This window comes from Tachysurus fulvidraco, chromosome 1 (assembly GCF_022655615.1).
Source record: "Tachysurus fulvidraco isolate hzauxx_2018 chromosome 1, HZAU_PFXX_2.0, whole genome shotgun sequence".
Classification (NCBI taxonomy): domain Eukaryota; kingdom Metazoa; phylum Chordata; class Actinopteri; order Siluriformes; family Bagridae; genus Tachysurus; species Tachysurus fulvidraco.
The window spans coordinates 21,690,783-21,834,961 of NC_062518.1; the positions used below are offsets into that span (position 1 = coordinate 21,690,783).

The window sequence follows — 144,179 nt, forward strand, 5'->3', positions numbered from 1 at the left end:
TCATTTTGAACATGTATATCTTTTTTTTTTGGTCTTTAGGTGCAACTGCAACCCTATCGGCTCTACTAACGGCCAGTGCGACATTGAGACCGGACAATGCGAGTGTCAGCCCGGGGTCAAAGGGCAGCACTGCGAGCGCTGCGAAGTCAACTTCTTCGGCTTCAGCTCATCCGGATGCAAACGTAAGAACCCCCGATTGTGTTTTTAAAAAATATATTATTTCCTCAGTACCTGTCTTTAGCGGAATCTGTCTTTTCTCCCAGCCTGCGACTGTGACCCTGAGGGCTCGCGTACAGCTCAATGCAGAGACAACGGCCGTTGCGAGTGTCGCCCCGGCTTCGTCGGTAACCGCTGCGATATGTGCGAGGAGAACTACTTCTACAACCGCTCTGTTTCAGGCTGCCAGCAGTGTCCCAACTGCTACAGTCTCGTCAGGGACAAGGTAAGACCAGTCTAGGTCACTACGTAGGTGTTGACCTTGAACACAGCCTGAGGGGAATAATACAGATACGCAGTATTTTAACACTAGATTTTCACATCAGCTAGTATAAAGGCCACACAAATATTTTGGGGTAAAAATAAACGTTATGTTCTTTGCACAAGTTCGAAGCTTAGGTTCTTTTTCCTAAACGCCATCAACATAAAGAGTCAGGTCTCAAAGTTGATGTGATGGAAGCAGGAAAAATAGGCGAAGGGGTAAACTGACAAGAGGCAAACCATGACTGGGTCAGAGCTTCTCCTAAACAGCAGGTCTTGTCCGGTGTCTTGGTCTTCTCCAAGAAGGAGAATCAGTGACTCAGTGACAGAGTCGTGGGAGCTCAAGGTGGCTCGTTGAGCTGAAGTTCCCTCCACTGCATAAGCAAGCCAACAGTTGCAGAAGTTTGGCTAGCACGGGTTTCCTTTCCACCCAAAGATCACTACCTGTTATTCTCCTGAATTCCTGCCCCATGCGTGGTCAACCTTGTAACAGCAAACACATCATTTCTCTGTCTGTGATGCAGGTGAACCAGCAGAGACAGAAGCTCCATGACCTGCAGAATCTGATCGACAACCTGGGCAGCCAGGACACAGTGAGTGACAAAGCCTTCGAAGACCGTCTCAAGGAGGCTGAGAAAACCATCATGGATCTGTTAAAGGAGGCTCAGGCCAGCAAAGGTAGCGTACGATTTCTCTCTCTCATGTACCGATTTATGCAATTTCCCAACTTTGGGACAAGTTCCCAACAAATTTCCGCTCATTCTGACTGTCGCTGCAGAGTTGGACAGTGACCTGTTGGATCGCCTGAGGAACCTCAACAACACGCTGACAACACAGTGGAACCGGCTGCAGAACATCCGGAACACGGTGGACAACACCGGAGACCTGGCGGACAAGGCACGCGGCAGGGTGCATGAGACGGAAAAACTCATCGAGCGGGCGAGAGATGAGCTGGACAAAGCAAAGGATGCCATCAGCAAAGTGGTGAGTTTAGCAGTATTTTAGAGAGAGAGAGATAGAAAGAGAATGAATGAGTTATGAATTCTTTTTCATCTCACCAGGATATCAAAATTCCCACAACCACTGGAGATCCAAACAACATGACACTCCTGGCTGAGGAGGCTCGCAGTCTGGCAGAGAAGTATGTAAACCTGTTGGAGCTGTGTCCCAAATGCTGTGCTACACACTAACAGTGTGTACTGTGTACTCTAGCATGTCCTCTCACACTCTGCTTTCTTTCTTTTCCATTTCATTCCTTCTTCCCATTTTTTCCCCTTTCTTTTCCGTCCCTTCCCTTTCCATAATTTTTTTCTTGTATTTCTCCTCATCTCACCCTCTCTTCTCCTCCTTTCTCCTCTTTGTTTCTCTCTTCTACCTTTTCTCCTCTTCTCACCCTCTCCTCTCTTTTCCTCTCCTCTCCTCTCCTCTTTCATTTCCTTTCCTGTTTTTAGTTAATTTTAGGTCCTTTTCTTTATATATTCCTCCCTTTCTTTTAATTTCCGGTTTTTCCCTTTCCATAATTTTTTCTTGTATTTCTCCTCATCTTACCCTCTTTTCTCCTCTCCTCACCCTCTCCTCTCCTTTCTTTTCCTCTCCTCCCCTCTTTCTTTAATTTTTTTTCCTGCTTTCAATTTATTTTCCTTTCTTATTTTCTTCTTAGGTCCTTTTCTTTCTCACCATATATTCCTCCCTTTTTTTCCAATTTCCTTCCCTTTCCTTCTTTCTATCTATACAAAATCTGATCATCACCAAAACCATTTATGCAGCTTCAAGATGTCCTCCTTTCTTACTGTGAGTCAGATTGTTACAATTTTTTAAGATTGTTTGTTAGACATTTATACAATATACTAGTTCACCGGATGAATAAATGGCTCTTAATTAGCTACGCCCCTTTTCTGCCTCATAACCGAAGCTGCGAGTTTGAGCGGGTGAATATAAATCCTAACTACTTCACATGTCCTCCAGCAACAGTAAACAACTCGATTTGAATAGTATTTACTTGATCTTATATGCATTTCTTATATGTAGGCATAAGACGGATGCAGATCAGATTGAAAAAATTGCCAAAGATGCCAACGACACTTCAACGAAGGCCTACAACCTGCTGATGAAGACTCTGGACAGTGAAAGCAAGATCAACAAGGACATCGATGACCTGAACAAGAAGTATGTGTCCCAAGAGTAGACTTGCCTCCCTGTATGAAAGCACCCTTCATGTAATGTTTATGTCTTCCACAGGTACAATGAGGCCAAGGACCTGGCCAAGAACCTGGAGAAACAGGCCACTAAAATCCGAACCGAAGCAGAAGAAGCAGGAGACAAAGCCATGAAGATCTACGCTAACCTGACCAGCCTGCCTCCATTTGATGTCAAATCACTAGAGGTAAAGATGCCGGTTATTGCTTTTAGTTAAAAGGTTTTACTGTGTAAATCACTCACTAAAGAAGCATTGTGCTTTTAGGATGAAGCCAATAAAATTAAGAAGGAGGCGTCAGACCTGGATAAGCTCATCGATAAAACCGAGAGGGAATACAACGACCTGAGAGAAGACCTGAGAGGCAAAGAAAACGATGTCCGCAGACTGCTGGAAAAGGGCAAGACCGAGCAACAGGTGCATTTCTGTCTTTCCTTGCTTCCATATCATTTCCTTTACTCATTTCCTTTTATTCCTTTTTTTCCCTCTTTATTTTCCTTTCCTTTTTTCTCCTTTCCCTTTCTTTTCTTTCCTTTTTTCTCTTTCCTTTCCTTTCTTCCTCTTTCCTTTCCTTTTTTTTTTATTCTTTCCTTTCATTTACATTCCTTTTCTTAATGAATTTTTCCTTTTGTCATGTTCCTTCTTCAGCCTGCTGGCACTCAGTATGTCATGTTCACCTGAATTGTCAGAAAAAAATCACGAATCACAGGAGGCGGCGCTCGTTCCTACATATTTATTTTATTATTATTTTGACACTATAACACACATTACACATTACTCACATTGTACAAGCTGTACATGGTATATGATCTACACTGAAGTCGTTGTTTTTTGCTAATCCCTGTTTAAACAAGCAACATTTACTTTCCTTTTCAAACAGTAGCCAAATTTCTTTGTTTAGAGAGAGAGAGAGAGAGAGAGAACTTGGCTACAGGGAGGTCCAGATTTCAAAGTGCTGACAGATGAGAAAGATGATGAATCTTTGAGTCTACAGCTTTGTCATATTATAATTATAACTGCTTGGAATGGCACGCTAATGAAAACGCTGATCCCTGTGCACACTGTATGTATATCAAGAAAATTACGCTGTATGGGTACATCCAGGATCCAGGCTTTGTAAAATGATCCTGGCATGATTGGGAAAATAATAATAAAATAAATAATCACTTCTCTGACACTTCTCATTTTTACTTCATATTAGTTGTTTAAAAAAATAAAATAAATGAATAATTATAATTACAGCTCTCTCAGTCTCTCTCTCTTTGTCTTTCTCTCTCAATCCCCCCTTACCCCCTGCCCCCGCCCCCGTTCAGACAGCGGATCAGTTGCTGGCGCGCGCGGATGCAGCCAAGGCTCTGGCAGAAGAGGCAGCTAAGAAAGGCCTTTCCACATTCCAGGAGGCCCAGGACATCCTCAACAACCTCCGAGGTACATGAGTGTGTTTACTTCTAATAGACATAAATGTATATGGTTTAAGTCCATTCGAAATCCCCGATGATTTTCAGGGCATCACTTGCGCGTTCCAAACTCGGAACTCTAAACTGGCTTAGACCACCATCTGCTGGCCGCACTCTGTATTGCATGCGCATGATGGATGGATGAGCGGTATTTCTCGATTTTGTGAGCGTCAAGAAAACCCAAGAAAATAATTGCTGGCTTCACTCTGTATTGCATTCGCATGATGGATGTATAGATAGATAGATGGATGGATGGACATGGGGTCCCTCAGGATTTTGCACATTTTCAGTATCACTGCAGGTTTGGGCCGGGATGCAGTGCAATACGTCACGTCACACAAAATCAAGCAATTTTGGCCGTAGCAATCACAAAAACCTCAATGTATTCCCTGAGAGCTCAATATCTCTTTACATTGATTTAACTCCTCACAGGATTCAATTTAATTAAAAAAACGATACCCATATATTCTATATTTGTACCTGTAGTAGAAGACCTCATGACTTACTTAAATAATGAGTTGTCTTAAATATGACAATTATAATGTTGTTGTTGTTTTTTAAACATTTCTTATATAGTCAAAGATATTATGATTAAACTTTCATTGAGATATCAGGTCTACTGCATCATCCATGGTCCTATTATAATCTCTGAATCCCTTCTTACAGAATGAATATCAGATCTAGTTCCTCTTACACGTTTTCTGTGTTTGATTTTTCATCCCTATATTGATGCCGCTCACGTCTCCCTGTAGACTTCGATAAGCGAGTGAACGACAACAAGACCACAGCGGAGGAGGCACTGAGACGTATTCCGCAAATCAATGCGACGATCAACGCAGCCAATGAGAAGACCCGGCAGGCCGAGGCAGCCCTGGGCAACGCGGTGGCCAACGCCAAAGAAGCCAAATCCAAGGCGGAGGAAGCTGAGAAGATCGCCAACAACGTTCAGAAGGTATGTACGGTCAGACAGGGCTGAGCGAATTCTCTGGATCACCCAGTAACACACAGTAATCATCTACACATTCTCCCGAGCAGGGTTCGGCTAAAACCAAAGCCGAGGCAGAGAAAGCCTTTGGCGACACAATGAAACTGGACGACGAGGTGAAGGACATGATGAAGCAGCTGGCAGACGCAGAAAAGGAGCTGGAGAAGAAGAAAGACGAGGCAGCACAGGACATGATGATGGCTTCGATGGTAAATATAGCGTTTGATATGGGATCAGTTTCAAGCGTCAGTCAGGACGCAGTTTCACTCACTTGCTGCTATGCTTTGAAATTTTCACAGCGAGATAGTAGAGTGACAAATGAATGGAAAAATGTATTCAGTTGTGTTCCAGCAGTTGGACGCTAATTATTTGTTCTTATTTTATATTTTAAAACTGTCAGTATTTAGCGTGTTGGTATCAGCTGTGAGATAGACTGGCTCTGAAGAAAGAGTAAAACGATACACCACTGCTGGGAAACTAAGATTGTAATTTGAATTCTGCCTGCAAATTGAGTGAAAGAAAAACAACAGTAATTGGTTGGAAAATTAGTTTTAGCCAGTATTGTTGGTGAGGTGGCAACAAACATGAAATTTTTCAAAACTTTACCTCAGATTTGGGCCAAGATTCGGTGCTCGTTGATTCACATGCTTCAAACATGATTACAACGTCATTATGTACGTCATTATTGTGTGAACTAATCCTGTGCTTAGTTCACACGATTATTTTTAGAAATAAAACAAAGCCACGAGAAAAGAAAAAAAAAACACCATGTAACGTCATGTCCACTTCATCCATCGTCCACAGGCATCAGACAACGCCAAGGAAGCAGAAGAAAATGCCCGCAAAGCCAAAAACTCCGTCCGCACCGTTCTCAGCGCCATCACCGACTTACTCGGCCAACTGGGTGAGTTTGGCATTCTCAGCACTCACATACGTTACTACGAAACCTTTTCTTCTTCTTCTTCTTCTTCTTCTTCTTCTTCTTCTATTTCAACACTGTGATTCATCCGTGCTCTCGTCCGTCCAGGCAACATCGACAAGGTGGACTTGAGCAAACTGGAGCAGATCAACAGATCGCTAAACGAAGCCAAGGAGAAAATGGCGGGCAGCGACCTGGATAGGAAGCTGAAGGAGCTGAACGATGTGGCCAAGAGCCAAGAGGATATGATCAGCGATTACGACCGGCAGATCCGTGAGATCCGCGCCGACATCGCCAACCTGAACGACATCAAGAACACTCTTCCTAATGGCTGCTTCAACACGCCATCCCTCGAGCGGCCTTAAACCAACACCCCCACACCCCACACCCCCACCCCTCTCATCCACACCAGTCGCCGTCTAACATTCGGGGCAAGATGCCATCATGGGTTTTTACCAAAATGGGTCTTAGTTTGTTTTTAGCTGTATTTTTTTTTTTTAATCCATCAGTGAAGTCACATTTGTTTTCTCTTATCCCAACAATATACAGCCAGTAGAATTTTTTTTTATTTTATTTAACCCAGATATTCAACAATGCACAACAAAAGTCTTGAATTCTCCAGAAATTTTATTCCTCCTACTCTTTGCTCCATTACAACCCCAGATATTTACTGTTGGTTTAGAAAAAACGGACAAGGAAGGAATCTTTTGTCTTTGTGATCTCTCTCTCACTCACGCACTCCTCCATTACAGTATTGTATTCATCTCATCCGCAAACAGCAACATGTACAATTTGTACTTCGGCATCCACTTCACCTTTCAGCTCGAACCCACTTCAATTTTTTTTTTTTTGGCTGTTTACTTACTTACAGGTTTATCGCCAATCACTCGTTCACTGTTTATTTTTTCAATTTGTTTTTTATTTTGCAAGACGAAAAGAATTTCAACACTATGCAACTTTGTACATTTTGCGTAGCAAGACTTATGATACACTGGTGCTAATAATTATTTCAAAATGTTATATTTTTGTGTGAATTTTTTTTTTTAATTATTATTATTATTATATAGAGTGAGGATTTTTTTTTCGTGTAAATATATTCGTAAATGTTTCAGGAATGGCTTTTTTTTTTTTCCCCTCCCAGTCAGCTGAAAAGAAACTCGGCTACAATCAGCTCTCCACCTCCATAATATATAAATCTATATTAAAAAAAAATATATATATATATATATATAAATATGTCCTGTGGTATAATATGCTTGCTTGTATACATGGCAATTTTTTTTTATTTTACTTTTTTTGTTGCCTCATAGCACCACCATTTTATTTTGATTGATTTTCAGCGAGTTGTTAATATAAAAAAAAACGACAAAAAAAAAACAGAAGGAAAGAAAGAAATAACCATAGAAAGATTTGGAAGAACAACAACAATCCTGTAACTAAAACTCGCCTAAACTTATGTAGAAATATGTCTAACATTTCAAACGTGTTTTTTTTTTTTTGTGGTGTTGATTTTTATTTTGGATATTAAGCTGGTCTCATGTGACCAGTTGAGCAGATACAATGGTGTCTTGTGCCTTAATTAACTACTGGAGAAGGATTCATCAACCTATGATCCAAGATTACTCTACTACTACTATTTTTCTTTCTGAAAACACACACACACACTACACAGTAATGAAGCAGGAAGCGTATTAAGCACTCCGTGATGATGATGATATAAATGTGCTTTATTATCTGGTGAACCTCTCCAGAAGGCTTCCTCCAAACCTCTTTTGCCTTACCAATGTGGACACGAGTGCAACATTTACACAGTTTATCTATACAACAGTATTGATTTTTTTTTCTTTTTAATGTAACGTGTTTTTTTTTTGTTCTCCTTTCAGTATGTGACTGTGTTGCACAAGTTGGGTTTTAAGCTCCTGCTTTCCTATGTTGATGTTCAAGGCACTACACACACATATACATATATATATACACACACACATATACACACACACAAAGGGCCTGAGAAACTCCAGCTTTGTCACCCGGTTGCCTGTTAAATCAAATTATAACATTTGAATAATAAACAAGTGGTTATTTCCAGACCTGAAATGCTGTGCTCGTGTTTATTTTTATCTGAATCCGAATCGTTTAATCGTGACTCAGAGTCGTCTAGACGGCACCGATTCACATTCCATAAAATCACACCTTATCTATACAACCGTCAAAAAAGGCGTTTGATTTGTATTCATGGCATGTACACCAAATGTTTGTATAATTAACATACTTTCATCAATGTACTATGCATGTTTTTGGTGCAAGCTGATATCATCAGAAATCATATAATTAGATGTATATAGTGAAACTAAAGTGTCGTGTAATCTCAGTAGATATATGCCTGGAAAATTCCAAAGTTTGTTCGGGAACTGCATCGCTAAGATCGAGAAGCTGAAAAAACAATGTCCAGAATGAACGTCTGGAGAAGAGTCGGTCATGGTTTGGTTATTAATTCAGTTTATTTGTATAGTGCTTTTAACAATGTACAAAGAAGCTTTACAGAGCATATGTAAAAGTTCAAGATTAATATCAGACTTCTATCAGAACAAGCCTGAGGTGACTGTGGTGAGGAAAAACTCCCTTAGATGGAAGAGGAAGAAACCTTTAGAGAAACCAAACTCAAAAGGAAACCCATTCTCATTTGGGTGACACTGGGTTGGAGTGATTATAAACTGTTATAAACACCGGAGTGTGTTATTATGAATAATGTCCTTTTTCCTAATAAAACTCGAGTATGGATGGAAGGACAGACTTAATCACTGATTTACATACTGATGGACTGTCTTGACTACTGATTTTTTTATGTACTCACCTCCAGGGTTGGGGATTTGATTCCTGCCTCCGCCTTGTGTGTGTTGAGTTTGCATGTTCTCCCCATGTCTCGGGGGTTTCCTCCAGGTACACCAGTTTCCTTCCCCGGTCCAAAGACATGCATGGTAGGTTTATTGGCATCTCTGGAAAATTGTCCGTAGTGTGTGTGTGAGAGTGTGTGTGCCCTGCGATGGGTTGGCACTCCGTCCAGGGTGTACCCTGCCTTATTGCCCGATGACGCCTGAGATAGGCACAGGCTCCCCATGACCCGAGGTAGTTCGGATAACCGGTAGAAAATGAATTAAATGATTGACTTACTAATTTGCTTCATTACTTATTTGCTGAGTTAATGACTTGCATAGTTACTGACTTAATCACTGACTTAATTATTGATTGATGATCTGACTTACTAAATGACACAATTGCTGATTTACTGACTCACATTTGGTCTTAATTAGTGATATATTTATGTACTGGCTGACTTATTTACTAGCTTATTTTTTCACTGACTTACTGACTTCACTACTGATTTATTTACTTAATCACTGATTTAGTGACTTGCCTACATACTGACTTAATTACTGGTGTAATTAATTACCAACTGACTTTGGGAAATATCTGATACTTTGAACATTAAATCTATTAAATAAAATTATGAGGAATTTTGTCCCAAGTGCAACTCACCCAAAAATCAGTGAAGGATCAAGGAGCTGGAGAGAACCACAGCTCATACAGGAGAAGCTGTTAATAAGACAAATGTAGCTTGATAGAGAAAACAGAAAAATTTCTCTGAGCATCACCCTTAGCCTCTTTATTCACTGTCCAATCCCCTCTTTTTTCCCCAGTTCACTAATTTTTCGTAGACGGTCTCTTTTAGGGACAGTTATTGCTGTGGTTTTACATTTCTTTAAAATTTGGTATATTATTTATAATTGTTTTCATAGCACCTTGATCTTCATAATGCTGATTGTTCTTAGAATCTAAGGAAGAGGTCTATTTATCTTGAAATCACATGGTATATTTATTCCTGTTAAGTGATGGGTCACCGGATTTAGCTAGTTTGATTAGCGCAGCGTGAGAGAGCAAATACAAATTGGGACTTGCAGCTGCATTATTCCTTGATACTAAGAATTAATCATAATGGGCAGCATGTTTTAATCTCTGACTCAACAGGTACGGTTAGCTTGTCATATGGATGACTGGCCGGAGCCTGTAGCCACACATCACAAGGGCCATCATTGTTCCATTTTTGGTCTTTCGCAGACGGAACATTATCCCCCCCCCAGCCCCCTGAGTTATTTACATGCATTAAAATAAAGAGCTTTCTTCAACATGCTGGAGAGTCATTCTGTCTTTAACAAATGCATAAAGATTTCCCTGTTCATGCTGCCTTTAAATATAAAGTTTAATCAAATTCACCATGTGATACATGTGGAATGTCGAATGTTCTCTGACATTTGAGTAAGACTTATTCATGCAGTAAAGGCCTAAATCCTGATATGGTATTAATCAAGAACTACTGTACTTCATTGGATTACATTACTAATACATTGCTACTTAATGCCACATCCATTTTAACTTGTATTTTTTAATTTTAGATAGACAGGTTGTTTCATGTATAAGAATTCCTTTATAACTGTTCAAACACATACAGTGAATTGTACAGGCTAAATCATGCAAGGCTTCAGACACCAGAACCCAGAAAGGTATATCACCATTTTTTATTATTTTTTGAAGACGTGTGTTTATGCAGGGTGTGGTATTGATAGGACAAACGTAGACAGGATGTGAGTTGGGACGCTCCATGAGTTGTAGTGTAGTTGTGAGGTGAAGTTCAGGTGGGGAACGGTGTGTGCAAACCGAGCAAGGCGTGGCTGTGTGTGTGTTTGGGTATGCTTAGAAACCTCTGACTCAGCCCATGTCTGAAGTTCTTTGTATGACACTCAGGGCGTAGGTTCATGTACATGGTAATGAAATCACAACCTTGAGGTGTTGCATTTTTTTTATTTCACCCAGCTGGAATTTCTTTTCGTTGCTGCAGGCAGTGACTTTATCCCAGCAAGCTGGCAACTTTCCCTCGTTTCTCTCATAATTCTAGGTGTGGCTGTGCTTATCTATATAACAACCACACAACACAAATATACAAATATACATTGAAGTCTGTGTTCAGGTTGAGCAGATTTGTGACAAACACAGTTTGATTGATGCCATTTTTGTATCATTTAGCATGCTATATGTTGCATGTGTACATTTCCTGTCAGCGTTTATCAGCTTGGATATTTTTCCAGGGTGTTTCCTGCTAGGAGATTTTTTTGTTCCAGAATGTTCTAAACATAAAAGTTGAACATAGATTAATGTAACATAACTGCAACCAAACCACACCCAATCACTCTCTCACACAAACCTTGCCATAAATATTATCCACTGTCCAAAGAGCAAAAGTGTAATCAAAATAAAACATCAATAAAAATTAAATAAACGTATATCTCTCTTATAAATGGAAATGTATGTGTGTGTGTGTGTGTGTGTGTGTGTGTGTGTGTGTGTGTGTGTGTGTGTGTGTGTGTGTGTATATATGGTATACTGTCAACAAAAAATACTACACGGTTGTCACTGAGGTGTTTACTTAAATGGTACATCTTTCTAGTGTGTTTTTTTTTTTGACTGAAAAGATAAAAAAACACAAATATTTCTCCAAAGTTCCACTACATTTACAATGCAATGTAAAAGTTACAATAATTGTACAAATGATGTACTATGAAGGCTATTATGCTAATGTTAGTGCTAAAATGTTACAGTTTAGTACCTATAACTATCACTATAACTTATAAATAAGCTTTCTAGTCTGGAAGGTAATTACAGTCCAGTTATGTAGCTTGAACGAGGTTTAAAAAAGTACACCATGTTCTCGATCCCAGGTGACAGATACACAGGTAAACAAAATTCTGCCATTAAAGAAAGACAAACCAAAAATTTTCACTAAAATAAATAAATAAAAAATGTATTGAAATTGACTGGCCTGGACCAAAATAAAGGTACTTTTAACTTATTTTGAGTAAACTTTTGAGGCAATCACTGCTATTCATCAAGCTATTTCTGGAACTTTCTATGAGACTTCTGCACCTGTTCTGAGGTATTTTAGACCTACTACTTATGAGCAAACTGCTCCAGCTGTATGGCTTTTCTTTCATTAATAGAAAGGTACCAACAGTTTTGTCCACGTTTGTACATCCTAAAGTTACCAAAGATGTGGCCTTTAAAGTGTTATAGACTCTGAAAAACTCCTGAAAACTCTGAGTTTGGGTGTGCTAACAGCTAACAGTCATCGGCTCGAGCGCTTTTGATTCAGCCCTGACTCAGTGCCAGTGATGTGCGCGCGACGTGTCGGCGCATGCACGAGTCTTCCCCCAGACAGCTTTAAAGCTCGCGCACTGAGTGAAGACGCAGCAGAACAAGTCGCGCGCGCAGAAACGCACAGCGGTTTTCATTCCCCTATAACGCGCACAACACTGAGACTTACTCTTAGTGTCTGGACTATGAAGAGCACTTGGATCTTTCTATGCGCGGTCTGCGCCTGGTATCCAGTTCACGGAACATATCGACGTAAGTGCAGTTTATTTATTTATTTATTATTATTATTTTTTTAATTGCAACTAAATAGAATCACGTGCCAGAGCTCCTAAACAACACGTGCACTCAGAACATATTAGATAAATAATGTTATTAACTTAGTTATTTTTTGTAATAGGAAATAATGCATGACGCATTTGGTGAATTGGACTGTCATCACACTACAGTTGATTGTTTTCCTTTAACAGCGCACACCGGGTGTATTGCCCTTCTTATACTATACAGTATTTATTTTAGTACTGAAAACGACATTCTTTTAAGTCCTGAACACTTTACTATGTGTTTACTGATCAGAACAAAGCATAGCACTGACACTGGAGACTTCTTCCATATACATTAAAACAAACAAACAAACAAACAAACAAACAAACAAACAAACAAACAAGCAAAACGATTCCATACAGAACATTTGTGATCAATGATTATAAACAATTTCATTAATCCCTTTTTATTAGGCATATGTTCACAATCAGAACCAAGAATTCAACAGCACTGTTGTACACTTTTTCTTGTGGAAATGTAACATAAGGGACATCTTTTGTATGTTAAAAGGAACATAATATGCCTCAGGGGCCAACTTTCAATAAAATTAGATGGTTGCGTCAGGAAGGGCATCCGGTGTAAAAAAAAAACTGTGCCAAATCAAATACATGGATTAGATTATCTGCTGTGGCAATCCCAAATATGGAGCAGCTGAAAGAACAATAATGTAATATTACATGAAGGGCCACGATTGTAATACGATTGAAGACCTCTAACAAATACACCAGATTGGCTTAAAAGTTTTTAAAAATATATTGTCATAATATCATAATTCTGTCATAACGTAATAACTTAGCACCATGGCTATAGCACTTTAGTCGGGATATTTAGTAATGTAGATCAGGATAATGTGCACTCTTAAAAAAAGGCGGGTTCACCAAAGTTTGTTTGGATCCAAATGATCCAGTTAGCTAATGTTACAAAAAAATCAAAAGGATTATAGGATATATCTTCGTTATCGTTGACTTAAAATGGTGCACCTTGGAAAACAAAACAAAACAAAAAACAACAATGCAAGATTAGGAATCATTTATAAACCCATTTGTATCCTACTATACATTTAAGTTCTTGGTCAGAAATTTGTAGGATATTATTAGTATTTCATTCAACATTAGGAGCTGCTTGCTTTACTGGGTTGATTAAAGAAACAAATGATTTTTTTTTGGAAAATTCTACTTTTGGAACTGACAAAATTCCTTAGGATCTGTTTAACAACAACAACAACAACAACAACAACAACAACAACAACAACAACAACAACAACATGCAATTAAAATAGGGTATTTACACACATTTGGTACATGGCCCTCTTAATATCTTAGGCAGGTACAAGCAAAAATAATTAAAGAACAGATTTGCACACGTATTTGAGGTCAATTATGAACTATAGTGTACCCTGTTGTAGACTGGCATCCTGTCCAGGGTGTACCCTGTCTTTTGCCCAGAGTCTCCTGGTATAGGCTGTGACCAAGTAGGATAAGTGGTGTAGAGAAAAGATGGATGGATAAATGAATGGATAAACTGGCGTGAATTGGAGCGAGCTGAGGTTAAGGAAGTGTCAGATCACTTAGAGGTCCATATTTAATATAAACCACTCATTTCAGATACAGATATTTGGAGCAATAAACAGATACAGGATACTGATTACTAATCTCCCAATGCTTTAGGGGTTTCCTCCAGGTACCTCATTTTCCTCCCCCAGTCCAAAGACATGCCCTGTAGGCTGATTGACATCTCAAAATTGTCAGTAGTGTGTGAATGGGTTTGTGAGTATGTGTGTGATGGGTTGGCACCCTGTCCAAGGTGTCCCCCACCTTGTGTCCCATGGGATAGGCTCCAGGAACCCAGCAACAATTTGTAGGATAAGCTCTTTGGCTCGTTGGTCTAGTGGTATGATTCTTGCTTTTGGTGGACCAGCTCTTACTTTGTGGAGGAGGTCAAGATGTTGGACTACTGATCAGAAGGTTGTGAGTTCAAATTCAATGGACAACAAACTACCACTGCTGGGCCTTTGAGCAAAGCCTTTAACCCGTAATTAATAAGTTGAATGGAAATAAGTAGTACAGAAATTGGACAGATGGATGGATTGGTTCAGCCTGGAGCACAAGAAAAAACTTGCCTGTTTATTGTTCAGCCAACAAAGGCAAGTTCACTTCATGTTCCTATGTGGACATACCTTTGATTGACTCTCTTTTGTGATACTCACCGGTCCTGGATCTTTTCTTGTTGCCCCTTCTGCCATAACTTTCTTACATTCTTTGTGTTTGTACTGCCTTGCATTGGCTGCTACTTAAAGAATGCTGGTGTCTATCTCAGGGTGTGGCTTAGGTATTATTTACAGGTTACACATACCAGCTTGTTTGAAAAGCTTTGATCATGATGTCATTTCAACTCGCATAACTTTTTCATTGACATTTTTTTCAAGCAAGCCATTTTCTTGGTGGTTTACAGTGCCCTGTTACGACCTGGCATTGAAGTGTCACCTGATTTCAATAACAAATGATACCAAACTATAAGGATCCATCTGAACAATGTTAAATAAATGATCAAGAAATGGTAAGAACATGGCACGCTCCTCAGCTCAGAGGAGTCCATCAACATTATGCAACCATCACCATGCTTCTTTGCTCTCATCAGACCAGGGAACCATATTCCTCTTGTTTGGTGAGTTGCCAAACACACAATCTTTTGCCAAACACATTTTTGTGATCCAAGTGATCCTGCATCTCAGTGTGCACAACCCAAAACCCTGGAGAGAGTGATGTGCTTAAATGAGTCTACACAACATCAACAAAAGGTGATGCAGTACCACAGCTGCTGAAACCATTAAGGACTCCATTCACCCTGGTAACTGCAATAAGGCACGCACTCTTCCCCAAGGTCACCCGCTCTTCTGCTTGTACCTGTCCATCAAACTTATCCCTTCGGAGTCCATAAAGTCTCCACTGACACTCTGCACACTGCATTTTCTTTTACTGTTACTAACTTTGGTACATCACTTTTTTCCCAGTTATGGCTGTTACTACACATCAATATTCTTTTGTTTTTTCATATTTTTCTTTCTCATTTTTTTTTATTTTATAGAGCAGACCATGTTTCCATTTCACTGCAACTTATATATTTGCATTTACATTTACGGCATTTAGCAGACACCCTTATCCAGAGTGACTTACAACTGAGCAACCGAAGGTTAAGGGCCGCTTGGCAGCATTGGCAGCCATGACCTTCCGATCAGTAGCCCAACACCTTAACCACTGAGCTACCACATCCCCACATATACCACCATATATACTGTATATAACTGTCTAAGTGACTAATAAAATCTTCTCTAATGAGTACTAGGGCCTTCTAGGAACAGGTATATTTATATTGAGATCACTTGATATGACTTTGTTTACACATTCAAATGATTGTATGACTTCTGAAAAAAATATTAGGGTGGAATAGTTATCCATGACACTGTAGCTACACAACTGTCTTCACATTTTTTTTGCCTGTTTGTTGTTTGATTATAGCATCGAGCTGCACATGTAATGGAAAGGCTCTGTATTGCGTGAGAGACTACTTGGGCCTGCGTTGTGCAAACTGCCAAGACAACACTGAAGGCCGGCACTGTGAGAGCTGTAAAGAAGGATTCTACCACCAGAAGGCAGGAGAGCGCTGCCTGCCCTGCGACTGCAATCCTTTAGGTAGGTCAACATCTGGATGGAGCTTATTCCTTTAATCATCTGCCTTTTTTTTTTTTTAAATAATGATCTAGAAAATGCTTAAATCTGCATATCTGCATAAATAAATACATTTAGTTTCATTAAAGAAACTATTTATATCCTTGGGGAAAATACAGTACCTTATTATTATTTACCATTGACTCATATCTTAATTTTGTACAGGCTCACGATTAAACAAAATACTATGTTCAAATTAATTTCTATTTATTTCCTTCAATTTATTTCTATATTAGTTTCTACAGAGAAAGCAGCTCCACAGAAATATATAAAAAAAAATGTAATTTTTTAAAATTATAAATACTAATTTAGATTTTAAAATTGTCGATTCATTTCAAATGAATCGTTTTAAACAATTCAGAATGTATCCCTAATTGGCTGGACCAAGGTGACAGCGGCACAAAAAACAAACAAACAAACAAATAAATAAAATTAGGAAAATGTAAAAATTGTTAAAAACAAAAACAAAAATAAAGAATCCAAAAAATTTCCTATTTTATTGTTTTCTCAGCTAATCTTCACCAGCATATTAAAGTCAGAAATGAATTAGGCTATTTTTTCAGAAATGCCTACATTTTTTATTAAAGAAAATGATTTGTCCAGCTTTTAGCAGTAATGTCTCTGAGGACTTGTTTTGTTACTTCATTTCTTTTTGTAGACATTTTGTAAACTAAATTATAGTTGATAAGTACAAGTTAGACTTCTGTTTACTGATTTATTCCAAACTGCATTGACATCTTCTGCCTTATTTGGTCTGAATGTTAGCATAATCTTCTAAACAAATCAAATCAAATTTGATTTTGCATTTTAATTTATTTTAACTTTCTCAACTTAGCTGTAGTGAACGCTGTCGGCATCTTGTGAAACTCTGGTGTAGAGCTTACGGGTGAAGCTGTAGAGCATATGTATGTGTGGAAGTTACTAGGGTGTTTTAAAGAAAATGGTTTTATATGATTTAAGGCTCTGAGGGCACAGGATGTGACAATCAGCGGCAGTGTGTGTGTAAGCGAGGTGTGCAGGGGACTCAGTGTGACCGTTGCGCTGACGGATCTTCAATCAAGGCCAGCGGTTGTGAGCAGCTGCAGTGAGTAATAGATGATACATACAATTATTCCTGCCATTTTCTATATCTCTAATGTCACTAATCTCTACATATTGTGTGTAGGCAGAAAACCTGTTTCTGTAACGGTCATTCGAATGAGTGTTCCACAGCACAAGGTTACTCAGTGTTCAACATCGTCTCAACATTTGACCAAGGTGAGTTAAAGTGTATGTCAACTAATTCCACTAAGCCTCTGGAATTTATATATATTTTCTTTAACAAAAATGCTATGTGGTCTAAATACAGGGATGGAGGGCTGGAGAGTTGTCACTGCTCCGAGCGTGAGTCCTTCCCAGGTGCAATACCGCTGGTCTCCGGCGCACCACAGCGTCGAGGTCGTCTCTACAGACGTGCTGCCTGTTTACCTGTCTGCTCCAGGTAACAGGTTTTTCTCAGTGAAACAAATTTGACGTTAGTCAGAAATGATGACTGAAATGATGAAACGCTTTCATTTCTTCCCTTTCTTTATCACGCTCAGCTCGGTATCTAGGGAACCAGGCTTTGAGCTATGGTCAGACACTGTCCTTCGTCCTCTATCTCAGCCGAGGAGTCCGCTATCCCTCTGCCTCAGACGTTGTGTTAGAAGGAGCTGGACTGAAGGTTGCTGCTCCGCTGGGAAACATGAGGACTGTCATCCCATGTGGAAAGAAAATCACCTACACTTTCAGGTAAGTGCTCATAGGTAGCTCGTTATAGCCAATGCAGACCAGACTACATGCATAGACGACAACAATTAAAGCAAATTAAGGACTGAAAATATCTTAGCAAATTCATTGCACATATTGCCAATTACATGATAAACAGTCCCTTCAAGTTTTTTTTGCAATCGCAGAAATGAATGCAAAATGAAGAAAGATCAACAGATATTCTATAGATTTGGGCCAAGACATGCTGTTTGATGTCATGATGTAATTACATATTTGTGTCTTCACTGGTAAAAGTTTAAAAGAAGAATCATTTGCTTGCCATTTTGCCCATTCAAATAGTTATCTGTAAAAAAAACAAACAAAAAAAAACACAAAAAGTCTGTAAGTTGCACTGTAAATTAAAAAAAAAAAAAAAAAAAGAGTTACATAAAATATGAATAATAAAATATGAAAATACAAATTGGCTTAATATAATACAAATATTAGGTAAAAATATTATATAAATATATAATATTAGGTAAAAATATTATATATTTATATTCTATACTCTACTATTTTTTCTACATTTACACTAATTAAAAAAAAATCTTATTTATTCTTTAAGGTTATTGGTCAGTGGTTGAAGTTTCAAAGAAGAATTCTGTACTTTCAGTTATTTGATTTGTGTAGTTTTCTTAAAAAACAAAACAAAACTACAGCAAATATTAAAATTAGACATGAGTTTTCCTAACAGAGAATGTCCTAGAGCAATAGTTTACAATTTAACGGGTGCAACTGCAACCTTGGCATAGAAGTATAGTTTTAAATAGCCTTCCATCTACAGTATTGCTTTTAAAGAATTCAGAACTTCTATTCAGAATTCTAGAGAAGAAACAAATACCAACAATGTGAGGAAAATGACACATTATTGTATAGTTATTTTTACAGTATGAGATTGAAGATAGTATGCTATAAACGAAAGAGTTTTTTTTTGTGATCAAATTTCGTTTTTTTACTATTTTGACCAAGACAGTAAACACACAAAAGGATCCATAGTTAAATAAAACTGTAAGAAAGTGTATAAAATATTCTTTTATCTTGTAGGCTGGATGAACAACCCAGCAGCAGATGGAATCCCCAGCTCTCAGCACCAGATTTTCAGACCCTACTGAGCAACCTTACAGCCGTCAAGATCCGAGTCACATTTGGGGAAGAGGGTGTGTATGTGTGTATGAAAATGTACTTACAGCCTAGTTTAATTCCGTACATATTCACATTCATGCAGTTATCTAATGAGCCAATCATCAGCCGGTCAGGTGGCAGCAATGCAATACATTTGCAAGCCTGTGCCTATTTCAGGCGTCATTGGGCATCTTTAGAGTTTACAGAGAAAACCAAAAGAACACTAAGAGAGCCCAGCGAACATGATTTGATCTACCAGGAGGTTTATAGTAACTCGTATCATCACTCTTTCCAAACGTGGTAAGGAGAAAAGCATCTCAGCAAGCACAACACATTGATCCTTGATGGAGGACCACATTCGGTTCCACCACGCCTGTCAACCAAGAACAAGAATCTGATGCGATCATGGGCACAGAATCACACACACTGGACAGCTGAAGACTATATATATCTAAATATATATATATATATATATATATATATATATATATATATATATATATATATATAAAATATCTGCTCTTAATCCAGGTCTTATCTGGTCTTTAACTATCCAGTTTTGGTGAGTTTGTGCCCAGAATAACCTCAGATTCTTGTTCTTAATTGACAGGAATAAAGTAGTCAAGGTTTGTTGTGCTTGAGGTGTGATAAATCCTGAGATGCTTTTCTGCTCACCATGGTTTTAAAGAGTGCTTATTTGAGTTACTATAGACTTTCTGTCAGCTTAGACCAGTCCTTTAATTCTCTTCTTATCTCACATGTCACATGATTGGCTTTTTATATTACTGCATCAATGTGATGGGGTTCTAGTCTTCCTAATGGTAGATGGTGAGTGTATACTGATTATTATTATTATTATTATTATTATTATTATTATTATTATTATTATTATTATTATTATTATTATTATTATTATTATCCATTAACATCATTTTTTGTTACTATCTAAATTAAATCCCTACACCAGGACGTGGTCGTCTAGATGACGTCACCTTGGTCTCTGCTCGGTTGGGTCCTGGCTTTCCTGCGTCCTGGGTGGAGGAGTGCCGTTGTCCTGCAGGTTACGAAGGACAGTTCTGTGAGTGCTGTGCTGCTGGCTATAAAAGACGTTTCCCTGGACAGGGTGTTCGTAGCCAGTGCGAGCCATGCCATTGTCGGGGAGGAAGCTGCGATCCTGAAACAGGTTTGCTACTACAATGGATGAATGGATGAATTGTTTAAACTGCAATGGGGAAGTGGTAGCACAGTGGTTAATGTGTTGGACTGCAGATCATGAGTTCGAATCCCAAGGGCCAACAAGCTGCTACTGCCCTCGAGCAAGGCCCTTAACCCTCAATTGCTCAGCTCTATAATCGAAACAAATGTAAGTTGCTCTGGACATGTGTGTCTGCCAAATGCCATAAATGTATAATAGAAGGACTATTTGTTGTAACTAGTTGACCAGTAATTTACAAAAAAGTAGCAGACTTCTCATTTACATTTATTTACAGTATACAACTCAATTAAACTTTCGAGGGTTAAGGGCCTTGCTCAAGGTCCCAGCAGTGACAGAATGGCAGTGCTGGGTTTTGAACTCACAGCTGTCTTATCAATAGTCCAACAACTCAGCCACTATCATCAGGATATAATGATTGGTGCATTCTTTCCAGGTGACTGCTACTCGGCTGACGAGACTCCTAATGGACAAGCCTGTGATACTGGGTACTACAGTGACCCTGAGGTTCCTGGGGCCTGCAAGAAGTGCACATGCCCCACTGGCTTCATCTGCTCGCTCACAGCAGGGACCCTGAATGTAAAGTGTAAATGCCCACCTGGGACCACAGGTGAGTAGAAAGAAGCATCCCTAGAGAGCCATTTACACTGTTTCCCTGTTTGTGTATGTATGATGAAGATAATAAAAGATAAACTCTGTGTCTGTGTTGAATGATAGGCTCTCGGTGCCAAAAATGCTCCGACAGTTTCTATGGCGATCCTCTGGGAGAGAGTGGCGTTCAGCGACCCTGCCAGCGCTGCCACTGTAACGGACATTTGGACTTAAATGTCCCTGGCAACTGTGACGGCTTGACAGGGGAGTGTTTCAAATGCACAAACCACACCACAGGCTTTCAGTGCGAGAAGTGTCTGGAAGGATTCTTCCACAGCAAAGCCGGTGATGCATGCCAAGGTAGCGTAGACAAATACTGACACATGAAAAGGAGTCTAATGACCCACTGCGGTCTAGACTGTCTCAATTCATTGTGTACTTTTCTCTGCCTTGTAGCTTGTAACTGCAACCCAAAGGGATCGATCGCCAGCTCCTGCAACGAGCAAGGCCAGTGCAAGTGTAAAGAGGGTTTCGAGGGGCAAAAGTGCATCAAATCCATGTGTCCATCATGCTTCGACCCTGTTAAGAGCAAGGTGGGGTGGGGAGTGTTCTGCATTTCAAATCTAACTAGTCAGTTCATGTGTGAATAATTTCTCCATTGCTGTCCAAAATTAAAGCACGCAAACTGATTGGCCAGTTGTGATATTTAACTTCAGTTTGTCCTTTAGGATATTTTTAAGATTTTTAAAATCTTATTGGAGTTTGTGATTTTTTTTAAAAACAGAATTTCTGTTTGTCTGGTAGGCTTTAATTTGATTTAATAGTTTATTTAATTTTTTGTTAACAGAATTGTAATTAGGATCTTATTTGATTAAAATATTATTGTGCAATAAAAATGTATTTTTATTGGAAAGTCATTGGAAATGACAGAATTTTTAAGTTTTAAAATCTTAAAATGTTTGCTTGAAAGAATGTTCCAATGGTTTCGTAGTTAAAGTGTTTTATCTTAGGATTACACTTTATAATAGAAATCGTAAGAAACATCCTGTAAATCTTTGAATCGGTATTGGTCATTAGTTAACATTTTAACATACACAGTTCCAATCAACTAAAATAGGAACCCAAAGTTGATCCTATGTAAAAAGAATTCCGATAGAATTGTACCTACATTATATTTCTGTCTTGTCCAACAATTCGAATAGCATAGAAATAGAAATATGACAGAGATCATGACAATTTCTTTTCTGGAATTATAGGTATTTAGGGTAAAATGTAACATATTTAATATTTGTTCTGTTAATGAATGAATGACAGAAAACGGATATGTTTGTGATGTCATGATAAACAGATTGGGAAGTTTGTGAAGAAGCTGCAGCAGGTGGAATATCTTTTTAACAATGTGGGGACTGATGGTGCAGACATCAGCGCGATGGAGAAAGCTATCAGAGATGCTGAGGAAATGGTCAAGATGGTGGAAAGTGAAGCAGACTTACTGATCGGTAAAATACCCCATTTCCTTTTTGTCCATGAACACAAACAAACAAACCAAAAACTTTTTTTTTTACTGATGTTTAACAGTTTATTCAGTCACATTCAAGTTAATAAGAATTAGAATAATATGAAATTGTAAAGAATGTAAAGAATGCAACAATGTGCAACATGCTGTTAAATATAAATTTACTTTACTGAATATTTTCCAAACATGATCATAGCATCATGATTCACAAAACTTCCTCCAGAGATACTATTAAAATTCATAGATACTGTTAATAAGATCACTTCATTTTTTACCTTTTACCAGAACACTGCCGCTCCATTCATAAAAAAATGACTTAGAAGACATTTTCATCCAGCATAAACAAATGAATGATTTTCGGGTCGTGAGTCTGATAGAAAATGATTCAGGACTCATTTTAACTATTGTAAGATGTTTGTTTTCCCTTTGTTGAAAAAACCTTCTACACAAACTTATTAGCTGAAGATAATAGCTTCAGATTGTAAAGAATTTATGAACAAAGGCTTGGAGCTTCCCCGAGTGCAGAAATGGGTTTGGTCACCATTTACTTTGATGACAGAAACATTAGTGTGAAAAAATAACATTTCTATGAATATATTGCCTCTAAAATGCTAGGGAAAACTGAAATACTTGATAATTGAAATAATGAAACACCACAAGTTACTTAAGCGTAGTAACAATGTACCAGTACTGCAGCACTTTTCTACCTCTGCTGACTGATTTATACATTTTCATCATTCATCTTATAGAGGCAGAGAAGGGTCTTCATGACCAGCTGTTATCCATTAGCAGCAATCAGTTGAAGAGTGAGGGAAAAATTCAGGACATCTCAAAGATCGTGAAGAGCGTTGTCCGACAGGAGCAGCATTATCAGAGAGAAGTGGCTGACATCCAGAAACTCCTTGCCGTTATTAGGCAACATCTGGAAAAGGCCAAGCGGGACATCCAATCAATTGTGAGTGGTTTTAAAAATTTTGTAGCATGACTGATGAATGACTGTTACAGGTTCCCCTCCTTTACATTGCAGTTCCCATGGCGACGCAAAAGGTTTTGTTTACGATTATGTGTGCTTGTAATTTGGTTCTATGGTCCCTGCCAATGCTCTGTTACTGGTTTGTTGCCCTATTGTGTTGATCTGTTTTGTGTTAAGACCTTGATTATTTTGTTTATTTTAGGAACTCCCCCTGGGTGATGCGGTACCAGGTACAAATGTTGTGTCCGATTTGGTCCAGAAAGCAAGTGATCTCGCTGAGAAGTGAGTGCAGCTTCTTTATTATTCTTTATTAGGTATTATTAATCAGAGGTGAAATAAAACTACATAATTCTGTAGAGCATTTTTTTTAAATGTAAAAGGACATTGTAAATGTCAAATCAAATTTTATTTGTCACATACATACAGGGTACGATATGCAATTAAGTGCTTTATGCAACTGTCCGGTATAAGACTAAAATAAAAAAAAAGTATAAAAAAAGCAAAAAATAAAATAAGAAAGTATAAACTATATAAGAAAAAACTATATAAAAAAACTATATAAAATATGAAATATATGGAGAATATGAAGAAATAATGTATATACATATACATAAATAAATATACATATACATAAATGTGTATGGTTTTTAAAGATTGTCCTTAAAGTGTCCAGGTGCAGTATGGTGTGTAAATAGTGTATAAAGTGGCACTGTGCTGTGCAAGTCCAGAGTTAAAGTGTCCTTAGGATGTCCAGGTGAAGTATGGTGTATAAATAGTGTATGGAGTGTATAAAGTGTATAAAGTGGCACTGTGCTGTGCAAGTCCAGAGTTAAAGTGACAGTGACAGTCCAGTACAGTTCCTTTAGTATTTTTTATTACTATGTTATTTACTTTAGAGTGTTTTTTTTCTCTTCAGGCACACGGGTGAGGCAGCATCAGTGGAGGAAACAGCGAAGAACTCTCTTCTCGAGGCGGAGAAAGCTTTGGCTCTCATGCGCACTGTCATCAGTGGAGAAAACAAAGTCACAGAGCAACTCAACGGCCTCAGGTCTCAGTAAGTGGATCGGTTTGTTTCACTTCAGCTATCTGTATGGATATGGTGTGTAGCGAGGTACAGTTTGATTTTTTTTCATCGCTGTGGCAGGTACGAGAAAGACATATCCCAGGTGAAAGCCATGGACAAGCAAGCGGATCGTCTGATTAAATCAGCCGAGACGGAAAGCACACTGGCATTGGATATGCTGAAACAAATATCTGACCTGGAGACAAACCTTCCAAAGGCCCCAAAGGTATTGGGAAATGAGCTTGGAAGGACTATCTTTTCATGGCCAGTTCAACATGTTTTGTAACTATTTATTGGTAATGCTTCATAGATTTCACTCCTTAATCAATTGTCTGTCCACATAAGGACATCGCCAGCCTGGCTGATACACTGGATGGTCTGAAGAAGTCATTGGGGGGTAACGTGTCTGGGTTTCTGGAGCTGCACAAACAGGCTGGTGATGATCAGAAAGAGGCAGTGGAGCTAATGGATCAGCTCAAAACTGCTCAGCGGGTAAGAAAATAACATGATGTAACAAAAATTGATTTAATATTTATTTCTGTTGAATAATAATAATCATCCAAAGTATTCAACATATTCATCTAAACTTTAATCTTACCTTTGCCTTGTGCATATTTTTCTAAGGTCCAGGATAACCTGCTAGGAAGGGCAAATGTTGCCAAAGCAGATGCAGACAAAGCCCTGAAGCTCTTTAACAGTCTGGGCAGTGTGGATGAGGCTCTGGAGAAACTCAAAGGTTAGGATACTTTTCTGGTCTAATAACCACTCTTTTATCTACCAGCAAGACTTCACTAGGCTAAGGCAATGAGATACACACTTTAAACAAAAGACCATCTCAACAAGTGATATGACTAAACCAAATGCCAGAAAACCTTATAAAACCTTTTTTTTCCTACTCTTTCAAAGCTTGAATAGTCTTTCAGATCATTCTGCTCATTTTAAGCAAATCAATCTGCCAATCAAACAAAATCATACATGTACATTTGATTGTTTAACAGTCACTTTTATTCAAAGCTATTTACATATGAGGAAATACAAGCGATGTATCAGGAAGAAGAGTGCTAGAAGAGGAAAAAGCACACAGAGTAGCTTTGTAAAAGACCATTTTTAGGCCATCGTTTTAAAGATAGTGACGGGTTAAGCTGATTGAGATTGAGGTTGGAAGTTCATTTCAACACTGTAGAAAGGTTCTGGAATGAAACCTCATGCCTCATAATACGTATTACCAATTGTCCATTGTTAACTAATCGCAGGTTGTCGGAAGAAACATAAACCTCGATGAGAATGTTGAGGTACATTGCGGTAGGGGGTTGAAGTTCCAGAAAATTTTAGCTTGATATGGACAGCTACAAGAAGTCGGAGGTAGGCTGTTGAGGGGCATGATGTGGCGTCGATTGGGCATGATTGGGCAACGAGTCATGGTGCTGAAGTGGTTTTATGTAGCTGGAAGGGACTCCCTGGAGTGGTCCACCTGGATGCCTACAGGACTGTGTAGTTAGGTTTAGGGTTAGGGTTAGATGTGTAAAATGTGGTCTGTAAAGTTCTCCTCGGTAACTGTCTTATAATAGGAAATGCTCGATAAATCGAAGGATATTCAAGATATTTTCACATGCTAACTTGCAGGTTTCATTTAAGAATTATAATACATTTTGTAACAGTTGACAAGATTTTTATCATCTGAAGGAAACTTGATCAAATAGATTACAATAGTTGCAGGTTTATTAATATTACTAATATTTATGATATGAGTATTCGAAATTCTATATATCAAATTTAATGTCTTTATATTCTGCGTAGGATTCGAAGCTCAGATCGACAGTAGTAAGGCTTTGGCTGACGAAGCCCTTAGTAGACTGCCCATAATTAGCGGCATCATTGGGAAAGCCGTGACCAACAATGACAAGACTCAGGATATTCTGGACCAGATGGGAGGCTACAGTGATTCTCTAGCCACTCTCAACAAGCTAAACATCTCTCTGGACAATTTAGAGGTATGAGAAATAGACATTAAATTTTGGGTTTCCATTTAATTCTTGAGAACGAATCAGCTGAACGATTCAATCAGCAAACTGCTAATAATTCACAGCATTTTCACGTTTATTCTGGATTTCCTGGAAGGGTTTTGTCCTCATGCTTGAGTGGCAATACTGAATAAAAGCCTTGCTGTAGCATATACTGTATATCGCCAGTGGAAACCTGGAGTTGACCCTCAAAAGCGACTCATTGACGCAAAAGCATTGAATTTGCTCATGAGCTTGCTCTCTGTGTCTTTGTAGAAATTATACAGTTCCCTGCCTTCCTCGTCAAATCTTTTAAAAACAGCTACAATGCTGAAGGGAGATTTGGAAGGGCTAAATAACCAAGTCAACTTGACCAGGAAAAAACTGACCGAAGAGAAAGCGAATGCAGAGAGAGAGCGGAAGCTAGCCGAGAAGGTACCATCTACACAAACTCTCTCTAAATTGAAATAAAATTAAATCCTGAGTTTGCTCAGTTTCATGTTGTTGTTTTTTTTTTCAAATTCAGATTAATTTGGAGGCCAATGGAGCATATATTAATGCAAATAACACAAGAGATGCTGTCGGAGATACTTTGAAGAACGTTAATAACCTTCTAGGATTGCTCGGTAAGTCTTGATGAAAATCATGCTGTTTTTATTCTGTTGTTTATGAATTGTTAAGTAAAATTTGATCAGCTTCAGTTATGTTTTGAAGGTATTTTACTCTTTAAAAAATCTAATTACATAAAACGTACTTGCATTACATATTTACAATATGACTTGCAGACCTTTGACCACTTTAGATGGTTTTGAACTAGACTTACTGTATGTAAACCACTGTGACTCTAACCAGGCAGTTACTAAGGATGAGCGATGACCCTCACAACTGAACCTTAATTGAAAGTAAATGAAAATAAAACTTAACCGTAACCTCTAGATTAAATCAAATATCGCACCTCCTACACACCTGTTACATTCCTAGTGTAAAGAGCTATTATATAGTTAAAAAAGTTTGAAAGGAAGCAGCAGAGATCGTCGGTTGGTCCTAAATTGGAGTCCTCCTTTGGAGTCTTGTACAAAGTAAAAGAGCGTTCTCATCATATGGGATTTGGACACCGAAAGATTCCAAGTTGAGGATGTGTCAGTAAGAAAATACGGTGGAATAAATGCATGAAACATCCGTAGTTGATGGTAAATTTGTTGAAATTGTCAACAAATTTACAGGATGTCATATATTTAGTTATTTATTCATTTCAAAGCTCTGTGTAATACATGATCTAGTTTGTTCCTTCCTAATGTCTGGCAAATGTCCCACAGGTACACCAACAGCTATAGATGAAAAGAAGGTGACAGATCTGGAGAACGCTATAGCCTCAAACCGTAGACGAGTGGAGACTGAGCTCAGGCCCAGACTCAGAGAGCTGGAGGACAAAGAGGCTAAGCAAAGAGCAGCCATCGCACGCATGATCAACGACATCGATACCATCCTGTCTGATATTGACAACCTTGAGCACATTCAGCGAACCATTCCAGATGGTTGCTTTAACTCACCGCCCATCGAGAGGCCTTAGTGGCATAATGTAAGAAAAGGACTACAGAAAATGTATCAGAGACTTTTTTTAATCAGTCTCCATTTAATATTTAATGTGTTTTTTATTTTGTGAGTGTGTATTTTGTACCAGAACGTTCGTAAGTTTGTTTGTCGCTCTTACTAAATATATTTATATTTCTTTTGGGAGAAGAAGATGACTGTGATATGTAAGACACAAACTATATCAATGCAATCATAATTCTTTTGAAATTCCAAAGATGGACCTGGTATAATGCAATAATTAAAGCGAACGTCTGCAAGCAGTCCTGTAATTCTGAAAATGGGCTATCAGTATTTATTGTATGTATGGTGCTTTTGAATAACACATTGCTGATCTTTAATTAAACCAAATGTAATATAATAGTTGCTAGATATTTATTGTTTTTTTCCCCCCCACAGAATTGTTAGAATTCTGCAGTATGCAAATGAGCACTTTAACAAATCACAATGCTTCAAATTTGTTTTATAAAATTTTGACCACATTTGTGGATATATTTTGCATGGATATTTTGATAAACATCAGTAGCTCCATAGATTTTGGTGGGGCAGGACATTAATAATGACAAATATGACTAGCTTGACTTATGCTATAGGCTACTATCGTGAGCAGGCAGACAGTTTATTTATTGACTGTTATGTCCTCATCTAGGAGAGCAGAAGTGTAAAGGGCTAATAAGGAATGAATAAAAGATGCTAAGGTTTTCTCAGAGATGAAGATATGTTGTAAGAAATGTAAATCAACCAGTAATTTACATGAGCCCAGCCAAGGCCGAAAAATGTGAATTACCCAGAATAAATATACAAAGAGAAGCAACATGTGAGGGCATGTGGTAGCCTAGTGGTTAAGGTGTTGGGCTACCAATCGGAAGGTTGTGAGTTCGATCCCAGGTCCACCATCAAGTTGCCACTGTTGGGCCCCTGAGCAAACCCTCAATTGCTCAGCTGTATAAAAAAAAAAAAGAGATAATGGATAAGGGTGTCTGCCAAAATGCTGTAAATGTAAGCATAACTAATATAACTCCTTAATTGATCCAAAACACAAAGACCAAACCACCTCACCCAACAGAATTGGCAGCAAAGCCATCAAGGACCAGGTTAAACTACCTAAACAAGCTTAGGACCATGTATAAAGTAAAGAACAAGTCACTCTTGTTAACTGCAGAGCATAATATGACTATTTTCTCAAAACTCTAAATACAAATTCGAAAATTCAGACACAAATCCCCAACGTCCGCAAATCTCTTGCATAAGCAAACGTTGCTTTCAAAATGACAGATAACACAAATGCTATTCAGGGGAATGTGACAATTTCAAGCATTTGAACCATTTTTATCATCTACAAAGTTCACTGCTGCACCAGAGTCATTAGCACTAAGACGTTTAAACAGGATGTTTTATTTTAAGTACCTTTGCTCACTTGGTCATGTTGTGTTTTCCAGGGTCCTCTCCACTCAGAAACATCCTTTATTGTCCCAATGCAGAATCTCTGCAACACTCATTTGCCTCAAAAGAAGAGACTGACATTTCGAACTTCCATGTTTTCCATTTCTGATTGTGATTTTGGAAAAACAGGTTTAGTTTTTTTTTTGTTGCAAGCATGTGGTTGTCATGTTTTAATCAAATGATCTGTGTGAATGGACAGTTGGAGCTACTGACTGTGAAAGAACGATCCTTGAAAGCCTGACAAAACACTGCAAGTGGACGAAGTCTTCGAGCATAACCCATGTTGCCAGTTTTAGATTTTTTGTGGAAAGTGGGTAGCTAAAGAGCCCTTTACAATCCAGCACACAAACACTGTGAACATTGTGTTTGCTTTGTTAAGCACCCTTCTGGCGTGAAGTGCTAGCACCACATGAACCTCCGGATTTAAGAGAGGGGGAGCTGGTGCAGAAAATTGAGCATTTCATGAGAAAGTCATTGCACCAGGAGAGCCATTGTGTTGTGTCAGGGAACTTTTGTTTTTACAAAGGATGATGGGTTACCTAAATCTGGTATCTGGATGTTGCTGAGGTGTTGAAAGCAACTCCACTCTACAGAACTGGATGAGCAACTCCATAGTGTAAGAAATATGGTAGAGCTATTGAGCATAAGCCACCCATTAGCTGACCTTAAGAGGCAATGGTAGAACAAAGAATAAAACCTTCAGAAAAAGATAAGACTTAGAGGTGTGGTTAGGATCCCTGTGCAGGAGGTGTACTGAATGCAGGTCTATTAAGTTCAGTCATTAGACTCAATTTCCAGACCGAAATCAAGACAGATATATACAAAGGCAGAATTCAAGGAATGGTTAGAATGCCAGACAGAGGTCAGTACACAAATATACACACCAGAATCACAATCCATGATTCCCTTAGATCTCTGAAGAGGATACTGCTTAATTGTGATGATGTCAGCTACTACTAGTAATACTACTACTACTAATAAAAACCTAATGTGAGAAAAAAGTATTTCGTATTACAGTAATCCGTCGCCACTTCGCGGTTCAAGTTTCGCGGCCTCAGTGCATCGCCGATTTTTCAAAAATATTCATCCAAAAATAAAAATAAAAACGGTTTCCCAGGATGCCAGATGAGAGAAACTCTCTCAGAGGCTTTGTACATACCCACGGGCACTCAGACAAGGCACATGATTGGTTCCCGGAGCGAGATCTGAGCTGATTGGCTGCGCATCATCGCATCCTCTCCCAGCTTCTTCCCTTGTTGTATCTCGCCACTCTCGTTCACGCTGTCAACTGTGTCTCGCATATTGGTTCCGAAATTAACTTCTCGTTAAGCCCTTACGATGCCTCCTAAGAGCCCCTGCAAAAGATTCCTCTAATGAGCCCAAGAGGAAGAGGAAGATGATGACCATCAGCGAAAAGGTCAAACTTAGGGCCAATCCTATTTCGCGGATTTTCACCTATCACGAGGGGTTCCGGTCCCCATTAACCGCGATAAACGAGGGATAAGACTATAAGTCGTATAGTCTTATAAATAAATCTCGTCTTACATAATTTAAAAGAATTGACTTGACATAAAATAAAACACTGGCACCACAATATGTTTTTTATATCTGTTCCATTATGTGCAAATCAATAGACACATACATTTATACTCAAGCAATGTAAAAAAAAAAAAAGCAGAAATCAAATAAGCTGAATGAACAAAACTGAGAGGAAGCCTTGTGTGTGGATTATGATTTACAGGAAGCTGAGTGGATTATGGAGGTATATATATATATATATACACATCAAAATTGGAGTACACCATGCAAAGTGATATATGTATCATGTATCCACTGCAACCCTGTGATAAACCATATTAGTGCCTCATGCACAATGATTTGATGACACATAGCTGAAGTAACCCAATTCCAATGACCTAACCTACTGTATGATTCATACACTCGGATAAAGTATAGCCATGTGTTTCAGCTCAATTTATCACAAAACAGTGAAAAAATATAGCTTCTACAAAACCCAATACAACCTTCGTTCTGTCAGCCCATTCTTTCCGCTAGGTAAAATATCTTTACTTATTTGTCAAAATGACTAAAAATTAACTAGTTCCAATTTCACCTGTCCACCGTAGTTCTGTTCACACATAATATTACCATAATATAACTTAAAGCACAATGAAGAAATGGTTGTGTGAAAGACTCAGAAGAATCAACGGGGCATTTGAATTCAAGTGCTGAAAATGATTCAAGATTCAAATGATTCTTCCTTTTCTTTATCACCTCCTCCTGTAAACCTCAAGTATTTAAATGGGTGTTACCTCAGTATTTCTGCACTATTTATCCTACACAGGTTCATAGGGATCGTGGAGCCCATTCCAGGGACTCAAGGTACAAGGCAATGGACACCGTGGATGGGCTGCCAAAACATAGCGCAAACATGGCACAATCGCACACAGACAGACAATTTAGAGACGTTAATCAGCCTACAGTGCATGTCTTTAGACTGGAGAGGAAACCAGAGTTCCCAGAGGGAATCCCTCAATCCCAGGGGGAAAAATGCAAACTCTGCATTCTCTAACTGCTCTTTCATAGTAATGTTAATAACTACTTTTATATTAATCATACATGAAATATACAATCATTCATATATCCAATTATTCAACCATGCGGCAGTTGAGCAATGCATAAAATTGGATAGATATACATCATGAGCTTGAGTTAACGTTTACAGCAAACATCAGTATTTGTCACAATTTCATCAGAGAACAATCAGGTCCGGGTCTAAGATAAGATACGATTAGATCAGATAAGGTGTGTGTCTCAAACAGTCCCAAGTCATTTTAAAAATTCAAGCTTTAATACTTTGAAGTAAGCTTAAAAACTTTAATAAATAAGTAACCACTTGAGAGCTACAACAACAATAACAAGCCACTTAATAAATTATTACTAAAAAAGATGGTTATGAGTTTGCCCCCCTTGTTTAATATGAGAGGGAACACAATGAGCAACGATAATCCCTGCTTTTTTGTCCCTGGACATTGTTGGATTTTTTTTTAAAGGTATTGAACATTGTGATTGATCCAGATCAATGTTTGTGATTGAGAAAGAGACAGAACTTTAAATGTCTCACTCCCTGATCAATGCCCTGACTACTGAAATAGGGAGCTGAGTCTCACCCAAGGTAAACTACCTTTATCATGACAGAGTATCTTATGCCAGCTTGCTCTATCTATCTATCTATCTATCTATCTATCTATCTATCTATCTATCTATCTATCTATCTATCTATCTATCTATCTATCTATCTATCTATCTATCTATCTAGACAGACAGACAGACAGACAGACAAATATAAACATATGCTAGTAATTAAATAAAAATAGAAATATTATTTAAGACTCTATAAACAAATGCAATTTGGCAAATAATATCAATTAAAATAATAAATTGAAATACTTTTTTAAAAAATGTCACAAAAACCTACTGACTTAAGCAGCATTTAGTTTTAGAGAACAGAACAAAAAAAACTTTATTTAACTATTATTGCTTTCAATTTTACTCTGTGAGCTGATGAAGTATATAGTAACTCAAATAAACACTCTTTACGAACATGGTGAGCAGAAAAGCATCTCAAAACATTAAACTTCTTGTGGGGGTGAGCTACAACAGAAGAAAACCGCTCTGGGTTCCACCCCGGCCAGCCAAGAACAAGAACCTGGCACTTGATGTGACAACAGTACAACTGGCTGATTGGATAATTACACATACATGAACATATACCTAATAATGTATCCGGTCAATTTATATTACATTTATATGCCCAGTTTAAACTCGCTGCACATCTTTATTGTATAACTGTTTATTTTCTAATTATTATTTAAGATCTCAAGCTAATAAATAATGCTTTAGATTTCAGACATTGAAATCAAATTCAGATACTGTAGGTTGACTTCTTTCTTAAAACGCATCCAGTTTAAGAGTTTAAAAGCATTAGTATAGCTTGACTTCTTGTCAAATAAAGCTGGAAAATGGCAGCCCCAAAGTATACAGAGTAACGGCAGTACTGCAATATTACAGATTAATGTCTTTCTTAAGCTTTTCTGCAAGCAAAGACAGCATTATTAAGAGTAGTGCGCAAAAGGAAAGGTCATTCTTTAATGTGCAACCAAATACAAATGACATATGCATGAATGCACATCGAAGACAAGAACAGTGCAGCGTAATAGTTGCAGTTGCAAAAAGGACAGCAATCCAAATTTCTTTGTACACAGTCATATATTCAATAGAAAATGAAGTTAGAGATGAAATGCGTCTAAGCACTTTTTTTTTTTTGGTCTTTGGAAACACTGTTACAGCGGACTACAGACTACAATGCTATTCAAGCACTCGTGCGGTAAAAGAAAACCTCTAGACATGCAATTAGAGGAAAGGACAGTATCAAACTGACAGCAAGGCCAACATTCAAGCCGGTAACAATTTCTGTATTACTCCTTCTTCATTTTAATTTTCTGTTATTTAAAGATCCCTTTCCCTCACATCGTTAGATCACTATGTCCACCTGCTCCATTTCCTAGCACTGCATTGGTACAGGGCGAGTCTGTTTGGCACAATGCAGTGCACCATTACTCCTGACAGGTCACTATGATACAGTTAGAAAGGATGACAGATAGGTTACACTCCTCTATATGGAAAAAGCAGTGGTAGAGTGAGGCAGGACTACACTGTTATTCACACACAGGGAGACGGACGGGGCAGCTTAAAGAGAAGCATCCGCTTGCATCCTCTCTTCTATCCAGACGCGGTGATGTAAAGCTGGTTCTGCAGGATGTAGTCAATCACCGGCTGAGTCAGGTAGTCCACCACGTGGCCGTCTCCATGCTGGAGGGCCAGTCTGCAGGAAAGAGGTGAATGTTACACTGTGGATACACGAGTATAGATACACTCTAAACATGAGTTTAGAGAGGCAATTTACATGAATGAGTTCTGGTGGTAAAATCTATCAATTAGTGTCTTAACAAATAAATGCATTATATCATAAGATCCTATTGAGGTTCATTCCATATTCCTTCTGAATACAAAACTGCTGATTGTTTGTTATGGATGCATCCGACGAAATCTAGGGGACGTTTCCTTCTCTGTAAACATCTGACATGACTAGAATTGATAGGCTATTTGAATCTACAGTCTGGGCAAGAAAGAAATCAGCCCCAGCCTCACTGTTGTGCTTGATACCAGGAAATTCAAACACACCTTATCCTATATGGCTGAAAGTATCTGAACACCTGATTATCACATTAAGTTGTGGTTCTTACTCAACCTGCTGCCAAAAAGTTGGAAGTGCAGACATGACTGAATGTCTTTGTAGCATTATAAGTTCCCTTCACTGACTCGGTTTACCACAGCTGGTGTAAAGGAACTCAAGGTTCCTGACCTTAATCCCACTCAAGATTTTTGGGATGGAACAGAGACCTTCACCCAACATCAGTGCCTGATCTCACTAATGCCCTTGTGGCTGAAAGGGCAAATCCTCATAGTCACAAAATACAAAATCTATTGGAAAGCAATCCCAAAAGTGTGGAGGTTATTAAAACCGCAAAGTAGAACTACTGGAATATCCGGAATAGGATGTTCATCAAGCATGTACAGTATGGGTGTAATGGTCAGGTGCTTATAAATATTTGGCCATAAGGTATGTATTGATGTATTTTTATGTTTGACAGACAGATTTCTTATATTATGTTTCAAAGATTACTCCACAGAAAAGAGCCAGTGTTTTTCAAGGTTGCCAATAATTCTCAGGTTTGCGGTTTACGTCATTGATTCCCTGAGAAACTGCTGAAATCAGCTCCCACAGACTTATAATAGCACAATGACTGCAGTTCCCATCATCAGCATCAACTTGTTTTGTAATCATTGGTAAAGTGCTTTGGGATATATATATAAGAGTAATCAAACACCCATGATGAAATGCATGTTTTTCCTCACCTGCTTTTAGTTGAACTAACAACTGACATAGGATGGTTCATATCGTCCTTCACCACAATGATATTGCCCTGTCATGGGGAAGAAGGAGAACGATTTTCCATCAGTTTGCTTCAGCACTGTGTTAAGGAAAATCAATGACAGTCAGGCCATCCTTAAAAATATTCTTGTTTGCCGTAACCCGACCGACCCTGTCAATTTAAGATCGACTCAAATTATTATAATTTTTTTGCTTTAAGTCTGACCGACTTTCCGGTTGTAAATTTGCATTAAGACTGACCAATTTTTTTTTACTCTTCAGGAAACAAAATCTTCGCGGTCACCATTCAAAGTCATACGGATTCGGGCGCCATAATACATCTAGAAAATCCATTAAAACAGCTCGACACCGCTTTAACTTGGCACGAAGTTCTGGAAAAACTGTGTCCAGTATCAAAATAAGGTTTGCAGTGATGCACCCGAAGGCACGGGTTGAAGACCCAGTCAGTGACGTCACGATATGCTAATTTGTTTCAAGTCATACCTACGTAATCTCCATCACCAAAATTGTACTTTTTTTTTTTTACACTGAAAAAATAGACCTACCTACTGAACCTTTTTTTTTTTTTTACTATTACTGCAAACCAAAATATTTTTAAGGATGGCCTTAGGAGAATATAATGCTAAAAAACATTCCAAATGATTGAAGATCTTATGGTAGTTCAGGTAGCTTTGTAGCACTTTACCGTGTGCTTACGAAGCACAGAGGAAGGATTCATTATCCTTTCTGTGTCAGTTCCATCCCGAGGCACCACCACGATCCCGAAGTCACCTACAATCACCTCCATCTGCAAAATCACAGAGTACAAAATGATTTACAAACAGCAAATTCATCTACCTCACTAGCTTTTAATACGGTGTCTTGCACAAGTATTCACTGATTAGCTGAAGAAGGTGCTACTGAAGGTGCTACTGAAATGTTTAGAAGACAAAATTCTAGAAAATGAAAAAATCTAAGCTTTGGTTAAAAAAAAAACAATTCCATGCATATCTAATCCAGGAAGCCACCCAGGTCAGTAACCAGGTACGGTGGGCAATAGTGTGAATTCAACCAAGTGGCCAAGGGTGATGCTGAAGGTGCTGGAGACATCCACAGCTCATATGGGGAAAACATATCATGAAGCTTGCCTTTTTGAAAGAAAACCATGAAGTATGCCACAGGAAATCCCATTTGGAGTTTGTCAAACGGCATGTTGGAGAAGTTCTCTGGTCATAGGAGACCAAAAACTCTTGGCACACAGTGCGAAATTTGATGGACATCTATCAATGCTCATTCCCACAACAAAGCATGGTGGTTGTAACATCAGCACGGATTGGGATTAATCAATTTTGTCAAAAGCAATGAGCAGGGAATTCTAGGATCCAGATGTGTAAAGCTGATAAAGACATATTCCAGAAGACTTACAGCTGTAATTTAGCCAACAATAGAATTTTTTTTTTTTTTTTTACCAATTATTGACCCATATTAACCATTTTAATTCCAATTTGTAACACTACCACAAGAGGAAAACCTCAAGAAGGCAGAGTTATGTGCAAGACACAGTATTTCAGTCCCGAAAGGAACAATGAAGTTCAAAGCAGACTTTTAGTCTGATGTAAAATAAATAAATAAATACTTTAACCACTTTTAGATGGACTTTTAGACTCTTTGGGACTTATATGATACTCACATCACTCTCGTTCCAAAGCCCAGGAATGCAGAAGGACTCCAGTAGATCACTTCCACACAGGAGCAGGATACGCAATTCTATACAACACAGCACAATAAAGTGACATTGTGGTATACACAATACAGTTACTCTTACTCACTGAGTAGTACTGTAAATTCCAAGCATCTAGCTGTTAAAGAAATTGATGTTGCACAAGATACATCCTGGATAGATTGCCAGTCTATCACAGGGCACAATCACACATACTCACTCACACTACAGACAATTTAGAGATACCAATCAGCCTACAATGCCAGTCGTTGTACTGGGGCAGGAAACCAGAGTACCTAGAGAAGACCTAAGGCATGGGGAGTACATGCAAACTCCACACACAAATATGGCAGAAGTGGGAATCAAGCCCACAACCCTAGTGGTGTGAGGCAAATACCCCGATTCGACTAATTTTTTAAAACAAAGAAATAACAAGCATTAGAAAAAAGGTTCGTTGGGCTTCTATATGAAACCCTAGGGTTCTTAGCTCCAAAGAAAGGGTTTCAAAAGGGTTCTCTGTTGGTACTTTAGAACTTGTTCGGGGCTAATTAATGGACCATAAGGTTCTATAAAAAAAAAACAAATAAACCGTTGTGCTCACGTACTGTACAACACAAGTGTATGGACACATTTTGACATGAAAGTTCAATGTAACTTTCATTCATAAAGCCCAACTTCAAGTTATTAACTATCATGACATGAAGTAAATAATTTACAATATTAATCGTTAAACCAAAGGAGTGATGCACATTAAAGCCAAACACTATGAAAGATGAAAATCTGCTCAATGACTAAAGCCCTATTCGGACGGGATTAGTTCTACGTGGGGACGTGGAGTAATGCAATTTTACCTCAGGATGTCTGTAATATTAATTGGCCAATTCGCACAGGACAAGACATCTCAGTAAAACTAGCAGAAGTGGGAGGGGTAACTCGCTTTACACACCACAGTAACCTCCTTGTCGTCATGTGTGTATGACGTTGCTTCCTGTTATCACGTACGCAAACAGACAACTTTGCGCCTCCATGCTTGAAAAACGCGACAAAAACAGGAAATGACGGAATTTTACCGTACATATTTACAGCGGGTCTATTCGGACGGGATTAGTATTACCTGAGGTAATTTTTCCGGACCTTTTTACAGAAGGTAAAAGTCGCCGAAATCTTTACTGACATTGTCCGTAATGATTACCGAGATGGCACATTCGGACGGGACTAAAATCACAGAGAAGCTCTGGTAATAATTACTTTACCCCCACGTCCCCACGTAAAACTAGTCCCGTCCGGATACTGCTTAAGGCTAAATGGCTACGTATCTCTCCATCATTATTGTGTCATCCCGTCAGTGACTCACTACAGTGTCAAAACACAAGACAAGAAGCATCAAATACTCACCGATTTCTTCGTAACGCATTGTGGACCCGAGGTTTGCGTTTTCATCTGCTCAAATGAAACAGAATTATGGAAATTCCCCATCCGTTACATAGTCATTTAAAATGTACGCAGTTTTTCCAATATTCTTGTAGGTAATGGAGAATACTTATGGAGTGTATACATCAGTTAGCAAAGGAAACATTTTTATCGTATCTTAAGATCAGATCATATAATACACACCAACAAACGTGAAGCGCTCCACATGCGGGCGAACACAGCAGATTTTGCCCAAACTCTCACTCATCTTTCCCCACAGCTTAACTGGATGAGAAGAGAGAGAGAGAGAGAGAGAGAGAGAGAGAGAGAGAGAGAGAGAGAGAGAGAGAGAGAGAGAGAGAAAAAACAAAACCATCAACAACCAAATTCCAAATAGAAAAGCAATCACATTTCACTGGGAGAAAATGAAATCCAGAGTTTTGAAACCTACAGTGTGACTCTTCAGATTAGGAAGAGCCAGGATTAGATGTTAACTCTGGCTAAAGTATGTGTACTGCTTTGAAAAATGGACCATGAAACAAATAAGTTACTTCATTTATGTTCGTTCCTCTGTTCCTTTGAGGACTTTGTTTTATACAGTACGTGTTAACTAAATAAACGGCACATATAGCAAACCTACAAATAAAATTTAGGATATGGATAAGGATATTAGTCCAAATATAATCCGAAATATTATACTTGCAAGTACGGTATACGTACTGTATGAAAGCAAATACAGAGACACTTACCAGCTGTGGGTTTGTTCGAGGAGTTATTGTTCTGGTAGATTGGAGAAGTGGTGTTCTGGGGCTGGCCAATCACAGGAGTTGTAGAGGGTGTGTTCACATTAGATAGAATGCATCCTGTTACTCTCTGCAGGGATATGGATTAAACGCATCAATATTGAACGCGTGAAATTTATTCTATTCGGGCAATCTTATCTTTTACGTATTACATATACTGTATGACGCAGACCTTCATAAGATCTCGGTGGTGTTCCAGTACACTGCAGGTAGTTTGCCAGGTGTCCTGATAACATTCCCAAGGGTCGACCCTGTTCAAAGGAAAAGGTGATGGTGTAAAAAATCTACAGTTACATATTAAAATACAATGAAATTTACTACAGATGACGTTCTGACTCATTGACAAATACCTGATCCAGTCAGATGACTGCACTGCCAGCTGACACATGGTGAGCCGGTGTCTGCTTGAAATAAGACCCTAAAAGAAACCACAAGGAGGAAAGCATTGATATGGTATACTCACAAGCAGAATAGATGCATTTAGCTCAGAGTTTATTCTGAAATAATGTAACAATATTCAGACCTTAGTTGTAGCTACAGAATAAAGTGCCCTCTAGGGTTAGGGTTAGGGTTAGGGTTCATCTCTAATGGATCGAGGAATCAAATATTTTAGAAATAAACCACGGGTCTCTGGCTCACCACAATACCAGAGTCCAAACCCAAACACAGGATAAAAGCAAACTAGGGGTTTGATTAAGAAACACAGGAGAACACCATGAAAAACTAAACAAGAATAAATACAGAAATCGTAAGGTATAGCTAATCACAGAACCATGAGTGTGTTTATATGTATATATAGGGGAAGTAATCAGTGGAACATGAGAAACAGGTGTGCAAAGATGTGGAACACCCGTGGAAACACATACATATGTTGTATCACATCATCTGTATTGTCTTGTATAGTCTGTATTGTCTTGTCTTGTATAGTATAGTGTTATTTATGTCTGTACGTCTGAGAGTCACAAACAGCTGGAACCAAATTCCTTGTGTGTGTCGACATCAACACACTTGGCCAATAAATCTGATTCTGATTCTGATTCTAATAACAAAAGCACATGGCACAAAAACACAATAATGACGTAGAAGAAGCACTGACAGTTCGCCCACTAGTGGTCTGACAGGGAACTGTCCAAACAGTCCATGATTGATGATATGTATACGAATATTGTAATTTCTTCTTCAGGATCTCTTTCTGTCTATATTTTTATCCATGATCCATGATTTTGTTTTTCAGCCAAATGCTTGTGTTTAAAGTCAATCAAATCCTCAGAGGTGTGAGCAACACATATTTGTCTAATCTGAATGATAGATGAAAAATGGTAACACCCTGAAACAGTGACTTACAAATAACACCGCATCTGATTCATGGATTGGTGAACATGATGAGTCAGCATTTTAAGTGCTGTCAGGATCCAAAGAAAAAAAAGTAAACATTCACTAAAATAAAAAAAATGACCGTGAAGCTGAATTGGAGCTGCTGAGGATGCTGATTGTTTAAAGCTCTCAAGTCTGTTATAAGACCTCAAGATATTTATTGTTTTTTTTGTTTTTTTCAGTTTAGAAATGAACTCAAACACCGAACAAAAGACCACCAAAATGCCTCTTGTGTTATCTCTTGTAATAAATGCATCTATTATTGTAATAATGATCCACTTCGGAGCCTTCAATTCACATAAAAAAAAGTTGACACTCAACCCCATTACTTTCAGTATTTTAGTTGCCTTCTATTTGCTAATAAGTACTCTAATTAATTATTTACTCTGCTTATTACTTATTTATGATCTTGATATTGATTTTGTTTACTATTTTTTTGTTTTAGATGGTTAAAAAGACATGTTCGGACACTCGAACCCTGACGAATAAGGGCGAATGAATCCAAACCATCGATTTTACTCATTAATGCATAGAGGGAGGGTGTAAAAAGGTTTATTTTTAAAGCTCTGAGCTAGTAGAATCTAGGACAAGCTTTTCATTAATTCCACATGAGACCCAAAAGATCTCAGAATGAGATCCAGAACTGTGAATAATCATTTTGCAACCGAGTGCATACAGTATATGTTTGCTTAAAATGATCTTCAGTCTTTATTTTCCAGCTGCTACTTACCGGTTTGCCATAGGAGTCGTGTACAGGTGAAATGATCCCGCCGATCACTATGAAGCGTCCTGTCTTGTGCAGGAACTCTCTGGCTTTTTCTGCAAATCGGATAACAAGATTGTCATGACAGTGTTTACACTTACCTTGCTTTTACTAAGTTAGTCCGAGTGAAGTGGCTTTATTTATATTGAGCTGTTTAACCAGTTAGTCTTGGAGATATTTTCTGTGGTGGTAAACTTATCGAGACTGCAGACTCCTTCCTGAAAGTTTCACCATATGATCAATGATAGATTTTACATTGAAAAGAAAATCCATATATTTTAAGATGTAGATTATTGACACATCCATGTGAATGGGCTGTTACCATAGAAACAATAATATATTCGAACAAGCACATTAATATTTACTGGAGCCATATAATACTGCACATATATGCTAAATTTGCAATGTTTCAGAAAGAAAATGAATCCACAATATGCTCCAGATAGAACTGACCTCAGCTAACAATGTAAGCTGTGGTCATCTATAGCCACGGGAGCATGAAGACAGGGGCAGATCGTCAAGCTCAGAAACAATAGATGTAATATCTAGAACAAGGACAGGCCACCAAAATAACGACCCAGAAGCCTGAAATGCCCCAGGTCTGACTGCAAAGATATTCTGTTCCCCCATTTATCATTTTCAGCAGTAAATGAGAGTGGAGCAGCAGTGTACAACAAATAAAATGTCCTCTTGAGATATATTTGTGGAAAGATCAGGTAGCCTTTTAACTTTAATCATATTCTGTCCTTTTAAAATCATTTCTTTACCCTATGCTATGGTATTTTTTAAGCACCTGCAAAATAATTCCACTTCCACATGAGTTATACGGCCATTATATTATTCCGCCAAACATGCAATGTATTTAATAAACTGCTTTTGGCGACACTTTTACTTTTCACTAGCAAGAGAACAGACTCTAACAATGGAAATTTTAATCTGTTCCCATTTCTGGACACAGTGAAACCTTTAAAAAGGAGTTTAAAACACTCGCAGTGCATTCAGATGCACCACAAACACCAATGCCTAGTATATTGTTTCCAATTCCAACATCTGATACCATATGATATTCTGTGATCCTCGTAAACATAGTATCTGTTGCCATGCCAATGAACAGAGGACATGATTGATGTTGACACTCAAGATGAAATGATCAAGAGGAGTATCTTGTTACAGTCACAATATACTGAGAAAAGCTATATCTTTTTTTTCCTTTACTTCTTGCTCACCAGGTTCTAAAGTGCAAGTCACAGCATCATCTACCCTCTGACTTCATTTTAAAGAAAGAATTTGAAAGGCATAAGCTTATAATAAACATTAAATGCAGCACCAAGTAGTTAAGTCACTGGGTATTTGAACAGAAGGTCGAGTCCCAGCGCCATGAGCAAAGCCCTTAACTCTCTCTGCTCCAGGGGTTCTGTATCATGCTCTAACCCCAACTTCCAAAGCTGGGATTTGGAAAGAAAAGAACTTCACTGTGCTGTAATATACAGGTGATATGTGAAGTGGCTGTGGTAGTGGTTAAGGTATTGGTCTACCAAATAGAAGTTTGTGAGTTTGAATCCCAGTTTCGCTAATCTACCACTGCTGGGCCCCTGAGAAAAGACCTTAACCCAGGGTGTCTGCTAAATGCTGTGAATGTGCCAAACAGAGCTAAATAAAATGTCCCATAAAGCCCCTGATTATATGACATAATAATAATCCTCAACATGCTTCTCTATGAATTACCATCAAATAATTTGAGATTTAAGGTCTTAGATAAAGTTTTCCGGGATTTGGATTCTACATAGAAATTTTATACAGATTATTTTCCTTTCAAAATTAACTCAAACTTTGCAATTCAAAAAAATAATTTGAAGTAGAATCATATCCAGGTTGAACAGTCATAAATTCAATCTCAACCTTTTGGTCATTACTATATACATTCATTCAGGTTAACCACAGTATGGTGAGAGTTTTCCTTAATGAATGCAGAAGGAAGTCTCCTCAGCTTTAAATCTTGTTTCACTCCATTTTATTTTTATAGCATTTTCAAGAATGTACTCAAGATAGTTACAAAGCAGCTTTCTGCAAATCTTCTGGTTTGTAATTAGCATCTGTTAATTCCATTCAAATGATCTGCTTTGCAGTCTACGTACTGTAGGCCAAAGCTTCTAATCACGGCACTGTATCCGAGGAATGTTTACAGAAATCGAATTGTACAGTATCTTTGGATCCCTGGTGAACAAACCGGAGGTGATGGAAGCAAGGAGAAAAAAACAAACCCATGCATTTAAAGGGGAATTTTTTTTTTAATCTCATCAGTGGAAATCAATAAGCTAAGGCCTGTAGTTAGGATCTATTTCTGCCAGCTTATTTTATTTTCAGTGATGACTGGATATTATTTCTCTTTTGGGGACAAAGAGAGGCTTTTCAAAGGTTTGTAAACATTTTTGCATTTTCAGGTCAAATAATGTTCACAATAACTTAGACCCAAAAGGAACCCAAACCCATCCTCTTCTAGAAGTCCAGGCTTGTAATTAGGATTGCATTTAATTGATCTGATGTGTATTTTATGCTCTGCTCTGCATTTATTATAGATATCTGAATGTACAGATCCCTAATGAGCAAACCAGATGTGATGCTGGCAAGGAACCAGACTCTACTCTTCTATCTGATTTTATCTCACAAGAGCCCAGGCTTGTTATTAGGATCTGTTAATGGAAGCTTATTTCATTTCCAGTGACGACTGGATGCCACTTCTTTCTTCAGTGATGCTAAAGGTTTGTAAACATTTCAGACTAAAATACCCTTTGGTAAATATAATATAATATAATATAATATAATATAATATAATATAATATAATATAATTTATTTATATTTGATGTAAACTACATTTGAGGAAAAAATCATGAGTGGGATCAGACTCAAATGGATCCTAACGCATCCTTTTCTGAGTGATTTCATCTCATCAGAGGGAATTGATAAACTAAGTCTTGTATCTAGCCTCGACTTCTCGCTGGGTGACGGAGAGGCACTTTGGAAACATATCAGTCAGGCTTGGTTTACGGTTTGTTAAGGAAATTGTATGTAATCTTTGTTGGGGTTGCTTGATATTTTTTGAATAACCAAACCACTGTAACCCACTATAGAGGCATGTTTGCATCAGATTGTGTAAACCCAGTGTACAGTGCATCATGTATTGTTTAATTCTAGTTAAATCCTAGCTGTTTGTAATGAGGACAAAAAGCAGGAATTGAGAAAAAAAAGCATTTGGGTATTAGTGAACATGAGTTGCATAAATCATCTAGGCCTAGTTGCGCCACATGATCACGCTACGTGGACGTTGTTTGGAGTGTCAGTGGCCCTCGCCCATTTCAGCACCGCGATTTGGACAGCGGCCCTAAACCTAAATCACTAACCGCTACATCATGTGGCGTCCAGAATTAAAGAAATATACATACGTACATTTAAAAAACAACAACAACAACAACAACAACAAATAAGGGTGTGAAACAGAGAAACAGAGAAATTGCTTACCGAACATATGAATGTGTCCCTTTGTTATGGGGTTGAAGCTTCCGCAGGAAAGCAATATAACGTGAGTTTTGGCTGTTTCTGTCATGTTGATGGTCGTCCACTTTGTCCCCTTTTCATATACGTGCTTGATTTTGTAGGCCTTTTTGTTTAGATGTTCCAAGAAAAAAAAAGGCGAGGTTTGGTTCAGCTGCGGCAGAGACGCTCCACTCCTCCAGACGTAGAGCTGGAATCTGATTGGCTGCCTAACCTCTTGTCTTAAAGCAACACACGTGCTTTGTTTAAAAAAAAAAAAAAAAAAAAGATGTAAAGAGAACTAAAGAGGTTCCTTCTGGTTATATTTTGAAGCCTGTGGTTCTGAGCTTAGCCAGTAGGACCTTTTCCCAAAAAGTGGTTCTATGTAGGATCATTGGAGAGTAGTAAATATTTTATTTTTATTTATTTATTTATTTATTTATTTATTTATTTATTTATTTATAGTGGTGGGAGTTTTACTGTTCTCACAGGTATCCGGATGACGTCACGTGACGTCAAGTGCAGCCCCGCCCCCCAAATAAATGACACTCACCCCGAAAGTATTGGCACCCCAGCATCCATCATCGAGAATGTTGTTCCGACAAGTCAACATCAAAGTTTTTCACGACAAACTTTACAAATCTAGTCATTTTTTAAATTATTATTTGTAGCTTTTTTTCTGCAAAATAATCATATATTGAGCTTTTCCAGTATATCACAAGTATTACAAGGAAAATAAAAGATATACAACAACAACCATAACAATAATAAAAAAAATACAACAACACATTGGTTAAATTAAAGTAAAGGGAAATTACAATGCTGCACCAAGCATAGACTTTCTTTGGGGATATGAATGAGATGGTCAGCTCCACAGACCTTTGGACATTTTGTGCATCTGTGGTAGAAATTCCTTTGGAACTGGGATTGAATGGCTTTCAAATCTGTACACCAATCCACTACATGCAACGTGTTATCAGACCCTGAAAGCCAAAGTCTCATGCTGCTGACTGTACAATTGTCATCATATTTGTTAATTGTATTCAAAATAATCTAATTTTCGACTTGTATGTGGACATATGATCAAGTGTCCACAAACATTTGGCCATATAGTGTACCATTGTTGGGCTCATAGAACCCTATTGTTTTATGATTCTTGGGGAATTTCATTCAAATGGTTTATTTACACAGTGCTGTAGATAATGTCGGCAAAAATGCTACTGAATGAGCATTAAACTGCATGGTGACAGAAAATTAAAGTCATAAGAAAAACGGGTTCTTTGTCCACAAAGCAAAGAAGAACTGGTCTGGTACTGTTAAATCCCCAAGGAACAGGGGATGTACCCCATTTTCTAGTTGGAAACCTTGGATCCTGGCATTCATATTAATGCTAATTTGACATGTACCACTTACCGAAACATTGTTGCAGAGCAAATACACCAAGTATAGACCAGGTGGACTCTTTCAACTATTTCACTGCAAACATTATTCAGGAATGGTTCGAGGAACATGACAAAAAGTTCACGATGTTGACAGTTTCAAAATGGGATGTGAAGGACAAACAAGCCTAATCCATGGAGGTCCTACCTCACAACTTACAGGACTTAAAGGATCTGCTGCTAATATCTTTGTGCCATATACCACAGCACACCTTCGGAGCTTTTGAGGAGTCCATGACGACAGGTCAGATTTAGGAGGACATACACAATATTTGACAGGTCTTTCGGTGATGTCTTACCTGTTATTGTGTGTGACTTTCTGAGCTCTGTTTTTGCTGTGTCTTCTGATGGCTTTCTCTCTTAAATATATGGATTATGCTACCTACCTTTACCCTGACCTATGCTATGGACACTGACATTGATTATTGGATCTGCACTAATAAATGATATGCTGAGTACACTCAGGGGCTTGTTGGATGATACCAATTAAAGACATTCTACTCAAGAAGCCTTTTCTAAAAATCAATCCTGCATTCTACATTGAGTGTCTCCCAGTGGTGCAAACCCAAAAAATCCTTTATTATTATTATTATTATTATTATTATTATTATTATTATTATTATTATTATTATTATTATTTTATTTTTATAAACAATGAGGGTCTTTCACTGGCTGCTCAGTACTTACTTTGTTGAACAAGGAGGGGGTTGAGGAACATATTCTTGTTTGGCAACCATGAGGCAGATGGTAAAAGTTTTTATTATTAATCCTTTTTATCCAGTATAATTAAATTGAGGAGCTAAAATTTAATCAAATAAATAAAAGCCTTAATAATTTAAATGAAAGAAAGGAGAGAAATCATCATTATTTCTTGTGAAATAAAAAGAACACCAGTTTTAATTAGGCTGGCAGGTTCATCATGTATTTAATCAGTAACTGCCTTTTCATGGTCAGGGTCCTGATGGATTTATGGCCTATCTCAGGAACACTAAGGATCTGTGGCATAATGGCTTTTCCCTTTACACACAATAACACACTCATTCATTAAATGTCCATACGCTTGCCCATTTGCCCTGCTTCCAACACATCAACTTTGAGAACTGACTGTTTACTTGCTGCCTAATATATTCCACATCTTGTCACTGTAACAAGATAATCAACTTTCCCATGTTATAGCAGTTTTAGCTGATGTGATATACTTTAAGAACATTTCAGCCCTATAACACATTAAATATATTCACTGTAAAACATTTTTAATGATTATGTTTATGTCATATTGTCATACTATGATCATGTCATATTGTCAATACAGCAATTGTTGGACTCAAAGTTCCAGAATGCAATGCGGTTGTTTGACACAATTGCATGGATTTACAGCAGAGATTCAGCTTATCTTGGAATATGATACAATTGATTACTCTAATAGAACTTAATATATAACGAAACAAATACATTTCAATCGTATTTTTATCGGCAGGTACTAAAAACTGCATTGTGGGTAATGTAGGAATCTTTTACCCAAAAGCAAAAATAGTCAAACAAATAGATCTAAATTAAAAAAGTAAATATAAAAATAAAAAAGTCTAATTATGAATTTCATTATAAATTAAATCTTGGATTTGTGTTCATTATAAAGATTAATATTCAGGGCAAATTTTCATTGTAATATAGCTAATAAACACAAATTTTGCGCAGTGAAGACTAGGAGATTGAAAACGACGACAGCTCACGATCGCCCTCTAGAGGACGATTCCTGCTATTTTACTTTAACTCCCCGTTGATATTCTAACAAGTCACGCCTCCTGATGTATGATTGGCTGATGGCTTATATTGATAGACCGTTCAGCCAATCGTAGTGAGACTTGACGGAATGTTGTCGAATTATGGGTGTGAAAATAATCATGCATTTCTTCTTGCTAGCAAGCGGTCGCTATAAGTGATGGACAATATGGCGCCGGGTGTAGATTTAGCTTCTGGACTTGCGGTTTTTTAATAGTCCGGCAGGATGAACCTCTGTGGTCAATATTTGCGGTAAGAAAACGTCAATAAACGACTTCCCGCGGCTTGACGCTCGTGTTTCGAGTCAGTAGTTCCAGGCGTTGCTAAGGAATAGCTATTCCGAGTGCTCGGTTAGCTAAGCTAAGCTAAACTAAGCTAAGCTAAATAGCAGCGCTGGTGAGTGAAACAAATTTCGAACAAATTTCTTGTAAGACTAAGATGTTCATGTGTTTATCTACGTATATTCATCGTTCTGCACTTTATAACATTAGTGTAGACTAGCTGCTTATTTTACGTCTTCTCGTTTCGAATGCCCAGCTAATTCGACTCGCTAACCTTTTTCCTTGAAGCTAACGTTAGCAAACAAAACGACGCAGCATGTAGAAAATGTGTTTAGCACGAGCCATTTTGTTATGCCCTGTACAGCTAATATTAATAATAACGATTAATAGTAATATAGCATTAATATTATTATTTGGCGTGTGAGCTTTTACATTGCTTCTGTTTGTGGAGAAGGTTTCACATTCCTGCGGTCTAGCTAGCTATGAAGCTGTCTGTCTTCGTTGCTTGGTTATTTTAGACAAAGTGTTTTTGTTTGCCTTTTTATTTGCCTGTTTTACGCGCCCAGATGTGCGAGGATGTCGTTGGGAACGCGCACAAACATCTGGGGACGTTTATTTGTGCGTTATTGCTCGTGTAACTCTGGTTTGTTTTGCTCATTTTGAGACCGAGTTTGGTTTGCGCGCACACACACACACACACACACACACACACACACACACACACACACACACACACACACCTGTGTGTGTGTGTGTGTGTGAGAGAGAGAGAGAGAGGTTTACTGTTTAACTAATAGTCTATTAATTAACTAGTTAAGACCGAGTCTATAGTGAGCAACACAGTCTAAGGAACAAATCATTTATCAAGAAATGAACAAATCCAAATACTTATTAAGGATTCAAACTTTGGAATATTTCATCTTACATTTAACATCTTCAAGAAACTCTTTGATTTGCTTTGAAAGACGTAAAAAAAAAATCTTTCGAGCCATAGTTTAGTAGTTTTAAGTCGTATTTGGATTGAACGATGTTAATGTTCGTAGTCATACAGTGACAAGAAACTACAGTCTGGATAGAGCTTACATACGTAACGCCACAAGCAAAAGCCCTACATGGACAGGTCCTGGGGTTATTTACTGTTTTCCTGTTTAACAACTGCTACACATTTATTTGTTTGTTTGTGCAGACGAGCCGTAGCAATGTTTTTCTCTATCTTATGATGTGATCATTTTAGCAGATGCAAGATGCCACTTCATAGTATGCTTCCATCACAGCTGTTTGTAGTGTTTAGTCTTGTAGAGACTAAATAGCCTGTTCTAATCCAGTGCATCGTTGGCCGCCATGTGATCGAATGGTTGCGTGACGCCGTACGCGACCAAATACAACCTGCTAGAAGCTCCCTCTGTCTGTAGTATTATTTTATTTTCTGCATGGAGGAGTTTTATTACAGAGCGGGCACGTAATAGGTGATTACAGACGTCCCGCTGATAAAAGTAATCCAGTCAGCATAGGACTAACGGGACCGGTACTTCTATGCTGGTCAAAAATCCACCAATAGCAGGGCAACTACATTAAGGTAATGTAATTTCCTTATTACCCCGTGTTTGCAGGGCTATCAGAGGGTCTTCATTATATACTGTCTGGCTTCTAAAAGAAAAACTGATTGAGCGATTGGCTTGTGGGGGACACTGTAGCACAAGCAATAACAGGAACAAATTTGTCCTGTAGACTCTTCTGTATTTTCTTACAGAAAATGGACTGTTCCAGATTGTTTAAACCAGATCAGACTATGCAGGTTGTCTTGCGACAAGTTCCTGCAAATGTTCTGTTGCCATGGAAACAGTCACTTAATAGAATGAGTTTGATATAAACCCGTGATTTGAGTTCCAGCCTATGCTACCGTCTTGAGCTGCTGCAACAGAATTACATGTCAATAGAAAACATGGCGGGCCTCACGGTTTATCAGCCTTTTAGTATATTTGTATAAAGTCAATGTTTTCTTCTTACTCGTGTGCATTGTTTATGGTGTAAGGTTATATGCAGACAGACCGGTCTGTCCTTCATTTCTAGTTTGCAATAAAAATAAACGTTTTAACAGAGACCCCAAAGCACTTCTGGAAATTGCTCCAGATAAGACTTTCTGTTATGACTGTGATGGTGAAGAAAACAACCGATTTAACTTTGACATAATGTTCAAGGTCTACAAAGTTTACATTAGATAGTGGTCTTCTGCGTAAAATTTACACACCCACACAGGCACGTGTAAGGTACAAAGGTTTTGTTTTCCGAATGGCCAGGATTTGTTTTCTGACGTTGCACGCGTCAGTCCTTTCATACGTTGTATAATTATAAACCTGGGATCTGTATATGATGAGTATGCGAAGTGTAACGTGTGTGTGTTTTACAGACAGCATTACTTGTTGCTGCTGGGTGCATTTTCATCAGTTCCTGTTCTGTCTAAGCACCATCCCTTGTTCTCGACAGAGCTTCATATTTGATAGAGCGCTGATATTCTCACGCTCGCCAAGCTGAGTCTGTGCAATTTTCCCTTGCCAAGTTATGCAAAACATCAGAGGCCTGCTGGTGCCGTGCTTTGACAGTTTGTGTCCATATTATTCATGCATGGTTTCTCTTGGGTCAGGTCACTTCTGCAGCTTTCTATCTGCTAAATCGTGTCTGATGGACTGAGAGAAATTGAGGTTTTGTTTTGGCTGAGGCTGAAGACTTTCTCCTACAACTTTGACATTTATTAGTCAGAAATATGGTAAAAGGAAAATGTAAAGTAACCAGTGCCAGGAGTCCAAATATCCTGAAGCGATCGAACTGCATTTCCACTGTCATTCTTGCTTTCAGGTTGATTCAGGGTCGTATCGCTTTCTCACCAGAAATAGGCACGAGAACAAGACTTTTTTGACAGGAGACTGAAAACTGGGAAAACTTAGCGCCCACGTATGAGAGCATATGCGAGTGTTCACGGTCAATATAATAACACTTATATACATCACAATGAATTGGATTACTAATGGTGTTTACAAAACACTTGCCAATAGATTCAAGACACCTCTGTGAGACCACGTTGAACTTGACGTGTACTGTATTGTTCTCCTACTTGGGTGTTAAATGATCTAGTTAGTTCTGAAATGTTTTTAATGTACTGCTGTTCTGTTGAGAGGTTGAACTCTTCTGTGTGACATCTGTGCCACCGCCTTTCACTATACATAATTAATATTTACCTAATTAATAGGAATTATTTTGCTCAAATGCAAAACTGTGCTCCTTATCCGCTCTACTCGAATGCCCATGGATCATATACATTATATAGCTGTACTGGGGATTTGAATGTCAAGCGTTTTTGTTGTCTTGTTTTACTAGTGTGCAATAAGATAAGTGATGATTATTATATATATATTTTTTTTTCTTTGAGCAGCCAGGCAGAGGCCCTGAAGGCTGACATGACAGGTATGGTCATATTACACATGTGAATATGATGACTTTGTTTTTTTGTGTGTGCGATATAAAAGTTAGCATATTTCTAGTGCATCTGTAAGGTTGTGTTCCTGCATGATTTAGCATTTTGTGTGCTTTGCAGATTCAAAGCTTGGCGCTGCAGAGGTCTGGACATCACGGCAGGCTCTTCAGGACCTATACCAGAAAATGCTGGTGACGGACCTGGAGTATGCTCTGGACAAGAAAGTCGAACAAGACCTGTATGGGAAAATCAGTCTCTTACTAAAGTTAAATCTTTTAGCATCATAACTGCTATGAGTAAATTACACCAATAGTGTATTTGAGGACCAGGTGTCTCATTTGTAACATTCTTTTTTTTTAAAGCCTTTTTTTTTCAATATGTATAAAAGGTAAATCCTTTCCAAATGATTTATATCTCTCTTTCCCCCCCCCCCCCCCAAAAAAAAACAAACAAAAAAAAACAGCTGGAACCATGCTTTTAAGAATCAGATAACAACACTACAGAGTCAGGCTAAAAACAGAGCCAACCCCAACCGAAGTGAAGTACAGGCAAATCTCTCTCTCTTTCTCGAGGCAGCTAGTGGATTCTACACACAGGTGAGTTGCTGATAAGTTTACAATGAATTCAGAACAAAGAAAACATCCCTGTACAATTCCTACTTACCTTCTGTGCTTGACCCCACTTTTCCCTCCCTAAAGTTTGAGGATCTTCATTTTGAATAAATCTCTTCACATCCAGCTTGATAAACGAGGCTCATTGTTAAGACTGTGTGTAATTTTTGAATTTTCATTATATTCATTGAAGCGGTTCACTGGTTACAGAATAGTGTTTTATGGGAATTCTTCCTCAGTTGTTGCAGGAGCTGTGCACGGTGTTCAATGTAGACTTACCATGTCGGGTGAAGTCATCTCAGCTCGGCATAATCAGCAATAAACAGTGCAACTCCAGCGCGATTGTAAAGCCACAGCCTAGCTCCTGCTCTTACATCTGCCAGCACTGTCTTGTCCACCTGGGGGACATCGGTGAGTCTTCACACAGACTCTTCAATCTGACTCTAATGTGGTTATTAACCGTTGAATTGACTGTTTTTACCGCATCAAATTTTTTTTCCTCCCTTACAACAGCACGATATCGCAACCAGACAAGCCAGGCAGAATCCTATTACAGACACGCAGCTCAGCTTGTTCCATCAAATGGTTGGTCACCCTTTTTATTATTTATTTATTTAATAAACCTTTAGCACCAAACATTCACATCAGCACATTGTGACTTCACCACTGCTGCAATTCTATATTAAGAATTAACCGATGAAAACATTGTTAACCTATACTCGAATAACTTTCTAACAATGATCCTGATCTGTCTGGATTTGCCACCAGGTCAACCATACAATCAGCTGGCCATCCTGGCTTCCTCTAAAGGAGACCACCTCACAACAATATTCTACTACTGTAGAAGCATTGCAGTCAAATTCCCTTTTCCAGCAGCTTCCACCAACTTACAGAAAGCGCTATCTAAGGCTCTCGAGAGGTACGCAGAGTTCTTTTTCTTAATCTCTCTCTCTTTTTATTTTTTTTTATTTTTTAAATAGCTTGACAAATTCATCTCCTAGCACTTTGGTATTTGCTTCATATCCATAGGGGTCTCAAGAAGTTGGGAATGACGTGTATATATTAACGAGTAGCCTTTATGTTTTGGTGATTTCATTACACCGTTCTCTCTGTACATCCTGCAGCCGCGACGAGGTCAAAACGAAATGGAGTGTGTCCGATTTCATCAAGGCCTTCATCAAATTCCACGGACATGTTTACCTCAGCAAAAGCCTGGAGAAACTCGGTTCACTGAGGGAGAAGCTGGAAGAGCAGTTTCAGGTATGCAGGCAGCATTTGTGCTTACTTCGTTTTATGCGTATTTCACTCAGGTGAAAGAAATGTTTAATCATTTGAAGATCAGGTGAGACACGTCTCTGAAGTAGTGCAACTGGTTTAGGCTGCACCAAAACATTGTTAAATCATGCAGGCAAGCACGCTTCCAGTCCAGCAATTTCTAGTCTATGTTCCCAGTCAAGATGAACTAGGTTGCTGTTTGTTAAAGCTCAGTAGCCTTTTATGCCTATCCGGATCTTTTCTGGCCCCAAGCTCGCTGCTCATATTACACACTTGCCCAGTTGGTTCAAATGTTTAGTCAGTGTGGTAACAGTATACACGCGGTCTCATTTTCCTCATGGCTTTATTACAGCGACTGATTCTCCAGAAAGCCTTCAGCTCTCAGCAGCTCGTCCACATAACCGTTATTAACCTGTTCGAGCTGCATCACCTCCGAGACTTCAGCAATGAGACTGACGACCAAAGCTTCAGCTCGGATGAACAGCTCAGTTGGATCCAGCTTCTCGGCCTTTTCAGTAAGTGCCACCTGCATCGATTTTAAGTCTGCGTTTGATTGACATGCGCGTTATCTGAATTTTGGATCAAATAGCAAAGATTCTTGAGCCCAACAAAATGTGACATGAGAGTTGGATATTAAATCGTTAAATATTAACAATTGTCTGGTTTATCACACTACTTGCATAGCCATATGTCAAATTTAAGCAAAATATGGAATTTAGTCATTCCAGTGTCATGTACGAATTTATAATCGTTTAACCTCTTACCTTAAAATGCCATATTCAAGCACTTTTGACTTTTAAGTTGTTCTAATGCAAGCGTCTTTTCCTTCAGTGTCTTTCCTGGGTGTGATGTGCAGCCGAGCCTTACTGAACAAGAACCAGGAGGAGATCATGGGCGAGTGCCCTCTGCCAGCTATCAAGGTGTCCCTGGATTGGCTGAGGCTGCGGTCAGGCGTGTTTACCGAGAGCGCTGTTGAACACAGACAATAGTAAGACGTTTCTTCCTTTTCAATTCCATGTAGCTGTTGATTTGTACCATGCAGAACAACTCGACCACAAACACCACCCCAGGGCCGAGTGCATCCTTTTTGTTTCGATTTACCTTTAGATAAATCGTCCTGTGAGTGTACGTAGGAGGTTACTGTATATAGGTGACTGATTTGATCTATTTGTCACCTATATATATATATATATATATATATATATATATTATCAGTTCCCTATATACAGTAACCTCCTACCTAATTTCACAGGTAGTTTTTCCTATACGTTCTTGCATGGATTTATTGCGTACAAACCGAGGGAGGGAAAAAATTCTACATGTGTCGCATGAATCACACGTGAACTCTCGTCAAGTTGGAGTATTCTAGATAATTGAATGCTGGAAAGGTACTGCTATGGTGCTGCACAGGCTATGTGGAATATGGGCCTTGTTGGATGAAATTAATCTGAAAATGTATTGCATTCCTTGCCGTTCGTTGATTATTGCTGTTTGGCAGAACAGCAAGTTTTATTATGCGCCTCATCTTGATTTATGTGATGTATGTGTCATCTTCACACAGCATTTGGCCATGGCTGGTGTCCATACTTAACAGCTTCCAGCCCAAGGAAGAGGATGTGTCAAATTCATCAGGTAATGTGTAGATATATTTAGTGGCGCATTATCATGCCTCTCGTTGCAGCGCCGTGTAATGGAAATCAGTTCTGAAGCTCTGTGTCTGGTTCTGTTACAGCTACTCCACTCCCAGAAGAGTTTGAGCTCCAAGGCTTTTTGGCTTTGAGGCCGGCATTGAGGTAACTTAACCTTAATTACTTTATCATAATCAGAAGCTTTGCACTCAGAATAATACCAAGAAACTGTCTTAGAGTTTGAAGTCGAGTACTGTAAAATTCCATAACACATTACCCCCCCCCACGTGACTTTTTAAAATGTATATATTTTCATGTTAAATTGCATGAGAAAACAAAGAATTGCGTTTAAAGCTGCTGCTCTTCTGTTCAGTCGTTCTGTCCAGCAAGACCTCTACTCTGTTGTTATATTTGTTCCGTGTCCTACTTGTTAAACTAAACGCATTTTGATGATCCAGGTTGCTAGACTTTTCCAAAGGACACCAGGGCATTGCAGTTGGCAGAGACAGCTTCATAGTTCATGCCCGTCATCAGAGGCTCATCAGTTTGGGCAAGTGGGTGGCAGACAACCACCCTGGGTCAGTATCTCTTCTCCCCCCTTTCTTTGTCCATGCTTAAATTTATGTATCACATTTTCTGAACCGTTTTAACGTTCTCGTCACTCTTGTCTCTACAGCCTAATCCAGTGCCACATCAGTGATGGATTACTTCTCTTCTTCACCGAAATCCCTGAGCTGGCGGTGGAAGAGCCACAGGAGAAGGAACCTTCTGTGTTGCAGGAATCATCGAACGGCGAGCAGAATCCTAACGATGGCTCTTCTGGCCTCAAGTCAGTACTTTCCATGGGGAAGAGCCAGAGCAGCGGTCTGGACAGCAGCGAGAGGCCTGTAGTCACGTTCAAGGAGAACATCAAACCTCGTGATCAAAGCCGTGAGCAGAGCCGTAACCAGCAGCACAGGGATGGAGGGAAGGAGCGAGCAGGCTTTGGCAAGGGCAACGGATTGCCACTGAAAAATGAACAGAAGAAGGATGGCAAGAGGAAGAGTGAAGTTAAAAAGAACTGTCACGAGAAAGCATTGGATGCAGGGAAGCAGGTGAGTGGAATCCTTTTTCTGATATTTGTGCACCTCTTATTGTGGAATTTAGCATGACTGAATCAGCCCATTTGGTTTCCTTTTTTTTCTTTTTCATACGCGTCTGTGAAGGTGAAAACTCAGGCAGAAACGAGGAAGACTCCAGTGTCCGAGGCAAGGAAAACTCCCGTCACACAGACGCAGACAACTTGCTCTTCCCAGTTCATTCCCATACATCACCCAGGAGCGTTTCCTCCTCTCCCCAGTAGGCCAGGTACAAACCTACCCTTTCGGTGTCTTCTGTAACAAAAGTTTTTATGTACAAATACGTGATTTCTTTTCTTCTCCACCAGGTTTTCCTCCACCTGCATATGTGATCCCACCCCCTGTGGCATTTTCTATGAATCCTGGCTTCACCTTCCCAACAGGTGTGTCTGTCCCCACCTCCTTCCTGCAGCCTACCTCTCATCCTCAGTCTCCCAATCAGGTGCAATCTGGAAAGCCCTCACACATTCCCTATAGCCAGCAGAGGCCCTCTGGTCCTGGGTCTCTCACTCAGGGGCCTCCTCAACCTCAAGCCCCGCCTCAGCCCCAGCAACAACAGCCAGCTCCTCCACAACCTTCCAAACAAGCCCTACAGCAGAGTGTGCAGCTTCAGGTGCAGCAGCAGCAACAGTCACCCACCAAGCAGACCTCTCAGCTGGGCAAGAGTCCACCTCACCACACCGGCATGCCGCAGGTACTGACGATAAGTAAACAATAAATGTAAGCGTTGTCTTCCTTGGCTTAGATTTCATACATGTTTTTCAATTCATTCTCATTGTCAAGGACGCTAGGTTTGTCACGTAGTATCATGTGATATCTGAAGGTATGGGAGCATTTTTACGAGTACACTATCTTTTACAATTCTGTCTTCATGGTCATTAAATGTTTGTTTCTTAGTCATACATGCCAGTATCTGAGCAGGCTGGCCAAATGTGGAGCCAACACCAGGCCCCGTCCTCCATGTCCAAGATGCCTATGACCGTCAAACAACCATTCTTCATGCCTGCACAGGACCACATGAAGCTCTTTGAGCACCCCATACCCCCAACTATGTCCCTGCAGCCCCCCCAGCCTAGCATGGAAAAGAAAATGAATTTCCAGGAAGTGAAGATGCCGGATTTTTTCTGGGATCCACCATACCGTATGACTGAGAACAGGGGGAGCTTGGCAGACAGGATGGGAAAACACCAGCCTGGAGTCTTTTGCCCCGAACAGGAGAACACGCCCAGAGCTCCACCTTATGAGGTTTGCTGATACTTGATTCTTCATTTTTTTTTATTTTTAATTAATTGATTTGTGTTATTTCTTTGCATTGACAATGTATGATGGGTTTTTTTAAAATCTAACTTCGATTTAAGAAGTGAAAATTCGTAATCGCAGTAATAAGGGTAATATTTTGACAATTATGTCTTCATCAAGACATTTGTTTAGCTTTTGTTTTTGTAAAAAGAAAAAAGAAATAAATATATGAATTTGGACAAAGTTCCAGACCTCCAGAATACTTCAGCTAAAGCAATTTGACCCCTTTCTGATTTAAGGTTAAATGAAGGTTAGTTAATCTAGCATACGTTTTGTCTTGTTAGGTCGAGTATTGCATGTGTGGGCGCAAGACTGATTTCTGATTAATTTTTGTGTGAGCGTTTTGTAATGATTGGAGATCTTGTTACACGTGGAGCTCTATAGTACAGTACTAATAGCAGATGCATGCCTTAAACTTTTACTTTTCTATTCTTCCCAAGCTGGTGAAATGTCTTGACCGTTTTAGTTTGACTGATACTAACGTGGCTGTTTCCATGAATCCAGTAGAGATAAGCTAAACTGTTGCTTTTGTCAGGCACTCTCATTCTTAAAGGCCTGTTTCTCTCTCTCTCTCTTTTCTTCCATTTTTCTTCTGCCTCCTTCCTTTCCTGTGTGCTTCATCTTTCACTAGGACAACAAGAGCTCTCCTCTTCTTCCTCCAGACCTGTTAAAAACTCTGGCAGACTTGGAGGAGGAGGAGGAGTTGGTCTTTTCTAAGCCTCATGATTTCTACCAGGCCTTGGCCGGCCCTCTTAATTCTGCTCCTGGAAGAAACATGTTTGTATGTTGTTTTCCCTCCTATTTCTATCGGCAGGGCTTTTTATTCCTCTGCCTTCTTATCTACAATCTCTGTTGCTTCATCTTTTTTGTTTGTGTCTACGTTAATGCGTCAGGTTTTGTGTTAATTGTAGAGATGTACCAGTCCATTTTTGATTGATTTTTTTGATTTTTTTTTTTTAAAAAGCTAGCTAGCTGAATGCTTAAACACGTAGTTCTCCTCCAGAACCTATTTATTTTGCTTGTACATTTTTTTTTTGTAGTTGTCGAGCCAGTCCAGGCTGGACAGTGGATCAGAGGTAATGGGCCAGTCCTCTCTTCTACACCGCTCCGTCTTTCCCATTCAGGTAAATCAGTAATGTCATTTGTTATTATTATAGTATAGTAATGTTCCAGCAGCCTGAAGAGCTGTGGTTGTACCGCTAGATGGCAGCACACTCCACCGAAATACTTCATGAATCTGGTGCAGTTTGATTACTTTCTCACTGATTAACAGCACTAGGTCTGAAAAGTTGTGAGAAACAGCAACCAATTAGTGTTCAGGTGTCATTTCCATGTACAGTTAAAGGCAGGTTTAATAACTGCTCTTAACAACGGACACAAATGGCATCGTGTTGATCTTGTAATCATATAAAAAGCTCTTGAATTGTCTGTGTTCTAGGAGAACTACCAAAACAACAGCATATTCAGCGAGGCATATGGTAAAAACATAGCAGGCACACCGAAGCCTGATGTACCCATGATGCACCAGGAACATTCTCTTTACTCACTGTTTGAAGGAACTCCATGGTCGCCCTCTCTTCCTGCCAGCTCAGGTAGGTCATCTTTCTGAGCTGCGTGTAAAAACGTGTGGACGTATTTATATACACAATACACAACTGCTAATTAAAAAGAGTTTGTTTTCCTCTGTTGGCAGATCACTCAACCCCAGCCAGCCAATCCCCTCACTCCTCAAACCCGAGCAGTCTGCCATCATCGCCTCCCACTCACAGTCACGGTGCTCTGCCCTTTTCCAATTTTGGCCCCATCGGCACACCAGACAGCCGTGACCGCAGAACAGCTGACCGCTGGAAGCCTGAAAAGACTGGTAAGCTTTCTTTAAACTGAGGCTTCAACGTTAATTATGACCATTATTTCTATGCTTAAATGGAGATCTTGAACTTTGGGTCACTATTTCGTCTGTAGGCGTAAGTGGCTTTGGGCTAGATTACTTGCCTGCTGGCTCATCTGCCCCAGAACCAAACAGCTGGCACCAGAGTGCCCCAACCAATAGCTGGGCAGCCCAGGACATGCCCATGGACGACTCATCCACTGTCTTACTCGACAGCTTCAAGGTACAGTTTTCACAGTAACAGGATAGGTGTTGATATTAGTAGCTCGGTAAAGGGGACATGAGAATATTTGCTGGATCTCTGTTGTTTCAAATGGTTTGCTCAGCAGTTTAATTTTATAATCGAGCCTCTGTGTGTCCTCAGTCTATCTGGTCGAGCTCAATGATGCCACCAGGCCCTTCTGCTTTGGAGCAGCTCCTTATGCAGCAAAAGCAGAAGCAGCAGCGTGGTCACGGCACCATGAATCCGCCGCACTGAAGAGATGAACAGAGCGGGTGCAAAGCACTTGTGCGAAAACGATACTGAAGACAAAGAAGAGGTGCAAAACCACAAGCTCCAATCGGAAATTTGTTTTCCGGCGTTAATCTGCGTGTGGAGGCTGGAGACGGCGGCAGGCGTGAACCGACACGCTCCAAAGCAACCGCTTGTCTGAGCGGCAGGGGAGGTGCAGCCCTCTCCTCTCTCTTTCTCTCCGTCTCTCCATCTTTGTCTTTCTGCGCCTCAAAGGCATGGAGGGCACAAAAAGCACCTAATATACCGCACTGCTCAGCATGTAGCCGCTGCAGAACCGGTCACATGGAGGGTGACTTAGTGGGAACTCCCTCTCTGATCACCACTCTGCTTCCTCTAAGGGACAAAAAAAAATACTTCCCCTGTTTCATTCGGGCTCTGGACGCTGGATCGGACCTTGTCACCTGCTTTTACCTGCTTTGCAGGACTGATTCACAGCACATAGGAGAGAGTGATGACGTTTGGGTGCGTGTGTGTGTGTGCGTTTGTGTATGCGTTTCTGTTTTTGAGAGAAGAATGGGGTGTCTATGGACTGGTAGAAATGGAAGGGCAAAACGGATGGATGAACTTTTCCAAACGTATTAGATTGGAGGAGGGCTCTGTGTCTAGGGTGGGAAAGATATAGTGAGAATAAAGTGCTGTGTATATTGCAGTGGGTGTAACGAGTGTACCTATGTTGGTCGAGCACAGGATATAGTTAGATATCTATTGGAAGTTTTTTTTTTTGGGGGGGGGGGGGGGGTGTCTGTTATCTGCTCTTCTAGAAATGAGACTGCTATGAACTGCACCATAATATTATAGCTTAAAAACGAATCAAACGGAGGTAGGGCCTTAGACTCTAGATATTGAGTGTAGTATCATTAGCTGCAATAGAGATTGCATTTAACAATACTGTATTTTGTGACTTGTTATGTAGCGGTTTTAGCTTTGAGACAATATTGAATTAATATGTTCAGTAGTTTACTGCTAAGGGGGGAGCTTTCTATATTCTACTCCCCCATCCCTTCTAGCTCTTCTTGTTTTCTTGAGCAACGCTTTAACTTGCTTACGAAGCAGCTCCATTCGTTCATGTTCTGCCTTTCAAAGTTTTGAGCCTTTTTTTAATATAATATTTTCCAGCTCGCACACTCTCTCCTTTTTTTTTTCCCTTTTTCTTTTAAATTTCCGGTGCCTCGTCAGTGTTTGTAGTATTTCTTTCGCTTTGTCTGTTTGTCTTTCTTTTTTTAAAGAATCACCAACATCATGGTTGGCAGCGTCTCGAAGATAAAAACTAGCGAAGAAGAAGGAAAAAAAAAAAAAAACGGGTCCAGCATCAACGCTGCTGGTTCAGCATTGTGGGAGGGGGAAGCAGAAGGAACGCAAGCAGAATGAATGAATGAACTGTTTTCTGAATGAAGGGACGAGAACATTTCCATAGCCACTAATTGCAACCGGATCAGGAAAAATCTGTATCAAGTCCCCAGGGTTGATCAAAAGAAACTGGTGTTTTCTTCCATCACTCTTTAGGGGGGAAAAAAAAACAAAAAGAAACCTGACAAAGCTTTTTGTGCTGTTCCTCAAAATAGCTACTATTGTATAATAAAAGAATGCGGATAAATACAGACCTAGCCGCATTCTGATAAGTTGTGACTCAATAGGTTAGCGCTTGTTCTGGACAAGCCCTATAAGATTTTGTCTCCATTGCTGATCTTACTGTTTCTGTTCAAGTTTCAGTTAGCTTGAGTTTTGTTTCTCTGATCTGGTTCAACAAGGGGTTTTGAAGATTTTGTTCTTTTGAAAAATCAATTACTGTCTGTTCTAATCTGCTGAGATAACGTTCTGAAGTTTAGACATGCAGCACTACAGAGAAAAAGTGTTAACGCCCGGTTTTGTGCCTCTGTTTAATAATGACTGGCTGTTTTCTGGCTGGAGGTCAGTTTTGGATAAGCTTCGATGTCTAAGTATGTCTTCAGTAGCTTTTCTTTTTATGGTTATGGCGTACCAGCCATAGAAGCCTAAGAAGAACAGTGGTTTCGCGTATGAAGGGAAAGCACATTTTGTTTTTGTTTCTTTTTTCTTTTCTTAATTTTCCTGTAGAGACTTTTTATCGGAGACAACTTTAAATATCTCTATTTGCTGTGTGATCGTGCTTCTCGTTGCATCTAAAAAAGAAAAAAAAAAGAAATGTATTTAAAAGATTTAAAATGGCATAATAAAACAAGCTAAACCTTAAGGAAATTACTTTATAACGTATCAAAAGATCTAATGAGCACAGTTAAGGCTTCAGTCACTTGCTCTTTGTCCCTTTTTATTATCACCCCAAACATTGAGTTTTTCATCAACTGCACTTGACTTACTAGGCAGTTGGTTCTAAAGGTTATCCTCACCCCCCTGAAACCTTGCTGATTACTGCGTAACAATCGTCAATAATACCACTTCCTCTACTCGGTTTCTGACGGTGGCTGCCATTAACAGTGGCAATATGAACATTCCAATACACGTCCGGGGAGAAAAAAAAAAGAAACAACAACCAGCTTTATACAGCCACTTGACAGAGAAAGCTAAAACGACACCCAACCACGTTTTATGAGAATCCCTTTGGAAGTCTGCATGAAAAATAACATTTTTGGGTATTTAGGAATCGAGGGGATCTCCAGCAAATCTTTTTAGAGGATCTTTGTGTAAGAGGTTAGATCACATATTGATGATGATGTCTCCTTCTGAGATGGGCTTGATTTATTGTTCCTGCCTCTTTTGACAGACATGAAATGCTGAAATCAGCTATGCCTTCAATAAATTAAAAAAAAAAAGTCCTCTTCCTTTCTCATGTCATTTCTTTTTCCATTTTGGTGCTTAAGCAATGTAGCTCTTCATCTTGTGTGTTTATGGGAAATTAGTAGCATATTCATTAAACAGGGAGCCTTTATTGCCTCAATGGGAGAAATTCCTAAATATGAATTTTATTGTCGGTGAAATGCTTGTTTTAAATTTAAGTTGTAGTCATGATAAATTTGTTGTTGCTATAGAAACCGTTTATTGTATGTCAGATAAAGGCAAAAAAATATTTAGGATGTACAGAAGATTTGCATTTGTGATTTTTTTTTTATTACTCTGATAAAAGCTGTCCATAATGTACATGGACCAGGATACAACATAGTAATTAAAAAAAAAGGGTGAAAGCCATTTAGAGTTACTGCGTTCATGTAGAAATTTCTTCAAATTTGGCTTGGCCTTCATCAACTGACAAATTAGCATATTCATGAACTTTTCTGATATATTATTTTTAATATTCCTAGTAGGTTGAGAAAATGTGAAACCTTAGAGTAATGACTCTGGCAAAGTTAGACTTGGAGATTATAGTCTGGAAAGGGTTGAAAAATCTCATAAAGCGTAGATGGAGTGACAGCGGAAGTGTTCAATGAAGAAAATATGGGTGTCCATGGCCAGGATGCTACATAAAAAAGCCACTGCTTTCCACAAAAATCCCAGTCTGTGTCGCTGAACTTTGCCGAAGTTCACCATGAGGGTCTGTAATGCTACTGTGAATGCTGAATTGTTTGGGAAGAACATGCAGCACTAAGACTGGTGTAAAAAAGAAATGGAAAACATCTGAGTGCTTAAATACTATTTACATCGATATTATTTCCTGTCCAGTGTTACCCAAATGATAATGTTCCCTTTCTTAGTCTGGTTCTTCTCAAGGTTTCTTCCTCATATCTCGGGGAGTTTTCCCTTGCCACACCTCACCTCAGCCTTGATCATTACAGTTGACGGAATATTATGGTCTGGGCCAATTGACGTCATTCAAGGGATACCTAAGAGGATAATAACAGCTGAAACACAGTAGAAGTTAGATGATGCACAAGGGAACATGTTCCTAAATATTGAAGTAAATCCAAATTTTTAGAGCCCAGACTTTAACCCCATAGAGATGCTGTGGAACGACCTCAAGAACATACCTGAGATGAAGCAGTTCTACTAAAATTCCTTCGGAACGTTGTGCAGGTCTAATCCATAGATGCAAGAAATGCTTTGTTGGGACTTAGTAGCCAAAGCTGCTACTAACAACTAGTTATTAAATTTGTGTTGACTTACTTTTCCTCACAGCATTGTGAATGTTTAATGGGATACAATAAAAACATGAAAGATTACAATTGTTTGTGTGTTGTTGGCGTTGGCTTTGTCTATACGCGTGTCACATTTTTTTGCAGATAACCACGTTTTCTTGCCACTGTATTTGGGCTCTAAAATTTCTCTGTTTATGTATATTAAGTGTTTAGAAACCCAAAAAGGGTGTGGCCTAAGCCAGAGTTTTTTTTTTTTCCACCCAAAGAAACACCGGTAGGAAAAATGTAAAAATTCCAGCAAATTGTGTGAATTCTTGTTCAAGCAAACAAACCCCAAAATACTTCACATCCTATTCAAGCATTTCATATCTGTTCATCCGTTAATTCTGAATAATTTAATTGATAGATAGGGAGGTAGATGCATAGATAGATGGTAGATGGGTGGATAGGTAGATGGGTAGAAAGAGGGATGGATAAATGGATAGGTAGATGGATGAATAGAGGAGTAGGTAGGTGGCCGGATGGACAGATGGATGGACAGATAGATATTCAATTCAATTCATATTTGTAAAGCACTTTTAACAATTTACGTTGTCTCAATGCAGCTTTACAGAAGTATAAAACAAAACAAATAAGAATAACAATAAATTAATAAATAAATATAAATTTTAAAATTAAGTTACTATATATCTTTACCATATATTCCTAATGAGCAAGCCAGAGGCATTGCAAGCAAGGAAAAACAACCTGAGATAATATGAGGAAGAAACCTTGAGAGGAACCAGGCTCAGAAAGGATCCTCATCCTCATTTGGGTGATGCTGGACAGGAAATAATGTAAATGTCAATAATGTCCTTTCTACAACAGTTTATAATCGTGCAACCGAGAGCTCCTTAGGAAATAATGGATCAGCGCAAACTCAGAGGTTACCACAAACCCAAGACTAATTCCTTCCTGTCAAAGACTGCAAATGATTGCTGATAAAGACCAGACCATACAGCTGACTTACACAACAATGGTTCAAAGAAGGCATGACAGGCTCCGGGCGGCTCCATCCACAACAATCCCGCGAGACACTGGCTGACCATGCAGATCAATCCCTGGCAGAGTGACTCCAACCAGGGGTTGAACGACAAAGTCTAGGAACTCCCAACACTGGGAGCTGGGATAATTATTGATGTTAACAAAATTACTAACTAAATAAATAAATAAATAAATTGGCATTTTATTTTAATAGATTGCAATTTAATTCTGCCAATTTATATAATTTTCCCTATACCCCAAGTTATAGGGAAACTATAGGGAAGTTATAGGACTTATTTAGTTAACCGACTCATTTTCACAGGAACTATGAGGTTAATATGAGCAAGAAATAGAAGTCTGTCTCACACAATATATATTTCACATTTCAATTTCTTCCTTGAGACAACACTGTATTATCTATTTTAATTTCCTAAATATATTTTAAGGATATAATACAAAGGCTTATGTTTAAATTCAAAGAAAATAGAAATAGATTATCAGCTACATAATTCCTAGCTTTCTGAAACTACTTTCTAACTTTGGGAGGCCCAAATAGACAAATGTTACCAAATCATCTGTTTCCTGAGAAAACCAGAGTGGTTTATAACCACAAGCACCTTTTACCTTATCTCAGTTCCTACTCATGCAAGTTCTTTTGAACGGTTTTTGCACCAGAATGTTTCACTGTGTCAACTGGGTCCACAGTTATTCAAGGCAACCTGGAGCCTCTACAGAAACACAGCTCTGCAATAGCAATTGATCTTGACTGCACAAAAGTCTCAAGATAAACATGAACCTTAATGTTTTCCTCCATTTAACAATGAAATTACATGCGTAATATGAGATTACAGCATTCAAGTCATAATACTTAGACCAACTTGTCTTAAATAAAGTAGCTTTATCCCACATCTCCAAACGCACTTCATTTATTGGATGCCAGGTTTGCCAATTTTTAATTAATTAGCTTTTGTTGACTCCTGTTGACATTTTTTCAACCTATAGTCTGAATATTTGAATGAGATATTCAATAAAATTCAATAATTTGATGTTATTAGTAAAAACCGATTGTGTTTGTTGATTCCTGGAACTTAGATGAAGATCAAGCCAGATTTTTACATAAATAAATCCTTTCTACTGTATATGTATGTGGCTATGCAAAGAAAGAAGAAGAATTTTCCCTCATGCTGAGGAAAACCACGATTAATCAGTCAGGTCCCGACTTTTTGGCAAATTTATAGTTACTGTTTTTTTTCCCACCTCTGCTAACATACTTTTAATGACTCTTGCTGTAGATTAGCGTAATAATGTGTCATAATCAAGACACATACTCTGTAGAGGGTGGCAGTGAGTTTTTGTTCAGCGGTATGCCATTGTGGGACTTACGGTACCACAGTAAGTCATTTCACACTAGGCTTTGTTCAAAAACAACTACATGGTTCCACATCTTTATCATTGTCATTAAAATATATGGTGCTCATACATTCATCTCCATCTTTTCCCTTTGTCTGAAGGGATTACAAGCAGATTTCTTGACATAATATGTTTAAAATCGGGTTCAGTTTTTGAGCTAAATTCCAAAAGCTTTGTAAACTCTGCTGTGAACTCTGCTAAACTCTGCTTTGTAAACTCTGCTAAACTGTGTTGGAGTCCTGAACACTAACTGGAAGGATCTGAGAGATGGGGAGCTTTGTAGGAGAAAGTTCTGCAGGTCTGGATTATGAAGGGAAGGATTAAAAAAGTGATTGTACAAACATACTTGAGTGTAGGACAATATGGTACATAGGACACTTTCATGAGATTATATTCTTATTTTTGCATGATTATGTGATGATGACCTAGTACTGATACTAGTGATCCTGACACCATCTGTTCTCCAGACCTGCCTGATCCATCCTGATTGGAATCTCATGACTGGGAAAGCTCTCACTGCTGTTGACGACCGAACAGAGATACATGAAATTACTGAAAAAAACATGAAGATGGCTTTGGACTGCAATTGGTATGAACATTTGTTTCCTTTTTGAACAAAAGTTTCCATTAAGGAACGAAACTTCCCTGGTTACATGACCCACACATAGTTATAAAGCATACCATATAATAAACGAATGGAAGTTATTTATAATGACAATGCCTGTGTCATGCAGATAAGGATGCGTTACCTTTAAATCTTCGTCCTCATGTTGTCTCAGGGAGTTTTTCCTTGCCATCATCACCTCAACATTCACCGTTAAAAATATACAATATCAATAGCCCAATTCAGTGTATTTGTATGTACACATACCTTTTGTACATATTTCTGCAAAATATTTTTGCCCTTGCTCTTGTTTTTTTTTAATCCATTTTCTCTTGTCTTAGTCTTAGTCTTAATATGACCCAGTAATCTCTTTGACTGTACACTGGCTCTTAGTACACTGATTCTTCAGTCATCTCACTTCTGGTGCATATTTTTAGTATTTTTTTTTTCAATTACAAATGAAAATTCTTTAATGAAAATCTTTATTAACCTTAACTTTTATCAATGGTTTTGCTTCCAGATTAACTTCCAGATTAACAGAAATCCTGAAGCAGTATCCAAAATTGACCGTGATTAACAGCAGCTCAGGCAGCGCATCATATTTTTCTTCTATTGCTCCTAATCATTGTTTTAGACTGCATGGAAGGAAAGCAAGCTTGGATTAAAACAGATCTTTGTAAATTTGTAGTTCGACTAACTGTAAATATACATGTGATTATTCTCATTTGTCACTATCTGTAGATTTGTAGGTAATTTGTGTAGCTTTTCACAAATAATGCAGAAAGAGCTCTTCAGAATATCCTACACTGGTATTTGAATCGAGGGAGTTTTTGTTCTGCTTTGTGCCACTGTGGTGGGGGGTATACCACAGTAGTTCATATCACATTAAACTGATGTACAAAAACCTGCTACGGGAGTGCCGTGGTGTAGGTTAGCATGTTAAGGCGTTATGAATTCAAATCCCAGGTCCACCAAGCTGCCACTGCTGGGCCCCTGAGCAAGGCCCTTAACCCTTAAGTGCTTACTGGTATAAATGGAAATAAATTGTAAGTCACTGTGGACAAGGGTGTCTGCTAAATGCCAGAAATGTATAAAATGTATAAAAGATATTGTGTTGACACACCATTCAGCATCCAGTTTCCAGACTCTACTAAATATCTATTGATTGGTATTATGGTAATACCACTATTATATCGGTTACTATTAGGAGAACCTCGTTGACTGTAAGGACAGTTATAAAAATAAAAAAGATACGCATATATACTCTTTTATTAATTAATGGGATCAAACAACTGAGGAGTTTTCTGGTTAAACCCTTCTACATTGGTCTATTTGTTGTATTTTGGTCTATGTTATTGAGAGTCAGTCAGTGGAAGATATTTTTCTAAGCTCTGGAATAGTGTTTGACTATCTGTAGATGCTTTTAAATCCAGGTTTTTAAATATGGCCTTGCATAATTTGGCCGATTATATGGGCTATTTGTAGCTTGAATGAGGTTCATATTGTGCCATGATAAGAATAGATCGCAATATCAACAAAAACCTAAGGTTATGTCACTTGTCCTTTTGGGGAATTGTACTTTGTCTAGACCAAAAAAAAAAAAAAAAAAAAAAAAAAAAAAATGTATGTAAAACCCTACCATGACTGTGACTAAATGGCTGTATGAATCTACATTGACCCTAGTCTTGCTTTCTTCATACATTGTAAGTGTTTTTGTTATCTTCATTTGTGCTGCTCTTGGGATTTATACACACACACACACACACACACACACACACACACACACACACACACACACACACACACACACTCATATATATATATGTAGTATATATAGCCTTACATTTGAATTTCTTGTACTTTAATTCAAAACACAACCTAAATATTAATGAATAATGATTGGGGGAAAAAAAAGGTAGAATAAGTCCAAAACTCTATTAAAAGAAATAATTAAAAGTAGTAAAGCAAACAAACAAACAAATAAATAAATTCTCTTTATATTATATAAAGTTAGGGTAAATATTATTTCAACCTTTTTTTTGTTGCTGTAATTTTATATAATTTCCTTTTATCTATCCTTTTTAAATGTACACATGCTCATGTCTTTGTCTTTGTCCTAAAAATATAAATACAAAAGTATATATTTATGTATGTAAAGAAAGTAAATCAAATTTATTGCGAACAAAAGTATATTAAAAGGAGCGCATTGTTGTAGAGCTTCAAGAAATTTGCAACTAAAAGAAATTGGATTTTTCTAACATTCCTCTTGGTAAATCAATCCTTAAGTCCTCAATTGTTGGACTCAAATCCAAAATCCAAATTTTATTTGAAGTTTTATAAAATTCTACGGGGGATTGTGCCTCGCTAGTTATTAAAGTGAAGAAACGCCCCACAAATCCTTTTTTGTATGGTGGAATATCACTGTGTACGTGGACTACCACGGTAACTCAAACACAGTTAAGCCCTGTACAAAAACCTGTATTCCATATGGAACGTGTTTTAAACAACTGGAGACTCCAGTTTGTGTTTTCATGGAGGATGAATGACATGGACATTGGAGATAAGCATTGAACATCTTACTGGAAGTTTAATACAAAGCATTAAGCATTAAGCAAAGCATTAAAACTTATTTGGGGGCAGAAGAAAAAACTTTTGGAAAGCCCATTCATCATATCATGAAGTAAGTAACGAGTTTCGTTATAATGAAAAAAAAAAAGACTGGTAAATAGGTGTTCTTTTAAAAGTATCCTGAATAGTTTATAATTCTATTTCACATATATTTTCATATTTTATATAGTTTTTATATAGGTTATACTTTAGATTATTATTATTTTTTACCTCCTTTTGGCTTTATTTTTTTATCCCTAATTGCATTCCATTTATGTTTGAATACCGGACAGATGCAAAAAGCATTTCACTACATGTTGTACTCTGTATGTATGTGTATGTGACAAATAAAATTAGATTTCATTTGATTTGAATAAAATTGCCACTGCAAAAGTCGCTGTCTTTAATGTAAATCAAGCTTGACATTTTCTTTCATTTCTTTCTGCCTTCACTTTGAATTTTCTCTTTGTAACACCATATAATTGACGTAACATAATAAAGTTTATATGTAGGATTCTAATTAAACACATTTTTGAAGCACTTTTGAGAAATTCTTGATGGGGGTTGTGCTCCAATGGTGATCAAACTCTAGAAACTCTAGAGACGCCCCTGCTGATTTGTCAAAGGGATTTTGGGCTGAGGAATATCACTGTGTCTTACTCTTACCACAGTGATTCAAACACAGTTAAACCCTGTACAAAATACCTGTATAGCATTGTCTTAATTTGGATGTGTTAAACAACTGAAGACTCAGGAGTGCTGAATAATCATGGCTGTATTCGTGTATAAGGAGGTATTTTTGTATGTTTTTGGAATTATTTTGGAGGGGATTTTACTCTGGAAAGATGCTTGTGCTTCAATGGAGGAAAATGGAGGAAATTGGATATGTCTACAAACTACATATGGATTTTTGTCTATGCAAAAGAACGGGCATTTAAAATCACTGGAATGTTGTTTAAATGTTTAAAGATGTTTTTGGAGGCAGAAGAAAAACCTTTTTGAAAGCCAATTAACCATATCATCACATCAAGTAAGTAAGAGATTCAGCATCATTACAAATTTTGACCTATAGTAATTTTAACTAATGTTAACATTTTTCTGTGTAATCTATTAAAAGTAACCTGAACAGATTTGATAGTGTACCAGGCTGATATTTTCAATTTTCAATCACAACAAAAAATTACACTCACAATGTTCCTGTCATTAATTTGATGTAGTTAAAGCTTATCATGACCCTTTTCTATAATAAAATAACAGTTTTTAGCTTTATTTATGCTGTTCATAAGACAACCTTGGGGCGCAGGGTATTTGTAAAGGTTCAAATCACAGTGACACTGATCCTCTCTTGTTTGGAAAGCCGATCAAACTTACCGTTGAACCAAGTAAGTAATTTTTCACCTTACTTTTCTTGTTGTTGAAATAAGTAAATTGCAACTTGTTACTTAATGTTTTGTTCTTGAAATTTTGGCTTAGATGTGATTATTCTTAGAGGATATGTGTACAAAAGAAAATTGCCAATGCAGTGTTTAATCGCTTATGTTGTCACTTGTAACTTGACAATGGTATAAAAATGAGTTCCAAGAATTAACTAATAACTTTATAAAAACTGTGTACGTCTAAGTACTGGCAGCTTGAACCAGAATCGTAAGCTTAATTTTTTTAAGAAATGGCAATATTGCAAAGGAGCTATTGCTTAAGTACATTTCAGAAAATCAGGAATCCATTCAGGTGCAAAAAATGTTTGTATATTTATATATGTCTCCTGTAGTATAGTGGATGTTCTATGTGAAAAATGTGTCACACATGCATAAAACATAGGTTGTATATTAAAAAATACAGCTGTTTTAAATGTAGAATGATTAACCTAAAAATGAAAAGAACTTGTATATGTAATCTATACAATATACAAATTTGTACTTTTCAAGATGTATTTGTCATTAGAGAACAAATTTCATGTTAAAAGTATATCTGGTGGAAATAAGCCATCTGAGAGGATTCTAGTTAAGAAAAATCAGCTGACAGAATTTTTTGGCAAGGAATAGATATTAAAATAAACATAATATTTTAACTGCAAAATAACTGCAAAATTCATGCAGAAAACCCCATTGCCATTGAGGTTATTCAATTTATAAAAATGGATCTATATTTGACTGTATATGTACATTATTCATTTTCTACATTTGCTTAATATAAAAGATAAAGTTCATCTTAAAGTTTTTCAAATTGTTTCATAATAATGATGCAAAACAGTTAAAAATGCAATAAAATGTGAATTGAAGCATAAAAAGTTTCACTTTAAATACCAGGTTACTGTATGCCAAATAAACTAAAAAAAAAAAAAAAGGTATAATAATGCTGATAATAATACATCATAACTAATACTCAGTAATAACTTAATACTGGCCTTTGGAGAGTATTAGAATGTAAATATTTCAATAATCTATATACTATATTACAAGTTATATACATGGATATATTATAATCTATCTGTCTGTCTATCTGTCTAAAAAATGTTGTATAAAACCAGGATTGAAATATTCTATAATGCCATGTCTACTGCACCAAGCACTAATTTCTTTATTTCCCTTACTTTACCCTTCAATTCATCCATAAAATGGTTTGACTCCATATTCAAGATTCAAGTTATTTATTTGCCATTCGCAGATATACCTCTTCAACCCCCCAAAATTGGAAAAATAATTCTACAGATATTTTTCTAAAGGTTCCTTTTATATTTATTAAATAATGAAATTTACACCAAAAAAAGACCTAGCATCAGGTGTTCTTTGCTAAAACATTCTATTCTACATACAGTGTCTACTTATTGACCCTTTACTTTTAATCATTTGCAAAAAAAAAAAGAAGACAATTTCATAAAATCACAGAAATCTCTTTTACCGAAAAGTCTTTCATCATCAAGTGGACTAATTTCATATTGAAGAGCGATAGAGTAAAAATAATGAAACTTAAATCTAGTTAGTCTAAATTATAGAGTCAAAAATTTTAGAAACTAAATTACAGATGTTTGTTGTTTTGTATATAATATGATTTTTACAGACCCAATAGACTGAACAAACACGTACAAAACAAGCATTGTATTTTTGTATAAAACTAAAGAGATAAAATTAAAGATATTAAAAATTGTTAAAAGAACTAAAGCAGCAGTATTTATTTATCCTTGCTGGGCGGAAATGAAAATTTCTATTACATATCTATTATGTACAAGGCCTTTAAACATAACATTTAATAATCAATGGCAATGTCAATGTTTACAGAAAATACTGTGGGTAGAACATGTAGAAAAATCACCTTAATAATCATAATTGTGCACAGAGGAAATTGCAGATAATGCTGTTTAAAAATGCCATCATGTAATTTATGAATAATTTATTAAAAGGTTTGCCAGCTGAGGATTAGAAGTGTTTGCAAGTCATTTTAGAAGTGGATTTGCAAGTTAGAAGTGGATTAGAAGTGTTTGCAAGTTTGGGGCATGTTATAAATTTAAATGTATTCATTTTGGTAATCTGTGATTAAATACTGTGAGGTTTTTGCCCTAAAAGGCCTCAAAACTTGTCGATATTTTAAATCCCAGAGGCAAAAAAAAATTGTTCGGTCCTGTTTTGTTGTGTCCATGTTCTTCTTTGAATGTCTTTGTCACATCTGACTCCATAATGGTGGTAAATATGAAGCTTAAGAAAGTAGACACTCAAGAATTTGTAGTGTTTAATAGGTATTTTTGTTTTTTCTACTTGTGGTAAAATTTTCACTGAAAAAACCCCAAATGTTTTAATGCAAATCTTCAATTTAAATGGTAATATCAAACCAATTTCTGTTCTCTGAGATGCCTTAAGTGCTTGTTCATAAACCTCTCAAATTCTGTGAGGTAAAAATCTCTCCCGCTCAAATCCAATAGTATCCAGAATAATTTCTTAAGTATAAAAATTAATTCATTTTATACTGATCAAAAATTCCTAATAATGCCAGTGTACTGTTAAAAAGGGTTCAGTCTGACTGATCCAGCTCTAATATGTGTAGAAACTGAAGTAGGAATGGCATTTGTATCAAGCTGAAGCTAATTCATCCTGCCCTAGAATCATATATTTTATTATGTTGTTTAACTGTTGAATCAGATATGTTTGTACATCATTCTATCTCTGAAATCTTTTACTTGTGGCTGTTTTGATTTTACATGATAAGCCTTAATTATGTTTAAGACTTGACTTGTCAGCATATTTATATTTTTAATTTATTTCCATTTTATTTTTATTTTAGAGAACGTGCAAGAGTTTGTGCCAAAGCTATCAATATTATCTTCATATGGCAACAATGAAAAATGGGATACATGTCTGGCTGCAGCATTCTCTCCAAAAGAAGGCACATTATCTCTGTCCTTAGAAAATAAGAAATCTGTTAAGCACACTGTTGACAACGCTGTGATGTCCAAGAACGGGACGTATTACTTCGCAACATTTTCCAAAGATGCAATCGAAACATGTCAAATGAAAGGCATATCCGCTAATAAAGGTCCTGGACAATGTAAGTATACATCATTTCTTGATTGTTTTTTTTTCTTCTGCAAATGAGGCAATCAGTCTAAGATAAATCAATAAGATTATATAGATATTCATGAGAATCTCCATGTTAATCTTTTCTCAGCACCAGACTGTGGTATGACTGTCGTGACTAAAAGTCCGACTGTCGTGTCTGACGTGACCAATTCAACTGAAATCTTGAAACCTGAAACAAAAACTTACTCTGGTGAGTGCATTCTATTAATATATATACTGTATATATGATGACTGGAAGTTTAATGGTTTGAATGTTTTGTTCATATATAGAGATTTTTTTCTTTTTTAGGTGATCCTAAGGGAAACACCATGCAATTGTTTGTGACTGGCCTCAGACTTCTGTTGGCTAAAGCAGTTGGTGTAAATATACTGATGACATTTAAGGCATTTCTTGTCTAAAGAAAGATCCAGAAACTATCCTATGACCTTTTACCCAAGCTAAAACTGGTGTACATCGAAATAAAAAACAAAACAAAACAAAAAATTTAATTTCTTGTAACTGTAAGTGTTCATAGCTGTTCCTTCATGTTTCCTAAGAGATCTTTTCTATGTTTAAATTCTTCAGTTTTCTGCATATGTGATTAAAACGTAAGTATTTCATGTTAGTCACATTTTTCAAGTAGTTATTTTCCAGTGCTATTTAGTTGAAAAATTTAATCTGCTTTATATATTTTATATATGCTTTTATTATGTTTTCTACACGAAATAGAGTGTGCTTATAGAGCTCAAGTATTAAAGGAAATAGTGCAACATTAAAATATTGCCTGCAGACAGATAACAGTTTTGCAAGTCGTTGCATTAACCACAGGTTTAACAGCACATAACCCTGCAAGGCACGATGTAAACCTCGCCCTTAGATAACAATCGACCACACATTTCAGTTCCTAAGAAACACTGTGTTTCGTCATTAATCGCAATTCACGAGTGAGAACTCTGTATACAATAAAGAAATGAGCAACAGCAAGTTCATGTTTAATTCAATGCTCATTCTTAGGCTTCATCTTTTGCAGCAATTTACTGATGCAATCTAAACATTTTCCATTAACTTAAATGCTCAAAACCATTAAATCAGTTACTCAGTTGTTTTATATTTATGTATGTTTTAAGATTGTGGATCTAACTTTTAATATCTGCTTTTAATTATATGGATCTTTTTTTTTTTATCAAACATGAATATAATGAATATAATTAAAAATGCTGGTGTGTATGGGTTATGATGCAATGGGGATGAATGTGTATTTCTGAAGGATGAAGATATATGAGTTATTATAATAATAAAATAAATTACTCTTTCCAAAAACAACAAATGATGGGCTTGTTTGGCTCCCTCTTCTGATGAGAGAAGGTTTGTTTATATACTTGTACATATACAGCCACATATGTTAAAAATCAAACAATTGCTAGGAAAATGTTCAAAAAATCAAAAATCAAAAAAACAAACAAAAAAAAACATATTTTTTAAATGTAATATGTTTTGAACATTTATTATTTATCAATAATATCAATATAACTTTGGAATTTGTATTACTTTTCAAACAACTTTGATGTTCAGCCTAAAAACATGACACAAATTCCATCAATGTGTTAAACAGCTAATATTAAAAGTACCTGACCTTGGTTTAAAAATGAGATGAACTTCATGCTTAATGTGTTTTGTAAATAAATAAAGTTATTAGTGTGGGGTTGTGGTAGCTTAGTGGCTAAGGTGTTGGACTATGGATTGGAAGGTTGTGAGCTTAAACATCGGTCCACCAAGCTGACACTGCTGGGTCCCTGAGCAAGGCCCTTAACCCTCAATTGCTCCATAAAATTAGATAAAATTTAAGTTGCTCTGGATAAGGGCATCTGCCAAATGCTGTAAATGTAAATAAGTGATTTTTCCAGCATATTGAAGCATTTTACTGAGGTAGAAGAAATCTTTTTTTTTTTTTTTTTGCACATCCCAGCATTGGAGGTTGCGGGTAGAGCACAGGGCTAACCATGATTCAGCACCCCTAGAGCAGAGGGTATTGAGGGTCTCGCCCAGCTTCCCAACAGCAGCAGCTTGGCAGAATTAGGGCCCCAAGATTCCAATCAACAACCATGAACCTTAACCACACAAGCTACCACTGCCCCAGGAATATGCCAAGAAATGCTCATACACAAGTTACACTCTGCAGTCCAGTAGCTTATTCATACACAGATGCAGACAGTTCTGAGAAGGTGTCTGAAAGAGACAATGTTAATTCCAAAATGATGAACAAAATTGGTTGCTTTAAACTATTTAAAAATAAAACACATGGGAGCTTATTTAATTAAAGGTTAATTAACTATTAGTTAAATAATTAACTTTTAATGTCTAAATAAAAATGTAAGAATTCACTTTTTTTGGATCAAAAATGCAATAAATTTTTAACACCACTCAGTATAAATTATTACTAATAGTAATAATAGATATTAGTACAAAGCATTACTAAAATATAATGATGAAATACAAGTATTCAAGTATTTTCCTTCCCTGATTTAAAATATGTGAGACATCCATGGTGTATTCTCATAGGCTAAGAGATTCAAGTTTATTTATTTGTATAGCACTTTTTACAATTGACATTGTCTCAAAGCAGCTTTACAGAACATAAACATAGAACAAAAAGTTATTATAAAGAATAATATAAAGATTATAAAGATATAAAGATTAATAGAATACAAAATTCAAGATTCAAGATCCACTGTGACCCTGATTGAGGTAAAAGTGGTTTACCAGACACATTTATACCAATGGCAATTCATACTTCTTGCCACCAGGGGGTCTATCCACCAGTGGAATGGGACCATCATTAATCGAATAGTATTTTGGTGGTGGCAGCAGTGACCTTGGAATTCAAGTGTATTATTAGTAGGTGTTGCAATGATGCAAGTGCGGGTAGGTGGTAATGTTTGTGCACATTTGTTAGTTTCTACAATAAAGTTTTTGGTTGTGGGTTGTTTTTTAAGCCAAGAGTGTTATTAAGCCACAAGTGCTACTGTCACTGCTGGGGTGCTGATCATTCATCTACATTAACAAAGAATAATTGTAAATATCCAAAATATACCTTTTATTACATACACCTATATGGCTGAATGTGTGTCTGCCTGGGAAAAACTGTTCACATTTTGACACTACCAAATTCCAAAAAATTTTTTACAATGGGTTGTCAACATTCTCTGTTTCATCCTGAGGTAAAAATCTTATACTTATATCATATCTAATACTTAATCATGACCCTTACCTTCATCACTCGTACTTTGGTATGATAGGCAAATAACCAATCTGTTTGCTTCTGTTGATTAAATTGGTAATAAATGCCTTTTTATTTGGTAAATTCAACACGTTTGAGAATTGTCTGAGAACAACTGAGGCAAAAACAGACAAAATAAAAAACATTTCGACTTTGTTTGGGTAAAACACATCTTTTTTCCTAAATTAGAAACTTTTGACTTTTTTTTGGCAAAATTTAACTACAGTGACATTCGACGTATGATGAGTTTCTCCAGATCGCTACATATATATATATATGGTTAAATTCGAATGTTTTGATTTCTCATGGCTTTTGGTTTACATAAAAACAACAACAGCAATATAGATTAAATATATACTCTCAAAGACACCTAAATTCACCATTGTGCTACAATGCTGTCACAAGATTGTGTATTATATCTGAGGCAAAAAATGGCCATACTACCTACTATAAAACAGTATAACAGTATAAAATTCTATATTAAAATAATGCATTTATAATATACACAGGTTGCTGGAGGATAACATATGTTCACATGTAGAAAGTGGGACAGTGGAGCAGATCTTCGTCATAGCGACTGCTGCACTTTAGTTTCTCTCATTTGAAGTTTTGTCAGAGCTGTGTATTTAACCAAGTGGTGTTATCGTGGTGCATATTTCTCTAGAAAAATTTATTTATTTTCATATTTAAATTTTTTCTCTGTACCATTTAAGAGATTGATCATGCAGAAATCAACAGGCAACAGGTTACTACAAAAACAGGTTAGAATATCAAGACTTACATTAACCTTTAGTGCATTTTTTCCTTCATTCATTGGGCTTTATTAAAAAAATTTTCTGGTGATTATTGAAATACCAAGCTGCATTAATTAATTAATTTATTTATTTTTACTAAAGTCCTCAGCCTCATTTATCATTTTTTCAAAGTCAGTGCAAATTAACCTATGGCTTTTATTTTTTCATTTCTTGTTTTTTTCTTGATTTTTGTCTTTTCAAATTCAGTGACCGTGTTTTATGAATGGGTGTTTGACACTGTGGACATCTGGTTCTGGCTACAGGATCTATTTTGGAGCTGGAACAAAGCTGGTTGTTCAAACAAGTGAGTATAATTTAGCACATAGAATGTAAACAATTTGAAAACATATAAATGATCTCAAAGAGTATAGCTCTAAATTTGATTAGCGTTTTATAACAATGTTTGATACTGTTGATTTCTGTTTCATAAAAATAGATGAAAACTGTGAAAATCAGTTAAAGTAATCAAGTAATGCACAGTTTACAATCCAAATTGAATTACTTTAAAGTTCGTGTAAAGTTGATTATACTTTGCCAAATTCTGCACAAATTGCTATAAAATAAAGGTAAAGCTATTGTAAATATACCAAATCAGCTATATTCAATTTTATGATAAAGGTAAAGTTTACTTTATATTTTGTTTTTTTGCTTTACAAAATGTGCACCTGAAAATATTTAACAAGAGTTTTAAAAAAATGTTTTGACCAAAGGAACACTAAGATCATTTTAGGTGCTGGTACCAATATAAAATTTAAATCAGTTATGTTCAATATAAAAAATGCATATTCTTAAGTTCAGTATTTTAATGATTATTTGATTAATGTACCATGCAACTTGAAACTTAAACAAAGTGATAAAGTCCTACATTACATTCAGTTCCATATAGACAGAAAATCTGACAAAATATATCAACAAAAGAAACAAAATACTCATCATATGTTTTGTGAGCTAATAGATGTATTTTATGACAGATTATAAAAAAATGGCTTTTAATCTAGCAAACTATCACACATTGACAAACTCGAAGTTATGTGTATGGAAGTTCAGGATGTGTGATTGTTGGTGAAAACAAAATTATATTTGGCAAAGGAACTTGGCTATATGTTGAAGAAGGTAAGAAATTACAAATTTTGTTTTGGATCAGTGCTGCTAAATTTTAAAATTGCATTAATTTTAGATTTAAAAACACAATAAATAATGGTATATGCATTTTAAAAGGATAGAATTTGTGTGCTTTATATGCTATATGCTATGTTTTCTATGCAATTTTTTTATTTTGTTTAAATGTTTATTTTCTTATGCTTTCTGTGCACCCTTGTTCAGTATGACTAATGTGTTGAGTTAAAAGCTTAATATGTTAAGTCACAGCTTAATATGTTGAGTTAAAATAAGTAAATGTACCTTGTTAATGTACTGATCTTTAACATTGTGCGCCATCTGGCACTAATGGTAAACTCATCTTTGGTCATGGAACTAGGCTTTTCATTGAAAAAAGTGAGTTCATCTTTTATATCTTTATGCTTATATCTATATTTTCACAAATCCTACCAGAAAAGATGTAATTACTTTGTAAGCAACATAAAAGCAAACAAGAAATATTTTATTTATCTATTACTATTTAAGTATTGATATATTACAATATTGCCATATTAAATAGGATATTATTTATATTAACTTTGCATACAAATGCTAAGAAATTTTTGGCCTGGGTTAAACCTCTCTGTGACTAAAGGGCCAATAAAATTCTATTCGGGACCAGCATTAAGTTGACAGTGGATACCAGTACGTTTATTATGAATAACACATTTCACCGTAAAATATCACTAAATAACGAGATACTTATTCAAATCTATGGGTTTTTCATTAGTAGAGCTAGTCATTAAATAAACTGTAAAATAAATGTAGTTGATAAAAGCTAAAATAGTTCACATAGAACATGAAATATTTACAATAAATCTACAAATAATCTAAGATAGAAATGAAAAAGGTTTGTGTTGTGGAGGTATGTATTGTGTGTCTAATAGCAGGGAGAAAATATTTTTTGGCAAAGAAACACAACTTTTCGTTGAATCAGGTGACATTATAAGTTTAATTTTTTAAATTTTGAATGTTGTATTTCTTTTCTTTTCTTGTTTTATACGATTTGCCAACCAGAAGTCGAAGTTATTGATGAGTAGAAGTCATTCATTATATGGAAAAGAATTAGATGGTGTAGTTAATGTATTTTAGGAGTATTTGATATGGACTTAATCTCAGTGTGATTGATGCTGGAGGAAATAAGATCATATTTGGCAAAGGTTCATCTCTTTTTGTGGAATCTAGTAAGTTTTACATCTTTTGTTAACATAATTTGTATAGATTTGTGTGTAGAATTGTAAAAATATATAAACGTTTAGCTGTTAAACATTTACAGTTAAACTGTATTTGGTACTATTAAAAAATCTTAAGACAACATGGAAAAATTCATGCATAATTACATTTATCTCAAGCTACAAATGAAGTTCAAATATTTATATGACTAAATAGATATTTTTTTGCTATACTCTTTAATTAATATTTGCCTTTCCTGAACATTAGATCACTAGGACTGGGTGATTTTTGTTATGGAGTTTAGCTTTGTGTGACTAGAGAAGGCAACAAGATCTTTTTTGGAAGTGGCATTAAACTTTTTGTAGAGTCGCGTAAGTTTTGAACACTTATCCAAATTCTGTAGTTGAATTTTAGTCTTATAAACTTTACAAACTCAGTGACCTAAGGTTTTTATATGGAAGTTGAAAATGTGTGACTGTTGGTGAATACAAATTAATTTTTGGCAAAGGAACTTGGCTTTATGTTGCAGCAGGTAAGAAAATTTTTTTTTTTTTGGTAAACTAGCATGTTAAGTTTCCCATATTTAAAAATAGGACTTACAATGGTAAACAAAATGGTAATTTCATTGTTCAGCAACCCATGGTTATACGAAATAGCTTGCTTTGTAGCATCATTTCTTTTAGTATGATTTGTATCTTCTTTGAACAATTTTTCTTTTTATTTTAGTGACAAATGTACATTCATCGAAAGAATAATTGGTCATACCTAATGTTTTAAAACAAGTATAGAATGAGTAAGTGTTCCTAGGTTGTGTGATAATCTACTCTTTGGTCATGGAACCAGGCTTTTCATTGAAAAAAGTGAGTTCGACCTTTCTACTTATGTATTCAAATAAGACTTTAAGTCTGTAGTTGTGTTTAAAATGTAACACCAACTGGATAATATCTATTTAGATATTATCTATTTGACTGACAATTTTGTAGTATACCATTAATTTAACAGTGAATTGAAACATAACTGACAAAATATGGAAACATATTAGGATAAAAAAGATGGCTTTCCGTAGTATGTTTAATTGCCATTCGTTAATGGCAATTAACGTTCTTATCGTTGAAATAAATAAACGAATTAATTCGTTCTTATCGTTGAAATAAATAAAACAGTTGTTTTAAGTTTAAATGTAAAAATCTTGTGCTATATGTATCTCTGGAGTTCACATAGAATGGCATATTACTGTACAATAATCCTCCAAGTACTTCAGGTTTTCTACTAAAAAATTAAGTGGAGGAATATATTTTCACTATTAGAGGCATTCAACTCTTTGTTTAAACAGGTTACATATTATTTGAGGTTTATCTCGATGAATTCCTTTAGTTTAAAACAATATTATAATAACAGCTTATCTTAGTATATATTAAAGGTATAACTAAAGGATTTCTATTATACTATTTGTCTACAAGTTAGATTTGCTGTTTTTTTGCTCAGGAAAGGTAAATGATTACATGGAAAAGAATTGTACAGGGTCATTGAAGTATTTTGGGAGTATTTGATATGGAGTTTATATCAGTGTGAATACTGGTGGGGTGAACAAGATCATATTTGGCAAAGGAACCTTGCTCATAGTGGAATCTAGTAAGTTTTTAAACTTATTTATTTATTTATTTATTTATTGCAATTTTGCTCAATTTAAATAATTTAACTGACTCCTACTGATTTCATTGGGACGGTAATATTATTGATCTGTGTGATGCATATTGGTCAGGTTAAAACTTCATTTAAAAAATTTACTGTATTTAACTTTGAAACAGCATTGTATTTGGTAAAATATCAGTAGCATCATTAATAGAAAAATACTAAAATAATTACCTTATTCCAATGATAAATAACTAATTTCTAATTTCAATGTGCAAACACGCTTTATTGCTTTATTGATATCAAATATTTTATCTTATTACTATTTAAAAGATATCTATCCTGAACATTAAGGCACTTGAATAGGGTATTTTTTGTAATGGCGCTTAGCATTGTGTGACTCGAGGAGACAACAAGATTATTTTTGCAAGTGGCATTAAACTTTCTGTGGAGTCACGTAAGTTTTGTTTATTTATCCATGTTGTTACAGTTTAACCATGCACATTTCTGGTGCTGGAAAACTGGTTTAAACATTTAGAAACAGCAGTAGTTTCTAAGTGTTATTTCTTCAATTGTTGTTTTTCTTATGTTTGCATTTAATTGAGTTGAACTGACTTGACTATGACGTCAACATTTCACCATCAGAATAGCTTTTCATTGTCAAAGAAACATCAAAAAGCTACATACAGTTGGTGGTGTACTGAATGGTTCAATAATGTTTGCATTTCCAGTTATTTTTATATATACTAAAAGGTAAAGTTAGTTTATAGTAATATTTCATGTCAGGTTTGATGTTGTGTGCTCTAATCTTAAGTATTTGCTATGGTGAGTCACTTTGTGTGACTGCTGGCACTGACAAAATCATTTTTGGAAAAGCAACTAAACTATTTGTTGAAGTTGGTGAGTAAATTGTCTTGAATTTTGTATCTTCTATAGATGTGCTTGTTTATTTCTAAATATTAAAACACTGATACAGTTGAAATCTTTTCTTGAATATTAAATTACGTAACAAAATGTTGATGTAAAATACTCTGATAGTTCTCTCATGAGTTAAAACATAACATACTACATATATTATAAACAACTACATTGAATTAAACTAAATATTTTTTTTCAGATAGTGAATACTTTTACTATGTGAGATGCCTTTACTTTTATCATATAGATTATATAGTTTGTGGCAGTGTAGTTCACCCTAAACCGAAGGTATTTGCTATGGCATTCCACTTTGTGTGACATTTAATAACGAAAAGATAATTTTTGGAAAAGGGATTCGATTGCTTGTTGAAGCTGGTAAGTTAAAAATTTCAATTGAACTATCAATTTTGATCATCCATAGTATATATTTTTGGAATGTTTTATGTTTCAAATTCTATTAAAAAGTCAAGATTGAACATTTTCGAATGCAAATTCCCAAATGTAGATGTTTCTTGAGGTTTTAAAATGGATTAGAGTTGACTGGAAAGTTAATGAAATGACAAATTCCACTGTGTGGATGCTAATAGAAATAAACTGATCTTTGGACATGGAATGAAGCTTACAATAACATCAAGTAAGTGTTTATTGAGAAAATTCAGACAACATTTAAGCTATGTTATAGTCTCATTTGTTTATTGCTGTCAATGTATAAATATTTAAATGATTCATTTCCAGTCGGCTTATTGTGATTTCAGTTGACTATGGTGTTAACATTTTGTCATGATTAATATGTTAGCAGCAACCAAATGTTAATGAAGCAAATTTTTTTCAGTGTAGACTGCATTGGGAAGGGTTTAATAAGGTTGAATGAGTGGAAATCTGCCCATTTGTCATTATTATTTATTACATTCTAGTGAAAATGAGGGTAGCATAAACATATTTTAAAGTAGTGCACACTAAAGTGGAGTATTTGCTATTGCATGCTACTTTGTGTGACTAGAACTGCTGAGAAAATAATTTTTGGAAAAGGCACTAAACTGCTTGTTGAAATTGGTAAGTGAATTGCCTTTAGATTTCTTTTAAAGTCATAGAAGAACAATGTGCATATGCTTTAGCACAGAAGTCTAGATTATATTTATTTAACCTTCATCAAAAATTGACAGCAATAAACGCAGTACTTAAAATATTTTTTAAGGCAAATTCCCCAAACATTTCATTAGAGATTTGGATATTATGTCAAACCAAAAAGAAAAAAGTTATACATTAGTTTTGCCCAGTGTAAAACCAATCAGGACAACATAATGATATTTATTGATGTTAGACAATCAACTGGAAAGTTAAGGAATTGACACAATTCACTGTGTGGATGCTGGTGGTAGAAATAAACTGATCTTTGGACATGGAACCAAGCTTTCAATAACTTCAAGTAAGTCAGCTTATTGTTCATTGTGGCATTAGAATTTGGAAATTTGTGATTTTGTTAAACAGAAATTTGCTAAACGAAAACTTCTATTTGAAAAGAATATCTGAAAATGCTTCTATTTTAATCTTATCTAATAAAATGATTTTTAAATTACAAATTACACTTACAAATGTATATCAGTAACAACTTCAGTGTAATATCTATTTTTCAGAATGTCTATATATTTATTTTTCAGAATGTCTTTGTTTTTGGTTTGTCCATTATTAGCAATTGTAATTTTATAGTAAGGTGCTAAGACTCAAGGAAAAAACTTTTAACCTTGAAAAGTATCGACGGTCTAATTTGTACGTATTTCCCTTATTGGTTATTCCCAATTTCAAATGAAAAGAAATCCCAGATTTTGTTGTTGTGTTGTCTAAGGCTTGTAGGTATTTGATATAGACTGTAAGCTTGTGTGAATCAAGCTGGTAACAAGCTGATCTTTGGTTCCGGAATACAACTCATTGTAGATCCAGGCAAGAATTTATTTTCATTTTTATATATAGATGTATCTATAATATATCTACTGTTTTTAGGATATGCAGGTTTATGAATTCTAGATTCAATTCTGCCTGGCATAAATTGTTCATAAGTTAAAAAATACTGGCTTATTTTTGTTGTGTGTTGGCTTTACACTAATTACAATGAGACAAAATTCTATATAATGTAGGTACATTAAAATGAATGGCGATTTCATGCATTGGGAGCTACATTGAAAATGTTATGAGGTGTAGCAGTGTGTGAATAACAACATAAAGCTGACATTTGGCACAGGCATAAAACTGCTGGTACAATCAAGTAAGTGATTTATCCTGTTGTCTTAAATGAATTTCACTATTCATAATTTGTCAAAGTGAAAAGGATATTATTATTATGTAGCATCTTTGATCTTTGGATTAGGCACCAAAATTGATAATTAATTCTAGTGAGTATAGAAATGTTACTCTATCAGGAAATGTATTGCCATGTATTATTAATACATTTCGTAGATATAAGTCTGAAAAATCTCCTTTATAACTTTTTACTAGTAAAAATTTTATACATGTTATATCCTTAGCGTATGCTGAAAAATGAATCCAAATGATTCAATATTACTATAATTACCAGTTGATCAATTTATTAAATGATTAAACTTTATTATTTGTTGGTAATAATTCTAAATAATAATATACTCAATATAGTTGAGGTATTTGTCAAGCCTTAAGAAACTGTGTGACTGCAAGTGGGGGACAGTATAAAGTAATATTTGGAGAAGGCATGAAACTTACAGTACATTCAGGTGGGACATATTTCTTTCATGTTACCAGTGTGAATGGTTATGCTTATTATGGACAAGAAGTCTATCTATATACTGCTTGTCCTGTTTTTAATTAGTTACGTGATACATTCGGGTAGTGATACAAAATAGTGTAAAGCCACTCTAATACTTATACGTTTAAGCAATTTACCTATTGTCCTTACTGTGTAAAGTACAATTTAAATATGGAAAAATATAAATAGTGTAAGACATTGACATTGAAGTTATTGATAAAGGACAAATCAGTGTGTGACTAATACTGGAAACAAAATCTTCTTTGGCTCTGGAATGAAACTGATTGTAGAAAAAAGTAAGTTACATTTTAAACTGTATAAATACTCTAATATGATGCAAAATACTAATTTACTTTATTTAAAAAGATAGACTTTTATAATTACAAATTACTTTATTTAAGTAATAAGAAATTACAAATACTTCAATAAAGAGTTATAAATGTATTTATTTGTGTAGTTTATGCTCAACAACAAGAGTACTGGATAATTTCTGTAATATTTTAGATATATGAGTGTTGGAAAATGTACTGATGTGTAGCAGTGTGTGAATACTAACTTGGGAAAAATTAACTTTGGCAAAGACATTAAACTTCTGGTAGAGACAAGTAAGTGTTTGCTTTAATTAACAGATTTTCTACATACATTTGAAATGAATTCTTAAAATACCAAACCGTAAAAGTTAGTTCTGTAAGAAGTAGAATTATAACAGTGCATAAAAATAGATAATAGGATTTTGTTTAGTACACTGAGTTAATGATATGTAGCTTCGCATTGTGTGAATGCTGGAAGTGGAAATCGAAAGTTAATCTTTGGATCAGGCACAAAATTAACAATTAATTTCCGTGAGTACAAAACAAACTTTGATACATTATTTTAATTTAAGTAAATAAATATAAATTTGAAAATATTAGCAAATAGTAACTACCTATAATAGTAATAATAGACCTACTTATTCAGGAAACACTTCAACTAGGACTTCTTTCCTTATCTTTTGCATTCAAAAAAAAAAACTAAACCTTTGACACTTTTTCATTGTAACTTTGAACAAATGTTTTAAACTCATGGTATCTTAAGTATGTAACCCAGTGAACCAGCATTAATGTATTCAATGTTAGAGATTTAAGCACTTATGTACATCGCTCTGGATAAGGGCGTCTGCCAAATGCTGTAAATGTAAATGTAATAGTGCTGTAGTGTTAATATAATAATATGCAAGTAGTATCCATACAACAGTCATGCTTTAATGTTTCTATTATCTACAATTAAATTCAGTGCATAAGTTCTTAAGCTTTATTATCTAATCGTGAATAATGTAAACAGTGATAGTCAGATTCACTCAACATAGATAAAGGCTGAAAATGCACATGTATTTGTCAAGATATAAAAGACTGTGTGACTACGAGTGCAGGAGGATATAAATTGCTATTTGGAGAAGGCATGAAAGTTACTGTAAATTCAGGTGGGATATAATTATTTGTTCGTTTGATTCTATTGTTAGCGCTGTGCTGTATTAAGGCAGTTTTCTGTTGTAGACATCATGTATTGAGTAATATCAGCAATGTAAGAAATTGATAGAGACTTAATGATAAGGCACTTAACAATGTGTGACTTATGGAGGAAAACAAATCTACTTTGGTTCGGGAACAAAGGTGATTATAGAAAAAAGTAAGTGAATAAAAAGCATTTAAAAAGTCCTGTATGTATAAACATACACTTTTTAAACGTTCTTGTAAATATAGAAAGCATGAATGCTTGTTAGGTCCAGTAAATCTTCATTTTGTATCGTTATAAGCATAGCTATGTCATTTTTTAACAAGAATAAAGTTAACTGTATATCCAAATTTTATAGTAAAATGTAATTTGGTTTGTACATAATCGAGTAAGTCAGAAGTTATTGATAAGAGATAGAACAGTGTGTGACTAATTCTGGAAACAGATTCTACTTTGGCATTGGAACGAAAATGGTTATAGAAAAAAGTAAGTGTTATATTATAAAGAACATTACAAACTTCCTAATCGTATTGATTTGTTTGAGGGTATGTTTGCTTGTGTTGCAAAATATTAGTTCACATCACAATGCTATATATTGTACTATTGTACAGATTTGTTAAAAACTACAGGTATCAGATTTAGAAAAAGCTTCATGGAAGTAGTATATAATTACAAATATAAAGAAAAGGTTATAAGGTCTAGTAGTGTGTGTCTATGACTTAACAAAACTGACCTTTGGTTATGGCATAAAACTGCAGGTACAGTCAAGTTAGTATTTGTTGTAATTCGGAAGCTTTGTAGTTTCTATACAGGATTTTCTACGTAAATTCTCTATATGCATTAATCATGTGTGAAAATTTAGAAATTTGTTTTTTCAAGAAGTAGAATTTTACTTTTAAAGCTATTTGTCTTTTATAAAGTTGACTAAGTTAATGTTATTTTGGAATTAGAAAGTTCTTTCTTTAACTTGAAATTTCATTGCAAGTAAAAATCTTGCTGTAGATAGTGTGAGCTTGTCTTTGTAACTATTATAGTCATAAATACTTAGTAACTAATTACTACTTAGTAATAAAACGTTATCCTTGTCCTTTTACCAATTAGTTAGGGAGTGAATATTTTGCAGAACTCAGTACATTCAATATTGTATACCTTTCTACTGCACACTTAAGGTTGACTAAAAAGTAGAATTTAAAGAAATATAGATTACAGAGTAATTGAGAGTTATTGATAAGGGACAAAACAGTGTGTGACTAATACCGGAGGTGGCAGAATCTACTTTGGCTCTGGAATGAAGCTGATTGTAGAAAAAAGTAAGTGTCTTTTTAAAAAGCATTAACAAGATCCTAATCCTAGAGCATTTTGTTGACGCATTTAAATTATTGGTTACATTTCTGCATGAATGTTTAACCGTGCAGTCTATTGTATGCACTGAAGACTCCTGAGAAAATGTAATGAGGTGTAGCAGTGTGTGGATAATAGCATAGGAAAAATGATCTTTGGCAAAGGCGTAAAACTGCTGGTAGAGTCAAGTAAGTGTTTTCTTTAATTAATAGAAGAGATTTTCTATATCTTGTATAGCTTCCTATTTAAATTTAATTACATTACAGTATATGGAGTAAGTCACCTTTCATTGTGTACTAAGATAATGTTATGGAGCTTTCCAGTGTGTGACTACTGGAGGAAATCAAAAGCTAATCTTTGGATCAGGTGTAGAATTGTTAATTAATTCCAGTAAGTAAAACAAACCTTCATATTATTATTATTGTTTTTTTGTCATGTACTTCTCATAGATAGTAGTAAGAATATGTACTGTAGTTTGTAGTTTCTTGAGTCTATATTTTTTGAAAAGAATGCCTTTGCAAATCCTTTTACCTAAGCTAAGAATGCATCATAATGCATAAAAGTAGCATTATAATATTCATCTATTATGTTTTTCAGTCTTGATTTTATCAATTTAAATATCTTCCTACAAGTTGACTTATGTGAACTTAACGCGAGGCATCAACAAACAAATCATCGAGACCATGTTTATAAGCTGCACAGAACAAAATACAAAATTACCAACAACAACAACAAAAATCCAAACACTCATTAGCTATGTGGCAAAATTTTGTATATTGCTTCAATTACTTGAAATGCTTGAAGGCAGAAAATGCACGAGAGAGACAATACAGATTAATATTTGGAGAAGAAACAACACTAATAATAATAATCTGTTCTATTAAAAATATTCTGCTTGTGTTATTAGAATAGTTTATTATTTAGTTACTTAGGCTTTTACTTTAAATCATGGCTAATATACATTTCAAGAGTTACTGATGAGGAAGAGAACAGTGTGTGACTTCTACTGGAATCTCAAAAATCTTCTTTGGCTCTGGAACAAAACTGATTGTAGAAAAAAGTAAGTCTTATTTTAAAAAGAATTACAAATCTCCTGACATTGATGGTGCTGGAGACTACGTTAAAATTTTACAGCCGTTCGATGATTATATCAATATAATCAAAGGGTCGAAGTGTTTATAGAGTATCTGATGCATACTATAATACTGTTAATTCTAATGGATATAGGTTTCTTTTTGTTGCTGAACCCAAGTTTATGTACAATGTACTGTAAGTAGGCTAAGGAGTTTATCGCATGCATTGGGAGCTATAGACAAAATGTTATGAGGTGTAGCAGTGTGTGTCTAATGACTATAAACTGATCTTTGGCAAAGGCATCAAACTGCTGGTAGAGTCAAGTAAGTGTTTATTTTAATTATGAGATTTTCCATATTATATAAAAAATCCTACATTCATTTCACTCTATTCCCTATAAGAATTCAATGACATTTCAAGTTCAATTATGAAATGTCATTTTAACGGTACATAATGTCTGTATAAGTAGATATTAGGCTTTTATTTACTATACTGAGTTAGTGTTATGTAGCTTACCAGTGTGTGAATACTGGAAGTGGATTACAAAAGTTAATCTTTGGATCACTAACAAAATTGATAATTAATAGCAGTGAGTATAAAATATACTTTTGCACAGTCTTTTAAACATTCATGCATTTCTTTGCCAGGTATAATTTTCAAATATATAAGTATGAACATGTATTTTGTAACTAAATAAATAATAGTAGCTATGAATAAACCAGTATAACTGTATATACTGTATATCATAAGCTCATATTGCATTATAAAGATCAAACGTAGTATTATAGCAGCATATTTTTTAGGACTAGCAATAAATTATCTACTACAAACTCCATCCATTTGTAACTTTCACTGTTAGTTCATTCAGTTTTATCTTTGTCCGAAATATATATATATATATATATATATATATATATATATATATATATATATATATATATATATATATATATATAAATCTCAAGACCATGTTCTTGACCTGCACATAATGAAAGAATTGTTAATAAAAAATTATGTCTGAGGTCAGAAAATGCACAAGTATTTGTTTAGCCTTAAGAAACTGTGTGACTCTGGGATCAGAGCAATATAAATTAATGTTTGGAGAAGGCACAACACTTACAGTAAATTCAGGTGGGATATAAATAATCTTCCGTTTTAATGGTGTAAATCGTTTTGTCATTACTGAAAATTCTCACTATGGAAAACAGATCTTTATTAATATTAGATCAAAATTTTTTAATTGCAGTAAAAAGAAAATCCGCTCCAGTATACATATCAATTGTGCATTTAATGCCTACACAATTTAAGGTTATTGATAAGGAAATGAACAGTGTGTGACTAATACTGGAAACAACAAAATCTTTTTTGGCTCAGGAACGAAACTAATTATAGAAAAAAGTAAGTGACATTTTTAAAAAGCATTATATTGTTGTTATTGTAACGGTATAAAACTGCTTGTATGGCCAAGAGAGTGTTTTATGTGCTATAATTAAGGAATTTTCTACTTTTTCTAGATGTTTCATGATATTATTACAAGTTTGAATGTTAGGTTGCAAGTTTTTTGCATGCATGTGTTTTTTGCATGTATTTGTAAATCTTGGCAATATGAGGATTATCTTTGGTGCTGGAACACCTACAGTATGGTAGAACCAGACGAGTGTTTCTATTCAGTTTTGGTTTAAGTAATGTTGGTTTTGTTTTATTTTGGTGAGGCAAGGTTGTAGATTGTGTATATACTGTATATCACCTTTATTTATGGAGTCGAAACAGTCTAAATCATAAATCAGGGACTCGAGAGAAAATGCTGTGAGGTGTAGCAATGTGTGTCTAATAACATTGGAAAACTTGCCTTTGGCAAAGGCATAAAGCTGTTAGTAGAGTCAGGTAAGTGTTTGCTGTAATTATGTTCTGACTATTGCTGTATTAATAGAATTAATACATATAATGCATTAGCAAAAGTACACGCTGCTATAAATCATAAAAAAAATAAAATAAAAATCATAAATTCAAATATATGATGCAGGCACATGCACATGTATTTGCCATGCCATTATAAACTGTGTGACTCAAGGTTCAGGACAGTTCAAGTTACTATTTGCCAAAAGTGTGAAACTTACAGTAAATTCAGGTAGGACATAAATTTTCTTTCTTTCATATGCTTATATTACTAGCTACATAATGTAACCAATGCCTTTATGGAATACATATGGAATCAGCTACACTGTAGATTTCTGCTATATCTATATTTAATATTGACATTCAAACAACTTAGCATTATGTACTGTATAGAATAGATTAATGGAGAGTTATTGCTAAGAAACCGAAGAGTGTGTGACTTATTCTGGAAACTACCAAATCTACTTCGGCTCTGGAACAAAAGTGATTGTAGAGAAAAGTAAGTGTATTTTTTTTTTTAAAGCATAACTCAAAATACATAAAGAAGCTCTAATATAGTGTAACAATAAATTCACTGATAATGTCAATAACATGTAGTTTTACAGTACAAGCTAGCAGTAGTTATTTGGCTTATTCAGCATGTGTGTAGATAAAGTATTTTAAAGTTATATCTTGTCATAATAATATATCCACAACATAGCTGAAAGCAGAAAATACACATGTATTTGTCATGCAATAATAAACTGTGTGACTGGAAGTGCAGGACAATACAAAGTAATATTTGCAGAAGGCATGAAACTTTCAGTAAATTCAGGTGAGATATAAATAAACTTTTATAAACTAATATCTACTCCATGTGATATTAGTTGAAATATGTATTGATGTATTGATAGTGACATGCTACACACATGCTATGATCAACTACACTTTACGTTTCTGCTGTAATTATTATAGATTTAAAGTATCATTAAATACAAAATACATATCTAGATTAATAGAGACTTATTGATAAGGGACAAAACAATGCGTGTCTGGAAGCTACAGACTCTATTTCGGTTCTGGGACGAAATTGATTGTAGAAAAAAGTAAGTACTAAATTTCAAAAATGATCACAAAGATCCTAATATGTAGGAATTCATTAAAATTAGGTTAAAATTACTTTTACAAAGATTTACTTTCATGTATTTTTTATAGTTTTTTCGTATATATGTTTTTATAGCTATAAATATTCCAAGCTCTTTTGTAATATTTTAAATTATAAAATTCTAAATTAAAATAAATTAATTTTAACCAGGCTGTGTCCTGCTCAACAATGCAGCCAAACTTTAAGTTATCACTTAATTTTAAGTTAGCAATTTTTTAGTAAGCTTTTTTTTAAACCTACACATTACCATGCAAAATCAAACAAAATAAACAAAACCATAATTAACAACTAAAATACTCAAATACTCATCAACACTTGTATGATATTTCAGCATGTTAAATTATGTTTAAAGGCCGAAATGGAACATGTATTTGTCAAGCTACTGTAAACTGTGTGACTGCGAGCAGCGGATATAAACTGATATTTGCAAAAGGCACAGCACTTACAGTAAACTCAGGTGGGATATAAAAATGTTTCCTATTAATAGTGTAAATAGTCTGGTAATTTTTGAAATCTTCAATGCTTGTGTTCAACAATGAATCTTTATTTCATTTGTAGGAAGCTAAGTATATATGTATATGTGCATATAATGTATATAGTTGTTGAGTTATTGATAAGGGACAGAACAGTGTGTGACTTATTCTGGAAACAACAAAATCTACTTTGGTTCTGGAATGAAACTGATTGTAGAAAAAAGTAAGTTCACATTTAAAAAAATCACTACTAAGATCCTAATCCTATTTATTTTGTACTAATTCACAACACAATGCAATATGATGCACTTAGAACGGTTACCTCACATACTACAGGCTTCATTTATAATACAAGTGTATTTCATTAAACAATGTTAAATGAATTAAAATAAAGTAGTTTATTGCATACATCCGGAGCTATAGAGAAAATGTAATGAGGTGTAGCAATGTGTGTCTGATAGCTATGACAAACTGGTCTTTGGCAAAGGTATAAAACTCCTGGTACACTCAAGTAAGTGTTTGTAGTTCAAAATTTCTACAATTTCTACTACAGCATAATGTTTTACATGAACTTCACTACATTTACTCTATGAAGTTATAGTTCACGATGGTGTAAAATGTTAGTTCTTTATGAAATACGTTTTTTAATAGTACATAGATGTATTTGGCTTTTGTTTAGTACAGTGATTTAGTGTTTTGTAGCTTCCTATTGTGTAAATGTTGGAGGTGAATATCTAAAGTTAATCTTTGGATCGAACACAAAGTCAATTTCAACTTTGTCAAAGGTTATTGCCAGGGATAATTTCAGTAGATATAAGTCTTTCATAGCTCACTAAGTGTACTGATATAAAATATTAGCAACTGCGAAAGATTTTTGACCACATACAATGCAAATTCTATGTAATAAGTTAGTATTTTTACTTTGAAAATGATGCAAACAATTATAGGATTTACAGATTATTTCTACTATATACTTAATGTTTACAGTAAAAAGTAAAGATATTGTATGTGGACTAAAAGAAACTCATTGTAGTTTGTCTCTGGAATGGGATTTAATTATTTAAGAATTATTTACATGTTGTGAAAGAAATGTGTTTAGATGCTACAGTAGGTTACTTGGTTACATTGGAGACTATAGAGAAAATGCTATGAGGTGTAGCAATGTGTGGATGCTGGCTATGGAGGAAAACTGACATTTGGCATAGGCATAAAACTGCTGGTACAATCAAGTAAGTGTAATCTGTAAATAAGAGATTTTGTGTAATGTAGATGAATTTCACTTTGTCCACAAAATACTTTCTTGAAGCAGTGGGATTTGTACTGTAGGTACTGTACATTTTATGTAGGGTGTGTATTTGAAATAGAGTATAAGTCTGTGTGTCTCTTGGAGTTACCAGAACTATCTTTGGTGCTGGAACACGACTTATTGTAGAACCAGGCAAGTGTTCTTTATTCAGATTTCAGGTAGAATTAAAATTCTAGATATGTGAGATACATTTCTCTAGGAGGACAGCAGGTATAAGTATTTGATATAGATTGTAAGTGTGTGTGAATGTAAACAAGCTGATCTTTGGGGCTGGAACAAAACTTCTAGTTGAATCGGGCAAGTGTTTATAATCTTTTTCTATCCACATTTTTCACGTTCTATCACATTCGTTTGGTCGAGTTTGTACATGCTCTATGACGTTCTTTGTTACTACTGTTAATTAATAGTAAAGAAGGTGCTACATGTTTATTATAAATCATTTATTCAGCTTACTTGTCATTTTTATTTTACTGTAATTATAAAGAAGACCAACTCTAGACAGTATATATGTATTACTTCATTTACGGAGTCTACTGGATACCCTAAGATGCTAGAGAGAAAATGTTAAGAGGTGTAGCAGTGTGTGACTAATTCCTTTGGAAAACTGACCTTTGGTAAAGGCATAAAGCTTTTAGTAGAATCAGGTAAGTGTGTATCGTTTTTATGTTCTTTTGTATATCTTCCTAAACGGATTTCATGACTTTCTGTATGTAAATGAGTAAATGAGTGTTAAGAAGTGGAATTAGTACATGTAATACATTAGCGATATTACATATTATTAGTGATTTGGGTTATTTATTATATTAAAATAATGCATGTTACGGTTATATACGGTGAGTTTGAAATACACACAGCACATGTATTTGCTGAGCCATTTAAAACTGTGTGACGGGAGGTGCAGCACAATTCAAGTTAATATTTGCAGAAGGTTTGAAACTTACAGTAAATTCAGGTGAGGCATAAATAATCTTTCATATTAATGTCATATGATTATTGTGTTAGTCTTGGGATGTATTTAGGTAATGGTTCCTATATGGAATACTGTAAATCAACTATATTATATATTTCTTCTACATAATTACATTTCACCTTCAAGCTTAACGTACTATTCTGGCATAATATACTAGAATACTATAATAGATTAATGGAGAGTAAATTAGTATATTTAGTTAAATTTAATATTAGTAAATAATATGTTTTAGAGTTATGGAGAGTTATTGATAAGAGACATAATAGTGTGTGATGACTTCTGGAAACTACAGAATCTACTTTGGCTCTGGAACAAAAGTGATTGTAGATAAAAGTAAGTGTGTAAATATCCGGATCTTGTTTATCTGCCTGAATTGGCTTTATTTAAGTAGTGTATAATAATAATAATAATAATAATAATAATAATAATAATAATAATAATAATAATGATAATAATAATAATAATAATATGAAAAAAAAAACACCTATGGTATTGTATACACTGGCAGCTATAGAGCAAATGTTAATAAATTAGCAGAAATCTGTTTAAAAGCCAGATTACATTTCTGCATGGATTGTATATTATGTGGCTTAACAGTCACACTGGAGGTTATAGAGATAATGTTATGAGGTGTAGCAGTGTGTGGATAACTATGGAGGAAAACTGACCTTCGGCAAAGGCATAAAACTGCTAGTACACTCAAGTAGGTGTTTACTATAATGAAACATTTTTTTTAACATTTTCATTTATTACATGGTTTTCTCTACAAATTGCAAAGTTTAGTTTCTTAAGTGCAATAATACAGTATGACACACGCATAACTTTAGTGGGACAATCTTAGTATTATGGAGATTTTTCTCCTCGAACCTCTAACAAAAAGCCTATTATAAAACCTAGACAGGCTAGAAATATGCTAGAAGTATTTGACATAGACTATAAGTGTGAAGAACTTTTGGGCTGGAACACAACTCATAGTTAAATCAGGCAAGTTTTGACTTTCTCAGAAATCTCAGTCTTGTTTGTACTGTAGATTATTCTTGAATATTGCAAACCTACAATACAGACACTCTCACAGGCTTTAGCTGAACTACAGCATAGCTTAAATTTGTAAAATATATATATATATATATATATATATATATATATGTAGATTATTATCTATATATTATATGTAGATTATTCTTGAATATTGCAAACCTACAATACAGACACTCTCACAGGCTTTAGCTGAACTACAGCATAGCTTAAATTTGTAAAATATATATATATATATATATATATATATATATATATATATATATATATATATATTACAAATTTAAGCTATGCTGTAGTTCAGCTAAAGCCTGTGAGAGTGTCTGTATTGTAGGTTTGCAATATTCAAGAATAATCTACATATAATATATAGATAATAATCTACATATATATATAAAGATACTAATATTTTACTATATTATCTATTTGTAAATAATGTATTTTATAGTTGTATATATACAGTGTTACTCGAGATGGTTGAAGACAGAAAATGTACATGTATTTGTCAAGCTGTAAGAAACTGTGTGACTGGAGGTGCAGGAGGATATAAAGTAATATTTGCAGAAGGCACGAAACTTACAATAATTTCAGGTGGGTTGTAAATAATCGTTATTTCTAACAATATAAATGGTCTTATTTGCTCGCTTGTCCCTATTAGATTAGTTTTGATTAGTTATAAAATGTTTATAGAATTTGAAGTATATATTAAATGTTTACTGTGGATTTGAATGCACTTGATAACTAGATTAGTTATTGATGAGGGACAGAACAGTGTGTGTCTGGAAACAACAGAATCTACTTTGGCACTGGAATGAATCTGGTTGTAGAAAAAAGTAAGTGTGCTAAAAAATGTTTTTTAATCCTAATTCATTTTATTTGTGTGAAGGTCAGTTGGTCAAGCCAATAGTATATTATGTACGGTTTCTGGATAAGTCTTACGTAGAATAAGCTTATTATTAGGGTATAGACAACAGTGATGTTGCGTTAGAGATTTTTTGTTGCCAAATTTTTTAGTAATTTGAAAAGAAACGAAATGTATTTCAATTCTGCATGAGTGTGTCATGCATTGTGTATTTGACAAAGAAGCTTATTGTCTATACTGGATGATAGTGAGATAATGTAATGAGGTGTAGCTGTGTGTGGATAATAACGCAAGGAAAGTGATCTTTGGTGAAGGAATAAAACTGCTGGTAGAGTCAAGTAAGTGTTTGCACACGGTGTTACTGGAATTTTATTACATTCAATATGTGAACTCATAGTATGTAAAAGTGAAAAAAAAAAAGATAGATTCTTGTTACAGACTTATTTTTTGATGCTGAACTTCTAGCTTGTTAATGTTGGTTGCTGGTTTTAAATTACTCAAATCACAAATATTACCTTATTCTGGAAGTTGAATATGTTGTCTGCTGCATATGTATGACTCTGTAGAGTAAATGGTATGAGGTGTAGCAGTGTGTGTCTAATAATGCTGGAAAACTGACCTTTGGCAAAGGCACCAAACTGCTGGTACAGTCAAGTAAGTGTTTGCAGTTATGAAAATGTTTTGTATGTGAATTTTGCCATAAAAATGAATGAGGTTTTGAACATGCAAAAGTTAGTTATTTATGAACTCGAATTTCAATAGTATATAATAATAGTAAAGGTAGATATTGGATTAGTGCAAAATTCTAGCAAGTGGATATTTTTCATTTAATGTTTTTATCAAGATATTTTGCAACTGTCATTTATTTGATTAACAGATTAACTTTATTCTAAGATACACTATAGCTCATAGGACAAAACTCGTAATCCGAAGAAAGTAAAATTACATTGAACAAAACTGATTTCATTTATTTATTTACCTGATTGAGATTTCAATAAACAGTCAAACTTGTTGAAATATTAGTTGACTAATAATAAACTTAACTTTGTTTAATATTTAAAAAAAAAAGACAAATTCAGTTCAGCATTTCAGTTTAAAGTTCACAGTTATTGCTCAGAGATTACACAGTGTGTGACTGGTACTGGAGTTAACAAAATCTATTTTGGTTCTGGAATCAACTTGATTGCTGAAACAAGTAAGGGCTAATACAGTACATTTTCCTTGCTCTACTACAAATACATTCTTGTAACCATTAAAAATCAGCGGAATGCATGTTCATGTATGTTAACCTCTATCTTGGCATTTGCTTACGAATACGATTTATTCCAAACAGCATATTTGCATGCTATATTTATGTAGTTATTACAAAATAGTGTATAAGTACTTTTAAATGTGCACAAATGCTTGGACAGTTGAATTGCATAAATACTATAAATTACATTTAGTTCAGTTTTAAGAATGTTTACAATTGTTGAGTAAAGTTTTTACTTATAGCATCTAAGATTTCCTTATATTTATTTGTATGAAGGTGAGTTACGGAAAGATTAGACATTAACAGTATATAAGTCATGATGTGTACCTTAAATGAAATGGCTATGCTTAAGCTTGAGGCTTTTTGTTGCCTACTTATGTACTGTGTGAGTGACTCGAGTGGCCTTAATAAGCTCATCTTTGGTAAAAGTACAACGTTGGCAATTGAGAAAAGTAAGTGATTTCACACATGATTATTTACTTTCTTTCATTAATGTTTCTACATAATATATAAAGGCCATTTTTTGTCTTGCTTGATGGTTTGGTTATATGGTGGTTATAATAAATCAAAAGATCTACCAACTACCTAATGTTGTCCCTGATATATAAGTACAGATATAATATGCGTTCTTTAAAAAGTAAAAAAAAAAAAGGTTTTAAAACAAAACATTGGAAAAAAGGATAGGTAGTTATCCTTAGTAGGTAGCTATTATTCAATATGCTGTAGACTTAGTGCCATGTAGTTTCCTACTGTGTGAATAGTCAAACTGGATATGGAAAGTTAATCTTCGGATCAGCCATCAAATTGATCATTCATTCCAGTAAGTAAAATGTTTTATTCATGATTAATTCCATTACGCTTGCTTGTTATAAATGTCTGCTGTGGTAGACATTTTATTAATTTACACACGTGCTATAGTGTTGATGTTCAAACTTGTAACTTAAATGATCTTAGAGAATTCTTTTTATTCTCAGAATGTTTGGCATATAAATGTAATTGATGAAATTTACCTCAAACTTTGCGGTGATCAAGAAACATAAAGACATCATTTATATTAATTATGTTTAAATATCTAATGTCTAACATAGTCTAAAAAAATTAATGATTTTTAAAATGTATGAATGTATCATAACTCAACATATGAATACCCAGTATGCACTAATGCTGAATTGTTTTGTGCTATATAATTAAGTTATAGTACACAATATTGATAATCTAATGACAACAAGCAGCTAGAATTATCGATCAGGGCCAAAACAGTGTGTGACTGGCAGTGGAAACTGGAAACTCTATTTTGGCTTAGGAATCAAACTGACTGTAGAGAAAAGTAAGTGTCCATCAAAAATTATTCATATTAATCGTTTACTTGTGTACTTGGCTAGTTGGTGCAACATAAAAAAAAATCCTAGTAATATATAATAATAATAATAATAATAATAATAATAATAATAATAATAATAATAATAATAAATTTATGTAGCCAGGGATCTCTTTAAATCTAAAATAATTGAAAATTATGAACTATTAAAATATTCAGCTCATAATTTAAATATGTATAATAATATTGGAAAACATTATCTAGTTTTTTTCAAAATAAAATAATGTCTCCGTTTTTACATTGATAAACAAAAATAGTGAAGAAAACATAAAGAATGCAGTGAAAGAGTGAAATAAATCGCATTTTTATATTTTGTCATGGACATGTACTTAAAAATGATATGATTACATGTGAAAACTATTAAATATTAAATAGTTTTACATTCTTATTTAATGCATGATGCAACTCATGGGACTTCTTGTTGCCGAGTTATTTACTGTGTGAATACTCAGAGCGGAGTTAATAAGATTATCTTTGGCCAAGGCACGAGGTTATTCATTGAAACAAGTAAGTTACTTTTATTAATCTTAACTGTAACTCATCTACATTTAAAGTAATATTAGCTGGGAGTGAACACAAATGAATACTGGAAGTGTTAATTCAATGCAATTCTTGGAACTAAGCAATTAATCCCACCATAGTATCTATATCTATCTACATCAATAGTAAACTTTAATTTAGTTTTTTTGACATAGACTAGTGTTAGTTCCATCTATAACAGTTTTCATTTGTGGCCTTTGTTACAAAAGCCCTACATTAACAAGCTTAGACAGTGTCATAAATTTAGCTAATTGTAATAGGTCATTAAGTAATAGGTCATAAGATTCAGCTTATTTTTTTTTTATAAAAATTATTTAAAAGTATTTTTATTTAAATATAACGAAAAGCTTGCAACAAATTGCTTCATGTATATAATGTCTGCTATATTAGTAGCAGCAGCAAGTTTTTGTGCAGATGTATAGCTAAGTGTGACAGGAGCAGCACAGAAAATAATATTTGGAAAAGGAACAAAAATCACAGTAATATCAGGTAAAGTTTTTGTTTTATTATAAGTATTTATAAATTTTATTTTAACTATTCTAACAGGCTTTTGTGACCTGGTTAAACTAATACATAGCTACTTTCACTTGCTTTGTATTTGCCTGACTGAGTAAGCTTGATAAGTAATAATTTCTATCAGTTACAATGTTAAATTACAATCTTTAACCCGGATCCAGTTAACATCAGTGACACTGCTGGCACACCATATATTGTAAATCTACAATGAACTGTACAAACAAAAAATGGCCAAAAATTCTAGAACACATAGAAATGTATGTAAAACAGAAAATTTACTAAATAAGAGATTTTTTAATTAAAACCTAAACATGTCCAATCTCATTGGAACATTTTCGAGCAATCAGATAGGTACTTATTTTACTCCTGTTCAATTTTCTGTAGCCTTAATGTCATGTAGTTTGACACTGTGTGAATGATGCATCTGGATACGGAAAGTTGATCTTTGGATCAGGCATAAAACTGATAATGAATTCCAGTAAGTCTAATGCTTTATTCCTTCTTTGTTCTATTAAGCTTTTTCGTGGTTTGTTACTTGCTTAGCTTGGGTTTAATACTGTTTGAGGCATTTTACTGTCGAATGGTGTAGGTTTTATTGAGAATAACATGAACTAAAAAAAAATTTGTTCTAAACTGCATTAATTCATTAATGCATTAATTTCAAATCAGCAAGAATATGATAAAACGATCCTACTGGTCAATTATATGGACACAAATTACGTACACGGTTACAATCTGCATGCAAACTATACACTTGAGTGTTCAAATGAAATGAAATGAATCTAGAATATATAATGAAAACCTGAACCATAGAATTATTGCTGTAGACCAAAACAATGTGTGACTCAAGGTACAGGCTGGAAACTCTACTTTGGCTCAGGAATCAAACTGACTGTTGGCAAAAGTAAGTGTGCAACAAATAGTAAAACAAATATCTTGATGAAAAACTCAGTAGAAAAAAAATTTGTGCTTTTTAATCCTGAACCTTTTACTTACACATTGATATTATTAATTATTAAGTACTTGCTTTTAGTATAATAGGTATTCAGGCTCTGCTTTGAATGAAATTTTATTTTACTTAAAAAAATCAATCAATCAATAGAAAAAAATTAATAAAAGACAGCTGTTTTTAATAGTATATACTTACAAGCATGCAAGTTAATTAATGTCTTGGTTTATACACTGGACAATGATGCATAATGCAACTTATGAGGCTTCTTGTTACCGGCTTTTATACTGTGTGTCTACTGGAACTGGAAATTATAAACTCATCTTTGGCACTGCCATGAAGTTAATTATTGAAACAAGTAAGTAAGTTTTATTAAAGTTATTGCAGTCAGTATATATTCAATGTTGAATTAATTCCCTACAGTGTTTATATAATTCTAGCTTGGAAAGGGAATAAAAATGACCATATATACACGTATATATAACTAGTGTTATATAATGCAACAATTTGGATTTGTGACCAATGATACAAAACTCCTACGTTAACAAGCATAGATAATGTTATCTAACATCATTTTATCTGAGTGTAATGCTCGGCCAGATTTTGGGACAGATTCTTAATTTCTATAAAAATTTATTTATTATTTAAATATAACCAAAACCTTGCAACAAATTGCTTCACATCTCTCATATGCATCATATTCGTAGTAGACATGTTAGTGTTCAAATGTTTGACTAAGTGTGACAAGCTCAGGACATAAAGTAATATTTGGAAAAGGAGCAAAAATCACAATAATAACATAAAATGTTATAGCTTACTATTCTAAAAGGCTTTAGTTGCATAGCTACATAACTAGTTTTAGCTAGCTATCCACGGAAAGTGCGTAAAAAGTTGCATCAGTGTATTTGTTGGGATTGAAACAGAACAGCACAGAGTTTCTATGTAAACATTTAAAGAAACATTATATTAAACACAACCAGTTATGATAATCTTAACTTTAAAAATGCCAGATAAAGGAACTTCTGTTTACGTTTCTACTTGACAAAAATCTTTAGAACAGAGAACTGCGGTTTAGGAAAATGGCATCAAATAAAATGTAAACATTCAGAAAGCAAAACACTCCCAAACTATAGATTCAGTCAGATAAGTAGTTATTTTGCTCTTATACAATTTGCTGTATGCTTAATGTCATGTAGTTTAACACTGTGTGAATACTGGAGGAGGATATGGAAAGTTGATCTTTGGCTCAAACATAAAATTGATAACGAATTCCAGTGAGTATAGCGCTTTATTCATGACATATCACCTATCTGGGATTTGTTATTTACAGTAATTGGATCATGCTATGTGTTTTATATCATAGCAAAAATTTCACTGTTGAGTGATAGAGTGATAGATTTAGCTGAGAATAATAAAAAAACATGTTTTGTTTTGTGTAAAATCAGAAATGAAATAATATGATTTTTTATCACCATGTAAGACAAGATATAAACAACACATTTGAATAGGACATGAATAGCATGTTTATGTTAAACTATATTGTTTATTGCTTACTGCGTGCTGCATCATACTTAATTCAGTTCATTCAATCCAATAATTGTTAATATATGAATTTTACCGAATAATTATCCACCAGTTGTTAAAAAACAGTTTGTATTTTCCTTGCATACGTTGATTCAATTGAAAATATCTGATTTTTTATGTTGAATTTATAAAGTGGCATAGATGGCAACCAAAATGTTAAAATAAAATAAAATTTATCTAGAATAAATGATGAAAAGCATATCTGTAGGATTATTGATCAGGGTCAAAACACTGTGTGACTGATAGTGGAGGAAGGAAACTTTACTTTGGCTCAGGAATCAAACTGGCTGTTGAGAAAAGTAAGTGTGCAACAAACAAATAGCAAGAATGTTCAATTGTTTCGGTCATTTGTTACAGTTTAGGTTGTATTGGTGAAAAAAAAATCTTGTAATTATGTATAAAGATGTACATTTAAATGTTGCTCTGGATAAGGGCGTCTGCCAAATGCCGTAAATGTATGTAAATGTAAAAAATTATTTTAGCCAGGAATCAATTTTCCTGTATAATGCTTCATTAGTAGATGAAGTTAGTTAGTTCCCATTAGTAGAGATATGTTAATAATAGGTTGTGAGTTCTATTGTTGTTATAAAACAAAGTATATTTCACCATCGCAACTTGAAAATTATTGACTTAAAAATACAATAGACACTCTGTCAATATTATTTTTAGGCACTGTGTAATTTAACACTGGATCTATTATTTTTTTTAAAATTAGCTTATGGATCAGTTTGTACATTAAGAAAAAGCATGATGCAGCCTGTGAGGCTTCTTGTTGCTGGCTTTTATACTGTGTGACTACTGGAAGTGGAATTAATAAAATCATCTTTTGAAAGGCACAAAGTTAATCATTGAAACCAGTAAGTAACTTGTTTTTATTTAGTTCTAGCTAGAGGTATTCACATTCAAATTAATACTTAGTGCTAACAAATGAATATGACTTTATATTACAAGGTTTAGTTGAGATGAATTTTGATTTCTAAAATTTATTTTTAATCTTGTAAAATGGCATGATTAAAAAGCTTAAATTTAACAGTACATATTGTAGTTCATATAATGTTAAAAATAACGGTATTTTGCTTACTGATTACAGTATCAAAACGATCTTTAAAGAACTTCAATCTTTATATTAACCATCCATCGACAATAAAAGTTTCTGTATCTCACACAGTATTGATTGGTAGAAAATTTCTGATTTTGTATGATATGTTTAACATACACACATACACATAGACATTTAATAACTAGAAAAGTATTTAGAATCTAGTATCAAGAATTATTGATTAGGACTAGAACACTGTGTGACTGATGGAGGATTCAAACTCTACTTTGGCTCAGGAATCAAACTGATCGTTCAGAAACGTAAGTGTGCATGATTAAAAGGCTTCATTATAATAATTTGTATATAGTTCATCATTTAAATATTGGATAGAACTTGAAGACTAAGATTCCCTGAAGCTCTACAGCACAAAAAATCCTGATCTTAACTTTGAACTTCATGACTTAAACAACTTAAACAAAATGTAATGAAATTGGTCTAGAATACATCTTTAGAGCAAGAGAAATTGTTGTTCAGGAAATACAGTGTGTGACTGACTCCGGAGTCCGGAGACTCTACTTTGGCTCTGGAACCAAGCTTATTGTTGAGACAAGTAGGTAAAAAATGAGAAAAAATAATACATTTAAAACATTAGTAATTGTCTAACAAAAATTTTGGGAAAAAGTTGACTAGATTTTGTCAATTGTTACAATACGATTGTCGATATGTGAATGAATTGCAATTTGAAATATACATACATATCACAAAACACAACAGAAAAAACTTTAATCAGAGAAGTCATAACATGAGGAGTTATTGCTTAGGGATAGTTGAGTGTGTGACTAACACAGGAGACAGAAGAATTAATTTTGCCTCTGCAATCAAATTAATCATCGAATCAAGTAAGTGTGTAACATACTTTAGCGACAAAATATACTAATAGAGTTACAAATATTATTACAAAGAAATCCCAATCTATACTTTATTGTTGATCCATAATGGAAAATCAATCGGCTAAAAACAATTACTTAATAATGTGTTATATTAAATAAGGTTAAGCAAAAAGTTAAAGTCCTTTTAGATAAGACCTGATAAGACTTGATAGGAGTATTTTGTATGTAAGAAAGTTTTTGCTGCTAGTCCACATGATGTGTGAATACTGGCGGTGGATATAAGATTATCTTTGGCACAGGCATAGTGCTGACAGTTCATGCAAGTAAGTTACTGACATTAAATTGTTCAGAGTTAACATATTTGAGCTTAAAAATATAAATCTAAATTAATTGAAGTAAGTCTCCCATTAGTATTAGTAAGTTTTACAATGCTATAGCTAATACTTTGTATATTTGGGTTAATTTGATATGCTCCTATGTATTATTGTACACTATAATATAAAATGAGCGGCACCGGATATAAATATGTTAATTAAAATGATAGTGTTTGGATAGATTTACAGTCCACATGTCTAATATATAATATTTAAAATACAATTAAATGTAATATATGAAATGTTGCTAGAATATATCATGGAAAAGCTATGCAGAGTTAGTGATTAGGGCCAGAGCACTGTGTGACTGATACTGGAGGCTAGAAACTATACTTCGGCACAGGAATCAAACTGACTGTCGCAAAAAGTAAGTGTGCAACAAAGAGCCAAATAATCATATTTGTTCATGTGCTCGCAGAGATATAGTTAAGAAGTATATAATTACATGTGGGATCTATAAAACTGTTTTAAATTCTTATACCATGTATGATGAAACTCATGAGGCTTCTTGTTGCTGGGTTATATACTGTGTGACTTCTCAGAGTGGAGTTTATAAGCTCATCTTTGGCAAAGGCACAAAGTTAAATGTTGAAACAAGTAAGTTACTTAAATTATTAATCGTCAGTGCAATCAGTACACATTCAGTGTTGAATTCATTGCAATGATTATTGAACTTAATACAATTCAAATTATCGGAACTAATTACTTTGTAGCCAGAATCTCAACCTATTTTTTATCCCCGTTTTATACTTGGCTGAAAAGTTTTGTATTTTTTGTAAAATTTCAATTTTGAAATAAAAAAATAATAATTTGTTAATTCCAATCTTTTAGTCAATACCCATATTTTTTAATAGTACTAAGCATCTTTTTGTGCAGACGAATAACTATGTGTGAAGTATTCTGGACAGAAAATAATATTTGGAAAAGGAACAAAAGTGATAGTAATATCAGGTAAAGTTTCAAACTTCTATTTGAAACGTTTTTGATGTCTGACCTAATGCATAGCTAATCTTAGCTAGTAACAAAATAATTTTTATCATAACAGCATTGAAATCTTTTCTTTGTTATTAGAGTTTCTGTAAAGAATCTCAATTTTAAACATTACATCACACAATAACCCAATTAAGTTGATCTTAATTTTCCAATGTTTTAGTTAACTAGCACCTGATATTAAAAAATCTAGTATCCATAAACTGTAATGCAAAAAAGTGCACGGCAAAAATTTGTATTTGCATTTCGACTAGAATAAATCTGATCTATTAAAATACATCAGAAATACTGCTTGAGAACAGAGAATTGTTGCTCAGGAAAATAACGGTGTGTGACTAATGTTGGAGCTCAGAAAATCTACTTTGGCTCCGGAATCAAACTGACAGTTGATACTAGTAAGTAAACATATGTGAATACAAAGGTGATAGGTAATATATAAATGTATATAAAATCTAGTCAATATTTAGAATATTTAGTATATGCTTGATATGACATTTAATAATCTACTAAAACGTATGTTTATCCTTAGCCTAAATACATACTTATTAAAAAATAGTTAACATGTTGTTAGTAAATTACTTAATATAATATTTTTATGTGAGTATACGGTTGACAGTAAATGTCAAAATTAGGTTTTATTCAAAAACTCATATCGGAGTATGAGTTAAATTTATAAGAATAGTCATATGACCAAAGAATTTTTGCTTTGAGACAGTACAGTGTGTGAATAACAACAGAATCTATTTTGCCTCTGGAATCAAATTGATCACTGAATCAAGTAAGTATTTCACATTTTTCTTTTAAATTGTGAAAAAATGTGTATAGCGGCTACCCCAAAGGCATATATTTTTAATTCAACATTTCATAAATGTGGTTATTGAAGGAAATGAACAAAATAACTATCTCTACTGGTATTGTATGATGCAATATGATATATATTCCAGAGCCAAAGTATAACTTACAGGATATATATACTGTATAGAGTCAGAATAATCAAAGAAATAATCGAATTTCCAAATAGTTGGTGTAAATTAAGAAAGTGTGTCAGACTGTCTCAAAAATGTATTTAAAGGTCTTCATTTAAATGAAAAGACTTTTGTTTACATTTTAATCAAATGGATCAGAATAGTTGTATAACATGCAAGTTTTTGCTTTGGGAAAGTTGAATGTGTGACTAAGACAGGGGACTGGAGAATCTATTTTGGTTCTGCAATCAAATTAATCACTGAACCAAGTAAGTGTTTCACTTGAAACTATTGGAAACTGGTCCTAATTTAAATTCAATATTAAAAATCTACATATAAAACCTGCAAATTGTTAAAAACAAAAATGCAATAAAAAAACAATAAAATCTCCACCTTGAAGTAATTGTTTATAATAAAACCAAATGTGATATATCTACGTTACTGCTTTAGAAAAGAAAATTATTGCTTGGGAATATAACAGTGTGTGACTGATGGATACCAGAAAATTTACTTTGGATTTGGAATCAAACTTATTGTTGAAACAAGTAAGTGGCTAAAAAAAGGGGGGAAAGGGGGAAAAAGCATTATTGATATATTAGCTTTACAGTTTTTAAAATAATTTTTTATAATGCACAAGAAAGGCTTACTTCCTTCAATGACTGATTGAATTCTTAAAGCCTATTCTACTCAGAAATTATATTATGAACTTTTATTTGTGTTTTCTTTTTAAAATCAGGTTTAAATTTTCCTAAAGACATTCTTTATGTGTTCAAGCTTAGAAGATCTTAAGTAACCAACTTACCAAATGAACAAATTAAGCATAGCACTAATGCACAATTGATAGCTACTTTTAGCTAGTATTCAAGTAGCTAGATTTTGTAAATTTCCTATTTACACATTGCAATGATTAAAGTTGCATAGTAAAAGAACTTTATCTTTCTACTAATAAATGAGTTTTTGATAAGCTTTGCTTAAATAAAAATATAAAGTACTGCTTCATGACATCATTATTGCTCAGAAAAATAACAGTGTGTGACTAATGGGGCCCAAAGAATCTACTTTGCCTCTGGAATCAAACTTATTGTTGAGAAAAGTAAGTGAACAACAAAAAGTAGAAAACAAAACACGGACAAAAAACATCTACTTAATGTCAATATATGTGTTTATTATGTAATTTTTTACATTTTACAAAGAGTACAGTTGTATGTACTGTAGTAGTGATGTAATATGTAGTCATATGATGTCCAAAGAGTTATTGCTTATGGACAGTACAGTGTGTGACTCAGACAGGAGGATTTATTTTGGCTCTGGAATCCAATTAGTCATTGAATCAAGTAAGCCTTTCACATACATTATGAAAAGATTTGTTTTAAACTTTAAAGCTAGATTAATACATTATTGTATTATACATGTACAGTATATACAAACAGGCTCCCCGTGACCCGAGAAGTTAAGATAAAGTGGTAGAAAATGAATGAATGAATGTATATACAAGTTTATATGTATACAGTATATGTATGTACAAGTTTTCACAATAGAATTTTAATGTAGAATTTTCACTAAAATATGAGATATACAGTATTATGACATGTTAAGGTAAACTGCCGAAGTGGAGCAATAGTGACTGATGAAATTCAATTCTTATGCAAGAACGTTTTTGCTGCATGTTCTCGTAATGTGTGAATGTTGGAACTGGAAATAAGATTATCTTTGGCACTAGTATAGTGCTGACAGTAAATACACGTAAGTTACAGACTTTCAATTGATCATGTTTAACAACTTTATACTTTACAAAATATTTTGATAAAACTATCAAGTATAGAGTATAAATTTAATGATTGAAGTGAACTGAGGTAAGTCTTGAGGAACTTGTAGAAATTACCTAAAAATTTGTATGTATTGGTATTGGAATGGTTGTTATGCTACAAAGTATTATTGTTTTAGCCTAGAATTGAATACAATATAAAAGTATTGCACAGTAAATATATTACATGTAGGTAGTGCCAATAGAGTTACTGATAAAAGCTGAAGTTAATAATAATTAATTGTGCATAACTGACAATTATGATTATTCTGAACTTTTGAACAAAAACACAGTCATTTTTTCACAGTAACTTTGTATTTGCTAAAATCTAAAATCTGCATGTTTTCTGCTTCGCACAAAAGCCACATCGTAATATTCCAACTTTGTATGTCAAGATCTTAGTAATATTGAGACTGAAGTCATATAATCACATTATAAAGTTTTATAGTTAACAGTGTAAAAACCCCTTGCTTTAAACACACACAAAAAATGTTAGGTACGATCGTAACTTTATGAGGTTTCAAAGAAACTGGACTGCGTTTAAGTTAATTATATTATTGGCATAAAATATTGTAATGATAATATGGCCATTAAAGGATTTATACTATGTAGTTATTAATTAGAATAAAATCTGATCAAATATGGCACCGAAATGGCTTTAAATCAGAAAATAATTGCACAGGAAAATAACAATGTGTGACTACTGGAGTCCAGAGAATCTATTTTGGTTCTGAAATCAAACTTAATGTTGAGACAAGTAAGTGGCACGTTTAAAAAGTTGTAGGTAATATCCTCAAAAATGTTATAATGCATTTTTTATTATAAATTTTCTAGGACTTTTTTCTTCAGATTTTTATTCCATGTTTGTCAATGTGTAAGCTCAGGCATTTACACAAACTAGATCATTAATAATCTTAAAAAATAGTTTTCCCTGAAGCATCACAGCACAAATATTATACTATGTAGAAAAACATTACATCAACAACAGATCGTTTTTCTACACTTTGTGGTGTTTTTGTGAAATTTGTCTGTGTTTAAGTTAGTTACTTAGTACTGGCACATTGTAACATTGTGAAACTACTATCTACATATTGCAATGCTCAAAAAATACATAGTAAAACACTACAACTTCTACTTAGAAGTTCTACAAAGCAATTAATATTTAGAAAAAAACTAAAATACTGCTTTAGAAGAGAAGAATTATTGCTTAGGAAAATAACAGTGTGTGACTGAAGGGGTCAGGAAAATCATCTTTGGCTCTGGAATCAAACTTATTGTTGAGTCAAGTAAGTTGCTATTAAATTAAATTAAATAAAACAAAAATCTGTTTTTTAAGATGTACATTGACCAAAACCAGTCAAAAGACATCCTTTTAGCATGCCAGTTATGCCAGTTATTTAACACACAGTGAGAATATGACATTTTATTTCACGAATATAATTTTGGGCTTTTAGTTCAGATTCACTGTAATTATTTATCCTAAAATGTAACCACGATTTAGTCATATAACCAAGGAGTTATTGCTGTGGGATAGTACAGTGTGAGATTAGTTCAGACTGGAGATTTTATTTTGGTTCTGGAATCCAACTGATCACTGAACCAAGTAAGTGTTTCAAACAAATGACGAAATAATGTTAAAAATCTGAATAATTTTGAATCTCATGTATCTCCACATTTAATTAGTTAATACTGGAAATTCTTTAAAAATAATTGAATTTCCTTAAAATCACACTAGAAGTAATTAGCAGTTATTTGAAGTATATAAAACATGATACACCAATTGTAAAATTTACATCACATTTCTTGTGCTGGGGTTGTACAGTGTGTGACAAGCTCTGATAACTGGAAAATATATTTTGGTTCTGGAACCAAATTGATTATTGAAACAGGTAAAAAAAAAAAAGCTCCAAAATGTTCTTGTTTGGTACAGGACTAAAAAAAAAACTTTTAGATAAAAAACACCTAGAAATGATGGTTTAGATGATGAAATGGAACACATTTCTATTACTTCTAGAAGAATGCTAGAATATATTGTATGGTACTGTTTGTTATTGGAAACGCATCTGAAAATGGCTGCACTGATTAATGATAATTAAGGTATTGAGATTTGCACTGGTTTATAAACTTGAGTCCTCTTTAAATTGTGTTTATTTTAAACTATTGGAAAACACTGAAGTGTAGCATTGCCATCTCTTAGCTCCATTGTCCCCAGTTTGATGGTGTGTTTGTGCATGATGTCCTGTGATGAATGTCCTGGCTTCCAAGACCTGGTTTATTCCAACCTTGAGCCCAGTTTTTTATGATCCTGACCTGGATAAAGCAGTTTAATGAATATAAACATTAAAATAGCATATGTCACTGTTAGTAGAATGCACGTTTTTGTGTGGCTTTATAAGAGTGTGTGACTAACACACAGAAACTAATATTTGGGAAAGCATCACAGCTTATAGTACTATCAGGTAATATTTTGATTGTGTTACTTGTTTTAGATAAGAAACCATATTCATTATATACAGAGAAAACAGATTCATTGTACAATTTGGGCCAGTATTTACTTGATTCATCGTGTGTGGAGTATTTTTGTTAGATAATTTCATATTGTGTGACTACTGGAGTTGGATATAAGCTTCTCTTTGGCCAAGGTACCAAGCTGGTAACTCAAACAAGTATGTTTGCATTATTACTCTTCTAGTTTTCTAGTCTGTTTTATTATTATCATGTGTTTAATACATTAAGTTAAACAAATTCTAAATATTCTTGTTTTTCCAAAGACTTGTCTTGATATGCATAATGGTATATGAAGGTTTAAGACATGTTAATGTCAGTTTCATAGACATAATAGGAAAGAACATTTAATAATTATAAACTTCAAGACATCACCTTTGCCTTTTACAGTAGCATCAGAAGTATATTTCTGAGTGGTTGTGTAACAGTGTGTGACTGATGGATTGAAGTTAATATTTGGAAAAGGATCAAAGCTGATAGTAATTACAGGTATGGTTTAATGTTTTTTTTTAAAATCGATCATCTCACCTTTCTTCACATTTTAAATAATGTACTTGACATTATCAGACCTGAGCTTGTTTATCATCTAGTTTTTCATCTAATTGACACTAAATATGTCAAAACATAACTGAACATTATTGTAAGTAATAAAATATTACAACATGCAAAGTTATTATTTTGTGTAATTGAGATTGAGATTTTGAGAATTTTTTAACATTTCACTTGAGAAATGTGAGTAAATTTGATTTATATAATATAATATAGAACTTTTCCAAGCTAGACCTGCACTTGTTTTTGCTGGACGGTTCACTGGTGTGTGAATGTTGGAGGACAAAGAATTATCTTTGGAAAAGGAACAGTGCTACACATAGAGTCAAGTAAGAAATTGACTTAAACATTTATCAATATTTGTAATGTTGGTGGATCCTACAGTCAATTGTATTTTCTACATTCTACAATATGTAACAAAACAATAAGAGATTATTGGAACAATGCACAGAACTTTGATTGAATTATTTTTTCCCCCCAAAGATCTGTTTTTTGACCTCAGATATACCTAATGAATGTACTGTTGATTGACTGAAAAACTGAGGATATCCAGAAGTCTTTTTGCTAAAGGTTTTACTAGTGTGTGAATGATGGCCGACAAAAAATGATCTTTGGAAAAGGAACAGCAATACACATAGAGTCAAGTAAGAATTTCTGATCAATTTATTAGATAACAATTTGAAAAGTTGAGCTGTTGAAAACTGATTTAAAAACAAACAAAACACCTATGATCTGTAAAAGCCAATTTAAGTTTATTTCAGCATTTTGCAATATGCAACAAAATTTGCTTATTTTATAATAGTCTTGATTGATATAATTGATATAATTTTAAAATAATTACGTTTTTTGTGATTGGAAAAGGCATGGAAGCGGCAGCTGAATTAGCAATGTTAGGAAAATGAACTTAATGTAATTACATTTAAATGGGAAGAAAATTAGACCATGCTTAGTTTTTACTACTTCTATACTTTTATCTAATACTTTGGATAAATAGTGATTTGATTTGGTATTAGATGTTGAAAGCCACAAATAAATTAATCCAGTAGTCTTTTTGTTGGAGGGTTCACTAGTGTGTGAATGATGTAGGACGAAGTCTTATCTTTGGAAAAGGAACAGTGCTAAACATAGAGTCAAGTAAGAAATGATTCATGATTTATTTGCAAAGTGATGAAGTTGATTAACTGCTTAAAATGTTTTAGATGTTCAAAAGGAAAAAGTGAAGCTTAGTTTATAAAAAATGCATTTTCTATGCTACCTTTAATAGTTGCAGGCTCCTTGTATGTACCTGTGAATAGATATTATAGAAATGGAAAGAGATGGGACATTTGGAAAATGCATATTATTTAGTACCTTAATTAGTTTTGTAAAGTTTGGTAAGGTAAATAGTTTTTAAATTTCACACCAAGTTTCAATGATAAACTTTTATATTAAATGCAATGTTTGCCATCATCAGCATACAAAAGTTAGATTTATATTAAAATTTATATTTATATTTATATTTGGTGTGGTAACTGAGATTACTACAAAAAGTAATTTGATTTAGTCCCTAATATTACTCATAAAGTGTTTGATACAATATCAGAATGAATCAATTAATGAATATATCCTACTAATTTTTTGCTATGGGCGTCACTAGTGTGTGAATGATGCAGGAGTACGAATTGTCTTTGGAAAAAAGACTGTACTACACATAGAGTCAAGTAAGAGATAAACATTAATTAAATTTATTTTTAAATTAAAATAAAATTTCATTACAAATAAAGAAATCGACAGAAATTGAATGAAATTGACAGTACAAGCTTATAAGTAATTTTAGAAGTTATGTTGTTGCCTCAATGAATATCTATACATTGGCATTTATGATATGTTATAGTTTGTTAGCTTAATTTGGTGTTTAATTTCTGAACAAATTATGCTGCTAATTATTGTTGAGTAGTTTACTAATGTGTGACTGCTGGAGGTTCATTTGGTAAAATATTCTTTGCTACTGGAATCAAGTTAATAACGGAATTACGTAAGTTATTCTCATAAATTATTTTATAATGTGTAAGATCCATTAATACTTAATACCTCCTTGGATTTAGCGGTGAATAATCTTAGCAGTGAATAATCAGTCCCTAAATCACATTTCTATATGGTGAAAATTTGAACTTTTATTCAAGTGGAGAAAGTAATATTACTTTGAACCAAATAGTTAATGATAGCATAAGAGTACTGGAACAGCAGATAATGGAAACCTTTGTTAAATTTTATAACACTGTTTTTCACTCATTTTAGATTTAAGATTAACTTTTAATTTCATTTTAATGTTATTAACTAAAACAAGTGTATATTGCTTAATATTCTTTATAGAGTATTCCTACATGTATACAATATAAGGCGTAGAACAAAACGCATGATTGAATATATCCAGGGGTCTTTTTGCTGTGGGCTTCATTATAGTGTGAATGATGGGGGACTCAGAATTGTCTTTGGAAAAGGAATACTACTAAACATAGAGACAAGTAAGAAATTATTCTTACATTTATTTAAAAGCTGATTATATTAAAGGTGTTGGTTCATAGTTGAAAGTATTAATTAAATGAGGCTGTGTTTTGCTGTGCAGGGCTTTCTGAAAAATTACTGCTTATAGAAGCTATAACTATAAAAACGTGCAAAATTACAATGTTTTTAATGGCAGATTTTATACTTATAATCTATATTTAAATAAGAACTTGTTGCCAAAATGTTGAAAATGAAGAAAATGTTGCCACATAAGTTATAATTGTGTAAAAGTATTAAAACAACTTTAAACTTTAGTTTTGTTTTGTTTTTTTTGCTTTTTTGGGGGGTTGAGATATTGCTAATGAACATAGCATTGTGTGACAGTTGGAAACAAACTTATATTTGGTCAAGGCCTCAAGCTGACTGTTAATTGTAGTAAGTACTTTCTTTACTTTTTATAAATAAATAGAAATATGGTTGGATGTGTAAGCAGATTCATTTTAAGGCACTTACTGAAAGGAAGTTTATTAATGTGTAACTTTTGGAGATAGAATGGGGAACATATTCTTTGCTACTGGAATCAAATTAATGATTGAAACAAGTAAGTGCATTAGCAGCAATTTGGCAGGTAATCATAGACCAATACAATAAAAAATCTGTAGAATTTATATTTAATGGGACAGTTGATTGTATTGTAATCTGTGTTAGTTAACGGTACACAGATTATTTAACTGTAGTTATTATTTCATTCACTTTCATTGACAAACTACACAAATTCTAGCTAGAGTGAATATGAATTTGAGTTATTCAGTGTGAAATTGATACAAATGAGTGTGTGGTCATTGCTTCAAAGGAAGTGGTTATAAATTAATCATAGTCTTTATATTTTATTGCCAAATTGTTTTGTGTTGTCCTTTGACCTTATCTTAGCAGGTAATTAACTTAAAAATATAAAGCGTGTGTCCTCACATTCTTAAGTCAATGGTGTGACTTGAGCAGATGGTTACCATGCCAGCAAATTCTATATATTAAAAAAAAAACTTGACATATGATTATATAAAGCACAACAGATTCATACAAACGATATTTAGCTACAGTTATTCTGTGAACAGTCTAAAGAAGAGTAAGTTTGCAAGCTATAAAGTAATATGTATGTTGAATATAGTAAGGATGTTTACATTTTGTCCAGGGCTCTAGTACTGTGTGACACAAGGAATCACAAAAATTATATTTGGAATGGGAATCAAATTGACAGTGACAGCTAGTGAGTACATGTCTCTTACATTTGTCTTTTTAAAAACATTTAAACTGTGGTAAATTTAAAATATTTACTGAGCTTATTTGATTCCCATGTAGTCAACATACAATAATTGATCAAACTGATCAAGATTTAAGATTTATTATATTAGTTGAGATGATTATCGCATATATTTTACTATGTTCAACTGTCCAATCTAAGTCAAATTTAACTATAAATACCTTGACAACTTCAAATGTCTTAACAATAGGGGAAAAATCTAAATTAGTGACTATTATTATGTGAAAAAACGGCTTAAAATCCTGAAAAACTGTACAGAGACCTAAAGATTATACAGCTCTAAGTTTTTGATATGAGGACAGTAATAGTGTGAATGATGGCTTTCGAATAATATTTGGCAAAGGAGCTTCACACACGGTTCAATTAAGTAAGTCAAATTTAAAAATCAAATAATAAAAAAAAGACAAAATTGCAACTAGAATACAAGAATTACCATTGCAATCTTTGCGTAGTTTTACAAAAAAGTAAATCTAAGTTAATTTATTTATATAAGCTATTGCTTCATAAAATATTTATTGTTGTATTCATTTTAAATCAACTTCAATTAACTAAACTTATTTAGAGTAGCAGTCACACTTTTATACTTCTTTTAAAAAAAACATTTAATATTTATTTTTGTGTAAAATCTAGGTTGTAAAATCTAAATACTCTAATCTGAAAGATATTGTTTATGAATATAACATTGTGTGACAACTGGAACTAAGCTTATATTTGGTCAAGGCATCAAGCTGACTGTTAATTATAGTAAGTATGTAATACCATAGCTATAATATACTTTTTTGGGGATATTTCACTAGGTTGGTAATAGGTTATTTCAACCTTTTTAAATATTTAATGACATTTTTTGCCTTAGTTGCCTTAGGTTTTCAGGATTGTAGCTGCCATTTGAAGATGTTTATAATGTGTAATTTTGCACATTATAATTCATTATAATTAATTCATCATGATAGGCTGTTAGCTAATATTTTTAAATAAGGGAAGTGTGTGCAGACAAATTTAGTATTCTTAAAGTGCTTATTGTTGGGTAGTTTGATAATGAGTGACTGGAGGTGGTGTGGTTAAACTATTCTTTGCTACTGGAATCAAGTTAATAATTGAATCACGTACGTACATTGAAAAAATCAGAATAATAACCAATTGAACAAAGAATGTAATAGCTTAGATAAATGCAGTTAAGTGAAAACATTGTAAATATAATTTAAAGAAATGTTTATTACTTGTTTACTTTTAGCATTTTTTTTGTATTGTTGTCTCATAATGTGTGACTACTAGTGGATTTGAGAAAATTATCTTTGGAAGGGCAACAAAACTGATTGTACTGTCAAGTAAGTTACTTGTTTTGCCTTGAATCTAAATTCAGGTGTTAGATTTACAGTTTGCCTGAAATTATTGAGAATTGGAAATTATTTTTTTATAATTATTTTTACTACATATAGGCAACTAATTATTGATTCAGTTAGTTTTTCATAAGCATGTCTTTTATGTACAATAGTTTCCTATTCAATTAAAGTGCAAATATGGAATTCAGAAATACTTTATAGTAGTTTAGTTAGAACTTCAAATAAATGTACATGATTTAGATATAAACTCTTGGATTTACTTTAAGTATTAAAGTACAAGAAGGGATAACATGAGAAGGAATGTAAAGAACCCAAACAATTTAGTTGCTTTTCAATCATTTTGGTTTTAAGATGCTTTATTTGCATGTACATAAACAAACAGGCAAATTTATGTTAATGTAAAACAAATACAACTATATTAATCAAAGTATCATGTTTTTTATTGTACTAAAATATGTCGAGGGTTATTTAGGTAAAGTCCAGAGCTAGTTTGCATGTTGAAAGGGTGTGCAAATTATTGTTCAAATATGTTGAAATTATTGTCTAAGGAATTGAAACCAAATTGACAGTGACAGCAAGTGAGTAACTATTAATTAATTAATGTTATTAGCGTAAGAACACTTTTTTTTACACTTTTCATAGTTAAATATATGTTTAATTAAACATTTGTTAGATTTATTTTTTGAGGTTTAGTGCTAAATAACTTCACTCTAACAAATTGTGGTTTTCTGAACTGCAAGCTGTAAACTCTCTAAAGCAAAAGATATTGCTAACGAACATAGCATTGTGTGACATCAGGATACAAGCTTGTATTTGGTCAAGGCATCAAACTTTCTGTTGATTATAGTAAGTACTTTTTTATTATCAGCATAATATATTTTGCATGGCATATTTCACAAAGTTGATCAGAAATAAATAGTGTCTCAAGTTACTTCAAAAAAACTATCAAAGTTTTACAAATTTTAAATGCTAATCAAAGAAATTAGCATCTAATAATTCCTTCATGTAAGTCTATATTTATTAGCATGCAGAAAATGAAGCAATGAAGAAATATTACTAAAAGATGTTTCTTGTGGTCCTGTGACATTGTACTAGCATCTAAAAAATCATACATAACTCGATGGTGTAAACCATTCAATTGTAAAATGCCAATTAAAAGTACAAAACAAAATGTATATTAAAAAAAAGTCTACAAGTTAATCTTGCTTACAATATCAAGTATTAAATTTCAAGTGCATGAGCAAAGTTGCAGTCTGAAAAGAATAGGGATGTTGACATTAATGTCCAAAGTTCTAGTATGGTGTGACATATGATAGCAAGAAAATTATATTTGGAAGTGGAACCAGATTGACAATTACAGCTAGTAAGTAATTAATTCATGATATTACTAAATAAACTATTTACTATTTTATTTACAATAAATTGGGTAGATTGATAAGTATTTTAGGGTAGTTTAGGTTAAAATTAGTGTAACAAAATAAGTACACTGCAAAAGTACACATATTACTACAATTATAGTCTTTTCAGTAAATAACTTAAACTTAACATATTGATATGTACTGAATTGCAAAATATAAACACTCAAATTATAGATATTGCTAATGAACTTAACATTGTGTGACATTCGGTGACAAGATTATCTTTGGTCAGGGTATCACACTGACTGTTAATTATAGTAAGTGCATATTTCTTTCATTATATTTTTGATATTAGTGTATAAATGTAAAATGTTTTCTTCCATAATTGACATAGAATGTATTTTATGTAATGCTAATTGACTTACAGTTAAACGTGAGGTATGAAAAAATAATCTTGTGTTCTTAAAGTACTTTTTGTTGGGTAGTTTGATAATGTGTGACTACTGGTTCAGTTGGAAAACTATTATTTGCTACTGGAATCAAGTTAATAATTGAATCACGTAAGTGCATTAAATATTTTACGCATTATAATTGACTAAGCAGTCAACAATAGTAAATATTACTCTTTCATTCTCTTGTATGCAGTTAAGGTACCTTTAAATATTTAGATTTAACCTATCACTATTTTACATTGACAAAATATGTATGACTAAAATGACTATATAGGAAAGTGAAAATCCTTTTTTTTTTTTAAATGTTTTTTATTGATTATTGCTTGTTTAGCTAGGTACTTTTTGGTTTGTGGTTTCATAATGTGTGACTGGAGGATATAACAATATTATATTTGGAAAGCCAACAAAAACTAATAGTGATGGCACGTAAGTTAACATCTGTTTTGATTCATTTAAGGCATTATATTTACAGGTTGAATTAATATTAAACTTTAACATTAATAGCATTACACAACATTAATGGAACTTTATAATAATATACTATACCTGACATTAATTGTGCTAGTACAAATGCTAAACTGAAATAATAATAATAATAAATAATATTATATACAAAAAATTCTTAGCATAAATTAATATAAATTAGCATAAATTGGATTACATCAGAAATTAGAAAGAATTTTGTAGATTTTTATTGTTTTTTTATGTTTTGGTGTAAAAACATTGTATATGCATGTACGTAAAATCAGTTACACATCAAATGTTAAACAAGTGAAATATATTAAAGTATCATGTACTTATTATCTTAAGTATCATTTAGGCATAGTATTCTTGTAACAATTATTTCCAGATGTGAAGTGATTAAGCTAATTTGTATGTTGAAAAGATTTGGAAATTATTGTCTAAGACACTACTAGTGTGTGACTTTTGGAAGCCAGAAAATCATATTTGGAACTGGAACCAAATTGAAAGTCACAGTTAGTGAGTAAATATTAATTCATTCAAAAACTAGGAACAATGTTTTTTCCATGTTTGTAAGTTTTAAACCTAGTCTATATGGTAAATATGCATGGAAAACCAATATTTTAGACCCCAAACTCCACTGGATTTTCATACATTTTTGTTAAGGTCTTTGTTAGTGTGTGAATTATGGAAATAACAAGATCATCTTTGGAAGTAGAACAACATTGATTGTTCAGTCTAGTAAGTGTATCATTCAGCTTGTTCAACACTTTATATTGTATCGTATCAACTACAATCCTACGATAACATTGACATTCACAGTGCAGTTAGTGTCAAATTGTTTTACAATAACCAAAGCTACATGAAATTGTATGTTTATTAAAAGATGAATTAGCAGTCACTTGTAGTATTACTTAGTAGGTAGTACTTAGTATTTTATGTTCAATTCAGATCATAAAATGTTCATTTTGTTATATTTATCAAAAGGATCACATAGCTAGTTTTATTCTACAAACAAATAATGTTGATGATATTGTATTCACAAAAAATAATTAAAAACAATAGCTATATATTAATGTACATGATTTACATAGAGTTAAATACAACTAAGCTATTTTTACATTGAAGATTTACTAATGAGCTGTGAATGTAACTATTTTCTTAATTAAATAGCAAAACAATTCGGAAAATTTCTCCTTAAATTGGTCAAAAATTGTACAAAAATTTGTACAACAAAGATGGTTCTGTTCCAAACATGGACTGTTAATCTACTGGAGTGTTAATGTTAAATGGTGTCATGCTGTGTGAATGACGGCTATGGGAAACTCAAATTTGCTTCAGGGACAAAACTAATTATCCATCCAAGTAAGTTTTTCATAGCTTTGATAATAGACTATAGATGTGTGATTTATTGCTTAAACCATTACATTAAATACAGTAAACATTATGCATATTAAAAAATCATGAATTAAAAATCATCATTAAAAATATTAATTTACCTGCATTAATTGGAGTAAAAGATCACAAGCACTTCTTACTTTTCGATTAAACTGACTAAATAGCTATTTCTTTAATTTGAAAGTTTAAATAATTGGAGCACTTCTCATGGACAAATAATTGTTAATTCACTGAAGTGTTAATGTTGTATGGTTCGATATATTTTAATAAATCGAACCATACACAAACTTATTAAAAACAAAAATATCAGTTAGCACATATGCTAATTAATTTGTTAAATAGAGTATAAATGTCACAATTTTGGCTAAAACATGATTAAAGTGTGAATTCTGGTAGCTAGAAAGTGATATTTGGAATTGGAACCAAATTTCCAGTTACTGCTAATGAGCATTTACACATTCTAATAACAAAAACAACATTTTGAATAATTTTTTACATTTTTTGTTTTGTTATAATTATCAATATCTTTACTAATCTAGTTTTATTCCGGAACACAGACTAAGCATTACACATAAATGTACAGAACTGAAAAAAAAAACCTTGTACCCGTTACAACCTTTTCCTAACATTTGTTTAGTATGAAATAAATCATTAGGTTTTTTGTTCTGTGACCTTTGACTGTGTGAATACTGGTTATGGGAACATGATTTTTGCATCAGGAACAAAATTAATTATCCATGCAAGTAAGTAAGTAAGGTACAGATATAATTTCAAGTGAAATATGTAGGTGTAAAACTATGCCTATTAGCTTTTTTTTTTTTTTAAATATATCAAAATATATAAGTATATCTCTATAAGCTTGAGAATATCAACCTTTTTAAAATAAAAATATGTCCAGCTTTAGAATGACAATAAATCACAATAAAGTGAGTGTGATATTAGCTGATTGTTAGATTACATGATTGCAAACATTTTTATATTAATATATTTTATATTTAAGTTATTATATGTAGATTGGTCTACAACAAATGACAAAATCTTCTATTTTATGGTAATATAATAAAATAAGAATAAGAATGAAACAAACTTAAAAAAGTAATCAGATCAAAACTGCAAACACATATTATACAAGTAATAAAATATACTGCTGTATGTACACATAATATTAAGCTAAAATAAAGTAAAGTAGCTGCAAGATTCATTCGGTACATTATTTGTTAAAAAGTATTTTTAAATTTGATAGAAGTTGATTGCTACTATAGGTTTCTGATATTCAGCTAGCATGCATCATGTTTGTGAAATGATATAATAACGTAATTGTAAAGCCTTGAATCATTATGTGAAATCAGACTGGAAACTCATTTATGGACAAGGGATTAAACTCACAGTTGAAAAGAGTAAGTTAATATCAAAACATATAGTTAACAACAACAAAAACAAAAACAAACAAACAAACAAACAAAAAAACAAATAGAAATTGCATAAATTGTTCAATACATTATGTTGAATTTCCTAATTTCCAAAGATGTTGATTTGTTTTCATATTTATTGGTGGCTTTCATATTAGAACATAACAAATATCATATAACTACAATAGCTACAAATGCAAGCCCAATATTTTTAAGCATTTAAGCCACATGGAATGACCACATTTATAGCACAGTTTAAATATACGCTTGATTTCCACTTGCGTTAACCTTTGAATAAAAAAGAATTGAATTATAATAGCTATCAAAAGAACAAAAAAAGAAGTAATTTAATGTAACATAATTTTAACCTTATACTTGTGCAATAATAAATTTCAACTAATAAAACTATTTAAAAGCATCTCACTACAAATGTGAATTAGATATTAGTTTGAAGTTCAACATTGACTTGAGGTTTTAACTTGTCTTTAGTGAGAAAAAGCTATTTTTGATGAAATATCTTTGATTTTGAAAATCTATGAAGGAAACACTTTCCTTTGAAGGTTTCTGTACTTAATTTGCATACAGTGTGAATGATTACAATAGGATAGTATTCGGATCTGGTGTAATAATGACAGTTGAAAAAAGTAAGTAGAATTTATCATTCTTCAAAAACTTTTTTGCACAGATGGATAAGTCATTAATCCATTATCTAGCCCACCGGGCTTGTGTTTTGGTTGTGTTAGCTAACATAATTTTATTGTTCACTGACGAAATTTAATTGTAACACATTTTTTACACATCCTTTCTTAAGCATATGAAATATGGTACGATAATCCAATTGTGATAAGTTTTAATACAATTATCATTGCTTGGTTGAACGATTAAAAAAATCTTTGGCAAAGACATTTAACCTGATAAATGTAGCTTGAGTTTTAGTTTTGAGATCAATATATGTGTGTACTGAGGTCAGTGCAATAACCTGTCTCAAGTGGTGTATACAGTTGACTACCTAATTTACTGCACACCATATCAAGACTCTACTAATTTACAAAGTTGCTTCAACCTACAGTAATTACAGTTGACATTTTGTGACAACCATATTTATTTTGGATTTTATTGCAACCAAGAACTGCATCATAACAGTCATAAGAAATAGTACAAAGTAGAAGCTGGGGCTCATTTCCTTCTAGCCCAGACTATACATTTATACAGCATGTCACTGATATACAGACATGGGTGTATGGGAATACTTTGCCTTAAAAAGAAGGAAAACACTATGCAAACTTTGTGTGATAAAAGCAGAAAAACTACACAAAAGGTAGACATGGTTTAAATGAGAGCAATACTTAGTGTTTCTTTTAACATGACCCTGTTATATATGGGGAATGGTTGAAAATATGTTAATTGACCATCTCTATTAATTTAATTATGAGTTTTAAGAATATAAGCTTAAATCGTTTTATTAACAGTATGTCCTATGTGCATTTTCTTGTGTGTTTACAGAAGACGAAAAGGAGCCGGAGTATTACAAGGTTAAGACAAACAATGACATAAGTCAAGAATCTTGCCTGGCCACTCGCTTTACAGTTCACAATGTCACAGAGCAAATATGGCCACTTTCTGGAGTTCACAAAGCAGCAGCAGTCCAGTTTAAGGGCGAGGGATATTACAGCAGACTTATGCTGAATGATGTCAGCGCTTGTGATGAAAAAGGTGAGACTTCATAGACCACACATACACCATTGTATTACCATAGAAATATTTTGGTCTGCTTACTTTTTCTTGCAAGATAACTTTATCATCATTGCACATTGTTCTAAATGTTTATTTATTTATTATTTATTTATTTTTTTAAATCATACATAGAGAGTGCATGTGGTATCAAGACTGAGGATTCTATCACTTTCCAATCAGGTAAATGAAGTTCTGCCATGATTTGATCATACTTACGTATACACTGCAGTCAATTATTGTGGCTTTTAAGAGTACTATACAATTTAATAATGTTGACTTTTTTTGTCTGTAGATGCCAAGACCAACTTTTTGGCATTGACTATCTTTTGGCTGAGGGTTCTCTTCTTCAAGACCATTGCGTTTAATATTCTGATGACAGTGAAAGTCTGGCTGAACTAGTGCTTTTTGAAATTGGTAAGCATTGTGAATAATTTTTGTTTTGTTTGTTATCAAGCCACAGATTATAGCAAGTAGCATATTTAATGGGGTAAATATGTAGCCCAACATCAAAGAATTAAATACCCATCTAAAGCCTGAGAGTATTCCCCATTTTGTTAAAGAATTCAAATATTATGCACAGTTGAATAATAATGAATAGTTTCTATCTAAATGCATATTCTTTTGTAGCTTACAATCTATGGGCTATATTCAGATTTGGTGGCTTAAGTCCCATTGTTACACCAGTATTTGTCTTGTGAAAGTTACAAGTTTGAGGGTCGGGTTATGCAAATTACTTACGCCCATTGTATGAATTTTATGGTGCTCCTTTTTTTTTTAGAGATTTTGATAACACTGGTTTTCAATAGTGTCTAGACTTATATTTTCAACTCAAAGGCACTTTCCTTTAATCCTTGAAAAAATATCAGGTATAGAATATGTGTAATGAGGAAGGAAATAGAGTTTTTTTTTTTGTGAAATGTAATAGAGTAACATAAAAGTAAGAAATTAAATTTTAAAGAATAAAACGACAATAAAAATACAATTATGATTATATATGAATGAGAAGATGGCAAGCACTGATACAAACTAATACATACCTCTAACAATCACATTAATCATTGTAATTTTTTTTTATTTTTGGCTCCGAATTAATGTTGCCACAAAATACAAAATTAAAGCCAGGCATTTTTTTTTTAAATTCACATTTTAAAATTTTACAATTTTAAAACAATATCAGTGTTTTTGTTAATTGTATATACATGTTTACCGTTTGAAGGATACACAGTCATCTCCTATGCTTACAGATCACATTAATACATTTAATTATAAAAAGGTTTAAATTTCACATTAATTCATAGTCATATTTATATTTTTAATGTTGCCATATTTACAGTCTGAAACCTGAATTTTAATGGTAATATCAATCTGTCAAGACAATGGCACTAGACTTAATACTTAATGCTTAGTACACAAAAAAGTTAAAATAAAAAAAAAACTAATAAGTTTGTTTTCCTCAAATGCTACCAGATAAACCCATAAAAGGTCCTGTTACATCTACTTAAGCTGTTTTGTGCAGTTTCAGTAAAAAAACTTTAATATGTAAGCTTAGAATAAAACTGCACATAGCCCATAAAAAATGCTGCTATTTTTCAACCGTCAATTTTTTTAGGCAAAATATTATGTTGTTTGTATTGAGGTATTTCTTAGAGTTTATTTCTTAGAATTTATTGGTTTCTTTTTTCTGTTGCTCAGAAAATCAGTCAGTGACTCAGACCACTAAATGTTTTTAAATTGAAATCAAGATGAAATCAAGATGAAAACACATGTTGTATAAGATGTTTGTATAATATATTTTTGATTTAATTAGAATTTTTTTTTTTTTTTAAAGGTGATTCAATCTCAAATGAGAAGACCCGGAGTTTTGTGCTGTCTACATGAAGAAAGTGGAATGTTTTGCATGACATAACAATGTGGTTGTTGAAATGCAATGTAATATAGTTCTTATTTGTTCATTTAAGTAATAGCAACATAAATCATTTCTATTCAACTCAGTTCGATTTTATGTACATTTGTTTTTAAATTTACGCTTTGAACAATAGACCTTTTAACAATGTACTACTAAAATCTAGCAATGTGACCGCTTGTTCAATCTGAATTCAGAATTCAGACTTTCAGTTATTTGTTTGTTTTTTCTGTTTATTATTATTTCTACTGATTGTTACTAATCCAGACTTTTTTTTATTATTTTGTTAGGTATCATTTATAGTCCAGTGTTGGCTGTTTCTGCATAGATATTTCTTTGAAAATAAACAAAACATTAACAGAATATGCTAAGATATATGTACATGTATACTGTATACTATACTTTTGCACAAAAAGTAAAAATAAATGATAATTATATGAAATACTTCACAAGGTGTCTTCTTTTTTAAAATTCAACAATTCTTAATTTTCTTTTCTTAAAAACTCATGTATGGGGTGTGAATATCAGTCAGATTGTAGTGACATGCTATGCTAATTCGCAGCAAAAAAATTACACCTTAACAAATGGAAATGGAAATATATATATATATATTTAAAAAGAAGTACTAAAAAAATCAGGCTGTTTTCTTATGTTTACTTCCTAATTTATTTATTTATTTATTTATTTATTCATTTATTTTTAATTGGCTACTCTAAATTGCTCCAACCCGTGAGACTGTTTGAATGTGTGTACAGTATCTGTGTACATGGTGCAGTGCAATTGACTAGCCTAGTATTTTGCAGAATAACCTCTGGCTTCACCTTGACACTGACCATGAGCAAGATAAATGGATGAATCAGTTTGATTATGTGATATATTTATGAAATACTGCTGATATGATAATAACACATATACTTCCATGTCCACTTTAGAATTTGTTGCATTCAATCGTGCGAGAGCACACAGATAGCAAACAAATGCATAACATATATAAAGCTTGTTTCTTCTCTCACTCAGACTTTCATTATTAGTGTGTGGTGCTGAGCCACAATTGTATATACAGTATACTTTACAAACATACAGGACGCTGTATATAAATTAGAGTTATGCTGTTTAGGAATGACGGTTATTTTTTAATCAAATACATCAAGTACCTCTTCACATGGTTAATGCTTTCTGTGGTTTTCTTGCTCACAACTAAATGTGTGATCTTGCAGCACTTGCAGCAGCAAGTGCAGGGTTATGAGACAAACAACTTGGTGGTAAAAAGAAGATCTAATATGTATTGCATGCATAGGTGTTGATGTTCAAGCATGTTTAGAAAACCCATTTCATTTTATTCATTTTGTAATACACTAATCAAATACCTACACATGAGGCAGAATACAATTGAATCTCAATCTATCTAAAGGAGGCAGCAAAACAAGCCCTGAATCAACACATAGATTGAATTTGAGTGTTAATACTGATACATAAGCCAGAGAGAGGAAATAACCAGCGATAGCAATTTTGTGACCCGCCATTGTAAATAAGAACCTGTTCTTAATGACTTGCCTGTAAAAAAAAATTAAAGGTTAAACAATAAACAACCATCACCGTTATGTTAAGCATTTAGCAATTTATTATAAATGTTGTGGAAAATCTGCAAAACACATTCCTGTTATCACCCACACAAAGTTATAAACTTGTTAATGGTGATTCAGAATGAAAGTGACTCATTAAGAGTTTCTAAAGTTTAGTCATGTTCATATCTACAGTGTGTAATGCTAACATGAATTTATCATATGAAGTATGTATGTAGATGTGGGGGGGGGCACAGTAGCTTAGTGGTAGGTTAGCATTTGATTCCCACATCCACCATTTTCTCCCTCAGGGTTTTCTCCGGCTACTATGGTTTACTCCCCTAGTCAAAAGATGTGTCTTAAGTGGATTGGCATATCCAAATTGTCAAATGGGTGTGTAAGTATGTGTTCCCCCCAGTTTGTACCTTGAGTTCCCTCGGACAGGATTCAGACACATTGTGACCCTGTGTAGGATAAGCAGTGCAGAATATGAACGCATGTCCTGTTTGGTGCACTTAAGCTGGACGTTCCCTTGCTAATTGGACACACCTCACTCCAAATTCCCTCCACCAGTTTAATGTAGTCGTAGTAGCCACACGTCAAGGGAAGAGTAGGGATGTTTCATTGGCCTCAGCTATATTCATCAGCCTGATATACTGTAAAGATGGATCAGTTGTTCTTTCATACTGTAGCTGTGCATGCAGCAAATGGACTGTTTTACTAACCCTGAAAGTTTCCCCCATTACTTGGCACAGGTTGCCAGTTTGAACTTGTCAATCCACTTCTAGTTTGAAGTGGTTGATGACAACCTGTTATGTGTGCAACATCAGGACCATTTAATTGGCATTTAAATTTCAATTCAATTAATTGTATAGTGTATAAATATCTGTATAGTGCTTTTAACAATTTTAAACAAAAAAATTTCAAAATTTAAATACATACAAATTAAATTTCATTTAAAAATATGGATTTAATTTTTTAAATATTCTATATCTATATCTATCCCTAAAGAGCAAGCCGGAGGCGATGGCAGCAAGGAAAAACTCCCTGAGATAATACGAGGAAGAAACCTTGAGAGGAACCAGACTCAGAAGGGAACCTCATTTTCATTTGGGTGACACTGGACAGGAAATGATGTAATGTAATTTCAAATTAGGGGTAGAATATCAGTGTTACGTCTCACTTTGGGTCTAAAGGATATGAGGATGTAACACATGAAAATTTATTTATTAAAAATGCGGTTCAAAGAAGGGTGTTCAAGTAAACAGGCAGAGACGGAAGCTGTATCTGGTTTTTTGCTTTTTAGCAAAAATAAGTCGGGAAAATAAACATTCAATAATTCCATAAATCAATGAATCAAAATTAAGTTCATAAAAGTGTGTATTTACAAACTATATACAAACACAAAAGATAATGATAAAGTGAGGGACAAGAGCGGTGCTAAAGAAAAGAACTCAATAAAAGAAAAACATCTAAATGTCAGGTACAAATACATAGCTAAACGAAAGAAAACAGAAAAGAAACATCTTCAGCGTAGAACGCCACTAACTACGCTGCCTAATAACATAAGTACAATGATTAGCATCTGCTCGTAACCTAGTGTGTCTAAACAGTTTCACTCTACGTGATGAAATGTAAGTCACGTGACAAAGTAACCTGGTCCCAATCACTATGTATCGGAGAAGGACTGGAATAGGCACCGTTAAACTGAGAGTCGAGTCAGAGCATAGACATCGATAACTGCATGATAGAGTTCACAAAGCTAAAACCTTAGCACACAATAACTAAACACAGAATTAGAAATAAACAAAGGCAAAACAAGAACAGGTGAGCAAACAACCAGGTAAGTCAACGCCCCTCTCCCGCGTTCGTGTCACATCCGGGTCTTTATACCTGGCCAATAACACCGGATTGGCTCCTGGAGTGGTTCGTGAAATGATAACTGGCGGCCGAATTGTCCAATCACATGACCTGCAAGGCGGAACAGTGAATAAAGGAGAAAAGAGAGAGAAAACAATACGGGACGTAACAATCAGGATTTATGAAGTAGCTCTGTAAGAAGAGACGAAATACCATCTCAAATGTAAGCCAAAGAATTCCAAACCGGTTCTTTACCTCTGCCTCGCAGAACATTTAAATGATCTTTCCCAGACCTATGGACTCATCTATGACTTCAAATGCAAATACTTGTGAAATTACAATGACAGTAATCTGGCCAATGTCAATCAATTCTTCAATACTCTACATTTTTACAAAGTCATATAAGCATACACAAATCAATTTAGATTTTATACAGTCAAGCATTTTTAGTTGCTTAACATGCTGTTTGCTTGCAGGTTATTATTGTAAGAATAAAGAATGATTCTAATTACTAATGCCTGATTTATGCCTATATTATCAATTGAAAGAGTTCCAATAATGTATGTGGCACAATGAAATCTCTATTTACAGGAGGCCAAGCAAGTGTGCAGATGAAAGCAGATGTGCAGATGTTTCTTCACTGACCTCTGTAACTATCCCTATTGTAACTCTGTAACTATTTCCTAAATTCGATTACATGCTAATTTTTCTAATTTTTTTACTTGATAATTTATCAATTTGCCAGAAAAAAAGGAAAGAAAAAGCAATCACTGATTAAATGATCAAGTTATCAATAGATAAATGATCAAATGAAAGTAAAAAGGGTTTCCAGATAAGGAGGAATTTGAAAAGGTTTAGATTTTACAGCAAAAATATCAGCATACTGTATGGCACACTATATACTGCCAAAACTTAGTAAGTGAAAATAATCAGATTTAAATCCGATGTTCTTTTATAAGATTACTATTAAGCAAATATTAAATTATTAAAGCTTTTTTAGAGGTTTTTGCTCTTCTTAACTCTTCTTAAAATTTGCAAAATGATCAAAATGTCAAATTGAGCAAAATTTCTGACTATGTTTTGGTAATCTTGTTTTGAAATTTTAAAGTACAGAAGTCCTAAGAGGCCATGAATTATTATATTTTTTCTTGTTACCACAATTTAAGTTGCTCATGATCGCGACATAACAAAAGTCGATTTCTTGTTATTACGACTTAATTTTTTCGTGACCTCAACATGAATTAAAACCGACTGCACGTTCAGGGTCGCTATATTGTCTTCGAGGATAAAGATGACATCACAGCCTCATTCTTACTTGTCGGACTCATATGTAGAAGTTGTCAATCACATTAGATGATATTTTAAGTAAAAGCAAATGCGATCAACTATGATGCTGCGTTTTCTGTGCTTTTGCCAAACAAGAACAGAGTTCATGAGAAAAAATATTTAGCGATCAAGATAAATTTATTCATTTGACTATACAAGATATTATCACTTGTGAAGATGCGCCTTTTCTGTGTAAATCTAGGTGACTCAAGTTTGCACATATCACCTGGGGGAATTGTTTGCATTAAAGAATTTACCTTTAAAGTTCAACTGCTTTGAGTCAAATGATAACGATTTTATTGACCATAACTTACAGTGATAGTTCCACAGACATAAATTTAAAGCTCAAAGTTGTTTGGAATATTGTTAAAAAACAAAGCACTTTCTCTCAGTCACTGCTTGACAATCAGATCAGGTTCCTCAAACAACGTTCTGACATTTTAGATGCATAAATATGACATTTACACACATTTAAGTAGTAATTTCTTATTTCATTTAGTCATTTCCGTTGTTAGGTCTTTAAGCCTGTGAGCTTTTATGTTAAAACACATAGCAAGAGAAGACAATCATTTATCAAAAGGAAATGTCACTGTGAATATTTTTTTAGATATTTTTTTCTTTTTGTTTAGTTTATGCCTCATGAATTTTAAAATAAATTTTTCGAGTTTCTCAAATTAGAGATTTAAGTGTACAATGGCTGCGTTTTCTAAATTATTTTTGAAAAACAGTTTATTATAATAATTTAATCTCAGAGTCTTTTCTCGGTTTCATATTTTTTTGTTTTTTTTTTATGTCTTTTCAATACAAAAAAAACACAAGACAAAAAAGTTACAGATGATTCCACCCACAATATCCGGGAAGTGTGCATTGTTTTCCACCGTATAAAAACCAGAGCTGTGTCTGAAACGGAAACTGTGCTCTCTAGTTCAGCCAGCTGCAGAGCTTTCGGCATGTTGTTCTTGTCATCTACACCTGCTTCGAGCCCACAGGCCACATCCATAACACATGTTTTCCATTCCAGTAAAATCTCACACACTTCCTGCTGGCTTTTTGTTACCTTAGTTAGTTTTAAGCAAAAGTTTTATATGTAATATATAACATTATATAATGATTGGTACAAATCTTTGTATCAACCTTTGGTAGGTTTTCTTTAGCCGGCACACATACGTACGTATATATTGTCCTTTTTAATTGAACACATTAAATTACTCTTATTTTAAGACAAAGTTCTAACACACATATATTTATGCAATTAATATATACAGACTTTTAGGTTTATACATTCCTCAAGAGTCAAGAATGATGGACTATTTGTGCTATTTGTATCTGCAGGAATAACTGCTTCTATAAATAGGTAACTCAAAATTTCCACATAAAACCTTCAAAGGTGAAACATGAAATTGTACAACATAGTTAACAATCGTGCGCAAGAATTGTAAAAGTAGCAATCAAGAGAAAGAAAGTATTGCATCATACCATAAAAATAAATCAAATTAATACATAAAATGATTTGATTGCTCTTACAACTGTTCAGGGGAAGAGCACTGTGTCATAAAAGTTAAAAAAACAAAAAAATAAATGAATAAACTGACTGTATTTTATTTATTATAGATTATATTATATGCTTTAGTGTGTGTGTTTGAGAGAGAGAGAGAGAGAGAGAGAGAGAGAGAAAGAGAGAGAACTGATAAAAAGAACAGTTCCTTTTTCAAATTATTGTAATTCTCTGTATTTTAAGGCATTGCACATAATTGCAGGCCATTCCTGTAAAATATGCAGAAAATACAAATTTCTGACTTATATGGCCATATATACAAAAATGCTGCTGTATCATTTATAATAAACTCAAAAATAGACTGTCACTGTCTACTTCATGCCATGAAGCTTTTCAGTCTGAAATTAAACTGTGAACACTTTTAAACTACCAGAACACCTTTTTTCCACAGTACAAGCTGGCTTAGGTCTATGAATGATTGCTAAAGTTGCACATTTTATTCCATGACTAATATCAAGAGAGGCTGCTTTTCAGACATCATTTATTTCTCGTAACACCAAATTGGCATGTTTGATGATGTTTTCTAAAAAATCTGATATGTATTTTTTCTGTTAGAAAGTTTTCTGAAAATCAGATTATGTAATGAATATTTTCTAAAAATATGGATATATGTAACTCAGTGATGTGTCTACTAAGTTATATATTCATGGAGGATATACTTTAGACATATTGACCTGATATCAAGAAATAGAAGAAGAAGAAGAAGAAGAAGAAGAAGAAGAAGAAGAAGAAGAAGAAGAAGAGAGCCATTTTAACAATCTGTGGGAGGACAAGCACCCTTTACCCATAACACCCCTAGTGGCTAGTTCTGTGTAACTTGCTTACACTGTGAGGTCTGAGCTGCAAACTGATTGGCTAATGGCAGACATGGTTTTGGACATAACTCAGTCAACAGCAGATAACCACTCACCGGTTAGCGCAGAGATGATGTACAAACATTTTTTTCTTGATGAGGTTTACAATGTCTGAAAAACAGTAATTTGAACTTGACCCAACCTGCTATGGATGACCACAGCCCAGATTTAGCAGATGGTTCGCAGTGTTTATTGCATTTCATAGAAATCATAAATGTCGTGTGTGGAAATTACAAATCCTGGGATGAATGCTAGTTTTTGCATATTATACAACATCCCACATTTTAATGTGGTTTCTAAATTATCAAATTTAAAAAAAAATACATTTTTACATGTACAGTGGTGTGAAAAAGTGTTGGCCCCCTTCCTGTTTTTTTATTTGCATGTTTGTCACACTTGTTGTTTTTGATCATCAAACAAATTTAAATATTAGTCAAAGATAACACAAGTAAACCCAAAATGCAGTATTTAAATAAAAGTTTTTATTATTAAGGGAATACAAAATCCAAACCTACATGGCCCTGTGTAAAAAAGCCTTTGCCCCTAAACCTAATAACTGGTTTGGCCACCCTTAGCAGGAAGAACTGCAATCAAGTGTTTGCGATAACTTGCATTGAGTCTGTTACAGCGCTGTGGAGGAATTTTGGTCCACTCATCTTTGCAGAATTGTTATAATTCAGACACATTGGAGGGTTTTCGAACATGAACCACCTTTTTAAGGTCATGCCACAGCATCTCAGTAGGATTCAGGTCAAGAATTTGACTAGGCCACTCCAAAGTCTTCATTTTGTTTTTCTTCAGCCATTCAGAGGTGGACTTGCTAGTGTGTTTTGGATCATTGTCCTACAGAAACCAAATTCACTTCAGCTTGAGATCACAAACAGATAGCCGTACACTGTCCTTCAGGATTTTTTGGTAGACAGCTAAATTCATGGTTCCATTTATCACAGCAAGTCTTCCAGGCCCTGAAGCAGCAAAACAGCCCCAGACCATAACACTACCACCATCATATATTACTGTTGGTATAACATTCTTTTCCAGGTGTAATGGGACACACACCTTCCAAAAAGTTAAACTTTTGTCTAGTCAGTCCACAGGGTATTTCCCCAAACGTCGTGGGGATCATCAAGGTGTTTATTGACAATCTGAGACATGCCTTAATGTTCTTTTGCTCAGCAGCAGTTTTCATCTTGGAACTCATTTTTGCCCAGTCCCTTTCTTAATGTATGGTGGAGTCATGAACACTGACCTCAACTGAGGCAAGTGAGGCCTGCAGTTCTTTGGATGTTGTTGTGGGGTCTTTTGTGATATGTTGCATAAGTTGCCACTGTACTCTTGGGGTAATTTTGGTCGGCCGGCCAATCCTGGGAAGGTTCACCACTGTTTCATGTTTTTGCCATTTGTGGAGAATGGCGATCACTGTGGTTCGCTGAAGTCCCAAAGCTTTATAAATGGCTTTAGAACATTTTCCAGACTGATAGATCTCAGTTACTTTCTTTCTCATTTGTTCCTGAATTTCTTTGGATCTCAGCATGATGTGTAGCTTGTGAGGAACTTTTGGACCCTTTGTTAGTCAGGTCTTATTTAAGTGATTTCTTGATTGTTAACAGGTGTAGCAGTAATCAGGCTTGGTTATGGCTAGAGAAATTTAACCCAGGTGTGAAAAACTACAGAAAAGTTATGTTTTAACAGGGGGGGGCAAGTACTTTTTCAAACAGACCCTTGTGTGTTTGGATTTTGTTTTCCCTTAATAATAAAAACCTTCATTTACACAAAACACAAAAAAACGCATGTTGTGTTTACTTGTGTTATCTTTGACTAATATTTACAAACGTGAAAAAAAATAAAAATAAGGAAGGGGGCAACACTTTTTCACACTGTATAAAACTAAATATTGACTAATTTTAGTGAGATTACATCAGCTACCTGTGGATCATTAAAATGACATACAGTTAAAGTTTGGTAATAATTGATAACTCACTTTTATTATTTTCTTATGAATGCTTAAGCAGATAAAAGTACTGCCATGCAATGATTGAATGGGATGTGGTGGACATATTGTTAAAAGATCTTTTTGATCATTATTGAGGTTCAATCTTTGCAATGAGACACCATTCTTGTGTACATAGGACAGTTTTTTTTGCAAACTATCATTCATTTGAGTCTGCAGAAATAAACAACATGAACATCCAATTTTTATGGTGTAAATGAATAAAACATGGGGGAAACTAATTTTATTACACATTACTTCACTCAGTGGCCAATTCAGGTGAAGTCGCTCAATGCTTACCTATTAAAAAGTCTGTCGTAGCCTGATTGGCTGATTATAACCATGATTTTTAAATAAACAGGTCATCTTCGAAAATCCACCTTCTGTATGTGCCATTCGAAGCTATTAGCATGTGGTGGCCTATGGTTTGCTAATGCTTTTGAAAGCTACTGTTGGTCTTATGGTGGACACCAGTATTGTGATTATGGGACAATATACCTATAACTATTCCTCAAATAGTAGCTTTTACATATCATGCAAATTTGTTTAAGAAGCTGGGGATAACTAATGGGTAAGTGAACTTGAGAAATAAGCAGAAAAAAAGAATTTGCTCTAATTCAGTTAACAGGGAGGCACTTCCATTTACTGTCCACGTCTCTTACATGATCAGTTTTAGATGAGAAAAATAATAATGTTAATAACAATAACAAAAACCTTGTAAACATGGAAAGTCTTTTTGATTTAAAAACAATTAAATCAAAATATTTCTAAATTCAAACACTAAACACTAAATTCTGTAAAAGCAAAATGTACATTAAAAAAGTACTGAATATATTGTATGTGACTCTATATTACAAGTGTTAATAAGAATAGAGATTGAAAAAGGTGTGTGAACGTTTGCTTTCCATAATATAATGTAATATATAAATATTTATTTATTTATTTGTTTATTTATTTTTACTATATTCAATATAACTATGTATGCTGTGTAATTATATCTTGTTCCTAACAGGTCAGTTGCATTTGTCAGTGAACATCATCCGGTTCTAGATTAAAAAAATAATTTCCATTGTAGTTCAATTATAACAATTTATATCATATCACTCTGAAACAATAAGTATGTCATAGGTATAATTCTGTATTTTGTTGAAATGTATTATTTTTTTCAGAAGACTGATGAATAAAGGTATAGATATTTAAAGCATATGGGCTTTCATCTTGGTGTCATTTTAAAAGTAGGTAAGTGGGGTGAGATGTGCTGATGGTTTTGCCACACTGAATTATTTTCCTAAGGAAGTGGGTGCACACCGAATCAGAAATGACTGCTGACTTCCTGCCTACGTCAGAAACGTCTGCGGTTGTTTTTCTCTGCTCAGAGGTAAACAAGGCAGGATGTGTGTGTGTGTGTGTGTGTGTGTGTGTGTGTGTGTGTGTGTGTGTGTGTGTGTGTGTGTGTGTATGTGTGTGTTTGTGTGTATTGACAGAAATGAGGACAGGAAAACTGATGCTTTTGCATACAGAATGGTTGCACATGCAAAGTCTGGTGCTAATTATGTACCATGCCTGCACCAGTAAGTAACTTGCAATGAATTATGACTTTTAAAAATTGCACTACTTTTAATTTTGAGGTTTATTTAGTGTAAATAGAATGTAATTAAAAAAAAAAAGAATAATTAGTTATAAATTTGGTAATGATTTATGGTTCTTTATTATTAAACTTTTTTTTTGAGTATTTGCTTATTATAGTTATTTTACACACACAACTGTATTCATGGTCATCATCAGTAAAAGCTGGCAGGATAAATGCATTGGACACCTGTTTATCACAGAATCAAATGAAAATGCTTTTTAATTTATTTTACACTTTCTCACAAGATTTGTTAATCTTGCTAATACTCATTACTGTTTATCTTGCAAGAATAAATAAAGAGGTTTATAGTAAAGAATCACATACCTCCTGGTTATGTATATTCATAAGAGCTCCTTTAAATGTTATATAAAATGGCTATATGTAATAAGATTGTTTTTGCAATAAAAATCCACCAGGGGGTTTAAGGAAATTCAGCTTGTGTTTCAAAAAAGTAAACAAATGTTGCCATCTATTGTGTGTTTTGTGCATTGTGCGTGCGTGCGTGTGTGTGTGCGCGCGCACACGTGTGTGTGTGTGTGTGTGTGTGTGTGTGTGTGTGTGTGTGTGTGTGTGTGTGTGTGTGTGTATACTGACAGAATGAGGACAGGAAAACTGATGCATGCGTCTTTTGCATACAGAATGGTTGCACATGCAAAGTCTGGTGTTAATTATGCACCATGCCTGCAACAGTAAGTAACTTGAAATGAGCTTTTAAAAATTACATTACTTTTACTTTGAGGTTCATTTAGTGTAAATAATCTGTAATAATAATAATTAAAAAAAACAACAACAAAAAAAAACACTACATGTTACTGATTAATGGCTCTTTATTATTAAACATGGTTATGAATATTCATAAGAACTCAATTAAATGTTATATAAAATGTCTATGTATAATAAGATTTTTTGCAATACAAATCCACCAGGGGGTTTAAGGGAAAATCAGTTTGTGTCTCAAAAAGCAAGCAAATGTCGCCATCTATTGTTCACACTATGTTTTGCTGGAAATTTCCAATTCATAATAAGCAATTTTAATTTTGAAGAAATTTACTGAAAACTTTTGCCTAATTCTTAACAAATCAGCTAAACTAAAATCTATTTCTTGAATAAATAAGAAGTCTCTATTACCATCCACACCCATAACCTCTCTACAGATTTTATATTTCAATTAGATAAAATATACTGTATATTTATTAGCATTGATTTCCCTCTTCACACAGTTAGCACAAAAGCAGTCTGTGTGACCTTAACTGTAGAGCACTTTCATTGCTTTGACAAGAAAGGCACTGAACAAGAAAATCATTAAAATGTTCATGAATTCTTTTATCACTCACGATTCAATATAATATCAAAAATCCTAACTGTGTATATTCTTATTCAAATTTCCAGAAAATTATATCAAAATAAATCAAATTTCCATTCCATATATAAACACTAAGGTGAGATGAGATGGATGAACCTTTATCGATCCCATGTAGGGGAAATACAAGTTGACGAGGCAGCAGCACAAACATGAGAGATATGATCTAAGAAAATCTAAACAAATCAAAAACAGTGTAAAATAAAAATAAGTAACAAACAGCAACCATACACAGTATGCCTTGTAATAAAATGCTTTATTGACTATCTGTGTCATGAAAAATAAATAAAATAAAATGAATAAAAATATAATAATAATGATAATAATAATAAAAATTATTATAACAATTATATAATGATATACAAGTAAAGAATTTAGAAAATGATTTCTTCTTCTTCTTCTTCTTCTTCTTCTTCTTCTTCTTCTTCCTATAATTATATTTATTATTATATGGAAATGGTAACACAGTATTGAGAAATGGATCTAACCTTGTGTTTGGAATAGTGAATGGTTTGGGCTTTGTGTGGATATGTTTGGGATTTTTTTTTACCATTGAGTTAGGAGAAAATTGGATAAATTGGTCATCAAAACTATTGAGAAAACGTGTAAAAGTTTTCATTCTACACCAGATGGCAGCATTGTGTAATGTAACTATTCGATTTCCTAACGGTCTTTTCTTAGTGTACAATTACTAAGACTAAAACATTTTAAAACACGTAATACAAAATCGCACATTTTGTTAGTGATCAAGCATAAACTGATAACAATATAGCATACAAAATCGCTTAAGGATCAACATTTGGCTCCAGAACAGCTTTCCTATACTCACTTTTTTGATTGATTGATTGATTTATTATTGCCATAATGATGCCCTGCTTCTTAGCAGAACCTCATCACTCGGTGGCTACTTACTTCTCCTAACGGTGGCACCCCATGGGCAGCCTGGAGATACATGGGAATTCTTTGGATAGTACCACTTAGAAACCATGTGTAACAATCTCGTAGTAGGTTTCCCAATTCTCTACTATTACATGAGAGAGCCATCTCCTGAGTATTCAACATTTCTGAGTTGGGAGGACTCTTCCGTTTCTTTTTAGCTACATAATCCATAGGCTATCTACCATCAACACAAAGTATTGTCTCTCCGGTTTGTTGGATTTATTCTGTTTGTTTTGACAATGTGTACCAACCTTCCCTGTTTTTTCTGACTATGGTCTTTGGGATTAATTCCATCGATAATTGCTTTTTTATGTTTGTTTTATTACCTCCTGCCTTCTCCTTGACGTCTCTATTTGTCTACTGTTTTGGATTTGATGTTATCCAAACCCACTTATTGATTCCGCACATCCCGTGTCCGGCCAATCATTACACCATGCAAAGCTATTATATGTTATATTAATTTAACAAGATAGACCTCATATTCAATCTAATTCCACAGTTGAAACTTTTTGACCATATAGTACACATAGAGTTCTCTACTGAGAGATATACATTATCACAGATGAGGATGGGTTCCTTTAAAGTCTGTTCCTCTCAAGGCTTCTTCCTCATATGGTCTCAGGGAGTTTTTCCTTGACTCCATCACATCTGGTTTGCCAATAGGGACAAATTCTTTAATTATGTGTTGAAGAAAATTTTAATACCTGTAAATCCCCAAAGATGCAATGGTCATGTTCCCCCGCTCTGACGTAGTTAATGAGTAGCTGCCTTATTCACGCCCCCTATGCGCGTCTCTAAATTAAATGTAAACAAATTGCAGCAGAGAGAGAGAGAGAGAGACAGGCCGATCAGACACCGGCTCGCATTGTCATGGATATAAATATCTATAAAAAGTCATATTTTTATGATATTTAAAAACCTTGCACGGTCTCTATTGCACTACTTTGATTTTTCACTTTACACTTTTCATGCTACTGGGAGAAGCATGTGGGAGCAGTCAATACTTTGGGCCAATCGGTACATCTACAGTACAGTACCGGCGCAGAGACTCCATCAGGGTAATGGTGCCGCCTCGTCCAAAAAAAAAAATTCTGCTGCACAAAAGGCCGTCAAGTGCATCTCGGAGAATAGCGCAATTTTTTATTGGTATAAAGAACTGCAAATGACATATTAATCTCTTTTTTACATTTCTATTGTTAGAATTAAGTCAGCTACCATTTACTTGATGACTGCATTTTCAATATTTATTTAATTACTCTTTATTTTTATACTCTTTAATTATTTCTACTTGTATTTCATCCCAGGTGTTTTCAGCTATAGTTTTAATGTATCAGACACTTCCATTCATTCAGCATTCCAGCTTTCACAGGGCACAGAGACACATCTTATAAATTCCAAGGGCCACTAGATTTACTAACCCTGCACAAATTTGAGTAAATTCCCTGGACTTCACACCTACTAGTACCCCTACAGCTCCATTGTTCTCCTGCTTTTGTTGTGCAAAGTCCCCCATCACCTGTGAGGCCTGGCTCATTTGCATTTGTTCACTCAGAGTAGCTCAGATCCAAGGCAGGCCAAAACCTCTGTGTGTGACAGAAACCTTCACGGCCTATCTATACAAAATAGTCTGTTTTATTTATATTAAAAAATTGTGTGTTAAGGTTTGTCATTGCCATAGTACATATCATATTCATATAACCCTTGTGCAGACTTGGGGTCTATTTGACTTATCTGGAAAGTTTAATGTGTCATAACTTGGGTTTCCTTCCACATATTTGCCTGAAATTTACCAGGATTGATCCAAATTATGAACTTTGCAAGTAAAATTAATTTTGTCTATTTTCGTTGAACTATGTGTTCATAAAATAAATACATTCCTCCTCAAGTCCTCCGAGTCAATTTGACCCGGCCACATTTAAGTGGGGCAATAGGTCACACTTTTTCCCTTTTCACAGCAATGAACATACACACAGACACAAAAATGCACACATAAAATGTCTACTAACACACACACCCAAAACACACACACACACACACACACACACACACACACACACACACACACACACACACACACACACACACACACAAATTGGGCATTGCATCTCATTAGGCCTCCAGAAAAAAAAAGCTACACATTTGTAAATATTTCACACTTTTGAAATGCCTTTGCCTAACAGAGGGCAAAATATGATCTACCGAAACACACACACACACACACACACACACACACACACACACACACACACACACACACACACACACACACATGGTTCTCGCATGTGCTGCTTTCAGTACTTTTGTGCAAAGTGCTCATGAGAATAAAGTTTTTCCTTTGTTGGGGCAGTAAGACATTGTTGTTACTGGCTGTTCTGAACAGTACTGTACTGTATGTGAAGACAAACATGGACTTTCTCTTTAGAAGCTCCTGTTCCAGGTTGTAGTTTGTGAACAAATTGTTGCAGGTTATGTTGTTCCAATCAAAAGTCATAACAAAACTGCATTTTTGCACCTTATAGATGATGTCAAGACAATATAGGAGAGAGTGAGACATAAATATGTCTCACAGCTCCAAACAAAAAAGTCCTACAGTATATGCAGTATATGACATTTAACCCTACAGTACTCTAACCTTACGACTGTAGGGAGGGTTGCAAATATGTGATGTTTACCAGTTTTATTTTACATGTTGAGGAAGTTTTAAGCGGAAAAATTACTTTTACCTATTTGTTTATTTTTTTAAAAACTTGTAGGTCAATTTGACCTGCAACGTACTGTAATAAGAGGGTTAAAGTCTGAACAGGTCCTAGATGCATGTCCTGAAAATATCTTGTTCAAATCACGCTCTTGACATATAGTATATTTGTCTTAGTTTTCCTTTTGTTAAGTAAAAACGCATTAAATTTTTAAGAATGCTTGATGGTAATAAATGATCATTCTTTTTTAATTAAAGCATAATATGTCTGTGAAGATTCTCAGTCATCCAGGTAAAGTTTTCTGAAAATTGTTCTCAAGGCACATCATTCTCCCAGAAGACAGAACAGTAGAAGGAGGATGGTGAGAACATTGCTGATAACACTCAGCTCTGCTCCCCTAGTAAGCATAACAAAGGGGTGTTCTCTCCCTCAAGTCTCACAGACAGATACTGTAGGTCAATCTGCAAACTCTGGTATTCACCTCCTGCAAATCTGAGGATTCCTATTAAAACTGATGTCTCTAATAGTGCAGTGTTGTTACGCTTGGATATGCATGTTTATGGATGTGCCTATAATTTGCACAAGTTCAAAACCCACAGTGTCACCAATACAACATCCATCTGTCTGTCTGTCTCTCTCCAGTGAGTGATAATGACATTAAAGTTTCAGGTCCTTCCTACTATCTTCCTGCTGGACAGGTACAAGGTGAAGGAGAAAACTGCTTCTATACTCTTAAAAAAATGTTGTCTCTGACCAGTAAAGTCAGGGTCAGAAAGTGTTTGTGAGCAAAGCCCCATCTTCTGGTTGTGCCCTGGAATTGCATTACAACAGTTAAAAATGGGGGTGGCTACATTTGAATATTCACACGTGCTTGAATGCCTGTAGAGAGGGCTCATGACAATCGCCTGATAAACGTGTGATGAATGCCTGACTAGCGCCTGTCAGGCACAGGAAAAGAACAATTTTGAGCCGCTACCTCTGTAAATTGGCTAAATATATTATCACAATAGTCAAAAATCTGAGGAACCAAGTCAAAATAAATGAAAAGCAAATGCTTTACTAAAAAAAAGATAATCATGATTTATAAAATGGTCATCTAAAAATTATTAATGCTGATTTTTTTTTTGTGTTAGTGATGCATTAACAACTCCTCTAAAAATCACTTACAAAGCAATGTGATAAAGTGATATAAATAATAATTGCATAATAA

At 34.4% G+C, this 144,179-nt stretch overlaps 5 protein-coding genes across 8 annotated transcripts in view; 4 read left to right on the top strand and 1 right to left on the bottom strand.

Moving 5' to 3' along the window:
• lamc1 (laminin, gamma 1) overlaps positions 1-8,126 on the top strand; it is a 55,461-nt gene extending 47,335 nt beyond the window's left edge. Inside the window, exons 15-27 of the mRNA XM_047816847.1 lie at positions 40-182; positions 264-442; positions 1,002-1,155; positions 1,256-1,461; positions 1,539-1,618; positions 2,506-2,643; positions 2,716-2,860; positions 2,939-3,088; positions 3,985-4,099; positions 4,881-5,080; positions 5,164-5,322; positions 5,918-6,017; positions 6,141-8,126. Coding sequence (XP_047672803.1) covers positions 40-182; positions 264-442; positions 1,002-1,155; positions 1,256-1,461; positions 1,539-1,618; positions 2,506-2,643; positions 2,716-2,860; positions 2,939-3,088; positions 3,985-4,099; positions 4,881-5,080; positions 5,164-5,322; positions 5,918-6,017; positions 6,141-6,397 — 2,026 coding nt within the window. The 3' untranslated portion in view covers positions 6,398-8,126. The remainder of the gene's footprint in view (positions 1-39; positions 183-263; positions 443-1,001; positions 1,156-1,255; positions 1,462-1,538; positions 1,619-2,505; positions 2,644-2,715; positions 2,861-2,938; positions 3,089-3,984; positions 4,100-4,880; positions 5,081-5,163; positions 5,323-5,917; positions 6,018-6,140) is intronic.
• A 4,188-nt stretch (positions 8,127-12,314) lies between these two features.
• lamc2 (laminin, gamma 2) lies at positions 12,315-28,498 on the top strand. Its single transcript, XM_027156958.2, has 22 exons — positions 12,315-12,485; positions 16,070-16,243; positions 17,240-17,363; positions 17,445-17,536; positions 17,628-17,759; positions 17,860-18,049; positions 19,112-19,224; positions 20,157-20,372; positions 20,839-21,012; positions 21,120-21,353; positions 21,450-21,586; positions 22,342-22,492; positions 23,259-23,464; positions 23,685-23,764; positions 24,399-24,536; positions 24,627-24,771; positions 24,891-25,037; positions 25,170-25,281; positions 26,343-26,536; positions 26,822-26,980; positions 27,072-27,171; positions 27,862-28,498. Exons 1-22 carry the CDS (start codon positions 12,419-12,421, stop codon positions 28,113-28,115), a joined length of 3,339 nt encoding a protein of 1,112 aa, XP_027012759.1. The 5' UTR covers positions 12,315-12,418; the 3' UTR covers positions 28,116-28,498.
• A 5,209-nt stretch (positions 28,499-33,707) lies between these two features.
• Positions 33,708-45,433, bottom strand: nmnat2 (nicotinamide nucleotide adenylyltransferase 2). The gene is made up of 11 exons (XM_027156924.2): positions 45,161-45,433; positions 41,611-41,699; positions 39,857-39,924; positions 39,679-39,757; positions 39,453-39,576; positions 38,908-38,988; positions 38,689-38,733; positions 37,264-37,340; positions 36,280-36,381; positions 35,558-35,625; positions 33,708-34,463 (listed from the first exon to the last, which is right to left on the bottom strand). The coding sequence occupies exons 1-11, from the start codon at positions 45,243-45,245 to the stop codon at positions 34,361-34,363; spliced, it is 921 nt and encodes a 306-aa protein (XP_027012725.1). The 5' UTR covers positions 45,246-45,433; the 3' UTR covers positions 33,708-34,360.
• A 3,050-nt stretch (positions 45,434-48,483) lies between these two features.
• On the top strand, positions 48,484-63,262 carry smg7 (SMG7 nonsense mediated mRNA decay factor). Of its 4 annotated transcripts, none has more exons than XM_027156944.2 (23): positions 48,484-48,642; positions 52,099-52,130; positions 52,261-52,378; positions 52,604-52,736; positions 52,991-53,162; positions 53,265-53,336; positions 53,520-53,670; positions 53,876-54,011; positions 54,379-54,541; positions 54,858-55,014; positions 55,588-55,658; positions 55,759-55,819; positions 56,113-56,232; positions 56,331-56,748; positions 56,860-57,001; positions 57,081-57,466; positions 57,670-58,017; positions 58,703-58,852; positions 59,112-59,195; positions 59,510-59,663; positions 59,765-59,935; positions 60,034-60,182; positions 60,324-63,262. In XM_027156944.2, the coding sequence occupies exons 1-23, from the start codon at positions 48,617-48,619 to the stop codon at positions 60,435-60,437; spliced, it is 3,528 nt and encodes a 1,175-aa protein (XP_027012745.2). In that variant the 5' UTR covers positions 48,484-48,616; the 3' UTR covers positions 60,438-63,262. The 4 variants fall into 4 exon arrangements, with proteins under 4 accessions (XP_027012745.2, XP_027012748.2, XP_027012746.2 ...); XM_027156945.2 differs by lacking the exon at positions 48,484-48,642 and adding an exon at positions 48,649-48,786; XM_027156946.2 differs by lacking the exon at positions 48,484-48,642 and adding an exon at positions 48,838-50,247.
• Positions 63,263-66,843: 3,581 nt separating this feature from the next.
• On the top strand, positions 66,844-76,031 carry LOC113649272. The gene is made up of 5 exons (XM_027156980.1): positions 66,844-66,931; positions 71,447-71,542; positions 74,433-74,696; positions 74,817-74,918; positions 75,018-76,031. Exons 1-5 carry the CDS (start codon positions 66,844-66,846, stop codon positions 75,125-75,127), a joined length of 660 nt encoding a protein of 219 aa, XP_027012781.1. The 3' UTR covers positions 75,128-76,031.
• The last annotated feature ends 68,148 nt before the right edge of the window (positions 76,032-144,179 follow it).

Bases quoted from the DNA above. Each gene is read 5' to 3' on its own strand.
- lamc2 (XM_027156958.2), top strand. From the start codon at position 12,419: ATGAAGAGCACTTGGATCTTTCTATGCGCGGTCTGCGCCTGGTATCCA. The intron at 24,772-24,890 runs GTATTGGGAAAT...TGTCCACATAAG, and splicing joins ACCTTCCAAAGGCCCCAAAG to GACATCGCCAGCCTGGCTGA. The intron at 25,282-26,342 runs GTTAGGATACTT...TATTCTGCGTAG, and splicing joins GGCTCTGGAGAAACTCAAAG to GATTCGAAGCTCAGATCGAC.
- nmnat2 (XM_027156924.2), bottom strand. From the start codon at position 45,245: ATGACAGAAACAGCCAAAACTCACGTTATATTGCTTTCCTGCGGAAGC. The intron at 39,925-41,610 runs GTAAGTAGCAGC...GGTTTCTTTTAG, and splicing joins ACGACTCCTATGGCAAACCG to GGTCTTATTTCAAGCAGACA. The intron at 38,989-39,452 runs GTAAGTGTCTCT...CTTCTCATCCAG, and splicing joins CTCGAACAAACCCACAGCTG to TTAAGCTGTGGGGAAAGATG.
- smg7 (XM_027156944.2), top strand. From the start codon at position 48,617: ATGAACCTCTGTGGTCAATATTTGCG. The intron at 57,467-57,669 runs GTACTGACGATA...TTTGTTTCTTAG, and splicing joins ACCACACCGGCATGCCGCAG to TCATACATGCCAGTATCTGA. The intron at 60,183-60,323 runs GTACAGTTTTCA...GTGTGTCCTCAG, and splicing joins TCTTACTCGACAGCTTCAAG to TCTATCTGGTCGAGCTCAAT.
- LOC113649272 (XM_027156980.1), top strand. From the start codon at position 66,844: ATGTGTCATAATCAAGACACATACTCTGTAGAGGGTGGCAGTGAGTTT. The intron at 74,697-74,816 runs GTAAGTATACAT...ATCTTTTCTCAG, and splicing joins TAATAAAGGTCCTGGACAAT to CACCAGACTGTGGTATGACT. The intron at 74,919-75,017 runs GTGAGTGCATTC...TTTCTTTTTTAG, and splicing joins TGAAACAAAAACTTACTCTG to GTGATCCTAAGGGAAACACC.